Here is a 124,238-nt window from a genome sequence, read left to right on the forward strand (position 1 = left end):
CACCCTTCCGCTCTCCTCCACTCTTCTCTCTTCTCCTCTCTGACAGTTCAATTTCCCCCTCTCGCCTCTCCACTGCAGCCTGTTAATTGTGAGTGAAGCCTTATCATTGGGCCCCCCATTCACCCTCGGCCCGAAGCATCGCCGTGTCTGAGGGAGGAGACCAGAATGTCAAAATGTTATCCAAGACGGCAAACCGCCAGAGAGACAGAGGTCACACACAATAAGAGTGGACGCTCATCCAAATTCACAAGCACAGACAAGTCATCCGTTGCAGAGGATACAAAGGACCGAAAATGTGTGTAGAAATCTTTGAAGTGGATAGCGAGGTGGATACATACAACGGCAAAGTCAAGGCAGCAGGATCGATTCCTGCTGGTGATACCCAGAACTCCAGACTGCAACTAAATGGTTGAATTTTGCGGCTACGATTTGAGACGTCGAGAATACATTTTTCATCTACTCTAGCGTGTGTGACCAGATGAAAGTTAATGTGAGAATGAAAAATACTTTGTAAAATATGGAGTCAATTGATGACATCTTGTCACAGGCTAAGGCTATCGATACCGGTCTCTCACCTTTCAATCTCATTACCGTCACTCTGCCTCACTGCGAGCCAGCTACTGTAGTTATCCACCTAGCCTATGCTCTTGTGACTTTCATTCATTTTTTTCTACCGCTTATCCTCACGAGGGTCGTGGGCATGCTGGAGCCAATCCCAGCTGTCTTCGGGCGAAAGGCGGTGTACACCCTGGACTAGTGGCCAGCCAATCACAGGGCACATATAGACAAACAACCATTCACACTCACATTCATACCTATGGAAGTAAGTTATGAATGTTTCTTTCACCGCTGATGGGATGTGAACAATCATTCATTCATTCATTTTCTACCGCTTTTTCCTCACAAGGGTCACGGGGGCGCTGGAGCCTATCCCAGCTGTCTTCGGGCGAGAGGCGGGGTACACCCTGGACTGGTCGCCAGCCAATCACAGGCCACATATAGACAAACAACCATTCACACTCACATTCATACCTATGGAAGTAAGTTATGAATGTTTCTTTCACCGCTAATGGGATGTGAACAGTCACAAGAGCCATATTCTAACATATTGTTTTCTGCCTGATGACAGCCTTATAAGCCTGCTTTACGACTTTGACTTAACATATTGTAATTCTAAAAAGTGTGAAGCTAAAAAACAGACAGAAGCCATATTTTATCTGCGCTGGATGAAAGAACTATAAATAGGTGATTTGCGACTACAGTATCCATTCGCTGTTCGTAGGAAAGAGTCAAAACAAACGTACACCTACAAAGTGCTGGGATAAAATTGATATTTCCACGTTTTTTTAGTTGACTATTAGCCAGGGGTGTATATGTTGTATTCTCATGTTAAACGATGTCATAATTTCAGATAATGAGGTTTTCGCTTTTGGAATTGAGCCCTGAAAGAAGTTTGGGATGGCTCAAAATGCTCGGTTTCAAAAGGTGTGGTAAAACTGACCCTTTGTGACATCACAGAGGGGCGGACTTCCTGAGACAAACAAACTTATAGACAAACAACCATTCACACTTACATTCATATCTATGGACAATTTGGAGTCACCAATTAACCTAGCATGTTTTTGAAATGTGGGAGGAAACCGGAGTAAACCCACGGACGCGGAGAAGATGCAAATTCCACACAGTGATGCCCAAGCGGGGAATCGAACCCAAGTGACCTGCGCGCCAACCACTGTTTTGTGACATTTTGTCTTTAAAACACACAAGCCATGCAGTTAGTTTCAGATTTTTCAGTATGTTTCAGATTTGTGCTAGTCAATATCATCTACAAGGAATGAGTGTGTATGCAAAAGGGAAGGTACGAACAAATGTAAAGCAGAGATGTATGTCAATCATACATCATGACTGCTGGGGTGCTGGGCACTAGGTGGGTGCACTCAGGGGCTAGGGTGGTCAGGGCCAGGTGGGTTGGCTGGCGGGGTTGGTGGTGTGCTTCGGCAATGTCCTGGGGTTTTGTTGGGGTGTCCGATGTTCCCACTCTTCTTTTGTTGTTTTGTCTTATGTAAGATTCTGTGATTATATGTGTAGAAAAAATCACTCATTGAATTGGTAACTTCTCTGGCGTAGAGAAGGGGTAGGCTTTAATAAGCTTTGCTTCTTCCTGCTCCTTTTCAGACATGTGTAGTAATGAGGTGTTATATATAATATATATATATATATATATATATATATATATATAATATATATATATATATATATAATATATAATATATAATAATGTAACATAGTATGCATGTCTGAAATAAATTAAGAAAGAAAAAAAAGTGAGTTTGTTAATTTGGAGCTTATTTTTCCCCACACTCATTTGTTCCCCAAACAAACATTCCTGTCACAAAACACAGTCATGAAACAACTGACTTTTTTTTCTACATAACTAGGGACTATAGTAAATGGATAACTTTTGCTATAGAAATAGCCACCTTTCTGCTCAGTTAGTTTATTCGTAATTGGAATAACAAAGACGATAATTGCATTACCCGTGTGCGTCTGCCGACATCTGTTGTCCACTTTTTTCCTGAGAGGTTGCTGACTGATGTCATGTGACATCTACAAAGTGACAGTTATGATGTAGGTGACCGGCGACCCACACTATCTTTGCCATTGCCGTAAAGGGGAACTTAGAACACCACAAAACAAGTTCAAGTGATGATGCAACTCCACAGTAGAAGAGAGAATGTTGGTGCAGTTTTAAGCGGAAAAAACGCATGCACACAGACAGTTCAGTTGCATATGTGAAAATTGTAAATAATTCTTGGTGTTATATTTTATTTAAACATGTAAAATTAATCCAAGTAATCGATATCAGCTGATTTCAGTCAGCAGCATAAAATCCTGATCAGAACATCCCTCATAAAAAACATTTTTTTTGGCTTTCTCAACTTGATTTACATTATTTCTTGTGGGAAAAATGTATTCTGATAGAGTTGTACTAATGTCTCATTTGTTTCCTCTTTAGGAAAAAACTGCAATCGTGTTCAACTATGGAAGCTCCACTGTTAAAATTAGTTGTAAAAAGACACGCTGTAGAGTTCATAGGTTGCTAAAAAAAAAAAAAAAAAGTGTTACAGAAACTAAGTTGCTAAAAAGCTTGGAAGCTTCTTGCATTTAAAAAAACAGGTACAAATTGACACCGTCACAAAAGACATGAATATTCAAAAATGATAACTCTTGTTTACTTTCAGGGGCAATAGAGCAATACTTTGCTTTGACACATATTGTCTTCCCAGAAGGGTTTATGGGAAGAGTGACTGCTCTGATGCACATGCTTTTAAAAGATGGTTTGAAGAGATGAGTACCACAGATGTACCACTGGCAAAAACAGTCAACACTCCGTCACCAATCTCGAATGAGAGCACTCAACTTGTTGTGTGTGTGTGTCTGTGTGCCTGTCAGTCAAGTGGAGCTGAGGCATGTTATTTACAAAAAGGAAGAGTGGCAGTTTAAAAGGGACCTCACCAAAAGCACATCGCTATGTTTTTCCATTTAAAACTGAGGTGATGCCAACATGTGCATGTTTGTGCCCTCCTTCTGCGCTATTTAGCACAGCAGCTGGCTGTTGGAAATGGGGTGGGGTTTAAAGTCATTTATTGGTCAGCTGATTGGGCTGCTCTAGGGTCAGAATAATTTGAATGCAAGAGGAACTCGCAGGACAGAATCACTGACCCCAGACGTCCCCATCACAGAACGTTAGATGGAGGGAACAAGAGGGCTTGGAGGGGAGAAGAGTCCAAGTGGGAAGAGAGGGAGAGATCACTCATCTATATTCCAACACTGGTAATAAGGGTTAATTCATTGGTTAAGGATTAACAAGGCGCAAGAGTGTGATAGGCAAGCAGTTGCCTTCTCAAATATAAGTTTAAATCAACCCTATTAGGCGTGATATAATTTCAGACCCCAGAGCCAAGCCTGGTGGGAAAGTAATTACATCGTGACCTCTGGGACTTCTCTTAAAGTAAAACTCCATTGTAATTTGCTCCATTCTTAAGAAGTCTCTCCCTTGGCTACAGTTGAGTTAGCGACCAGCTCAATGTTTGACAAATCCTGCTGATGTTTACAATATTTAGCAGCATACGTACACTATATTACATGCAGTGACGTGTCGTCGGGGAGGCAGGTCATGTTGAAATTTATCCATTGAATTGTTTTATAAATGCACGTTCTGTATGATTCCAATTGTTTTAAACATTTCGATCTTATCAAATACATGGGAGAAAAAAAAACAACTAAAAAATCTACAACATTGCGGTTGTGCAGGCAAATTCAGCTATTGTTTACAAGAACTTCCTGTACAAGGTGAGTTATCGAGTGAACATCTGCTGTTGCGAGTGTGCTTTCTGGACGCTCACCGCAGTGCCTACCGGAGTCAGTGTGAGTGACACTTTGACACTTCTGTTTTAGTTGGAATGTACAGTAATCCCGCATTTATCACGGTTCCAGGCCCGATAATAAGAAAATAAGCCATTTAAAACATAAATAACTTGTGCTTGTATGTGTTGCAATAAATGTGTTCTCTACTAGTGGACAGAAAGTGAGTTTGAGGGTTCAGAGTTGAGTTTTATATAGATTACGGCCACAAATGTAGTCTGTGATCAAATTGGGATTATTATTATGATAATTGTGTTATTATTCTGCCTGTTTGAGATAATTAAAACCTGCAATAAAAGTCTGTTGTTCTGGTGATCAATTTTATGGCACTTTTAAAGGGGACCTATTGAGTTGTGGTCTTCTATACAGCAACTACACACAATAACTCGCACAGAAAACTTTTTAGATTTTCCAGAATCTGCACCTATTCTAGCTGTTCTGTCCTATTCTATTCCTTTGATTTGTGCTTCCTGCCAAAATGGTCTGTTTTCATTTATTCCAGCCACAGCCCGCCTCCGAGCATGCCCACGCCACTTTGACTGGTCACACCCACGTCCAAAGTGCTTCCTAACTATGAACCATATAAAGAAGCCCGCCCCTCTGTCTCATCACAGAGTTTTACCACGCCTTTTGAAATGTAGCGTTCTGAACCAACCCAAACTTCTTTCAGGGTTTACTTCCAAATGCGCAACTCTCATTATCTGGAACTTTGGCATCATTTAACATGAGACTACAACATTCTAACTACATTTATAGGTCAGAAAAGTCGAAAAAGCCGAATAGGTCCCCTTTAAGTTTCACCTACTAACACCTTGGCTACATTCACGCTGCAGGTCAATTCCTATTTTTTTGCTCATATGTGACCTGTATCGGATTTTTTCCATGTCAGTGTGAACAACAATTCTGTTTTTTCAGAAAAAATGACTCCTGTTGAACAAAATCCTTGAAATTGCCACAAATGCGCTGAGGAGAAGAGACACACTGCCACAATCTTTAAACACACGTAAATGACTGTGATGGTGCCTTTCTGTGCATGTACATCACCTACATTGGCAAGTGAATGTAGCCCTAATATGGCATATCACAATTTTAATGCCTAATGTTTGTATTTTAATTCATTTAGCCATTTTTAGGCTTGAAAATGCATTTTGGCAAAACATAAGTAAAATTTGCTTTAATGTGCATAACTCCTTTTTATTAATAGGCTGTATTCAACTATAAAAAGCATGATTTTTCATTAATATATTTTGGAAAATAATTGAATTTCTTTAACTACCTTGTTAGCTGTCAGTGTGATGATTTTGCATTTATAAAATATGAAATGTTCTTGCTACATCTTTTATTCATCACATTGCAGTACTATAAGTCTAGTATATTTTCAAAAATAGGGGTAAAAATGTACTTTCAAGAAGTAGCTGAACAAGACTTGGCGATCCCACAATAATAACATAAGCGATGATCTGAACTGAGCTAGTATTATGTCATCGGACAGCTGTGGTTGAAATTGTCTGGGTGCTATTAGAAATGTAATGACGAAAATACTTAGGCACTACTAAGGAGGAGGCAGCCTTGGTCACACTTAGCATCCGTTGGCTCGTTTAGCTCGGAACATTAATGACCATGTGAAGAGGAGACATACCAGTGATGGACACACAGGTCACCCTTCCAGATACATGCACATAAAAAGACAAACACACACAGAGACACACACACACACACGAGCATGAACACTGTGACCCCTACATGGTTGATGAGACAGGGGCTGATATGCGAGTCAGCCGAAGCCACATTTGTAAAAAGAGATAGCCAATTACGGCAGCCCGGGCTGGGGGATAATAGCCTGCCTGTCAGGGTCTGTGTGCATGATCTGCAAGCGCATGGATGTGTGTGTGCCTGTGCCTGAGCACGTAGCACCCAAGAGTGAATACCAGGCTCCCTATTCTCACCTATTTGCCCTATATCTTCATTGCTTGGATATTAATTCCTGTGCAGCGTGGCCGCACAGAGGGCGGGTCGTTAGCGTGATTCATCTGGGCTTCCTCCAAAAAACGAGTAGAGAAAAGACAAAAAGGAGTTGGAGGCCTTTTCCCCACTACGACAGTAATATGTTTGGGCATTTAAGGACCATAGAAGAACGGCTCGCTCTTAATTATAATCACCATTTCTGCTTTTTATTGTGAATTAATGTAGCTCTCCAACATTGGCTGAAAAACATTTACTGTTATCCAACTCCTGCATATTCTTGAATTTATCGTAAGGCATTATATATTAGAACCTCCTCCAAGGAGTTTGTGTTTTTGTATATTATTCAGATTACATAAAAAACGGGGGGAAAAAAGAAATTATGCAGACTACTTCGTTAAGACTTCAAAATAAGCCAATGCATTTTGGTTCCAGAAATGTAATTGGAATTTAGAGTAACAACATTAATACATTTAACAATACAATTGTCTGGTACACAAGATATTTAAAGCAACAGCAGACATAGTATTGTAGACCTTTGGGGAAAATGTGCTTCAAGTTTTCAGTTACTTGAGTGACTCAGAGATGACAATATTCGCTGAGAGGGAAGGAAATTACATTTCAATGCAGATTCAATGGGTTTTCTCATATACCTTAATTTAGCAATACATTATTTAACTTTACTGACAAAATATACAGAATACAGGAGTTGGTATATGAGTGGAATGAAGTGCTCATTAAAGCTAGGATTATTTGGTCAATATAGTTAATCTTCAAACAGCTAAAATAATGCATAAGGCTAAAAATAACCAATTACCTAAAAGTGTCATCCAATACTTCTCTACAAGAGAGGAGAAATATGATCTCAGGGAAGAACTAAATTTGAAACACTTATATGCTAGGACTACGTTAAAAAGCCATAGCATTTAAAGTATGTGGAATCAAACTATGGAATGGATTGAGTAAGGACCTCAAACAATGCACAACGATGAGCCAATTCAGGAAACAATAAAAGCAGTTGATGTTTGCTAAATACAAGGATGAGGAGTCTTGAACCAGTCAGGATGTGCTATATATATCACTATATTGACAGTTACTATGTTACCCATTATGTCATTTTATAGTCATATCACCTTGTACTTCGGTACGGGACAAAAAATTACAAAATGTAAAAAAAAAAATAAAAAAAAACAACAACAAAACCTTATTGAAAAACTGCATTACGGAAAGCAGGAAGTGAACAAATGTAACAGTTACTGATTGTAAAAGTACCAGATGGAGGGGTAGGATTTAATAAGCTTTGCTTCTTCCTACTCCTTTTGGACATGTGGAACTGTGAACTGATTATGTGATGCATGTTTGAATGAAATAAAACCATTACCATTACCATTACCATTACCATATTCAAATACGACCCAATCTAACTCACTCAACAAATTCAAATAATCCACATGCCTTATCTTGAATTGCTACCAAAAGTTGCTGACAAATTAACAGCAATGAAAACAGCCTTTGTGATGGAGGTAATGATGTATAACAATACACATAATGAGGCAGGTCATTTAAAGGTGAAGACACGTGGCTGAGTCATAATCATTCAAGGCACTCCAATCAGTACAGGTGATGCCACGGAACTCTATCATAGAGACATTTGAACCAAACAGACCAGAAAGAAAGCGGGGGGGGACAGCAGCCAAAGAATCATTCCAAAGCTCCAACATCAGAGCTTGTCCTGTACTTTCCACAGACACATGATCTCCTCAAGGACTCGGCCCCGTCAGCCACAGCGGCCCAGCCACCTGAAACGGAGCCATGATGGACTATCAGAGGAAGAGAAAGTGTTCGAGGGAATTGTGTGGATTTAGTGGTCTGCTGCTGACACATGGCTTTGAGCGTGGTGGAAAAGCACTTTAACTCTTCAGTGCTTTTATAGTGTGTACACACCCCATAAAACTTCAGTCTATGTAGCATCGCTCGCACTCACAGACGCATACACACAATGCATCTGCTCATTAAACAACCAAATCCTCAGAGATGACATGAACGAAATTAGTTGATTTGGAATGTTGTGTGCCTTCTGTTTGTCTACCAACTAGGTACAGTTTGAAAAGTTTCTAAAATTATGTCTCTATGATTACTTGGAAAAGTCAAATTGTTTTACTTCCACATGAATAAAGATTGAGGATTATATCAATTACAACTGATCTATATGTCTTGCTTCAGTTGAACTGATTTGAGTTCACCAGCCAATCACAGGGCACATATAGACAAACAACCATTCACACTCACATTCATACCTATGGACAATTTGGAGTCGCCAATTAACCTAGCATGTTTTTGGAATGTGGGAGGAAACCGGAGTACCCGGAGAAAACCCATGCATGCACGGGGAGAACATGCAAACTCCACACAGAAATGGCCGAGAGTTAATGGTGGAATTGAACTCTGGTCTCCTGTCTGCGCCCTAACCACTCGTCTGCTGCGCAGCCTCTGATTTGAGTTAAGTGTCAAATGTTTATAGTAGACCACACAAGATATTTTGAGTTTTAGAGAAGTTTCACTTACAAAGATCCCCACTTACACGTAAATAAAAAAAAATACACTAATTTTTAAATGAGTACCATGTACTGTATACCAACTGCAAGTCCTCATTTTTATTCAAAACTAGTTTATCAACACTTGGGTTATGTGTAGTTTGAGAATTGAATTTTTTTTTGGTCCCAATCAGTGTACATTTTGCTAGAGAAGCACTATCTTAACAATGGCCCTATGTTCTGGCATTCATGAATGAATGTGAAGTACCTCCATATGTGTACATCCATTTTCTAAAAAGATACACTTGTCTGTGTTTAGAAGGGTGATGCTAATGCAATCATTGCTGTAATCTTGTTGATGCATAGATTACATTGTTTTCTAATAACGAGTCATCTAATTATGACCTTTTCAATGCTGTTACTGTTACAGTGAAACGTGGTGCGTTGATATCTAACAGTCATCCGACCTGGCACACGAGCCAGGCACAGCATAGCAAAGTAAAAATGTACTTTCAAGAAGTAGCTGAACAAGACCTAGCGATCCCACAACAATATAACATAAGCGATGATGTTATTGTACAAAATGTTCACCTGTTGTCAGTGACACGTAGATCTGAGAGTCGTCTGCATAGATGTGGTAGGACACATTGCAGCAGCTTGTTAGCTGGCCTACAGGAAGCCCCAATAGGGCCCCCAGGATTGACCCCTGGGGAACACCACAGGTCATAGTCATTTGGTCTGAGACACAGTCACCAATTCCAACAAAGTAATTTCTGTCCTCCAGATAGGACTTTAACAATTTTAGAGAAGTACCAGAGATTCCCACTCAACTTTCTAACCTCTGAAATAAGATCACATGGCCAACTGTGTCAAAGGCAGCACTAGGGTCCAGCAGAACTAAAAGTGAAACTTTGCCTGCAGCTGTGTTCAGACAGATATCATTGGTCACCTTGATCGGAGTTGTCTAAGTGCTGTGTTGGGGCCTGAAACCTGATTGGAAAGTGTCAAACACATTGCTAGAGAGAAGAAAGTCGGTAAGCCGTTGGTATACAACATTTTCTAAGACTTCCCCCAAGAATGGCAGGTTTGATATGGGGCTATAGTTGCTCAGGACTGCTCTTCTTCAGAAGAGGCTTAATGACAGAAGTTTTTAGGGCCTTTGGAAATATTCCAGTCTGAAGCGAGAAGTAACTTAAATGAGTGAGTTGTAGTAGCAAATTGCCAAGCACAGACTTTAGAGTGGGTAACTCGTGGGTAACTCATCAAGGCAGCACGATGACGGACTCAGACTGCAGATTATCTATCTATATAGCCTATCCCAGCTGTCACATTCATACCTATGGCCAATTTGGAGTCTCCAATTAACCTTACATGCATGTTTTTGGGATACACAGGGGGCAACATGCAAACTGCACACTTTAAGCAAAGATTCGAACCCAGGTCTTCCCGATCTCCTGACTGTGTGGCCTACATGCTAACCACTCGGTCACCGTGTGTGCAGTAAAATAGAGTAGAAATCTGATTAAAATGGGATCTAATCTGATTAAAATTTACAATAATTTGACAGCAGGAATTATTATTTATAAATTATCGCTATCTTGAGATAATACAGTCTGGTATCGTATCCTTTGGTACCCTGAGATTTCCAGTCTTAATGGAACTCTAACCTCATGAAACATCAGCAAAAAATCTGAATTCTTTACATATTGTAAGGCTTTTCAAAACAGTAAGAGCAGAATTACTTTCCTTGGTAATTTATTACATTCATGAAGGAGTAATTATGCTACTAGTTCAGGGAAAGTAACTAGTAACTATAACTAATTATGTTTTTTAAAGTAATTTGCTCTACACTGATGATTAGTTACACGTCAGCATCTCAAATTAACCAATTTTTTTAAACAAGGTATTTATGCCAACTAATGGCAAAATGAGTGCACGTTTAGATTGTTCCTACACATTTATGCTACCCTAGATTGGAGCTTGAATTCAAGAAAACGAAGTAATATGCGATATAACCCCTCTGTCCATTCCTCCATCTCTTGTAATAGAGATGCAAGCTCCATAATGCTCGCTGGGAGCCAAGCATGAGATTGAGGATTTCTCACACACCATGCATTATTCATAGTGCAGAGCAACAGAGTGTGTAAGATGAGAATTACGCAGCATGAAGAGAACAGGGGAGCGGGGACCGAAGGGAGAACGGGGGAAAGATGGGGAGGAAGGAGAGGGCAGCACAGGTGACGAGAGAAAGTGAGTGGATGCGACGAGAGGGAGACGGCCGACACAGTCAGATCTCCGTTTTATTTTCCTGTCAGCTTAACCCCCGGATTGTTCTTGGAGTTTGAGAACTGCGGGGTAGGACGGAAATGAATATGGAAACCGCAGTGCCCAGATAGCGCCGCCAGATTGGCTCACAATTTGCATTTCTTAAGTGTGCGTCTTGTGAGTCGGTTGGTATTCCGAGCACAGACTGAATAGCACGCAGGAAATTTCAGGGCTCCGTTACAATTCGTGTCCAGCCTTCGTTCGTCGTAATGAAAAACAGTGGGAAGTGAGTCGATGTTGGAATTGATTTGTTTAACAATGGCAATGGAACAAAGCAGGAGGCATGGGAGCAAAAATAGAAGGCTCGCTATCTTAAATGAAACCCTGAGACCAAGAAATTGCAAGATTGTGGCAGATACAATTTGACAAATGACTTGCACGGAATGATATACAACGTTTTCCATTGAAATAATTGATCGATGGTGGGGGTTGGGGGGGGGGGGGGACGGAGTCCATTACAGTGTTACAATGTTCACAACATCCACAAAATCCTGGAAAATTCACTCATGGCGATCTTTATTTACACCTGAAAGTACAGTTGGTAATTGCAGAAATGTCGTTTAAATAATCAAATCAAAGGCAACAAACCACCAAAATGAAATTCTATTCTCCTGATGACCCTCATTTGCTGGGTCTGAAAGCCTTCCTCAGCAGAGGACTAATGGTCATTAGAGTCTCAACTTAATGGAATATTACATTATACTGTATACTTGTGTTAAATGTGTTCGCGTCTGCGTGCATGTACATGTATCCTTAGACAAGACCTTAATGACAAGAATGTGACGCTTAGTGGCTTTTTAAACTTGCCGGTGATGAAAAGCCAGTATTAATTTAGGCTACAGATTTCATTTGTTCAGAACAGGAAAAACAATATAAATCACTTTTAGAGTGATTAGAGGGAGGGTTGGATTAATCCAGGCTTGATTAGGGCATTATGCCGCCTTGTTATGGACACACAGGGTGACTGACGGTAATTACTGTCTGTAATAGGAGAACACACGCTCAGTCAAGGCATCAGCCACAGCAGTGTAGGTGTGTATGGGAGCGTGCACAGTTAGCAAAATTGAGGCAGATAACATTTGCTTTCCACCAATTACATCTAAAAATAAGTTGAATATTTGCATTTGTTGAGCCGAGCCAGCGCACAAACAGTATTGAGAGAGTGAGTCATGGCTTTTTTTATGATTATTGATATCCTTAGACAAACATATTCACCCGGATAATAAAAACAGATGGTGGTAGGTGAGGCAAATATTACACTGTGGAAAATTAGAGAGGTGCTAAATCAGCAAATCGATCCAACAGTCACACAATTGAGCCACATCCATACACAATGTCGACAACTTGCGAATCTGAAGGGGTATTTGAATTAGGCTCATTAAAGGGCAGCTGCTTTTACTCTTTGCAGGGGAGGTGTCTTAACCGCATTGTGGAGCACAATCATTATGGGAAATTCTTCCTGAAGGTGTAAAACTAATGATCATTTTAAAGTTTGTAAGGAGGCATAAGGCAACCGAATGAGACGTGTCCCATTAAAAAAGGATTTGAAAATAACGTATGCATATTTAACACTATGTTGCACATCTCTCCCTTTTCTCTCGCTCTTACTTTATGGAGGCAATTGTTCCTTTTCAATACATCGCTGCTTTGGGGGAGAACTTAAAACATGCTGATGGCTCAGCAAGAGCTCCAACATGATTTGATATGCTGACAGCACCCCCCCCCCCATCCTCCCAGGCGGTCCCTTTAGGCTGTAAAACAACCATCGAGGAGCTTATTTTACGAGTGCACACTTCTGCTCTTTGCATGTTTATGTCCAACATTTGGAACAAATGGCACGCATTGGCTGGAACAACACAGATAAATCTTGTCAAGTCACAGGCGGGGGGCGCTGAAAGAGTGGCGCACTCAGTGGCGGACGGGAGGAGTGCTCACATTATTCAATTAATACCTGAAAGGGGTACATTTTATGCAGCCTTTAGCCACGCAGCGGCGGTGGCGACAAACACAAAACATGCTTTGTGCAAGCACAGAGACTTGCGTTTGCATCCTGGGAAAAGACTGGACTCCCCCTTCCATTTTGCCAAATCAAATATACAGTGAGAGCAAGCTAAAAGGCACTTTCAATCAGCCGCTCTGGGTCTTTCTGTCAATCCGTGAACAACAACAATCTAGCCTACTTGGAGTGGTCTAAGTCAACATCCATTCCTCAATAAATTCAATCAGTGATGCCACATGTGTGCGTGCATGTGGGTCTGTGCGTGTCTCAGAGATGGGTAGAACAACAAAAGATCGCCTACATACGGAGACGGTGTTGAATATTCAAGGACAAGTTCGGGAAACACAGAATTTGAAGGCCCTTTTTGTGCACTGTGTCTCTAGTTGAGCAAATAATCTTAAGAGAGCTGAGCAACGGCGTTAGCAGGCCTGAGCTAATGACACTGACGTGGAGGGGCTGCACGCCGGAGTGATTGCCTGACAGTTTGAGACCGAAAAGCAGCCCTCTCGCGGGCTCATCATGGGCCTGCGCGCTCATTATTCGGGCACAAATGGAAATGCAAATCGCTCGCTTTGCTGCGGACACCTCAAATTTATTAAACTAAAAGGTTTAATTTCCATTTTTCTCTGCATCAGCTTTATTTATAAATGTCGTGCCCTATGAAGACCCTGTTATTTTCTCCTTCTCCTGCCGGCTCTTAACAAATCTGCTCATTAATATGGAAATGGAGAATCAATCTGTGTTTTTCCCCCCCTCTGTTGAAGGGCATTGTGTGTAATGTGCTCTGACTGGCCATCAGAACAAACATATTTAAATACACACACTAAACAAAAATATGAGTGAAACACTTTTGTTTTTGCTGACATTTGGAGAAGTTCATTTAACCTGAAAAGTGCACGATGATTTTTTTAAACCAAAAAAATGCAACACCACGGACGCAAATATGTTACTAATAGTGGTTTAAAAGAACAGATTGAACATATGCTTATATAATTCCAAGTTATGGTAATGGTTTCATTGTATGGTTTTCATTTAATTTGAACATGCATCAACTTACAATGGAATGCATAACATGTATTCCGGATGTGATTTTTTTAATACATCGTAGTGTAATGGTGATATTTCACAACCATAATAAATAATGATCATAAATATAACAATTCAAAAAATCAAAATGATGACAAATAATAACAGAAATAACATGAGCCATTCAAGACTCTTCTTCCATCAACTGTTTTCATTAGCCACATATACATGGACCCAAATATTCCAATTGCATTCAGTTTATTTGCTCAAACGGAAAGAATTTAACCTTTGTATACACCTCATTCCGAAAGAAAAGTGCCAATCCGAATGAACTTATAATCGGATTTACGGGGTGGAATATTCCTTTCCCCAATCCGATTGAGGTATCTTGTACCCGCTCAAACGGAAAGTTGTCAGGGTGCGTTCTTCTTCATCGTGTTTTTCTTCTTCTGTTGTTTATTGGCGGTTGGCATGCAGCTTTCAGAGTGCATTAGCGCAATCTGTGGAACAGAATCTAAACCCTTCTATACTTTATTCACAAGTCCAGTTTTTTTAAAAGAAAATATATATTTACATAAAACATGTCCCGAGTTTAATTATAAAATATTAGCAAGATTGAATTTGATCTTTTCCTGTTTAAATTTATCCCGGGTGCATTCTTTCAGCACATTCTCAGATATGGCGTTAAACGCAGACATTCTTCAGTTTTAAAAATGGAGGCGAGCAATCAGCACTGGACTGCTGCGGAAAGTTTGTTTTTGATCCAAACTAAATTTCAAACAGAGTTATTTCAACAAGGGAAAGAACAACTCAGGGAAGCCGGTATCACGTGATGTTGATGTTTACGCTTTACTGAGCATGCCCCATTGACTATTCTGTTTGATTATAGCGGTGCATGTAGACAAGAGATTGGAATATTCCTTTCCGTGTATACCATGTATTCGGAAAAGTCATTCTGAAAGATTCCATTTGAAAAGAGGAAAAACTCCTCATGTAAACGTGGCTAATGTTTTTTGAATTTGCCGTCCTCTATTTAGCTTGATGAAAGTTTTGCAGTTGGCACTCCAAGTCGCTTGGATCCTTCCTTGCTTTCTGAGATCACATGCTTTCTTGCATGGCAATTTGTCAGATGCTCGTTCGTGCAGACGTTCCAGTATAGCAGTCTTGAAATTTCCTGCAAGTGTCGATGTTTGATTGTTGCTCTGTAGAAGCGACATTATGCCACCGCCCTGGCATAAGACCTGGGTTTGATACGGAGACCCGTCACAATTATGTCATTCATCCATGTGTTGTGATCCATGTCGTTGATGGTGATTTTCAGTTCCTCGATGATTTTGCATTTTTCTTCATTATCCTTTTCATGGTGGCCCTCAGTACTGCATTAGTCTCATGTAATTCTTTGTTCATCACTCTCAAATCTTGGACCTCCTGCATTAAGGTGCCCATGTTTTGTTCGATGTAATCCAACTTCTGCACCATCTTGTATATGTGATCCCGTGCCTGTGGTTTCATTAATATGTGTTCCGGGGTGTCTTGTTGCTTATTTGTTGCCATTTGCGACTGCATCAACTGGCGTTGGTAATTGCTTGCATGATCCTCGGCGGGTCTCGATGACGGCAGGGCTGGTATAATACCTGCACCATCTTTCAAAGCTGTCCCCATGTGTATATGCGTATACGGAGTGCTTCAACCAAAGCTGCAAGAGCTAGCAGATTCACAAGTAGATCCACAAGATTGTGTTCCTTTCTCTTTTGACTTTGGCATTTGCCACAGACACAAAGTAGCAACTCTCAGAGAAGAGACGAACAATTTGGAGTCATTGTGTGGTTATGACAGCTAACTTTAGTCACTAAACTTTGCCAAATCCCTATCATGAGCTGACTGCAAACATATCGTCCAGGCAGGACGAGGGCGGATGTACATATTCTAAAGTTAGACACTCACCCATTGCAGTACAAAAGCATAACATTTCTTCAATATGGTTGCCAATATTTTTTTGTGTGGATAAAAATGCATTAGTGAGCACTGCTTAGAGTTAAGACGACATCTGGATTTTGTGATGCATTCCAATACACAAGTAGGTCAAAGTTTATTTATGACTCACCAATGCTTTTACACATTTTGAGGGACCCTTGAATTTTAATGCTAACTGCTAGAAGCCCAAATTTCCATTAGATCACCATTAGTTTCAGAGAATATATCTTGTTGCCCGTAAGATACAATATATTACAAACTTGTTAAGCAAAATGGAGATAGATTAAGATTAAGAACATTAAGATATCCTTTATTCGGCCCTCAGTGGGGAAATTTGTATTGCACAGCAGCAAGAGTACAGAGTCAGTTAAGCAGTACAAAATACACAATATAGAAAAATAAACAATATAAACAACCCAACTATTAACAAAAATCAACAGTTTTTCCCAGAGTTATATACAATACAGTATGTAGACACAGTAAACCTCGGATATATCGGAAATTCGCTCACAACGGACAGATAAAAAAGAACCAATTTTTCTGTAATGCATTTCCAATAAAAATTCATTGTATATATAGGATTTTTTATAACGGATTTCGGACAAAATCTCCAGTCCCGTTCCAATGCATTTCCATTAAATTTCCCTCGCATATATCGGATGGCCGCATCGTGGCGCTCCGATTCGCCGAATCGTGACAGGCCGCTATACAACGTCATTTGCAGCGTTTGCAGCGTTGCCTGCGCGTTCAGGTACATTGGAAACATAGTCAAGGAAGTGCCTTTTTATAACGGATAAAATCAGATTTACGCATATACCGGATATAAATCCGATATATGCGTAAAACGGACATTTTCCGGTATACGCATATAACGGATTTCGCTTATATCGGACAAAACCAGTGGGAACAATTGAATCCGATATATCCGAGGTTTACTGTAATATGAAACGAGATGAGATATATGACCAGTCTATACACTGAGATCTTGTTAGAGAGTTAATATGAGGCATTATGAAAATACTTCACATATTGATATGTGAAGATAAGCCTTTAGGAAATCTTTTCTATCAGTTCAAAATTGGGAGGTTTTACCATATATGTTTACAATGACAAGAGTTCACTAAGATGTTACCTACTAGGTATATTAAATATTAGCCATTTTGTTGATTTAAAAAAAAGTGTATAGTTGTTGACTATCCACAGACTGTCCATTTGGTGCATGGCTTTTTAATCACATGGTGCTGGAGGAGAAGGAAATATTTAGTTTTCTTACAAGAGCCCTTTCATTTACGTAAAATTGGGAGAAACTGGGGCGATATGATGTATCACCATATGATCATCACACTGAAACAGTACATCCCCGTCCCATTCACCATGAGATTATTGCCAGAATGGCACCAGATGCTGCAGCATTAATAAGCCATAATATCAAGTCCTGCTTATCCAACCTTTCAGAACTCTAAAATAACACTCATAGACATTAATGAGATGTAATTATACGCCAGGTTCTAATTCAGGGCAATCTGGGGATAATTGCATTCGCGGCTTTTAACACTTGGTCGTCAAGTTTGCGGGCGAATGACTTTGCCTCTCCCTCTTGGTCTGCCTGTGCTCGTCCCTCTACAGTCGACAGCGGGGAGTGAACTATCGCACCTATCCACTCTGGTCGGCGACCTAATGAACATTTCTAAATGGCCATGACCAGCTGGTTAGGAGACTAATGTAGCAGCTATTAGCCAAAGTGGTTGTTTCCACACACACACACACTCTCATATGTGGACTGCAGAGCAAGAGGATGTGAGGACGAGGGCAGACATTTCCACCATTTTTCTTCTATAGGCACACAAATACAGTACATACACAAAAGGTACAACCATGTCACGGCTTGTTTATCTTTCACATTTGGCAGCAAACAAACCATATGACACATTCTAAACCATTAAGAGTGCTTATTAGGGCCTCAAGGTGTGTGTGCATCTGATTAGGAAAATTCAGTTTTACTCAAGGTCTCAGCACTGCGGTTGCAGACCACTGGTCATTGATTATTCATAGAGTCTGTGATTGGGTCCATTAATACAAGATTAGGGAAGGAACTGATGCTCATTTTGTGTGTGTGTGTGTGTGGTTGTGTGTGCATTTGTGGACAGTAGGTGAATTGTAATGAATGCACAGACTGTGTTTATTTAGAGTCCATCAATGTGCTCTGGATAAAATAGGTAATGAGTGCATATACGGCAGACTGAGTAGTTAATAGTCAAAGTTGATACTTCTATAACACAAAAGAGGCAAAGCACCTTTTGTTCCAATATGACCAATGAGATTTTAAAAATATAAATGGAAATATCTTAAGCGCTGCCATTTACCGCATACCGTAAGATTTCCACCTAATAGCATTTGTTCTCCAATTGAAACTTAATCTGGGTAAATGGTGCTTAAATGTTTAAATCACATTTACAGGCTGTCAACTCATCTGATGTTCCTCACATGGTCACCCTTCGTTTGAATGAAAATAAATTGGAGGCAAATGAGAAGAAAAAAAAATTCTGCCAGAAGTGAAGCTGAGAACTGTTTACTAATGGCGTTGTAGCGCCCCCAAGTGGCTCGGGGGAGAACTGCGGTGAACTGACGCGCCAAGCACCAGCACAGTGGCCAAAACAATTTATAGTCTGGGATTATTCCGAGAAACAAGTCATCATTACAGATATTATGAAAGAGACGAGTGCGCCTCGAAAGCTCTTCCTCATTGGCAGCAGAGATCATCGACACAGCAGATGCTTCCATTGCTAATCATGCTCATCATCATTAGCGTCATCATCGTTAACATCCTCATTATGATCACATGGAGGAAGATGGCTGTCTTATTTGACCTACAGGAGTTAAAATACTGTACATAATGTTTTTGTAGAGCTGGGTTTACCACACAAGTCCACTATTGGTTTAAGAACTTAACCTGCATCAGGGGTGTCCTGAGGGCAGGCAAGGTGCGACTTGCAGCTCGTGCAGCTGAAATTAAACATGGAGAAATAAATGAAGAAATAATGTGATGAAGCTATCACATTAATATGTACCTATATGCATTGTCGGAGTTGTTTATGTACAGTATCTTGATGTTGTGACAATGATATACTGTGTTGACCGGTTGGAAACTGTCTGAAAAAGATAGGCCGTCTTACATTTGGGGTTTGGAGGTGTATGCATATAAACATGCAGTTCAGGAGATTGCGTTCACACTTGACCAAATGACCCATACTACCAGATCACACAAGCAACAAAGTTTGTTTTAACCGAACCAAACACGACAAGTGCGAATGCTTCTGTAAACAACTGAGATATTGATACACTCAAGTATTTTCAAGTCATCAATCTAAAAACCAAGTCACCTCCCGAGTCATTAATGTCAAAGTTCACTTCAAGTAGTAAGTCCTTGAGAATACTGTCAAAACCAAAGTCATCAAAATTGTGACACTGGACTCACGTGACTCGAGTCCACACCTCATGGTTAGAGTACCCATGCAGCGCTGGGATGCTTGGAAAAAACAGGTTAAACAGGTTAATTGGCGACTCCAAATTGTCCATAGGTATGAATGTGAGTGTGAATGGTTGTTTGTCTATATGTGCCCTGTGATTGGCTGGCGACCAGTCCAGGGAGTACCCCGCCTCTCGCCCGAAGACAGCTGGGATAGGCTCCAGCATCCCCCGCGACCCTCGTGAGGAAAAGCGGTAGAAAATGAATGAATGAAAGAATGTTTCATAACTACTTAACAACTGACTTTGTGCAATGCATGAGGCTGTAATGTAGTAACTCATCATAGACGCCATATTGTATTTATAGCTGCTATGTCAACATCCAATAAAGTCTATTATGCAGAATAACTCTTATGCAGAATAATTACTATTCATATTATAGGTTCGCATGACGTCATGCTGTCCGCGGTGCTGAATGCGTGATGTCACACTTCCATTCGTCTGAGTGTGCGTGCATGCGTACCACGGACTAAGCTAACAGGCTAGCAGCGAAGGGTGCTCCATCAGCGGGAGGCGGAAAAGACCGCAGGCGGCAGTGAGGGGAAACTTAAAATCGAGGAACCGACTCTTGCCAGGCGAACGCTTTAAACACTGGGAGGAATTACCCGTTTGGCTGTAAAATGTCTGACTTTGACAGCAACCCGTTCGCAGACCCGGACTTCAACAATCCTTTCCAGGTAGCTAACTATGCTAGCAAGCTATCACGTATGGACGTCCTACTGTTTTAGCTAGCTCGCTAGCTAGTTCTAGGATTCCCTCGCTACTTGGCAAGGTAGCGAAGTCAGCTACATAATAATAGTCATCGAACATTTAATTAAACACTCGAAATTCGTATCTAGTAGAACTCGGTATATGGCTTGTCGCTGACAGTGTTATTACAAACCCGGTAGGAGGAACGCGAGCTCCTAGCTTCACTGAACGTCAATATGCCTTAGCTTTCTAGCATACTCGTTTGCTAGGTTAGCTAATGTAAATACTGTGTACTTAACATTTCAGAAAGTGCGTGTCTTCGAAGTAGCATTGACAATACAAGTCATAGTTGTGTATTTACCCCAGGGGTGTTCCACGATAGTTGTACTTTTACCTCCAATACATCGTGTACAAAGAATACCAACATTATCAATAAAGAAACATCACCCCTTTATCGAAAATGAAGCCATATAAAACCATATGGTTAGTGTGTTATGTGTAGTTATTAGTTTTTTATATGGTTAAACTGTCTTACCATACTTTCAATATGAGGAAGACAAAAATGGTCTCATCTGCAAGGTACAACTGCCAAAATGAGCTTCCGGGCTCAGGGCTTCCTCCCTTAAAAGTTGTGGTGGTCAGTGATGGGATTGGCAAGATGGCCTGTGACTGGCTCTTTGAAGCACGTGACTGGGTGGCCATCATGACTGCCTCACTTGCTTGTTTACATTGTGTGGCATAAATTCTGTTTGTAAGCTTCAGAACATTGTGTTCTAGATAAACATTTTATAAGCGATTTGTATATCATCTATCTAAGGTGAGCCGACACTTCAATTTCATCAATGACACAATTTTAAAATACAATAATACTAATCGTTATTAATATATAAATCATGAATACAATGTTTCCCCTACCATTATATGAAGGGATGCCCTCCTCTGCTCACTTTATTGCACACAGAGCGACTGCATTAATTAATTAACACATCTTATTTACATTATTGTGCAGCCTTCCTATTGATTTTTATAATAAAAGTGGTTATAATATTTAAGAACCCTCAGTATGACACAGTACATACTGACAGTGTCAACAGGCTCCCTGACTAAGTCCTATTTTAATCCATCCCCTCTATCGTGCAGGATCCCTCGGTGACACAGGTTACCCGATCTGCTCCTCCTGGTGGTCTAGAGGAATACAACCCCTTCACAGATGCCAGAACGGTCATCTTAACATCCTCATTTTAATTTGAATATTACCGTGTGACCTCATTCTATCCACTTCCATTTTAGGACTTCACCGACAAAATAGGATGATGGCCTAATTATAATTTTGACATATAAGAGTGTATTCCTGCTGGTTTATAGGCCGCCCCTGGAAATGCCCCCAAATCTACTCCAGCACCTGCCCAGAACACACAGCCTGCCATCATGAAGCCCACAGAAGAGCCCCCAGCCTACTCGCAGCAACAAACACAGGTGCAAAAATGTACTCATCGTGTGTGTCAATCATAGTGACTTCAGTATATTCTGAAAGTTGTTACACTTTTCCACTTGTAGTCACTTTTGTACTTAATCAATAGAGTTGTTGAACAGAGCAAAGGTTATAAAATTCTTTAAAACACACTGCCAGCTCACCTTATTGGTTATTTTCCAATATGGGTTAAAACAATGTGGATGTGTTACAGGACCAGGCACGTGCTCAGGCTGAGTTGCTGAGAAGGCAGGAAGAGTTGGAGAAGAAAGCAGCTGAGCTTGACCGCAGGGAGAGAGAGCTGCAGTCTCACGGAGGTGCAGGTCAGTAAGTCCATCAATCCATCAGAGGTCGCTCAATACAACCTTTAGGTATTCGAGAAGACAAATGTGTTTTCCCACAGGGCTACAGTCTATCTGTGTTGTTGGTTTGCTGTGGCCATTGTCTAATTTAAATTGACCATGATGCAGAATTTAGTGTTTGTGCGGAGACAAGTAAAATGGTCAAAACTGAGCTTTTTGGTTTGCGTAGCATTATCAGGACTCCAAAGATTATTGTTTTCTTTATGCATAATTTTAGCTGTTTTAAATATACAAAACCAGATCCTGTTCATGCAGATCAGTCCCTGCCGGCATACTGATGATGTTGTCAAATGTTGCTGAATATGATCCTTCCGTCTGGGCTCCTTGTTTGTGGGTTGTGTTCTTTTTCCATGTTATCTTGTTGATGTGGTCTTTAGTATCGGTCCAGATCCCTGACGTCTTTGACGGCAAGCACTCTGGCCTCTGGTCCTCCATTTAAATTGATGTCAATTTTGCAGTTGGCACTCCCAAGTCCTTTGGATCTTTCCCTGTCACATCTTTGTTAGCAATTCCAGCGTTGCTTATTCATGCAGACGTTTGTGCGGTTTTACATTTCTGTTGGTGAATTTAATGATGCTGGGTATGGCGCTGCTCTTGCCATACAGTGGGATGCAAGAGTCGAAGGTATTGATGTCTACGTCCACCTTGTGTGAGTATAGAAAAGAAAACATGTTGGTCGGTTTAAGTGAATTTTGGTTCAGGTCGTCAATCGTATTCTTCATTTGCACAATTATTTTATTATCTTCTTTAAAGGGGACCGATTATGCTTTTTACACTTTTCGGACCTATGAAAGTTGTTATAATGTTGTAGTTTCGTGTTAAAGTGTCAGATAATGAGGGTTGCACATTTGGAAGACGTTTTGGATGGCTTTTGGAGTTTTTTCTAACAGAGTTCTTCTGATGTGCGATTCGTACTTCCTTTATATGGGCTGCAGATTGCAGGCCAAGGTGCTCAGGAGCACCTGAGAGTGTGAGCAATCACAGTGTAGTGGGAGTACCTAGAGGAGGGCCGGAGACAGAAAAATTAAGACAGATTAAATTAAGAAGACCGTCAGAAGCAGGAAGGACCAGGAAGTCCATGCAAACACTACATAAAAAGGTGCAGAATCTGGAAGATCTGGAAAGCTTTCTGTGTCGGTTATTGTATGTAGCAGCTTTATAGGAGTCCACAACTCAATACAAAGGACTTCTTTAATATCGGTTATAATAATAATCATAATCAATAGCAGTTCTAAAAAAATCTATATAGTATATTGTGTTTGCCTTGTTGTGATCAGGCTGTATGTAAGTGGCTGTATGTGTGTGCGTATGTACTGCAATTTTCTTGGAAATTTGCCCATCATCTACAGTCCTGATGTGAGTCATGAACACACGTATTGCTCTTTTCTGTGAGAGGCAGCTCATCAATGCATGCATATCAGAAAGAAGGTGATCATCAACATTGTTGACATTGTCTTCACAGGTCGTAAAAACAACTGGCCTCCTCTGCCTGAGAAGTTTCCTGTAGGACCGTGTTTCTATCACGACATTGCAGTAGACATACCTATCGAGTTCCAGAAGACGGTGAAGATCATGTACAACCTCTGGATGTGTAAGTCAGCACTCCCAAGCCGCTTCATTTGGCTTGTCTTTTTGCCACCATTGCTGATCTTGTCATCTTTTCCAACAGTTCACGCAGGGACGCTCTTTGTGAACATGTTTGGCTGCCTAGCCTGGTTCTGTGTGGATCCGAGTCACGGTGTGGACTTCGGTCTGGCCATGCTATGGTTCCTGCTTTTTACACCCTGTTCCTTTGTCTGCTGGTACAGACCGCTTTACGGGGCTTTCAGGTGAGAACAAAAAACAAAGAATATTCAGTATCTCACAACAGTGAGGTGTATGAGCCCTGTGGTATCGCTCTGTCCCCGCTACAGGAGCGACAGTTCTTTCCGCTTCTTTGTCTTCTTCTTTGTCTACATCTGCCAGTTTGGGGTTCACGTGCTACAGACTATCGGCATCACAGGCTGGGGCACATGGTGAGATCCCGCTCCTGTTCCTTTAAGAAGTGACTTCTTGTCATTGTCAAGTTTTGTTTCTTGTGATTGCTATTTGTTATCCAGTGGCTGGATCACGGCTCTAATGGGTCTTAACACCAGTATCCCAGTTGGCATCATCATGTTACTCATTGCTGCGCTCTTCACAACACTGTCTGTGGGCTCGCTCATCATGTTTAAAAAGGTAAGAGAGCTAAAAAGGTAAGCCACCACCAGTTTACCTTGTAACTCAACAGTCTTTTTTAAAAGGGGACCTATTATGCTCATTTATCCACCCTTTGTATTGAGCTGTGGACTCCTATAGAGCAGCTCCACACAATAACCCACACATAAACCTTTCTAGATCTTCCAGTATCTGCACCTATTCCAGCTGTATTTCCTTGGCTTTTCAAAATGGTCCATTTTAATTTATAACCACACAAGGCACGCCCACTCCACAGAACAGGGAGGACAGGTCTACAGTTTGTATTCGGGAATGCCAATATGAGGAAGTCCAGCTCAGTCTGACGTTACAGGGAGTCGGTAGCATAAAAAAAATATCTCAAATGGAGCATTTAGAGCCATCCTAAGCTTCTTTCATGGCTCACTTCCAAATGTACAAACCTCAGTAACTGAAACTCTGGCATAGTAGATAAGATAGATAAGTAGATAATACAATATTCTAACAACAATTATACAGTAGGTCAGAAAAGTCCCCAAAAAAGATGCTGGTGCCAAATGATTTTTCATGGTTGGCTTGATGGGTGGGTTCCGAATCAAGTGGCTGTTTTCAACTTTCATTCATTCATTCATTTTCTACCGCTTATCCTCACATTGCAGGGGGTGCTGGAGCCTATCCCAGCTGTCTTTGGGCGAGAGGCGGGGTACACCCTGGACTGGTCGCCAGCCAATCACAGGGCACATATAGACAAACAACCATTCACACTCACATTCATACCTATGGACAATTTGGAGTCACCAATTAACCTAGCATGTTTTTGGAATGTGGGAGGAAACCGGAATACCCGGAGAAAACACACGCATGCACGGGGAGAACATGCAAACTCTCAAAAAAGGAAGTTCACATATACTTCAAATTATTGAGGGTTTTTTTTGTTGTCCCCTTGGAAAACATTCTATCATAAAGATGGTTGCTGAAATGCCAGGAGTGTAAACTGTGAGATACTAGGTGTGTTTAAGAGGGGACAGATATATTCCTATTTTCACCTGTGTCAGTGTTTCAAAAATCCACTTGTGTTATTAATAAAGACTTTTATAATTTTATGAAAGGTACAAAGTGTAATCGTCTACAATCATATCAGCCATTCACTCCCTTACGATGCTACAAAAATGCTCAAACTCTTGTTAACATAACATAAAACATAACATAAAAACCCCTACCAATCACAGGGAACATATAGACAAACAACCATTCACACTCACATTCATACCTATGGACAATTTGGAGTCGCCAATTAACCTAGCATGTTTTTGGAATGTGGGAGGAAACCGGAGTACCCGGAGAAAACCCACGCATGCATAGGGAGAAAATGTAAAACTCCACACAGAGATGGCCGAGGGTGGGATTGAACTCGGGTTTCCTAGCTGTGAGGCCTGCGCGCTCACCACTCGGTCACCGTGCATCAGTTTTCAACTTAGTTTTTTCAATATTGTTGCAATGGCTACACACAATGCTACCAAATATAAATAGACCTACCCAGCAATATAACATGTTTAGGGTTCTTCACATGTTATAAGCTGAATGGGGGGGGGCTTCCTAATTGTGTGGCCCCTTTCCAACTTTGTTCATCATTTACGTTGTTGCAATTAAGAAAAGGATCATCTTAATTGGGGCCAACCTGACAGCATAATAGAGTGAAACTAAATAAGTGTGTGTCTGTCCAGGTGCACGCGCTGTATCGTACCACTGGTGCCAGCTTTGAGAAGGCTCAGCAGGAGTTTGCCACAGGCGTCATGTCGAACAAGACGGTTCAGACAGCAGCTGCCAACGCCGCAGCTAACGCCGCAACCAACGCCGCCCGGGGGGCCTTCAAACCTCATCCGTAAACACTCTCACAGAGACACACGCCCATCAGCCAACTCCCTCACACACACTCTGGATGCACCAATTTGGCCCTGTTGCGAAATCACCCGATTTGCTCATGTTGCTATGCTAACATTGATTGGCTCTTGTGCATCCCCCACCCAAAATCCAAACTTTAAAAGGACCCTTACCTGCATTGTGTGTCCAAAACATTCCCCCACCAGTCATGCTTTGTCATCTCCCACGCTGTCCTCCCCCTTGAGGCGGTACTGGAATTGCAACCCCCTCCGTAACTCTCCTTAAATGAATCACCTTCTTCACTCATCATGGTAGATAATCCATTCAGAGCGCTGTGTCTCCTTGCAGGGGGCGGGGCGGGGTGAACTTGTCAAAGAGAAGTGATCTGCATGTCCCATTGGTTGTTTAGGGAATGGACACACCCCATGAAAGGGATAAATACAGTATGTGTGTGTGTGTGTGTGTGTGTGTGTGTTACAATCATATGTCTTCGTAGCTCGTCACAAAAACCTAAAGCTGCTATGAATCTGGACGTGGCCTCTTGCTGTTTTGTTTTTTTTTCACATTATTGGGATACAGCAAACAGGCCTTAGTAAAGAGGTAAGGGGGGCTAAGAGATGTGACCCACCCTGATAAACACGCGTGAAATGGTCAAATTGTACCAAAAAATGATTGGCATGTGACCTGTAGTAGCCCAATATGGCAGATAACGCTTAAGACAGCCGAAGTTAAATTGTACAGACTGTCATTGGCACCCCCTGGCGGTGAGGAGCATGCATGACAAGTTGGACTGACGTTGACTGGAATATACTTGTGCAAATGTTGAACGCTAATCATGGCAAAACTAACAACAGTATTTGTTCTTTGAATTTTGATAGCACATTTCTGGTTTTATTTAGTTGTTCTTATTTATGGCATAATTTAAGTTCTATTTTACATGATGTGTTGTTATTATTGTATATGTGTGTTTGTGGTCAGCATCAGATAGTGACTTTGCAAGGAAGCTTTGAATGATTAGCGTGAACGATTCAAAAACAACAAAAAATCCCTCAAGTGTTATTCTACTGTATGTCCTCAAAAGCTGTGAGAAATGTACCAAATGTCCATCTAATTTTATTTTTAGTTTGTAATATTCTGAAACTACTTTTACTACACGACATGAGAGTTGATGGCTCCACACGCCCTCTCTTTGTTTATTTGTGTATTTTGCAGGCCAGTCTACACGACAGAATGTTTTTGAACCACATGAAGTGTTTTTGACCTGTGACCATGTCAGTTCACTGAATGAGAATTGTGACAGTAATTTAAGAGGAATACCGTACTTGTATATTTTGTAAAGATGATCATGTCAGTCCCCATTATTGAGTCGCGTGTAAAAAGAACATTTAATGCACTCTCTCATCTGGCCTTTGTCGCATGTGAAATAGTTTTCAGTTTTGTATATTTATGGTATTAACATGGAATAAAGATTTGAAAAAGACCTTTGTCGATTCTTCATGAAACTATTGATCTGCATCGCGGTGCCACAGTAGGTTTCCCTTCAATGAACCACAGCTACCCAGTACCAGCAGCATTCATGCATCCCCAGGTGTAATTACCATCAAAGTGCTTGACTGCAGGCCAACACAAACATTTGATACATACTGTGTTGCCAGCAATAATGCATGTGGTGACTAATTTTCAGTGGATAGTATATCTTCACAAGATGACTTGTAAATTTGTCAATTTACAGGAATAAAGTCCTACTTATGTTATAATTTACGAAAAGTACGTTTTCTTTTTTTCATACTTTTTTTCTGTAAATGTGAAGTTTTTTCTCATATATTTAAAACCTTTTTTCTCAAATGTCCAACTTTTTTTTTCCTGTAAATTAATGACTTTATTCTCAGAAACGTACATATTTTGTCCTTGTAGGAAAAGTCGTAAATTTGTTAGAATAAAGGAGTAAATGTTTGCGGGAAAAAAAGTTGTACATTTCTGAGAAGAAAGTAAAATTTACAGGAGAAAAAAAACGTTTTACAATAAAAAATTTACAATAAGAATAAAGGAGTAAATGTATGTGGGGAAAAATTTTTAATTTACGAGGCTGACTTCAGTCATACATTTACAGGGGAAAAAAGTCATAAATTTATGTAAATAAAGGGGGAAATGTGTGGGAAAAATCATAAATTTATGGGAATAAAAGGAGTAAATGTACAAAGGAAATTTACAACACGAAAAAGGGACATTCATTCATTTTCTACCACTTATCCTCACAAGGGTCGCAGGGGTGCTGTAGCCTAAGCCAGCTATCTTCGGGCGAGAGGCGGGGTACACCCTGGACTGGTCGCCAGCCAATCACAGGGCACATATAGACAAACAACCATTCACACTCACATTCATACCTATGGACAATTTGGAGTCACCAATTAACCTAGCATGTTTTTGGAATGTGGGAGGAAACCGGAATACCCGGAGAAAACACACGCATGCACGGGGAAAACATGCAAACTCTCAAAAATGGGAGTTTACATATACTTCAAATTATTGAGTTGTTTTTTTTTGTCCCCTTGGAAAACATTCTATCATAAAGATGGTTGCTGAAATGCCAGGAGTGTAAACTGTGAGATACTAGGTGTGTTTTAAGAGGGGACAGATATATTCCTATTTTCACCTGTGTCAGTGTTTCAAAAATCCACTTGTGTTATTAATAAAGACTTTTATTATTTTATTAAAAGGTACAAAGTGTAATCCTCTACAATCACATCAGCCATTCACTTCCTTACGAAGCTACAAAAATGCTCTAACTCTTGTAAACATAACATAAAAACCCAGCATATTAACTTTCACAGAAAATCCTTATTGCACACCTCGCCTTCCACAAAGAATAAAAACAATCACACGGCACAAGTCAAGATTTGCACCGGACTTTTTGCATCATGGTGAGCTATACCATGCGGCACCACTACCAACAAAGTTCTGCAGTTAGAGCTACAAACAATTATTTGTTGGTAGCAGCACTGCCACACAGTGGACCTCTCTCCTGGACACACATGGTGATGTTTAGTTCAGCTATGCAAGGGAACCATAGCAATGATATCAATCTGTGTTTACTGGAAGTTGTGCACTCTGTTTACTCACCGGGTACATACGCCAGCAGTGTAAAAAAAAATCTGTAAACTGTGGAAAAATCTGTAAAAAATGTAAAAAATTAAATGAAAATCCTGCCATCCAATAATAATAATAATAACAATAATAATACATTTCCATATGCACCAATGCAAACTACAACCATAAGGATAGACATATTGTTATATCACTACCACTAGCATTGAATTTATATAGTTGCTAACACATTTCAGTTTATATACCACAAATGTGCCAACTAATGCCTCTATTCAATTCATGGCCGTGTTGAAAACCATGAAAAAAAAACTCATAAACAGCTGCGGCTGTAGGCAACCTCCTGATGTAGTATTTTTGTATTAACGCCACAAGAATCCAGTCGCTGCCAGCAGCTTTATTGGCATGCACTAATAAAATGTTAATAACATGAGAGCTAGCACTTTCTCATGCACTCAAAATCATTATTCATGTTTCAAATTGTTGGGTTACACAGTGGTCATCTACCAAAATTTATAGGCAGAATTTTTATCAGATTTATCTATCAGATTTAGGTGAATACGCTGACTAAGCAATGCCAACAAAGTATGAGAACTGAATGCAAACGTTACTTTTCATTCAAATATGTGAAATTATTTTTCCACAATGAATCCATCAGGAAAGAATACAGCACCTCCAGCTTCTTGGGACCTGATAAATCCCCCCGAAAGTCCACAGTCTGTCCACTCCGGGTGTTCACAAAAGGCAGATGAGACTCTTCCCTTCTTCTATCTCCTCCTGGACCTTATCACTAGAGGTGGCAATCTCCGCCTGCGCGGACAAAACAGCGCACAGGAAGGCCGCCAGGATTCCCCCAATGGCGGCGTAAAAAGCCCAGCCCAGCGAGCACAGGGCCGGCCTGAAGGCGGATGCCTCTGGCCCGCAGTAACTGACCACCTTCTCGGAACCCCAGCCGGCAGGGTACAGCATGAGACCCACCATGAGCAAGAGGCCTGGAGGGGTAGAAGGTCGACAACAGAGCCCACATCAGCTGCTAGCTCTCACGTGCCGTTATTTTCACACACACACACACACACACACACACACACACACACACACACACACACACACACTGATATGTGTTAAGAGAAAAAAAAAACATTTGACTCATCTGCAAAATGCAGTTCTCATCCAGATCCAGCAGGTGGCGCATGAGTACTAAAACGTATGGTGCACTTTTTGCAGTTCCAGTCAAATTTGACACTGTATGTGTGTCTGAACTTGTAGAATTATCTTGACCTATGGGACAGTCATAGTGGAGGCCTATGAATTCTACCTAGCAACAGGTGGTTATGTCATGTGACTCCGTAAAATAATGTGACCTGTTTTGTGGTTGTTATCATTATAGTTAATGTTATTATAGTTCTTCTTTTTTCCTCTGATTTTAAAATACACTATTTTCTAAAAAGACATTTAAATTTGGATTGTATTGTTTTTAGTAGTAAGTAATTTAATTTAACAGTTTTTTTCATTGTTATTTTTAACAAAATAATTTGGAAAAATGTAATGAAAATGTTCATGTTCTAGGTATTGTATTACAATTTTTATATTAAATACATTATTTTCTTGCATTATTTTATGAAATGTTAATTTTAATATTACATTATTTTTTCAGATTTTAAAATAAATTCCATTAAATTTTTTGTTTAAATATTTTTTGTTCTTAATTTAAAAAGAAAATAATAATAGTAATGATAATAATTTAATTGAAATTGTAATATTTTTACAATTATTATGATTACAACTCCCATTATTTGTTTTTAAAGTGATGATTAAAATGTATATTAAATGTATATTATACTAGTATTTATATTATTACTAGTTATATTGTACTATTTTTATTTATTTGTAATTTAATTTGTACTAAAAATGACATATCCATATCACAAGTCCATGCAGATGCATCCCTCACCTGCGATAGCCTGCATCAGACCACATATGTTGAAGATGCTTTTCCTCAGGATGCTCTGGAAGCACAGACTGAAGATGGAGATGCAGGCCACCACCCCAAGCACTAGCGTCCCCCCGGCCAGAAACAACATGGCCGCCTGCCAGAAACCACTGGCCACCTCTGAGAAGGTCCCGGCGTAGGGCCCGCAGCTAACACCTCCTCCCCGGGTGGCCAGGTGAAGGCAGCGGCTATAGAGGCCGAGGGAGGGCCGGTACTCCCCGGAGTCCACCCCCGCATGGCTCACGCTGGAATTAGAACGAGGGAATCCCAGCAGCCAGTCGGGGCTCATGAAGGCAATGAGCTCGGCGAAGGCCACGACGATGCTGAGCAGGGTCCACAGCATGGAGCGGCACGTTACGATGACGTGACACATGCTTTTACTCTGGAGATGTGTCCGGTGGAAAACAGAAAATAATAACGCTGAGGTCCACTTCTAGTTCTCCCTACAATGCACCAAAGCAGCTTCCCTCCTCCATGGTGCCTTCAGGAACACCTACACATGTACAAAGAAGCACAGAAGATGTAAACAAGCACACTCCCAGCCACAGTGATTCATCTCTGGTGTTTAAGCAGTGACATATTCATCCAAGAGCCATAATGGGCCACGACATTCCCACAAACTCTGCTCCCGACCAGCTGTGAGCAGCACCTCCAGATGTCTGCTGAGCTGATGAATCACACATACGTACAAACCAGCTCCATCCTGCTACGGCATTACTCACACACGCTCTATGAATTGCTATTATGGATAATGTGGTGGGAATGTAACAGCCGCCGGCATTCCACACAGTGTGACATCAGTCACAAGTTGACACATGACATCCATTGGGGGGGTCGTCATCCTATTCATTTAGACTTCATTATTGAGTCCCAATGGGCGTTTATTGTCAGCAATATGGCAATAAAGCTTATTAAATATGTTCAATTTACTGAGAAATTTTACAACTAGAACTTTTTAGAACTTTTAGGAAAAGTGGGAAATAAAAATGGGAAAAAGTTTGAATGCATTATTTTTTTAGGCAGAATCACAACAAACCTAAATCAAAAATGTGAAGAGAAAAAAAAAACTAAAAATAGTACAAAAAAAACAAAAAACGAAAAAAAAAAACAAAATAGTAAAATAGACAAGGGAAAAATGTCAAAAATAATGCTGCATTATAATTTTATAATAATGTAATAATAATTGTATAATAATTTATTATAATTTATAATAATTTTATAATTTTAGTGCTGCACTATTTACTGAGTAATACAAAAAATAAATGGGGAAAAAAGAAAGAAAACATTTTCATATTTACTGAGAAATGTAAAAAAAATGAACATATGCATTTTCTAAATTGAAAACAAAATAAAACTGTAAGAATAAAAAACAAAAAAATAATTGTTGCATTATTGAGTTGAGTTGTGAAACAAAACATGACAAAAAAAACATAAAAAAGGACAACAATAAAATAGCAATTCTTAATACATTATTTACTGATAAATTCCAGGGCCCCAGTCTTCCTCATTTCAGGGGGTTTTGAAATGAACTATTACATTTTGTTTCATTAAACACACCATAAATCCCCAGTTGTGTACATTGTAGACCTGCATTCTTCTTCTCTCTCTTGGATTCCACAGCATTCACCCCTAACCACACCTATTATGCTGTGATTGGTTAGATGTCGGGGGGTATGCTCCAGCACCCTGCCACCGCACCGATCTGGTTACGTACTAATGATCAATGTTCAACAAACAGTTCTTACGGCAGAGTAAAGACTTTCTGGCGGCCATTTTCAAGAGAAAGCAACAAAAGCAGCAATTACCACAGAGAAAGAGGCAAGCTGGCATACATAGACTTAGACTACTCGATCATTTATGAGATTTAGGAGTTGGAAATGTAGGACAGGGCCCCCATCGACAAAGATTCTTGGACCCACACCTTTACCTGGATCTGGTGGTAATGATAAGTGTTTCAAGTGACAGCGTCTGATTATTACACATTTTCCATTCAGGACAATGTGAAGGCGACACTGATGTTGTTGCTGTTTTCTGATTCTATCACAAACACTTCAAGGTAAAACATATCAGACATATCATAGCCACAACAGGATTCATGTGAGGTAATGGACCATGGTGGAATGCGGTCCTGATAACAAAATCACAGGAGCAAGTACGACAAACACTGATACACTATATGCATTATTCAAAAAATACGAATAAACACTACTGCAACCAATGAGCTGACCAATTTGATCTTTGACCTTAACTTATTGACTTTAAATCATCTTTTATGCTAAGCTGTCAGGTAACACAGATGTTTGGGGCTAAGCCTTCCTCTTCTTCTTCTATTCTGGTCGTCACAAGTCATCATTGTCGTACTGTGTGGTTTCACACACAGCAAGTAGCAATCACACACAGGCCCAGCACACACCCTTGTGCATCCCGTCTAAACAGCAGGACATGAACACTAAGACAAATACACCAGGCCATGCTACCTCTGTGTGTTTGTTTGCACTGACTTTATTTTAAGCCACCCACCAAGGTTTACCTTCACTGCAGTCTTCAGCTTTTTAAAGCCATCAAACAGTGTGTTTCATCATACAGTCCACAAATGCGGAGCTTTATGACTGCAATGCACCGCATTGAGTCTCTTTTAATTTCTCAAAAACTGGTCAAAACATGCAGTCACCTTTCTGACAAATACACCACAGGTTGGCTCTGTAATTAAACACAGAGTTGCCTTGAAATTTCTCACAAGGATAACTTTAGAACGTTTAGCCAAATTTCTTACACGCCTAAAGGGGACAGAAAAGCATGTGTGTAAAATTTGATTAGTTGAAAAACATGGTTTCATCACAGTTCCATCTTACAAACATTAAACTCATCACACAGCAAGCAACATTATAGTTCAGGAATATCAAAACAAGTATCAGAATGAGTTTTATATGAACAAAAACTAACATTACACAGTGTTCCTCTAATGTGATTCATTTGAGAATACCATTTAATTCAAATAAAAAGTATAGAAAATGGCGCTGCAATGCTGCTTCTGTCCACCAGAGGACCCGGAGCCCAAAGCAAAAAGAGGGAAGCTGACATCACTGCAGTGCCCCAATGAATGTGTTGCTCAGAGGCAATGCTTCATGAGTAAACTTTTTTTTTATTTTAAAGTCATATTGGGACCTGTTTGTATATTTGTATGCACAGCTTTTTGAGTATTAAGTTGCTGCGTGATTAATTTAGTGTTGTTAGTAGTGTTCTTTGAAACTAAGCATTGGTCTAATAATTATAAAACTTTCCAGATATATATATATATATCTGCTTTGCATGTATGCTTACATGTATTCCAAAGTATTTTGAACACAACCCATCATTGCTCCAGAAATGTATATCTCGAGTTTTGCAAGGTTATGCAAAAACACTGTGCCACATGTGCTACAGTCTCAAAACGTCAACACGGTCAAAATGTTACACCAATGTGATTGAAAACCGTCCTTTCACAACAGAAGGCATCAAAGCACCACATGGTATGTTTCTTTTGAGAGATTCCTATCATCATTCCACCGGAATGTTCTCTGCAGTCGTATTGTATTATTGTATTAGTGCTGAATGTGCACCTTAAACATCTACAATCTCCTCTGTGATGCTGACTAAGGCTGATATTCTACTTTTTGATACCCTTTTGAGATGAAACCTGATCTCCCATACTGACTGATGTGGCCTGCTTTCCCACACTCAAGTCATGACTTGATACTCAAAGATCATACATGCTCGGCAAGGTGCTCCGATGCTCCTCACAGTCGGCGTCATATCAGTGGGCCAACATGAACACGCTTCATGCTGCTACGAGGAAAAAACCCGCTATGGTGGAATTTATAACAAAAAAAAAAAACACCCACAGTATCACTAGTTGACAAGCAGCCATGCACAGCAGGCAGCTTTTGTGTTGGATTGACCACTATCGAAAGCAGTTGAAAAAATAATTTTCGTCTTATATTTGCCTCAATGCCAAAACCTAATTGTATTTTGGCATGAAACACCCAAATCAGGTGCTGTTTACATCTAGTGTACGCCATTGTTCCTGCATGGTTATGCATTGTCACCACCACTTCCTGCATCTGTGAAGCAGTCGTGGCATTATTTGGTCCCACTTTGGCCCCCCAAGATGTTGAACTGCAGTGAAGAAGCGCTCAATGCAGTATTGCAGGTATAGGAAGAGGAAGAAGAAGGCGATGACCGTAACTAGAAAGAAGTAAGCACGGACAGTGTGTGTGAGAGAATTGCTGATTATGATTAGTTACTAACAGAAATCCACAAGGAAGCTCCAAGAAGCTACAGAGGTTACTTGAAAATTCCCCCTTTTCTCCACTTTTTCTAAGAGGTGATGGAAAAGTTAACCTATTCATGTGAATGAGACATGCTTGAATACTTAGACTGGGGACACATTTAACTCAATGGCCATGTATACATGGACCCAAATATTCCAATTGCATTCGGTTTATGTAACCTTTGTATACACCTCATCCTGAAAGAAAAGTGCCAATCCGAATGAACATATCATCAGATTCCCAGGGGTGAAATATTCCTTTCCCCAATCCGATTGAGGTATCTTGTACCCACTCAAACGGAAAGTTTCAGTGTGCATTACCGCCATCTGTGGAACAGAATCTAAACACTTCTATACTTTATTCACAAGTCCAGTTTTTCTTTAAAAATATGATCTATATCTATCTATGTACCGAGTTCAATTATAAAATATTAGCAAGATTGAATTTTATCTTTTCCTGTTTAAATTTATACCGGGTGCGTTCTTTCAGCGCATGCTCAGATATGACGTAACATACAGCTTGAGATGTTCTTCAGTTTTTAAAATGGAGGCAAGCAATTGGCACTGGACTGCTTTTTGATCCAAACTAAATTTCAAGACTGGACGAACGAAAAACTGGCAATCTGGAGTTATTCCAACAAGCGAAAGAAAAACTTGGGGAAGTCGGTATCATGTGACGTTGATGTTTACACTTTACTGTGCATGCCCCATTGACTATTCTGTTTGATTATAGCGGCGAATGTAGACAAAAGATAGGAATATTCCTTTCCATGTATACCATGTTTTCGGAAAAGTCATTTGGAAAGAGGAAAAAGTCCTCATGTAAACATGGCTCATGACTGAAAAGACTAAAGTCGGAGTCTAAGTCCGGACTCATTGATATCAAAGTCAAGTTGCAAGTCTTTGTGGTTGTCAAGTCCAAAGTGACTCAAGTCTGACTTGAGAACGATGGTGGCCGGTTCAGCCCAAGAGGGCTCCAGGTCCAATATATCTGTCATCCAATGACATAATATACTGCAACATGAAATCCACTTACTTGTTGCTTTGTGCCACCATATTGAAGTATTTGTCACAACCGAACATGCTGTCCTGTTCTGATAAAACTGCTTTTACAGCAACAGCCATGCTAATCTCTTCAGCGAGGCGTCATTGTTTACTTGCTTGCAGTCTTATCTCCTCCAAATATGCTGCTTTGTCATAAAAAGTCATAACATAAGATACAGCAAACACACAATGTGAGCTTTGTTTGGCAATGATTTTTCTATTAGTTATAAGACCAAAGGTTAACATTCTTGGTCCTCGATCAAGATGACATGTCGTGGCATGACAGAGTAGCAGACAAGCTGTAACATTAGCAGGAAGAAGGACAGCTATGCCCTGCAGCCATGACTCAACAGAGAGCATTCATCACAGATCACCTTTACACACTACACCAAAGCCTGGAGAAATTAAAATCTCTTCTGGTATCAAACAATCTGTGAAATACTAGACGTGCAATATGGATGAAATAACAGCAGATTCACCAGTCAAAACGAACACAACAACCCCCAACTATTACAAAAAGTCACACGGAACTTCAGTGTTTGAACAGCTGCCGCCCATGACATCACGCTACACCTCGAAGGATTGACTCAACTCTACTCTACATGTTTTGCTTCTTCTTTGTTTTTTGTGCATCCGCAGCGGCACTACTTTAGTGTCAACATACACGTCAGCATTTATTGTCAACGTTAAAGTGGCCCATTTCGTTGTTATACAGTGTTACTTCTTCTCACATTTGGGTCACAAGTGAGTGAGAATTAGAATGTTGATGACAACAAACAATGGAAATCCTAAATTTAAATGCTACGAAAGTTAAACTTTAGACTCAAAAGTGAGACAAAATGATTTCAATATGAGAGCAAGGTAAAGGAGGCAGAATTAACTTTTTCTTTGTCTTTTTGCTACACTTAATGCAATTGCAAACCAGCATCAACATGTAATAGCGGTGGAAGTTCACTCATTCATTCATTCATTTTCTACCGCTTATCCTCAAGAGGGTCGCAGGGGTGCTGGAGCCTATCCCAGCTGTCTTCGGGTGAGAGGCAGGGTACACCCTGGACTGGTCTCCAGCCAATCACAGGGCACATATAGACAAACAACCATTCACACTCACATTCATACCGATGGACAATTTGGAGTCGCCAATTAACCTAGCATGTTTTTGGAATGTGGGAGGAAACCGGAGTATCCGAAGAAAACCCACACATGCAAACTCCACACAGAGATGGTTGAGGGTGGAATTGAACTCGGGTCTCCTAGCTGTGAGGCCTGCGAGCTAACCACTCGTCCACCGTGTAGCCTGGAGGTAACAGAATTTTAAAAAAATGTTATAATTATTGTAGGTCAGTCTCCATTTTTAACATTCTGGAAAATATATATTTTTTAATTTAAATTGACCATAAATTTAAATCTGTAGGAGTACAAATTTAATTGTATATAGACCTAAAATGCTCTAATTAAGGACTTGATTGGTTTTGTTCTGCTGTATTGTGCAATATACATTTTACAAATAACAGCCTCTATCCAAATATTGTCTGATTCTAATTAAAATCAAAACACCCTTGCTATAATTACAGTATATTTTTGTGATTCCATTTGTATATGCAATATTAACCAGATATTGGCACATGGTACACATGTAGCGCACCAAAGGAAAAGAGACATTCCCCAGTGTCATTAGCATGCACATGCAAGTGAATTAAAGTGGACCACCCGATCGAGTGCCACTCAACCTAACAAAAGCAGCTCAGTGGAACCCCCCCCCCCCCCCCTCCCTCTCGCTTAGAGCCACCATCATGGGCCCAGAATGCTCTCCTTCATCCACAAAGACGAGCCGACACGACCTTCAACCTTTTCCCCGCGTGCAGTGGGCCGGCCCCTCCATGCCAGCATCGGCTCGCCAGTGGCCCCTGCACACAAAGCCCCTCAGTGACCTCACTTTTCACAAACACAAAGACAGCCATGACCCAGCCATACTTCACTGTCTCACTAAGGGGAAAGTAGACAAAATGTTTTTTTTTTCATGTCCAAAGTTCCACTGAAAACCAAGAAACTGGACTCACTCGGTTTCAAATCAAGTGAGGGGGTTTCCTTGTGTTCGCATCTGGTATGCCCTTGAACTCAAGCACTTTCCTGGTTTTGTGGAGTTTGTGTTGTAGTGGTCCTTCCCCTCGCTGCATGCATAGCTCCATGGGTGGCTATTGAGGGCAGGCCCCCTCCCCTGCTTCTCAAGGACTGTTGTGGAGGACGAGGAGGACCTCAGGCTGCTGAGCATGCACAAATGTATGAAGGGCATATTTGGAAATCCAAATAAAAGCTGAAGAGCTGTGAAGCCCAACACGGAGGCCCTCGAGTCCAGTAGCAACTTATACAAAACGTTTGCTTTTTCTTTGGCTTTAAAGAAGCAGCCTCAACGGGGGCATTAAGAGATAGAGAACATGGCAGAACTTGTCAGACGGTTTTCTTGGTTTTGCTATTACAGTATAGAATAAAAAGTAGTTCATTTCTTCACACTTAGCATTAACAAGTGCAAAAATATGATGCCTCATGAAGTTACCATTTTTCACCAGGACATGACGGACATCTGTAACTTCATTTGTGGGCTTGTTTCTATGCAAAGTTCAGGAGTTTGATGAGTTTGAACCCTCCATGTCCGCTCGTCCATAACAGTCCACAACAGCACATTTTGGAGCCAATTCTTCACTTCATCATGCTCCGCGTGGCAAAAGGGGACGCCCCAGAGGAAAACTTTACTGCTCTAAGCTTCCTCTTCTACAGCTCAGATGACAAATTTGAGATTGTCATCTCAGCTTCATTTTAGTTTCTATTTTGTCTAAAAATGTTTCTAATACGGGCGACTCCAAATTGTCCTTAGGTATGAATGTGAGTGTGAATGGTTGTTTGTCTATATGTGCCCTGTGATTGGCTGGCGACCAGTCCAGGGTGTACCCCGCCTCTCGCCCGGGATAGCTGGGATAGGCTCCAGCACCCCCCACGACCCTCGTGAGAATAAGCAGTAGAGAATGAATGAATGAATGAATGCCTGTTCTGGTGATCAAGAATGTTGGGTATTGTGAAGACAGGCAATTTCTGAGCCTGGTGACATCATAATGTGCAAATTAGATGAGATGAATTTATTCCAATCACTATTGATACTGATGATTTTTCTCATTTACAGTATGCCTTTATCCTCCAACTGTTTACAACCTTTGAAAAAACAAAAAAAATTTGTAAAAATCCTAAGGGGGTTAGACTTGTGCGCGTTTTATTGTATTTTATGTCTCAATTTTAACAGTGCTTAACTTTTTTTACACTTGTATGACAGCGTGTTGTAATGATTTGTTCTTTCAATTATTCCTAATGGCAAAATCAGGTTTGTGAAATAAAATCTTAATTATCACTTTCCCTTTCCTGTGCATTATAATGCCCAAAAATGAGTTCATATGAGCTAGCTAACAATGCATGTCATTGGGACACACCTATTTCGACAACAAAGCCCTCTAACAACATTTATATACATTCTAAGATCATGCATTAACAGGTACATTGATGCTAACATGTCATACTTACAGTATCTTGCCGTATTTTGATGATTTAAAACATTACCGGATCGTCTTTCCAAGGCGCTTTGATTTCAGAGACCCATTGATCGGAACTAACGCTACTTCCGTAAACAATTTATGACGCCTCCTTCCCCCAGGCAGAGAATAATGTTACTGTGTGTTATAGTTAAACATAAACACACACACACAAAACAGTTAGTTACTCACAATGTAATGAAAACAAAATAACAGCTTCACGGGACATTGTGTTAATCCGCCAGAAATATAGTCCTCTGTATTAGGTGCTACAATAATAATATCGCTAAAGCTCGGTTAATATACAGGTCAGTTATGGAAATGGAAAACTTTGGTGTTTTTTTATTCGGATAAAGTAGCTGTAAGCGTAAAAGTAGCTGTGTCCCAATGACATGCATTTTAGCTAGCTCATATTGACTTGTTTTCCTACGTTATACTGCACAGAAAAGGGAAAGAAATATGTGTTTATGATTCACATAGGGATTGTGAATGATGGGCAAAATACCAAAACAGAAATTAACAGAAATTGGACAGAATAAATCTTTCTGGATAACAGGGACTACAAATAAACATTTTCCTAGGTCAAATGAGTACTTGTACTCAGTACTTGAGATGTCTAAGCATTTCCTCGTATTATATTTGATTTTTTTGTCTCAATATTTACCATGGTGAACTTCTTTTTACACTTGACTGTTGAGAATATTAAAATGTTACTTCAAATATTGCCTGGAGAGTTTGTCCTCATTATTCTAAGAATAAAAAATATTCGTGGACATGGTCTAATTGGGTGGCATGGCGGTCTAGTGGTTAGCGTGCAGACCTCACAGCTAGGAGACCAGGGTTCAATTCCACCCTCGGCCATCTCTGTGTAGAGTTTGCATGTTCTTCCCGTGCATGCGTGGGTTTTCTCCGGGTACTCCGGTTTCCTCCCACATTCCAAAAACATGCTAGGTTAATTGGCCACTCCAAATTGTCCATAGGTATGAAAGTCCATAGGTATGAATGTGAGTGTGAATGGTTGTTTGTCTATATGTGCCCTGCGATTGGCTGGCGACCAGTCTAGGGTGTACCCCGTCTCTCGCCCAAAGACAGCTGGGATAGGCTTCAGCACCCCCGCAACCCTTGTGAGGAAAAGCGGTAGAAAATGAATGAATGAATGAAGTATCTCCTGCACCCTACAGCTATGATAAACTGTTGTAGTATTGCTATAGTCGGTTACATTGACCAAAAAAAAGTCCATACTTTGACTGTTTATGGAGATGCGATTTGCATGTCTCTTGTTATGATATACAGTACAGAGTCAAAGGATAGACAGACATTCATATAGTGCACGTTGCTCTTAAATACAATGAAAGGTTTTCCCCCCTTATCTGATAGCAACAATATGGAGAGTACAGTGTAAGGGGATGATACTGAATAAAATAAAACATTGATTCCCAATAGTGCTAAAACGTGAGATGAAGCATAATAAAATGACATAATAAAATGAACTGACACAATCCGAGGGTTAACAAATAACACCTGAACAGAAACATACTTCCATACCTGCCAACCTGAAGCTACAAAGCAGACTCCAATGAGTGGATGATTAATCGCTGGTCTCTCCAAAAAAGAAAAAAGAAAGTGACGGGTAAGAGTTTTGTTGTTTTTCTCTACTTTTGTTTCCCAGAGTAGTTCAGCTTCATTCACTCACTTAAAGACTTGTCCCTCTTCTGATCTGAATGTACCACCTCCTCCTCCTCTTCTCCCCTTCTTCTTCTTCCTCCTCCTCTCACTCACGCAGCCAAATGACGTCACCCTTTAACCCCTATCGCCCCCTACAGACCGTGAAGGGAATTGCGAATTTTGTAGTAATAAGTATTTGCGACACTAGTTTTCATTTTCCTCTTCTACTTGTACGGACTTATATATTTTTTGTAATTACTTTGTTGATTTATCATTATTTATGTACTATGTGTTTATTTTTAATTTATTATTTTATTATTAGCATGTACTTATGTGCCTATCTATGTTTTTAATGTTGTTTGATAATAGTATTATTAAATATTTGTATATGCATGAAACCAGTTCATGCTTGATTGTATATATTTATTGATATTCTTTTACAATAATTGACAAGATACAGTATGAATATGGATGCTTTTTTTTTACCAAAATTACATAAATAAAGACCACTAAACTGAATTATATCTGGAAACTAATGTAACTGTAGATTAATTATATTATGAAATATCAATTTATTAATATATAAAGATTGTATAACACATGGGAAATATACTTTTACTTAACTTTTTTATTTATCTAGTGTCTTTGCTATTTTTATTAAGCAATTATATTTTTAATCCTAATTTATTCTTGAATCAAAATGCCCTTTACTTGATGTTACACTCTAGTCTATATAATTAGTTATAATTAATAAAAAAATAATAATTTAAAAATGTAAATAATTTTACCTTTTTTATTTTAGATTTTTAAAATATTTATTTGAACAAATCATTATACTATATAATATATATATATAGTATATATCATACTATATAGTAACAATTACAGTAGTTGATACTAAAAAAAATTGAAATCCATGAAATAAACCTTTAATTTTTTTTACCTAAACAGTAAAATAATACTCAATTATGTGCATTATGTGCATGTACATGTATGATATATATAATTTATATGTATCTTTGTATTGAGAATATGGCTGAACGATTATTCTGTGAATGCCGAAAACCAGACGTTTAAGTTTTGTTCTATTTTGGGGGCTACAAATAGAAAGAGAAGACATATCAGTGATCATCATTCTGCACATTCCATGTGATGTCATCACACAGAGAATGCTCATTTTCATATACGCACATTTGGACTTTTACAAATGTTAAGGCACAAAACCCTAACTTTAGCTTGTGTATGTTCCACTTCACCGCCACAAGCCACAGAACGTATCTTCCCAAGCCGACTCTCACTTTCCTTTTTGGGTTTGGGAATGCGTTGGATAGTAACGCCCTGCCTGTCACCACCCCCTCCATGGTCATTATTTTAGGGCTTCCTCTTTCTTCACTACTTGTGTCCATGTATGCTGACTTAGTGAGAACACAGAGGGAGGTTTTGTGAATGTGTATGTGTCTGTATGGGGAGATTAGTGAGGTTAGAAGACGAAGAGGAAGTTCCGCACACATGATATCACTTGTGGTGCAGGGTTCTACATAAATACATGCATGTCTGTGCTGTAGCATCAATTTCAAACACCAATTATGTCAGGATTGCTTTAGAAATGGTGCAAAAAAATGTCATTTGAATTGAAGACACTGTTGGATGCTGGGAATGTGGTCACCCAGGCTCACACATAAGCAGAAGAAGACTAGAGACACCTTCACATGTTATTCAATCAGACGGTATGGTCAAACTTTTGATGTTTGTCACCTTCAAATGTTGCAGATCATCAAACAAATGTAAAAACGAGTCAGTGACAACACAACTGAACACAAAAAGCAGTTATTAAATGAAACTTTAACATTTAGGGAGAAAAAAATCCAAACCTGCACGGCCCTGTGTGAAAAAGGGATTCTGAAGATTTGGGACTCTAGCAAACCACAGTGAGATGGCGAAATCATGGAACCAGACCAAGCAAAATGACCCCAAGAGCACAGCGATGGCTCAACCAAGAGGTCACAAAAGACCCCCTAACAACATCTAAAGACCTGCAGGCCTCACTTATCACAGTTATGATTAGTGTTGATGACTCCACCATTAGAAAGACACTGGGCAAAGTTCCAAGATGAAAACCACTGCTGAACATAAAGAACATTCAGGTTCGTCTCAATTCTGATGATCCCCAAGACCTTTGGGAGAATACTGTCTGATGAGACAAACCTTTTGGAAGGTGTCCCATTATATCTGGCATAAAAGTAATGCCACATTTCATAAAAAAAAAACATCATACCAACAGTAAAATATGGTGGTGGTAGTGTGATGGTCTTGGGCTGTTTTGCTGCTTCAGGACCTGGAAGACTTGTTGTGATAAATGGAACCAACTTGGGTTCTTTAGCAGGACAATGATCCAAAACACACCAGCAAGTCCACCTCTGAATGGCTGAAGAAAAACAAAATGAATACTTTGGAGTGGCCTAGTCAAAGTCCTGACCTGAATCCTATTGAGATGCTGTAGCATGACCCTAAAAAGGCGGTCCATGTTAGAAAACACTCCAATATGGCTGAATGACAACAATTCTGCAAAGATGAGGGGGCCAAAATTCCTCCACAGCGCTGTAAGAGACTTGTTGCAAGTTATTACAAATGCTTGATTGCAGTTGATCCTACTAAGTGTGGCAACAACTTGATGGTAGGGGTGTCACAAGGTGTCAGCTCATAAAAAGACAAGTGGAACTTTTTGTGTGTGTCACATTAAATCTGGTGTAAAAGTAACGGCAGTAAAATATAGTGGTGGTAGTGTGATGGTCTGCAGAGGTTTTGTTGCTTCTGCTGTGATAAATGGAACCATGAATCCTGCTGTCTAGCAAAAAATCTGAAGGAGAATGTCCTGACATCTTTTGGGGACTTTAAGATGAAACTAACTAACTGCAGCAGGACGACCCAAATCAAATGAGATGGAGGTGTACCCAATGTTGTGGCCTACTTTCGATTCCCTATGTCTCCCTATGTCAAACACAGAAGAGATGGTCTTATACGGTCATTTCACACAAGAGCCTCACAAATATTTGGATGATTTGCTTACAGAGCTGCTATTTATGCGACAAGCTTCTTCCTACTAAAGTCAACATATACAGTCATTCATGAGTATAAGAAGCGTGACTCGTTCAAGTCACACCAAATAAAAATTTGGAATCATAGCTCGCTGGCATCGACCATTGCCAAGATAAACAACATGGACATTCAGTACAGTTGAGAATCACATCTTTACCTTGGAGGTATCTTATGAGCCACTGAATCATTTTAGTGCAACAGAAGGAGTGCAAAAGTTATTTGTCTTATCCCTGAAGGACAAAAATGACACAACTGATGAAGAAAAATTGCAAAAATGCATGACAGATAGATGCAAATCTCAATCTATCACAGTCAAAAGTTTGGATACACTTTCCCATACAATAAAAATCTGCCAATATTTAATTATTGTAGTTTTTATTTTATAAGAAGAAAGCCTTGGACTAAATACTTGAAATAAGATATATTATCGTGAAAACCGCAATATCATGAGAGGAAAAAAAGCATACACTAATAAAAAGACTCAAAGCTAAAGCCCTAATATAATAAAAAATATCAGTAATTTTTCTACAATAAAATGTTAATAACAACAATAAAGTTGCAATTCCAAGATAAAAGTCATAATAAACAATAACTTGTATGGAAAAATAAATAAATCACATACAATCAATCATATTATGTTTAATATTATGGAATTAAGGTGGTGATTTAAGTGAATGATAGTAATATTCAATGGGAAGTGATTTTACAAGAAGCCAGAGAATGATACTAATAAAGAAGATGAGGCATTCACTGACAGCGCCCTCCTGTGGCTCAACAATACAGATGCATGTACAGCGGAAGCACTGTACAATTTAGTCAATTTAGTCTGATTTCAATATAGTATATTTTTTAAATATAATAAAACATATATTAACTGTACTAGGAATATTTTAAGTCACATTCAAACATTCTCATCAGTGTACTGTATATTATATACTTCATATGTATACTGATACTACTGATACTACACTGGCATCCAAAATATGGATATTTGGATTGTTTTTTTAAATAAATTTTCCCTGTTTAGCTTTAGGTGTCCATCAAATCCACATTATGGGCAGTTAGCTTGTTGTGTAACATGAGCTGTGATTGGCCCAGACGAGGGCGTGAGGAGTAAAAAGCGGTACACACAGAACAAATGAACAACACGTCATGTATAAAAACTATTAACACTTGACTGATACACACAGAGAGCAAGATGTGGTGTTTTTTACTTTTTGGAGCTGAGAAGTTGTCTTCAGATATTTGAATTGTTTGGCTGATTTGCCGTGAAAGAGAACATGTGACCAGCAAGAAGACTGACCTTTATCAGCAAAGAGTCAAAAGTTAACCATTATCAGCTTGACTGTTTCCACGTAAGATCAACCTCTTTTCTGCACACTGTTGCTCTTCCTGCTGAAAATCATTTTTTTTTCTTGTGCTGTTTTTTTTTGTCTTTGTTGGCCAACTTCAACGTGCAATTTCCACCCATCCACTCCCTTATTTCACCTTCACTCTTTGCCGCTTCTCCACCTGTGTCACTTCCAGCCAGTGAAAAAAATAACATCAATACAGTCTTGTCGTGGAATTATGTGAATAAAGTCATAATTATGTATATGAAGTGGTGATTTTGTGGTAATAAAGTCATAATATTATGGGAACAATTAAATTATTCTGACAATAAAGTTGAAATATCATGAGAATCATGTATTTGTTATGATAACAAAGTCAAAGAATTACTATAAAAACATATTAATTCCGGCTACACAGCGGACGAGTGGTTAGCACACAGGCCTCACAGCTAGGAGACCGGAGTTTAATTCCACCCTCTGCCATCTCTGTGTGGAGTTTGCATGTTCTCCCCGTGCATGCGTGGGTTTTCTCCAGGTACTCCGGTTTCCTCCCACATTCCAAAAACATGCTAGGTTAATTGGCGACTCCAAATTGTCCATAGGTATGAATGTGAGTGTGAATGGTTGTTTGTCTATATGTGCCCTGTGATTGGCAAACTCCACACAGAGATGGCCGAGGGTGGAATTGAACTCGGGTCTCCTAGCTGTGAGGGCTGCGTGCTAACCACTATTACCACAGCCTATTATTAGTTATATTCTTGTAAAACAACAACTTTACGATGTGACTCCTATAAAAGTATAACTTCATTATCATAAAATTATGACTTGTTATCATAAAATCACAGTTTTATTCTGTAATTTGACTTGATTGTCATTTGACTGTTTTCATGATATTATTTTATTATTCTTGTCAACTGGTTTGTTATTGGATTATCACGACTTTGTAACATTTTAAGCATAAATGTTTGGTATGTTCTCCATCAGCGGGCGGCATTGTGGATTCTCTTCACTGATCTTTTTTGTAGCACAGTTAGTGAGTGGAGAGTAGAGTCTACTTCTATGGGAAAGCCACATTTGTTTAAAATTCCTAAAGACACTACCAGTGGTTGGAGTTCCTGATTCACTACCAGCAAAAGAAATACATTTTAATTTTCACACTGGACTGTTATGTGAACGTGGGCCAGTATGCAGCTGGACTAGCCGACAAACTTCCAAATTTTCTGTTCCAATCTTACTTGGTTGTGTGGAAGAGTCAGAAAAGCAAGCAGTAAGTAACAATTTATCAGTGTCCTAACCGTGGTTATTTTGTGTAGGTCAGGGAACAAAAGCGCTTGTCTGTGTAGCATTATAGAGTGTGTAGCATTATACAGTGTGCATACAGGGAGCAGGGTTGCTAGTGGCCGTTTCCCACCCCAATTAGTGGTTTTAAGTGACTTTTTTTAAACACTGCTAGTCCCGAAAAAAACATTATACATTACTTACCCCTGAGAGACGTATTGAAGTAACCTTCTTTCTTGAGAAACTTTGGACTGTCCAGTTTCTACTTCCGGATCGGATTCGTAATCCAACACATATGAATGTATGTTCAAAAAGACAAATCGCCGTTTATTATCAACTCCGATACCGTTTACCAACTCCTATAAAGTTAGCGGCACAATCCGGAAGTCCTTCTAAGCACTCAGGAGTGTGACCAACCACAGCAGAGTGGGTGTGCCTGGAGGCGGGCCATGGAAGCATGAAATCCAAAGAAATACAGCTGGATAGGTGCAGATTCTGCAATATCTAGAAAGCTTTCTGTGCTGGTTATTGTGTGTAGCTGCTCTATAGGAGTACACAACGGGTAAAAATGAGAGTAATAGGTCCTCTTTAATGTACGTAGTATATTTACATGAAGGGAGGATTGTTGAGAATGTTCACTTGATTATAAGTTTGACAAACATGCTGTTTTTTGCCCTTTTTTTCTTTTTAGTGTGACCTTAATTGACCTTTTGTACACCCCAGCCTATGGAATAACTGGTTGAGCAAAAGAGCAGAGGATAGACATCGGTAATATATACATAAAAGTGTTGTACATTCACAAACGTTTGCTTGTAAAATCTCCCAGTGAGGTTTATGAGCCCAAGGAGGAAAAAAATAGCTGATTGTCTTGTATTACGACACACTGTATTATGACACATGGGGTCACATCATGTGACGTAATATACACTGCTGCACGGCACTGGATCCAAATGTGTTCCTTTCTATACGCCGTGGTGACCCTTGAAACATCGTCCTCTAAAGTTACACATACAAACATACCGAGACGCAGCTCTACGTGCACATGAGGGACACGTGGTGTCACATTCAGCTGCTACGGGACAACACGCTCAACAGCCTTTCTTTGTGAGGACATATGGCATGAACCAAAACCCGCAGAGAGCCTCAGAGAACCAACTGTATTGCAATTCACATCCTACTACATTGGTGATGCGTTTGCTAATTGCACGGATAGTAAAGGTGACAAACTATGGTCTCTTGCATGCAAAGCATGCAACAAAACATTCATTTAAACAACCTGTAAAATGTTTATGTATAGTTAATGTTATGTACAATATATCTATGATCCTCAAAGGTGATTTACATGAATAAATATGAATATAATATAAAATATTAATAAAGAAAACAATAATATATTCAAATTAGAAGCAAGTGTCTGGCAGTTAATGTAAATACTAAACATTTTATGCATGTTTCCATATAAATGTAAACTTAAAATTGTGCATTTTTATCATTAACACTGTTAACAATGCACACATTTAGATTTAAGCAGTGTGACCACTGATGAAATCCTCTGGTGAACTGAGGTGTTTTTGTGCACTTTGACTCTTTTGATAAAATGTCTGTGTGTGTGTGTGTGTCTATATGTGTGTGTGTAGTGTGTGTGTGTGTTGTGGGGCAGGAGTTGGACCTCTAATCTCCCTCAAACTGGATCAACCCAGAGCTAACAGAACACAGCAGCACTCTGCTGTGTGTACAAATAAGGACACATATGCGTTACTAGATAACTAATAAATGTAATGATCAACAGCCGGCTTGTTAAATAGTGCAGAATGATGCAATTTGCTAGCCTATTGTTGACACGCTTTTTAGATCACTGACAAGCTCAGACCAACACAGTGTACATTAGATCCTCGCTTTTCCTCGGGGTTGCCCTCTGGGACTATCAGCAAATGGAGTAAAAATGTCCATAAAAGTGTAGATTTTTGACACGTCTCACTCCGCCCAAACCCTGATGCTAGCTTGATGTTGATGTTCTCTCCTGATTTTGAATCAACAGTTGCAATACTCTCCCATTCTCTTTGATAATGCTATTGTTCAATCGCAACACAGCAAGGTTTAAGCCCTAAAAAGGCCACTTATTAAATGCATTTAAAGGGGACATGTTATGCTTTTTAGACTTGTCTGACCTATGAATGTAGTTAGAATGTCGTATTCCCATGTTAACCCATGCCAAAGTTTCAGATAATGAGGTTTGCGCATTTGGAAGTGAGCCCTGAAAGTAGTTTGGGATGGGAAACACTCGGTTTCAGAAGGAGTGGTAAAACTGCCCCTTTGTGATGTCACAGAGGGGCGGACTTCCTTATACGGGCGTGACCGTATAAGCCCGTATAAGCTTTCTGCCCTTCCCCAAGTTCTCCTTCTCTGTTTACATTGCTAGCAACGGCTTGAAAGGGAAAGCCACATTTGTTTACAAGTTCCTGATTCCCTACCAGCAAAAGAAATACATTTTGCCAACGGCATTTCACCCTGGACTGTTCTGTGAACATGGGCCACTATGCAGCTCGACTAGCCCACAAATTTGCTGAAGCCTGACGCCTTACAAACATTACTTGTCTGTGTAGCATTATAGAGTGTGCATACAGGGTGCGGGGTTGCTAATAGCTACAATCAGAAGATCTACCCGAGTTTTTTTAAACACCGGTAGTCCCGCAAAACACATTAAACCGATTAGCTAAAATGCTAATGCAATTACCATTGCCGTCAAAGACCATTACCGTCTTGAAAAAAATCCTTTTTGAGAAACTTTGGGCTGTCCAGTCATCCAACACATGTGGCTGTATGTTAAAAGTGTGCAGGTGCAGATTCTGGAAGAACTAGAAAGTTTTCTGTGCTGGTTATCATGTGTAGCTGCTCAATAGGAGTCCACAACTCATTACAAAGGGCCGAAAAGTGAGCTTAACCTTTAAGTAGGTCAGATTTTGATTGATTCATTAATGTTGTGTTATTGCGACATTGATCATTTCTATTTTAATTTTTTCCCATGGAAAGTTGTTTTGGAAATAAAGGTTCCACTGTCCGACAAGCTGAAACTTCCAAAACAATGACTCTTGTGAATTGTGAAGGAGGGGAAAAGTCACTAATTGGAGAAAATGATTCAAATATGGGTTATTGTCATAATAATCATTTAACTGGCAGATCTCTTGGTCTTCATTGGCACACTGTCAATTAGCATGGAGTTAAAAACCTCCCATTATTCATCCAGAGAGTATTAAAAAGTGAAAAAGAATGAACCTTTCTGGTTAACCAGTTTGGCGTTGCTGCACGTGTAGAAGGACATGGCGCCCGTGAATATTGTAAACACTTAATTATAACACATTAATAATGCTCAGTTTTGATTCATTTAACATGTTTATTTCTGTTGTTTGAAGTTCAGTACTGCAACTGTATCATACTGTGGAGTGGTACATAACATGGCTACATATTGATGCAGCTCTTCCATTGGCTGTCATTATAAGCAGACAGTGCCTATTGTTGACATCTTCCAGTGGCATTGAGTAATGTGCTGTGTTGCAAAGCGGTCACACAGGGCTCTCAGGGTAAGTGCGTGTTTTATCTTTGCACCTTTGAACCAGCACTGCATCTTTTTTTTGTCAGCCATAAAGGTCCTCATAAATACGATACCCACATGTTTGAGTTCTCAGGTTGTCTGCACATCCAGTAGGGGAATCTCAAGATCTTGTATCACACCTAAGATGATAATAAATGAATTCATTAATCACACCATAAATGGAAATTAACTAAATGACTTTTTTTTTCCTAAATACAGTGAAGAAAATAAGTATTTGAACACCCTGCTATTTTGCTATTTCTCCCACTTAGAAATCATGGAGGGGTCTGAAATTTTCATTGTAGGTGCATGTCCACTGTGAGAGAGATAAACTAAAAAGAAAAATCCAGAAATCACAATGCATGATTTTTTAACAATTTATTTGTGTGATACAGCTGCTAATAAGTATTTGAACACCTGAGAAAATGAATGTTAATATTTGGTACAGTAGCCTTTGTTTGCTATTACAGAGGTCAAACGTTTCCTGTAGTTTTTCACCAGGTTTGCACACACTGCAGGAGGGATCTTGGCCCACTCCTCCACACAGATCTTCTCTAGATCAGTCAGGTTTCTGGGCTGTCGCTGAGAAACACGGAGTTTGAGCTCCCTCCAAAGATTTTCGATTGGGTTCAGGTCTGGAGACTGGCTGGGCCATGCTAGAACCTTGATATGCTTCTTACGGAGCCACTCCTTGGTTTTCCTGGCTGTGTGCTTCGGGTCGTTGTCGTGTTGGAAGACCCAGCCACGACCCATCTTCAATGCTCTGACAGAGGGAAGGAGGTTGTTCCCCAAAATCTCACAATACACGGCCCCAGTCATCCTCTCTTTAATGCAGTGCACTCGTCCTGTCCCATGTGCAGAAAAACACCCCCAAAGCATGATGCTACCACCCCCATGCTTCACAGTAGGGATGGTGTTCTTCGGATTGTACTCTTCATTCTTCTTCCTCCAAACACGCTTATTGGAATTATGACCAAAAAGTTCTATTTTGGTCTCATCTGACCATAAAACTTTCTCCCATGACTCCTCTGTATCATCCAAATGGTCATATGCAAACTTAAGACGGGCCTTGACATGTGCTGGTTTAAGCAGGGGAACCTTTCGTGCCATGCATGATTTCACATCATGACGTCTTAGTGTATTACCTACAGTAACCTTGGAAACGGTGGTCCCAGCTCTTTTCAGGTCATTGACCAAGTCCTGTCGTGTAGTTCTGGGCTGATTCCTCACCTTTCTTAGAATCATTGAGACCCCACGAGGTGATATCTTGCATGGGGCTCCACTCCGATTGAGATTGACCGTCATGTTTAGCTTCTTCCATTTTCTAATGATAGCTCCAACAGTGGACCTTTTTTCACCAAGCTGCTTGGTAATTGCTCCGTAGCCCTTTCCAGCCTTGTGGAGGTGTACAATTTTGTCTCTGGTGTCTTTGGACAGCTCTTTGGTCTTCGCCATGTTACAAGTTAAAGTCTTACTGATTGTATGGGGTGGACAGGTGTCTTTATGCAGCTAACGACCTCAAACAGGTGCATCTGATTCAGGATGATACATGGAGTGCAGGTGGACTTCTAATGGGCAGACTAACAGGTCTTTCAGGGTCAGAATTCTAGATGATACACAGGTGTTCAAATACTTATTTGCAGCTGTATCACACAAATAAATTGTTAAAAAATCATGCATTGTGATTTCTGGATTTTTCTTTTTAGTTTATCTCTCTCACAGTGGACATGCACCTACGATGAAAATTTCAGACCCCTCCATGATTTCTAAGTGGGAGAAATAGCAAAATAGCAGGGTGTTCAAATACTTATTTTCTTCACTGTATATCACCATGTGCATGCATGTCGGCCCTTGTCTCTCGTCTCCAAACAGGCAGGAGTTCACTCTGTGCATTGGTTTCAGCATAGAGGAACAACATGAACGGAGTGAACATACTTTGTCTCAGTGGGTGAAAGCAGGGCTGGTAGCAGAAGAGTGTAATGTATAGTGGTGTGTCGGTCATGAACGAACGGGTCAATAGAACAACTTTTTTGTGAATGGTATGGTAGGTCATCGCCCCTAAAATACCCGTTCAGTCCGTTCAGTTGCAAATACTTTTTTTTTTTTGATTGGCTGGAGAGTCAGTTCACCGTTCGTTTTGCAGGGCGGGACTATCTGCGTGCTTGCCTGTCTTATCCTATCGTCGAGCCTCGTTCTGTGGGTGGGTGGGGTTAGCTCACTGAAAGACCAAGACCGAGAGATTGACCGACACTGTTGGTGACCTCATTCATTCCGTTCACAAAAAAGAACTAGTTCTTTTGACCAGTTCGTTCATGATCGACACACCACTAGTCGTGTTATTGCGCTGTTGAGTCGGAATGAACGTGAACATGAGTGAACGGACTGACTCGACACAGCCGACCGGGTCTATGCACAGGGGCAGATCACAGGCTAACGACCGACTGACCGAAACGAACAGATCTTTTTACTGAATGAACCTGAATGATCCAGTTCACTGAAATGAACGATTTTGCCCACCACTAGTAATGTAGTAGTAATTAAATAAGTAGATTGCAATATAGCGTTATATACCCAATCTCATGTATCATCTCGTCTTTATGAACTAACACCTCATGACACCCCTACCATCAAGTTGTTGCCACCCTTGGTAGGATCAACTGCAATCAAGCATTTGTGATAACTTGCAATGAGTCTCTTACAGCGCTATGAGAAATTTTGGCCCACTCATCTTTGCAGAATTGTTTTTTTTATAGAATAGTTAGAATAGTTTTTGAACATAGACCGCCTTTTTTTAGGTCATGCTACAGCATCTCAATAGGATTCAGGTCAGGACTTTAACAAGGCCACTCCAAAGTCTTCATTTTATTTTTCTTCAGCCATTCAGAGGTAGACTTGCTGGTGTGTTTTGGATCGTTGTTCTGCTGCAGAACCTAAGTTGGTTTCACCTTGAGGTCACCAACAGATGGCCAGACATTCTACTTCGGGATTCGGGTTCTTCCAGGTCCTGAAGCAGCAAAACAGCCCAAGACCATCACACTACCACCACCATATTTTACTGTTGGTATGATGTTCTTTTTTATAAAATGTGGCATTACTCTTATGCCAGATATAATGGGATACACACCTTCCAAAAGGTTTGTCTCAAGGTTTGTCTCATCAGAAAGTATTTTCCCAAAGGTCTTGGGGATCATCAAGATGTTTTCTGGCAAAATTGAGATGAGCCTTAATGATCTTTTTGTTCAGCAGTGTTTATTATCTTGGAACTCTGCCATGAAGGCCGTTTTTTTCCCAGTGTCTTTTTTATGGTGGAGTCATGAACACTAACCTTAACTGAGGAAAGTGAGGCCTGCAGTTCTTTTGATGTTGTTGTGGGGTCTTTTGTGACCTCTTGGATGAGTCGTCACTCCACTCTTGGGGTCATTTTGGTTGGCCAGACACTCCTAGGGAGGTTCACCACTGTTCCATGTTTTGGCCATTTGTGGATAATTGCTCTCTCTAAGTTTTATTGACTAATATTTAAATTTGTTGGATTATCTGAAACATTTAAGTGTTAGAATGCAAAAAAAAAAACAAAATCAGGAATGGGGTACTTTTTCCACTGTGTCTGGATTCCAACCAGGATCTGGATCCTTTTTGGAACACAAACATACAGACTCAAATGTTCTTGAAGAGATTTTGTTGTTTTTAAATTCAATTTGGTGTCCAGCTTTTTGTGTAACCGTTGTAGACTGCTGCTGTACTAACATGACAACAGACGTGATGTTTAATAATTCATCTAGTTTAAAGTTCTACAAGACTATGCTATCTATTGAGTGCACACACTGATCAATTAGGAAATTATCACTCAAAGCTCACTGTTGTTATCGATGTGTCGAGTCAGCATATGAGCAACAGTAAACACTCGTGCTTAAACTGAGATACACACACACACACACAAACAAAAAAAAAAAACGTAATTAATCCGGACTAAACTAGTAAACCACACTTGACAACGCAGTCATTCATCTCTAAAGGTGAGAGGGGGGCAACTTGTTGTGTAAGTGGAGCTTTGCCAATCAGAGTGTCTCTGGCTTAGATCCCTCCCCTGCTTGGTGTGGATTTAAAGAAGTGCTTTGGCCAATTTGACTGTCTGTTTCAACCTGTCAAAGTCTGAGCAGTCAGGGGTCCACGCAGCTCGGGGAATATGGCACCAGTAAAGAAGGTAAGCAGTAGGACAAGTGTTTGGAAGTCACATAGAAATATTTCTCATAGCATAGTTTGCAGTAAATGTAAAAATCTAGTGAAATATTGAAAACAATGCATTGGTTTGGCTTTAATTGGTTTATGGTTCTATGGGTGTTGAATATTTCATTACACAAGACAAAATGCTACTATTTGACCATGAAATGTCATTTTTGCAGAGGGAAAAATCCAAAATTGGTGCCAACTATGGGACTTAATAATGTCTCTTGAGTAATGTCCAACCATGCTGCTTCAGGGTCCATTGCATAGGAATGTATTAGTATTCATTCCAAGTATCACATTTCCATTCAAAAGAAAAAAAAACGTGCAATAAAAAACCTTGACCTCAGTGGCTCAACTTTGATCCCCAGTAAACCCGCTTGGGTTATTTTTACATTTAAAAGTATGCTTTTTTCCCCCCAATCATTAAGTTGCATATTTTCTCTCAGGGAATCATGGAGCGTCTGAACGCTGGCGAGGTGGTAATCGGCGATGGTGGCTTCGTTTTCGCTCTGGAGAAGAGAGGCTACGTGAAGGCGGGTCCCTGGACCCCCGAGGCTGCCGCTGAGCACCCTGAAGCAGGTGACATGAATGTTACAGCTATTGTGTCATGAAGTGTCTTTTTTTTGCACTTTTGTTTGTCTTCTCATGCAATCTTGTTTGCTCGTTCAGTGCGCCAGCTGCACAGGGAGTTTCTGAGGGCAGGAGCCAATGTCATGCAGACCTTTACCTTCTACGCCAGTGACGACAAGCTGGAGAACAGAGGCCAGAGCCTGAAACTGACGGTGGGGATGAAAACAAAACCGATTCTATGTCACCGCACAAGCACTTAAAGTGCAGCGACATCACCTGTATGTTCTCCAATCATTCAGGGCGCACAAATCAACGAGGCTGCCTGCGATCTGGCCCGCGAGGTTGCCAACGAGGGCGATGCTTTGGTGGCGGGAGGCGTGTCCCAGACGCCATCTTACCTGAGCTGCAAGAGTGAGACCGAAGTGAAGGCCATCTTCAAAAAGCAATTGGACGTGTTCATTAAGAAGAATGTGGACTTCCTGATTGCTGAGGTACGCACAAACCTTAATGTGTGCATTTGTGTTTTTTGTTTCATTTTTGTCTTTGTCATTCTTGCAGTACTTTGAGCACGTTGAGGAGGCCGTGTGGGCCGTGGAGGTGCTGAAGGGGACAGGGAAGCCTGTGGCTGCTTCTCTGTGCATCGGACCAGAGGGCGACATGCACGGTGTCTCCGCCGGAGAATGTGCTATCAGGCTGGTCAAAGCTGGTCAGTGCACTAACATTGGCATTGTATGTTCCGAAGCAGGTTATTTACTCTGGGACAGAAGACTCAAGCAGCACAGGCTGCTGTCTGAGGCTACTATCTCAGTTCAAACGTTATCTAGAGATTATTTTCATGGCCTGCAAATGTCGAACAAGTTGCTGTCCCACCGACTTCACACTACTGCTGTCTGCTTGCATAGGGGCCCAGATCGTGGGTGTCAACTGCCACTTTGACCCTCTGACCTGTGTGAAGGCTGTCAAGATGATGAAGGAGGCCGTGGAGAAGGCCGGTCTGAAGGCTCACTACATGGTGCAGCCTCTGGCCTTCCACACCCCCGACTGCAACTGCCAGGGATTCATCGACCTGCCAGAATTCCCCTTCGGTAATCATAAAAACAAAGGAACAAACGTAATAATAAATAAAAATACCATGCCAGAAGCAGCTAACAAGAAATGCATTGCTAGGTCTTGAGCCCCGGATCCTGACCCGTTGGGACATGCACAAGTACGCCAGAGAGGCCTACGATGCCGGTATCTACTTTATTGGTGGCTGCTGCGGATTCGAGCCATACCACATCAGGGCTGTGGCGGAGGAACTGGCAGTAGAGAGGGGAATGGTGCCCCCTGGTTCGCAGAAACACGGCATGTGGGGCGCCGGTCTGGAGATGCACACAAAACCCTGGGTCAGAGCCAGGTGAGAGGTCTTCTTATATTATATATATATTACTATGTATTTACTTTTATTAAGAAGGAACTTATTGCTGTTTGTTTGTGTGATTTAGAGCCCGTCGTGACTACTGGGAGAACCTGAAGCCAGCTTCTGGTCGTCCACAGTGTCCTTCCATGTCCGCCCCAGATAGCTGGGGTGTCACCAAAGGCCATTCTTCGCTCATGCAGCAGAAAGAAGCCACCACTCAGCAGCAACTCAAGGATCTGTTTGAGCGCTCAAAGACCCATTGAGTCAAATAATCGGCCCACCTTAACCTCAGACCTGATATATTCATGTAAACAGCCGTGGACGCCGCACTAAATTGCGCAAATGTCTTTGCACTGTTGACCTCCCAGGGGCCCTGATCCTAACTCGAAACTGGCACTGTGGCAATGTGTTGATTGTAAGCTGCTGTATGAAGCCACAGTGGCACTCAGGTTTGGAGCCAGTCCCTGAAAGATCGGGACCTTTTATTTTCAATAACACCAGACCAATTTGTAAAATAAAATACCACCTAACAAATGTTAATGTGTCTTGACTGTTGCTCTGCAATGTGATTCTATATCGGAAAGAACCATGAAAGTTGAAAGTGACTTTAGCAGATTACTATCAACACTCTTGTCATAAAGATGACCTTTGAGTCCTGTTTTTGTAGTATGTCTTTAAATATGGAGAAGCGTTTGTCATATATGATCTATAAAATCTTGGACGAGCATCAACATATTACTTCAGGTCATGTCTGATTGAGGATTAACCATTTTGTCTCGTCTCAGGGGTCCTTAGCATTCTAAAAAATTTGTCCCCCGGAATAATGTTGTTAACTGCCCTGATATAATCTAATGCATAATAACATATAAGAAATATTAATGGACAACAAGCTTTTGAGACTAGTTACAGTATGTATATTTCAGCCCAGTAGATGGCAGTGTGCTGCAACATTGACCTACAAAGATCCTGTTTGAGGAAAGATGGTCATACCAGCGTTTGGCAAACTAAAAATAACAACAACAGGGCTTTGAAATACATATCAACGAAAGCGTCGAACTGCCATGGATATTAAATCATGAAATATTGAGCATAATTTCTCTCCATCATTTTTGTCTATTGAATGTGAGTGTGAATGGTTGTTTGTCTGTATGTGCCCTGTGATTGGCTGGCGACCAGTCCAGGGTGTACCCCGCCTCTCGACCCTAGTGAGGATAAGCGGTAGAAAATAAATGAATGTGTGACGTCAGGGTTTTATAATACAACAATGCAGTACAAATACAAATTCTTAAGTATTCATTATTTAAATGAAAACACTAACTATTGTGTAATGGACAATTTCGATATAAACAGAAGACATATCTTACCTGTTTAAAGAAGCTCTGTATATCTTTCCGGGTCAATGTAAAAATAAGACATAGGTCTCCTAGCCGTTTTTCAGGTAGCGCTTTTATCCATTATTAAGGTTTTATTTTTAACTTCCAGACGTCGTGGGTGGCAGTTAACATTTTTACGTATAATGAAACCTCTCGGAGCACGATGGGGGTTACAAAGGTTTGGTCTTGAGGCGGATTTAAGTAATTAATTGGGCTAAATGAACAAGATAGCATGTGATGTAGCCTGAGTATTTGACCCAGGTATCAGGTAACGAAAGGTAGATTTACTGAAATTCTGCACCGTATATTGTACATCATTACTCTGCTAATGTCATTCACTTTAGGGAACGTCAACCTAAAGGATCAATTAAAGGACTTTGCCGCGTGTTGCAGCGCCATCTTGCGGTGTCGTTGTAATCAGAGGATTTAACCCGGACGTGAAAGTGCAGCGGTTAGCATGGGGAGCAAAGTCAGCTCCAAAATGGCAGCTCCCACCGCCAGAGTTATTCAGGTAACGTCTTCTCTTGACAACATACTTACTCAATTACACTTATATACCGTTGTTTTACATGGTTAATTCACGAAAATGTCGCTTTTCTGTTTACGTGATTATGGATTTGACGTGACGAGGCCTCAAGGCGGTCGTGCCCTTGCTAAAGTGTCCTTGTTTTAACAATATATATGTCTTGTTTTATACATTGAAACTGTAACAGTACAGCCATTTTAATTATTTGAGTTGTATGCGTTTAAACGTACATGCTGATGTCTTGTTAACGCGGTTGACTACAATGATACGTGCTCAGTCAGGAAGCTACTAGCTTAGCAGTCCTTTAGAGTTGTGAACAATACACAATTTTAGGGGCGCAAGCAGAACATTTTGGGCCGCACACAGAAATCGACCTGGTGTGTTTTTCCGCTCCCTCTCGTCAATACAATTACACGGGGGTGCTTATCCCGTGTTTCCACTAGATGGCAGTGTGGACATGTTTTGTGACAAAATTATCATTCAGTCATTCATTTTCTACCGCTTATCCTCACGAGGGTGCTGGAGCCTATCCCAGCTGTCTTCGGGCGAGAGGCGGGGTACACCCTGGACTGGTCGCCAGCCAATCACAGGGCACATATAGACAAACAACCATTCACACTCACATTCATACCTATGGACAATTTGGAGTCGCCAATTAACCTAGCATGTTTTTGGAATGTGGGAGGAAACCGGAGTACCGGGAGAAAACCCACGCATGCATGGGACATGCAAACTCCACACAGAGAGACGGCCGAGGGTGGAATTGAACATCGGTCTCCTAGTTGTGAGGCCTGCACGCTAACCATATACCTGCCTTGCAGCCTACAAAATTATCATTTTGTTAGAATAGGGGGAATTAGTTTCAGGAGCCTCAGAGTGCTTATTCATCCAACAAATATTGTAATAAGTACAACATATAGCCCTGCTAACATTGGCCGAATTCATATTTCATATTGTATGTCATTCCTCAAAAAGTGAGCAAATGTGTGTGATTTTGAAAAGCCACTATTGTCGTCGTGCTGCCAGAATTCTTTCTCCCAGGTCCGCCGGGTTCTCAATGAACGGTGATGCCATCTCTGAATGAGTTACAGTGACAGTGGTGTTTTCATAGCTAATTTTAAGCTTAAACTCTGACCTGGGCTTTTTCTTTCCTCAGGCTGTGCGGCCTCATGCACCTATGATTAAGTTTCCGACCAGACACGGTATCCCTAAACCAAACGGTGAGTTGGCTGTATTGCTTTACATTCTATTCTTACAGTTATTCTCAAACAACTATACACACCTGCACAATCTGAGATCAACTACAAGAGAATGAAGTTTACCTTTGACTTCCCTCTTATTTGCTTGTTACTCCAGCCCAAGAAGCATTAAAAACACTAGCAGTCAACTTCCAGCAACACAACACTCCCAGTTCACCATCACCACCTCAAATACCCAAAAGCCAAGTATCTGTCACCCCCATCGCTGGCATCCCCGACACCTTGGCCTCCATACAAGTACTTCCTGCAAGGTACCGCCGCAGACCCATGGCGGTGGAGGAGATGGACTACATTCAGGTAAATATGGTGTTGTGTATATACAGTATGTCACAAAAGTGAGTACACCCCTCACATTTCTGCAAATATTTTATTATATCTTTTCATGGGACAACACTGAAGAAATGAAACTTTGCTACAATGTAAAGTAGTCAGTGTACAGCTTGTATAACAGTGTAAATTTACTGTCCCCTCAAAATAACTCAATACACAGACCTTAATGTCTAAACTGCAGGCAACAAAAGTGAATACACCCCTAAGTGAAAATGTCCAAATTGGGCCCAATTAGCCATTTTCTTTCCCCAGTGTCATGTGACCCATTATTGTTACAAGGTCTCAGGTGTGAATGGGGGGCATGTGTGTTAAATTTGGTTTTATCACTCTCACACTCTCTCATACTGGTCACTGGAAGTTTAACATGGCACCTCATGGCAAAGAACTCTCTGAGGATCTGAAAAAAAGAATTGCTGCGCTACACGAAGATGGCTTAGGCTAGAAGAAGATTGCCAACACTCTGAAACTGAGCAGCAGCACGGTGGCCAAGACCATACAGCGGTTTAACATCACAGGTTCCACTCAGAACAGGCCTCGCCATGGTCGACCAAAGAAGTTGAGTGCACGTGCCCAGCGTCATATCCAGAGGTTGTCTTTGGAAAATAGACGCCTGAGTGCTGCCAGCATTGCTGCAGAGGTTGAAGGGATGGGTGGTCAACCTGTCAGTGCTCAGACCATACGTCGCACTCTGCATCAAATTGGTCTGCATGGCTGTCATCCCAGAAAGAAGCCTCTTCTAAAGATGATGCATAAGAAAGCCCGCAAACAGTTTGCTGAAAATAAGCAGACTAAAGACATGGATTACTGGAACCATGTCCTGTGGTCTGATGAGACCAAGATAAGCTTATTTGGTTCAGATGGTGTCAAGCGTGTGTGGCGGAAACCAGGTGAGGAGTACAAAGACGAGTGTGATGGTCTGGGGCTGCATGAGTGCTGCCGGCACTGGGGAGCTACAGTTCATTGAGGGAACCATGAATGCCAACATGTACTGTGACATCCTGAAGCAGAGCATGATCCCCTCCCTTTGGAAACTGGGCCGCAGGGCAGTATTCCAACATGACAACGACCCCAAACACACCTCCAAGACAACCACTGCTTTGCTAAAGAAGTTAAGGGTGAATGTGATGGACTGGCCAAGCATGTCTCCGGACCTAAATCCTATTGAGCATCTGTGGGGCATCCTCAAACTGAAGGTGAAGGAGCACAAGGTCTCTAACATCCACCAGCTCCGTGATGTCGTCATGGAGGAGTGGAAGAGGATTCCAGTGGCAACCTGTGAAGCTCTGGTGAACTCCATGCCCAAGAGGGTTAAGGCAGTGCTGGAAAATAATGGTGGCCACACAAAATATTGACACTTTTGGCCCAATTTGGACATTTTCACTTAGGGGTGTATTCACTTTTGTTGCCTGCAGTTTAGACATTAAGGTCTGTGTATTGAGTTATTTTGAGGGGACAGTAAATTTACACTGTTATACAAGCTGTACACTGACTACTTTACATTGTAGCAAAGTTTCATTTCTTCAGTGTTGTCCCATGAAAAGATATAATACAATATTTGCAGAAATGTGAGGGGTGTACTCACTTTTGTGACATACTGTAAGTAGGACATACAATAACTTTACATAATGAATATTTTCTTATTGTTTCAGCGTGGTGGACCTGAGTGATGACACAATTTAATGACTGCAACCAAAGTCCTTATCTCGGCACAAAGTAAAATAAAATTACACAAATCCTCTTATAAATGTACATATGTTTGTTAGATATGAATCTTTCTGTTGACAGTGGATGTCATCTTGTCTCAACTTGGCATGTTGACAAGCTATCCTGCCTGAAACTGCTGCTTTAGATTCTATTGCAAAATTGGGACTTTTCCCTGCAATACTTAAGCAAACACAAGCCTTTTCCCTAACATGGTGTGTAACTATCATGCAACATCGCGCAACGCTGAGTCAGCTGGTGTTTGTTTAATGCTGGATCATTAAAGCAATACTCTTACTTTGTGGTCTTCTGATGTACACAAAACCAACAGCATATTTAGCATAAAATGCAGTTATTTATTGTTGCCAACATGCTCGCTATGCTAACAGTGATATTCACTACAGTGCGATTATAATCATTCACCATCAGTGTGACAGGCTTCCAAACAAAAATTGAAATTGCTCACATATGAATAAAAACAGTATTTCAGATTGTAGCCTCTGCGCAAACAGACACTGATGCAATTAATTGCTGTATACTATACACCCACCACTTAAGGACAGCTTTAAAGAAGCAGGCTTCACTACACATCTTAAAGTCTGGAGTTCTGCGAATCAGGTCAATTAGATGTGGGAGCTGCAAGTTTGAGGTGTTTTTTTTTTTTTCTTCCTTTCAGCAATTAGGCTAACATAGCATGGCGTTGCTATTAAATTGTGAGTGTAATGTTAGCATAGCTATGCTAGTGTTGCTAAAGTTTGTCCTCCAGGACCACTCCTATACAATATTTTGAATATTGGCACATATCGCGCAGCTGTGACAGATTGTCAAATTGTTTTTTAATATACATTATAGAATGTGTTAAGAATCAGTCTGTTCATTCCTGCCTTATAGTTCACTTCACGGTTTTACAAAATACCTCATCCAAAGCCAGTATCAAACACGCAAACGGCTCATGAACAAAGTGCAACTACATTAAACACTTGAACAGTTCAATCACAATTGGGCACAACACTTAACACTGAGGTATGCTTGGAATTACTGAAAGCTGACTGAATAACATTGTGCCACACTTGCAGTCTAATAGAAGCCATCAATTGCTTTCTTCATCCAGTTCCTCAAAAGCAGGCAAGAAGTCAGCAATGGTGTCCACCACATAGTCCGGTACCAGGCTGTGATTGGACGACACCTCACTATTTCTGTACTGGTGGGCCTCCTCCATCTGAGAGACCCCAGTGAGGGTAAGCATGGTGTCCAAGCCGCAGTTGGAACCGAATAGCATGTCAGTTTCCAGGCGATCCCCCACCATTAGGCACTGCGTTGGGTCCACCCCCCGGAACTGGCTGGAAATGCACTCGAACATGAAGCGGCTGGGCTTGCCGATCACGGTGGCCTTGCGACCAGAGGCCACCTCCAGGGCTGCCATGAGTGAGCCGGAACCTGACGGATGAGGATGAGGGATGGAAAGTTACACCAGCTTAGATGAAACGGAAAATTTTCACCGAACATCGGATCGCCAACTGGGTCAGCTGAGTCACTGGTCTGCAAAAAATCTGCTTTGTTCTTAGGGGGCCCAACAAATGTAGAGGTTTATTCAACTGCTGAAGGTTGTAGGACCACAACATTAGAATCTCTGACAATTCGGCCATTACAAAGTACATCGCTTCAAGTCAAATGTCTGAAGGAGCATGAGACTGAAAAGTTCGGGAACCACTGCTGTACAAAAAAATAATTAAGTGCGGGGTAGGCAGAAGAGTACATAGTCGGACACCACTCCATTGAGGAAGGACAGTGTTACTTCTGTTCTTATCAGTAAATAACTTGCTGCCCTTCACTGTGTCTCTCAAATGTAGCATAGAATCTTCTGATTGCAACGCTTAAAAAAAAGTTTAAACTTGGTCCAAAAGATGAGCCACATCCTACAATTATTACCTTACCTAATACCATGGTGGGTCCCTTTGGAGATAGTTTTAGTAAATAATGCTCAGATTCCCCATAATCTTTATTTGTAATGAATGTGGTTTATGGCTGCATTGAGCTGCATCAAACAACACTGCCTTCTGTCTGTATAGTAAACACAATGTTTACTGTTGTAGAACTGCACTGCACCAGTTTTATTGGATGATGCAGGTGTGCCTAATGAAGTGGCCAGTGACTGTCGAGTATAAAATAATTGTATTTTGAATTGTTCTAATGTGGACAGACAATAACATAATATGAAGTTAATTGTAGATAAATTAAGACCATTAAATACTAATGTAGGCCCGAGGCATTGTTGCCGAAGCACCCCCAACATACCTGGGAGTATCCTTCCACTCGACAGCGGGTGCCAAGGGTCGTTGTCGGTTGCCAGGAACAAGCAGTCCGGGTCCTTCAGGTAGCACGAGGCCTTAGCTAGCTTTAGGAAAGTCAGTTGGTCGTCGTGGCCCACCAGTACCGCCTTGACGTCCGGGGCCAGGGCGCAGTTGTAAATGGTAGCGTCCGGTTCGTCCACCTCCTCCACACAGGGGATTCCCGCCTCCTGGAGCTCGTCCCGAAGCCCGTCGCAGCCTATGACGAAGACCCGACCTCGGAGCTTGATCACGTCCCGCAGGTAAAGAGCCGAGCAGTAGGACGAGCTGAAGATTTGGTCGAGGACGACGTCGGTGAAGCCCAGACGGTAGAACTTGTGGACGTATTTCTCCCTCGGCCTGGTGGAATTGTTGGTGACGAACACTACATTTTTGCCCCGACTCATAAGCGACTTGACTACCTTGGCCGCGCCCGTGATAGCCTTCTCACCGTGCCAGATGACCCCGTCGCAGTCGAACAGGAAGAACTCCTTGGCCTCCAGAAGATGTCGTAACTGCGGACCGCGAATTTGCTGGCAGCCTTTGAGGCCAAAGGTGCCCGCCATCGCGGCTTTGTCCTCGGGCTCCTCCGTGTTTCACCTGTCAGTGTGTCGCCATGTTACAAGTGTGCTCATTAAATGTGTTTGATATATGTCACATAAGAGAGGACCTCGATGCGCTTATATACACTAGCTACAGAACGAAACCTTACCGTCGTACACGCCCATTTTGTCAAATGCAGACCAATCATACCTCAGCATTTCTTTGGCCAATCAGCATCGTACTTAAACAACCAAGTCCCTTCAAAATAACCGGCAGCTCTTCACAATAAGAGCACAGTTTAAAATAAAATAAATAATAATAAATGACATGCAATAATGCAATAATAATATGCAATTATAATGTAATATATACAAATCATTATAATCATTGAAATCATTATTATTTAGATACCTTATAATAATGTGGTAGTTTAAGAGATGCAGAAAGACTCTCATCAATGCTTATCAACGATGCTCTACATGGTCTCCTATAGAGGGTCTCCAAAGACCTACTGAAAAAATGTCAGGTGCACTCTGCTGTTTTTAAGAATCTACTCCAAACATATTAGTCGGTCCCAAATTTTGAACTGATCTCACCTTGAATTTCAGCCAGTTGAATACATCTCTACCAACACAGCAGATCCCCTATGTGGGTTAGAGTCCGAGAACTTCCCGCGAATGGTGGAAAAACGGAACTATTTCCGCAGTATTTCATTTGACTGTATCGTTTACTCCATCCCCGGCCCTCCTCTAAGTACGCCCACTCTGCTGTGATTGGTCACACTCTCTAGCGCACCCAAGGACTTCTGGATACATAGCGCCACGTTTACTAATTGCACCAAACACCAATTTATTGTGGCTTTTGTTTGTAAGTCCTGGAAAAATAATATAGAAATAGGCTAAAAAGCAGAAATAACGAAAACCACTTTGTATTCAATATCGTTCTACAATTCCACTCGACAATACATAATTGTAAACAGTCAACAGTTTTAGGTGGTGATGGATGTCATAGTGTTCTTTTTTAAAAACAATATCAGTCTTTCATTGTTACTTTCCCCCCAAAAAATAGAAATGAACTGAACTTTGAACTAGTTCATAAGAATTATGAACATGAACACTGTTAAAGAGGCATAAGACAGCAACAAAACATGCTGGGAAATGCGTAAATTCCCCATATCTGGCTATTGCTACTTACAAGTGATATTGTTTAAGCTTGAAGAAAGTATATTTTGTACAGTAGTATATGGTATCACCCCCCAAGTAAAAAGTTAATAACTATGGACAATGGGGGAAAAAATAGATTGAACAAAAAGAACCGATGTCAACATTATTGGGTCTTATTGTAGCGCTAAACTGAACCACTAGATGACGCCTTAACCCGCCAACAACTGAGGATTCTAAGTAGAGTACTGTAACTCATTTAATTTGCTGTGTCTGTAATACTAGTTTTCTTTGACTATGGGACCATACACACATTCCTCAACGCATACTCAGAATTGCAATTGGACAGAGGCAGGCCATACTGTATATGTATTTACTGTATATACAGTATGGGAATTCTGTTATGGTCTTTAATTGGAAAATAAATGATGTTTAAATGATTTGACGTGCATGGAGCAACTCCACTTCTGTATTATGTGGCAATGCATGCATCACATCCAGTTTGCAGCACATGGGCAGTACAAGAAATGCATCATTTCGTGTTGTATTGTTTTCTTCGGTGAAACATTTTGTGCCAATTGCTTGCCAGATTTTTCCTCTCCTCTCATCTAATTTGTTTGCTTTCATTCCTCTTCTGCTTCATTGGCGTTCCACCCCCCCCACTTGTGTTATATTATTATGCTTTGGCCGCTTTGCCCTTAGATTGCGTGCGAAGCTGAGGAAGACATACTGGCACCTGCAACCGCCAGACACAAAAAAAGACAAATGAAAGGAAGAGATGGCATGAAGGATTGGACAGCTGAATAGGGGGAGTGGGGGGAAAGAACATGCCGTTCTAATTGGTCATTCTTTGCTGGCTAATTTATCTTTTCCTCCCACAACCAAAACCCCCAACACAGATGTAAGGGGTGGGCAGAAGGGCAAAGAAAGTGGAGGGGTGGTGTTTTTTTTTTTTTTAATGCTCTGACCGCTGACCGTGAACATTGTTGTGCCTTGTTTAGGGGTGGGAAGCAGACTGTGGTTACAAGTTGGGGAGGGTGTAGGGGTCAGAGTTGAGGCCTGCAGGTGTGGGTACCAACTGAAGAGCCTGGAGGCCACCAGGCTGACCCCGGCTCTTTTCCACAAAATCACACACAGCACACTCGTACTGTATGTGCACGTACGAGCATGACAGACTGGGATTGTTAGCACAGCATGGAGGTGTGGGACAATGTGGACTACAAAAATGTCATAGCACAAGCTGTGATCAAGATTTTGATGGTTACAGGTTGAACCAAACAGAGACTATTCGTATTTCCATTATCTTACATCAGAGGTGTCCATATTTCACCCACGGCACACCCTAAAAATAGAATTAAACAAACAAACTACCAAAAAACAGCAAAACTTGAAAGGTCTGTTGTAGTTTTACAAGAATAAATTCAAAATATAATTTTATAATGTTATAATTTTATGAGAAAAAATACCACCATTTTAGTAGCATGAAGTTAAAAAATTGTACATTGTTTTAAAGTTGTAATATTATGAAAATTAAACAAAGTTTAAATTTTTGAAAACTTTATAATAATAAAAAAATATTTTAGTAGCATGAAGTGGATATATTAAAGAAAGACATTGTTTTATAGTTGTAATAAGAAAAACAAAACAACAATAAAGTTTTCATTTTTGCAAAATCCTGTTACAGAAAATGTTGTAATGTAATGTATATAATAACATAATAAAGTCAAAATATTTTGCTACTAAAGTCATAATTACGAGAAGAAGAAAATGGGAGAAAAAAAACAATGAAAAAAAAAGTTGTAACTTCATGAAAATAACATCAAAATATTTAAAAAGAAGTTGTAATTTAATTTTTAAAAGTTATAATTTTCCAAGAATAACAATACAATGAGGAAAAATAATGTAGTCTTAGTAGCATAGAGTTGAAATATCAAAGATTTTTTTAGTTAGTCATAATATGATAAACAAAACAAAATAAAGTTGGAGTTTTTGAGAAATTGGGTTGGGAAAAAGGAAAAAAATCTAAATATGTGAATAAAGTCATAATATTACAAGAACAATTTTGAAATATCTGGTAAATGAACAAAAAAAATGTGAAAAGTGAAAGTTTTTGATGCAGTTATTTCTTGAAATATATAGTATATAACTTCTTGGCATATGGACATGAGTTGCTGTACAAAATATCTTTTCATGAGTCTCTATGTGGCTCTCTTACATCTATATCCTGTGATTGATATGCAGTCAAATGGGGTGCAATGACTGTAAAACATATCTCTAGGAGTGTCTAAGTCATTTATTAATCACTGACATTGAACATCTTCACACGTAATAAGCATAGAAGTGACTTATCAACCTAAGTGTGCTACTATTGAATTTTCTTGCCTTCATCTTTGCTTGTCTTGCTCTTGCAGAAAAGCCAGCAGAGAAGGACGGGCCCGGCGAGGCTGATGAAGAGAAGCAGAAGCAGGTCCAGCAGGTACCTCTGGTACCATGGCTGCTGCAGTGAGGACGGCCTTAGGTGAGCTCCACCTCCGCTACGCAGGATGTGCTCCACCCACCGCACCAGTCGGAGTGCTGGGGGAACGGGATGTGATCTATGGATGCTGCTGAGGGACAGAGCTGCAGACTTGAAGCTAGAAAAAGGGAGCGTAGTGAGACATCTCTACATGGATCACACCTATCATCTGTGACAGTCCACCCACCTGGCGTCCTGGATGATTGTTTGAACGGTGGAGCTGAGCAGCTCGCTTGTGATCTCTGTGGGACCGATGGAGAGACCCAAACCCTTTGCTTGAGCCCTCACCACGTTGTCAAACTGATCTCCAAACAGAGGGATGCCCAACACAGGAACAGCATGGTACACTGCCTGGAGAAGACTGTTCTGACCTCCGTGGGTAATGAAGAGACGCATGTTTTTATGTCCTGGGAGGGAAGATTTATACCACAAAATGTAATACTCTCAATAATACCCAATATGATGCAAAGTAATTCTAAAAAATCCCTCTCTGACAGTGACAAGATGTACTGTACACCAGACTGTATATACACATATAGTACAATGTGATGCATGAATAAAAACCTAGCAAGTCATTGAGCGGCAGCCAGTCCACAAGGCGAAGATTGGAAGGTTTGCTCAGGTGAGGTGGCCAACACTCATGGTCGTACCTGCAAACAAACCAGGCCTAAGAATGTACGTATGTTGCCTATTAGACTCATGGACTACGGCTACACGCTTATACCGCCAGATGACGCCCTGAGGGATCATGGAGAAGCCCCCCACCAGCTCCACCAGGAGTCGGTCCACAGAGACAGAGGAGACCATTGACCCCAGAGTCACAACAATGAAACCTGCCTCTCCAAAGCCGGACACCCACAAGTCAAGATCCTTCAACAGAAGTTAAGAGTTGGCTAAAATATTGAAGTTACACATTAGAATGTGGAATTCACCTGATCCAATATTGAAGTTACACATTTGAATGGAGAATTCACCTGATCCAGAGGCTGGGCCACCATATTGAGGAGACCCCCCACCAGCACAGTGTAAGGTGGAAGAGGCTGGGGGAACTCCAAGGAGAAGTCGGTGTTGAAGGCCCACAGCTCAGCATTTTGGTGGAACTCGTGCAGACCACCAGGGGGAGAGCCTGAGTCAAGGTGGCGGTCAGCTACATCCTTGAACATAGACCAGACCATTTGCTGGCCTTTGCATGGGAAGTGGAACATTTGGGGGTACCGTTACAATTGGAACACTGTACTTTTCTAGTGTTTGCATATACATAGGATTTTCTACATAATATATTATTTGGTATCCTTCTTGTTAATGTCTAAAAACCAGATAGCAGAAACTTAGTAAAAGATTCAAGAAAAAAAGGTTTTACGATGGAATAAGTCCTTGGAGAATTGTTCTTACCTATTGCACCTACGAGTGAGTAGAAAACATTCTTTGCCCGCCCCCAGAGGTCCATGTGGTCGGACAGCTGGGAGCTGCAAACTGGCACTGAGGACACTGAGGAGGGGATTGTGATGGACAGAGGACCGTTCAGAGTGCCAGGATAGAAGGCGATGGAGGGGAGATCTAGAAGAGGTAAAGCAGAATGAAATCGCAGATCTAATAATAAAAAACTTTGTGACGTGCTGGTACCAAGTTTGTGTGCTATGATGAAGGAGCAGGGGTTAAAGGCATCCACGATGGCCATGTCGTATTGCTCCCGCTGTAGGAATCTCATTAGCTCTCCGTCTCCCAAGAGGTGATCACACTGATAGGAAAGGTGCCCCATGAAGTTCAAGAAGCCATTCAAGCTATCCCTGTTCGTGAGAGATGATGGAGTACAATAAGATGACAACAAAATGTGTTGGGTCATGTCTACAAGTCCATAATATAAATGGAATAAGGTTCTCAGTGAAGTACCGTCCCAGTAAAAACTGAGCTTGTTGCTCCAAGAACCAGCCGTTGTATTGTTTAATGTATTCTTCTCCTAAGGACCAAGTGCTGGTCTTGTAGCTGTCATTGCGGCCTGCATAGGACAAACCTAAAGCCAGAGATAATGTCATATTAAAAGGATAATAAAAGAAACAATAGTGTATGTGACTTTAACCCTTTTTTACATTTCATCCATTTTAGCAGTATTGAATGTGAATATGAATGAATATGAGTGATATTAAAAATAAAATTTAAAAAACTTGAATTGTCATTCGTTGATTGAATTAGCCTAACATGGCAAAGTTACACAAAAAAAGGCATTTGTTCCTAGCGACAAAAGACCATGAATTGAAAATGGCTATTTTAAAAATCCCACATTTATCGTAGCATAAACTAATAACTGATATGATCCTGTATCTTAAGATCTCAATTTGGACTACTGGCTTTCAATTTGTCATTTTTGTGAATGTTCACCCAATGGCGGGACTACTAAAAAAGCATGCAGTAAAATTTTGCATGTATATATATATATATATATATATATACACACACACACATACATACATATACATATATATACAGTGAAGAAAATAAGTATTTGAACACCCTGCTATTTTGCTATTTCTCCCACTTAGAAATCATGGAGGGGTCTGAAATTTTCATCGTAGGTGCATGTCCACTGTGAGAGAGATAAACTAAAAAGAAAAATCCAGAAATCACAATGCATGATTTTTTAACAATTTATTTGTGTGATACAGCTGCAAATAAGTATTTGAACACCTGTGTATCATCTAGAATTCTGACCCTGAAAGACCTGTTTGTCTGCCCATTAGAAGTCCACCTGCACTCCATGTATCATCCTGAATCAGATGCACCTGTTTGAGGTCGTTAGCTGCATAAAGACACCTGTCCACCCCATACAATCAGTAAGACTTTAACTTGTAACATGGCGAAGACCAAAGAGCTGTCCAAAGACACCAGAGACAAAATTGTACACCTCCACAAGGCTGGAAAGGGCTACGGAGCAATTACCAAGCAGCTTGGTGAAAAAAGGTCCACTGTTGGAGCTATCATTAGAAAATGGAAGAAGCTAAACATGACGGTCAATCTCAATCGGAGTGGAGCCCCATGCAAGATATCACCTCGTGGGGTCTCAATGATTCTAAGAAAGGTGAGGAATCAGCCCAGAACTACACGACAGGACTTGGTCAATGACCTGAAAAGAGCTGGGACCACCGTTTCCAAGGTTACTGTAGGTAATACACTAAGACGTCATGATGTGAAATCATGCATGGCACGAAAGGTTCCCCTGCTTAAACCAGCACATGTCAAGGCCCGTCTTAAGTTTGCATATGACCATTTGGATGATACAGAGGAGTCATGGGAGAAAGTTTTATGGTCAGATGAGACCAAAATAGAACTTTTTGGTCATAATTCCAATAAGCGTGTTTGGAGGAAGAAGAATGAAGAGTACAATCCGAAGAACACCATCCCTACTGTGAAGCATGGGGGTGGTAGCATCATGCTTTGGGGGTGTTTTTCTGCACATGGGACAGGACGAGTGCACTGCATTAAAGAGAGGATGACTGGGGCCGTGTATTGTGAGATTTTGGGGAACAACCTCCTTCCCTCTGTCAGAGCATTGAAGATGGGTCGTGGCTGGGTCTTCCAACACGACAACGACCCGAAGCACACAGCCAGGAAAACCAAGGAGTGGCTCCGTAAGAAGCATATCAAGGTTCTAGCATGGCCCAGCCAGTCTCCAGACCTGAACCCAATCGAAAATCTTTGGAGGGAGCTCAAACTCCGTGTTTCTCAGCGACAGCCCAGAAACCTGACTGATCTAGAGAAGATCTGTGTGGAGGAGTGGGCCAAGATCCCTCCTGCAGTGTGTGCAAACCTGGTGAAAAACTACAGGAAACGTTTGACCTCTGTAATAGCAAACAAAGGCTACTGTACCAAATATTAACATTCATTTTCTCAGGTGTTCAAATACTTATTAGCAGCTGTATCACACAAATAAATTGTTAAAAAATCATGCATTGTGATTTCTGGATTTTTCTTTTTAGTTTATCTCTCTCACAGTGGACATGCACCTATGATGAAAATTTCAGACCCCTCCATGATTTCTAAGTGGGAGAAATAGCAAAATAGCAGGGTGTTCAAATACTTATTTTCTTCACTGTATACACATACATATATATACATATATATACACATACATATATATACATATATATATATATATCCATCCATCCATTTTCCTCTGCTTATCCGGGTCCGGGTCGTGGGGGCAGCAGTCTTAGTAGGGAAGCCCAGACTTCCCGGTCCCCGGCCAGCTCCTCCAGCTCCACCGGGAGGACACCAAGGCGTTCCCAGGCCAGCTGTGAGACATAATCCCTCCAGCGTGTCCTAGGTCTGCTCGGGGCCTTTTCCCGGCTGGGCATGCCCAGAACACCTCACCAGGAAGGCGTCCGGAAGGCATCCGGATTAGATGCCCGAGCCACCTCAACTGACTCCTCTCAATGTGGAGGAGAAGCGGCTCCACTCTGAGCCCCTCCCGGATGACTGAGCTCCTCACCCTCATCTCTTAGGGTGAGTCCAGCTACCCTACGGAGGAAACTCATTTCAGCCGCCTGTATCCGCGATTTCATTCTTTCGGTCATGACCCAAAGCTCATGACCATAGGTGAGGGTGGGAACATAGATCGACCGGTAAATTGAGAGTTTTGCCCTCCGGCTCAGCTCTCTTTTCACCACGACGGTCCGGTACAGTGACCGCATTACTGCCGAAGCTGCGCCGTCTGTCGACCTCACGCTCCCACTTTCCCTCACTCGTGAACAAGACCCCGAGATACTTGGAGGTACTGAGTCTCATCCCAGACACTTCACAGTCAGATGCAAACCGTCCCAGTAAACGCTGAAGGTCACAGCCCGAAGAGGCCATAAGCACCACATCATCTGCAAATAGCAGAGATGAGATTCTAAGGCCCCCGAACGGGACTCCCTCAACACCTTGGCTGCGCCTAGAAATTCTTTCCATGAAAATTGTGAACAGAATCGGTGACAAAGGGCAACCTTGGCGGAGGCCAACGTTTACCGGAAACAGGCTCGACTTACTACTGGCAATGCGAACCAGACTCCTGCCCCGTTTGTACAAGGACCGGATAGCACGTAGTAGCGCGCCACCAATCCCGTACTCCCGGAGCACCCCCCAAGGACACCACGAGGGACACGGTCGAATGCCTTTTCCAGATCCACAAAGCACATGTAGACTGGTTGGGCAAACTCCCATGCACCCTCAAGCACCCTCGTGAGGGTGTAGAGCTGGTCCAGTGTTCCACGACCAGGACGAAAACAGCATTGGACCTCTTGTAACAGAGGTTCGACCAACGGTCGTACCCTTCTCTCCAGCACCCTGGAATAGACTTTCCCAGGGAGGCTGAGGAGTGTGATCCCCCTGTAGTTGGAACACACCCTCCGGTCACCCTTCTAGAAAAGGGGGACCACCACCCCGGTCTGCCAATCCAAAGGTACTGTTCCCGACTTCCACGCCTTGAGGAATTCTGGGCGGAACTCACACACACATATATATATATATATATATATATAGCTAACATATATATGCATAATGTTAGCTGAGGTTGGCTGGCGACCAGTCCAGGGTGTACCCCGTCTCTTGCCCGAAGACCGCTGGGAAAATGGATGGTTGGATGGATGTTTTGTGTGAGCATGCTAGCATTTAGCATAGCAGCATTTTCTGACATTTTATTTTATCTGAGTATTAACATACGCAGACACTTAGCACTATCATGCTAGGTTTTGTATGCTAACGTTTGCATGTTATCATTCTAATTTTAGCATAGTACCATTCTTAGCCGTTTGGATAAGTTGACATCATGAAAACACTTTGTTCAATTGTGTTGGCATGCTAACTTTAGCATAGTATCGTCTTCACACATTTTCATTACACACTAACACTATCATGCTGTTTGCATGCTAACATTATCATTGCTAACGTACTAACATTAGCATAGTAACATTTTCACGAGTACCTTATATACTGAGTCAATAGAAACTTTGATGTAGAAATGTAAGCATATTTCTAGGAGGGTTTTTTATTTTTATTATTTTTTATGTTGTCATTATATCTTGTGGATTTATTGTTGACTTCATGCTCGGGTAGTTGAGATAATGATGAGTTGTCATGTTGTCACGATTCATTGCATATGGTTTGGACACAAATGAGTAAGGATATTGAAAAGGACCTCTTAATGGTTTTGAGGGTGTGTACCTGTGACTACAGGGTTGCCCAGTTGTAAGAGCATGCGGACCTCATGGCCATGTAAATGGAAGTTGTGAGAGATCTCATCAAACAGCAAGTAGTGGCTTCCTCCTGTTGGGAAGACCACAATGTCAGCATAGCTGGGGACTCTTCTGGAAAATCTGCTCTACAGCAAAATAGCTACTCTCAGTAAACAATAAACATATTTTAATAACAGTGTCAATCACAAATGAGCATTATAATCCTCAGATTGCAGATTTATAAATGGATATGTTGCTGAATTCAGTTGCTGTGTTGTACTGTGTAATTCTATTCTTCTGAGTGACAGTTTTACAGAGGAAAAAATGACCGCTCCGCTACTCACCAATTAGGCAGACAGTCAGGATCTTGGCAGACTGGAGCAGTGGGAGAGCCAGCAGCGAGCACATCCAAACCACTAGCCCCATGATGTTGATCTGCAGCCAAAGTCCCGTAAATAGTCTTCCAGTTCAAAAATAAACTGCAACCAAAGCGTTCTTGTGCAAAACAGTTGCTATAGTTCTGGCTTTTTAAAATTCACAGAAATGTTTTGACTGGATCCTACTGCAGATAACTGTGGCAGTCAGGCACCAACAAGAAAAAAAAAAAATCTTTTTGACACTCAAGCTGATAGGAGAAGGCATCTACAAGGTATGAGGTTAACTGGCTGTGCTTGGGAGTAATGTAAATAATGGAAAAGCTCCAACCTTAAGGTGTTGGTTCTGTCCTTGTCATTCAGGAGGCGCCACGAAGGTCTGTGTGCATGGTTCTGTCCACATGACAGATGAGTGTCTACACTTTTCTCCAAAAGTCACGTTGACCAGCGTTGGACCTGCAGTGTTAATGAAAGGGAGGGACCAGGAGGAGGGGCGGCAGCTAAGGGGGGGCTCAGGGTCCCCCAAAGCACTTCTTGAATCAAACTGGGCAAATTGGAATGTTCATTAAAGGCAAAATCATAGCAATATTGTGTCATTCCAACGACAGTACTTCCGTTTTTTTCTCAAAGCAATGTCATTTAGTGGCTAATATTTGCTTAAAATAATAACTAAATATTTGTCTTGCTGATTATTGGATTGACTGGAAGGGACGCAGAAGTAGGTAGGACAGCACATCCGGGCTAAATGAGCTACAATAGGGTAGCGGGTGCTCCGGAAGGTCGCCGCTAGCAAGTGAGGCTTGACATGTAGGTTATCCTGGACAATGCACTCATTGTGGACGCAAACCGATGCTCCTCTGTGGCAAAGGGGTCATTAGAAAAACAAGTGAATCAGAAAAACTGCTGGAGGGTTTCAGGAAAAAGGACACAAGTCGGAATGCGTCAGCTCCATCATGGCTGATGTTTGCACAGTCAGGTTTGCATCGCATCACCACTTTCCTGCAGGTCTACATATATTAGTCATGACTCAATACAAACAAAATAATATATATATATTGGAAAAACAAGCACAACAGATCTAATCTCTCCTGTTTTTTTAATGATGATCGAGAAGATGGTAAATGTGTCATCAATTAGGAGACTGTAGAGTCACTCATAGCTGATGGGCCTGAAGCACATTATGGATGTTCTGAAAGAGAGCAAAACATAGACGTAAAAACTTGGGGTGGGGGGGGGGGGGGGGGGGGGGGGGGGGTCCAAAATAATTGTGCTTCCTTAAGTAACAATAAAATTTTACGTTTATCAGAACATAGAGTGTCCCTACAAGCAACCAGTTCTATCTGAAAACCAGTCCGCACATTCCAATACATTCATTTTAATATGGGTAGAGTTTTTACTTAAAATGTTTTGTCTTTATTTGCAGAAATCTCTCTCTTGGATGTGGATAAAATGCATGCAGCGAAATTTCATGAACGGTGGCAGAATTTGACTTTTGCGTCAAGAGTTTCTTGGAAATAACAACATGACAGATAATTATAAGCAGCTGGTGGCAAGCCTCATGAAGTCCTACAAAGCCTTTGGCTGCAATATGTCACTGAAGATACACTTTTTGCATTCCCATCTAGATTTCTTTCCATTGAACTGTGGACAAGTGAATGCAGAACGATTCCACCAGGCAGCTAATATGGCGAAATTATACAAGGGAAAGTGGAATCCATTTGCGGCTAAGTATAAGAGACAAGCCAAAAAATCCTTGTTCAGATGGTGAATAAAGGGAAAAGTAATACATTTTGAGTTGAGAGAGTCTGGAATGAGAATACCCTACAAAATATGCTCCAGAAAATCAGTTTTTGGGGGAGTCAGGAAGGCCGCAATTGTATTGTGTTGCTTGATGGGAGACTCACTGTGCCACACAAACCCTACCTCCATGGAGCTAAACAGAAAGATGAGAGGAGTCTGTGACTGATACAAAATATAGTATGACGAGGACTTACGACAAACAGGTAATTGTCCGTGTTCTCTATCAGGTTCTGAAATGTTGAATGCTTCAAGAGGACAGAAAAAGGGACGCAATCTTCTGGACTGTAGCCCAGATCTGCAAATATCTGCACAAGATGCTAGAGGGCAGCAGAGAATGATAAGATGAGTTGTATTTCATGTCACATTGCACGGTAAAGACCTGCTCCAATTGAAACCGGCAACTTTTGTTGCTATATGAACCAAATGTAGGAGAATTACCTCTTTGTTCTCCTTCTGGTTCAGGCAGCTTTGGGGAAGCATGGCGTCACATTTTATATTGCTCACTTCAGGGAACAAGACATAAAGGAGAGTAGGGATGGATATTTGCTGCTCCTCCAAAAGGTCTTCTTCTTCTTCCTCCTCTGCCTCCTCCTGCTCCTCCATGTCCTCCTTGGTTTCTTCTGGTCTGGTCTCAGACTGCAAACAATTCATTGTCATCCAATCATCTGTTGAACATTTGATTGATGAGTGCCTGCTTTTTGTCCACACACTAATGAATTCACCATGACAAGAGGACCGGGCGATGGGTACTTGAGATGAAGTCCTGTCATTAAACTCAGCGCTCTGATGAAGCCCTGCTTGTGGTCTGGGTCACAGGTGAAGTAAAGGAGCATGGACATGTAGTCCAGACGAGGCGGGGTGTATACGTGGTCCGCAAACAGCTGGAAGAAGAACTACGTAGGAAGAAGACAAAAACTTTTAAAAATAAGGTACTTTTGTCATGACAATACTTGACAGACACTGAAGAGGCATTACCTTACGTAGCTTAGCAAGGCGATCACGTGAAAGCTCACAGGCGTCTACACTGGGAAACCACAACTCTGTCTGGTGTTACAAGACACAACCGCTTCAGCTTGTGTAACAAAGACACAGAATGGAAACTTGAGACCGACCTGCAGATATTCTTCCTCACGTATATACCCTGTCGCTTTAGCATCTGCTGCCTTGAAAAGCTGGCGCGCACCCAACAGGGATGTAAGGGATGGAAACGGCCATGGGAGAGCAGCACTGAGCAGAAATTTGCGCCAGTCTATCTGCTTAGACTCGTTCATGAGCAGAGAAATGATCTCGTTCAGCTACAAATAAGAGAGGAAATGTGTTGTAAGGATTCTGCAATAAGTCTACACAATTAAATTCCCTCATATTTAGGTTACCTTATTTTAGCTACATTTAAATTACAGCTCAATAGATGTGTAATATTGTGGCTGCTGGGTGTCTATATGGTATACCTGTGTTTCAGTAATGTTGACCCAGGGTTCAGGTAGAGTGTTATAAGGGACTATGTCATTGATCAGACGGAAGAAGTCAGAACTGGATATAAAGCCTAAAAACAACAGATCAAAAATTGAAAATAATGACTAGATGAACACCAATACTGCCCTTTTTGGTTGTTGTGTACCTGATGGAGCCTCGATACAAAAAGAACTGTAGAGTGACTCCAGCTGAACAATGGTCAACATGGATGGTGTCACTTGCTCTGAGGCCAGTGGACTCGGTTGTCTCGGTGGACTCGGCACTAATTGTGTGTCTCCGTTGAAATAGAAATCAATACTTTCCTGCAGAAATCAAGATTATTATAAAAAGCCAAGATGTGTAGCAACATCTACAAATAAAACCAACCAGCAAACCAATAAAGTTAACCTTGATAATCTTGATATTGGAACATACAATTGAATACATTTACATATCAGCCCTGTGTATTTGTAACACCTGGCAAATACTAGCATATGTTTACTTTTGTCCAACTTCAAATCAAACAAAAAAGAAGAGAAAAATATGATGCTACTTGCCAGCACTAACTCATTCTCAAGCTGAAGAGCACTCTCTATATAGTGCCGCACCACCTCTGTGAGTTGGTCAATACTATAGGAAAAGATACACGTTCCATTGTATTATAGAGAAAAAAATCTTTTGACTTATTGTCACCTTCCATGTTCAGAAACCATGCAATGCCCGATACTGACCTATTCATTTGAGCAACATAATGTGCCTCTAACCAGTCCTGCATGTCACTAAAGATCTGTTCAGCTCTGCTGTTCAGAGAGTTCACCAATGCCAGGCCGTGGCCCTTCACAAGCTTCATCCGAGTCTTTGCTGCATTCTCTGGAAAACACACAATGTGTACGGAAAGTACGGAAGGACATACAGTAGAAAGCGTCACGCAGTACCTTCATGTTTGAGTGCAGCTGTGTATTCTTTGATTATTTTGTTTTTGACTTGTCTGACGGCTCCGGGGGTCTTCTCCACATTGGAGGCCTCAACAGCTGGTGTAGGGCTGGATGCAGGAGGGGGAGATGGGGACACTGGAGAGACAAGAGGTAGAATACTGCATACAATAGACGATAAGGTAGAATACATGCAAAAGTGTACATTGCTGACATGCAGGAACATTCACTCCTTCCCTTTATTCTTTTTGTTTGACTTGTCCTTTTCTTTGTCCTTTTCCTTATCCTTGTCCTTATCTTTCTCCTTGTCCTTGTCCTTCTCTTGGATTGGTTCCAACTCTCTTGCCCTCAGGTCCACCTGCAGAGGTTCTGTTGACACCTAGTCAAATGTAGTAGACACAAGGCAGTGTGGTAAGTAGCCTCCCATAGAAATGTTCACACATTCTATAAGAGACACACGGCATTACCATTTTAGATATGGTGGCAAAGGCCTCTTCTTGTTTGAAGATCAGGATCTCAGGTAATTCCTTGGGCAAACAGAAAGATGAGCATTATCTGAACTGGGCGGGGTAAGGAAATTAGATTTGAGGTAAATACCCTTGCAGGTCCCATATCTGGATTTTCCAGGAAAGTGATGCAGTCAATGAGATCCTGTTGACCCGAATTCAGATAGTAGTCTCTCAGAACATTTCGGGTGTTCTGAAAGCGGCTCATTTCCACCTATGCAACACAAACATTCCACATAAATCTTTGGGACAACAGTGATATCTTAATATAACAGCCAGCTGGTTACCTACAGTATATATCAGTGTTACCTGTATGAGTCTTAAATGATGGTTGACAAGGACTATGGCATGATCCTCTAACCACTTCTCTCCTATGAGAACAGCCCGTTGAGTCTCGTCGTCTTCCTTGTGCGTTTCAACAATGTCCCACAAATGTTCTCGCAGGTCCTACTTACCAATCATCCATGTTAACACATTTTTGCACTACGTAAATGATCTGGGTTTTTTTTTGTCTCACATCAAGACGATGATTTAGCTCTGCTTTGGTCTCCTCGTTTTGCCTCAGATCGTCAGGGATGCTGTTGTAGTCCTTCTGCCACTGAGAGACTAATTCCTGCTTCAGGTCTGGTCGCTCCAGGTACTGCCTGAACTCCTCTCTGGTGTCATAGTTTAAGGAAACATTCATCAGCAGCTGTTGGGCAGTGACTGAAGGAGTGGGGATTTGGGTGGATTGTTTATATAGGATTCTGCCAATTTTCTGTGACCTGAATTCAGACTTGAGTGGCTATGTTTGGTCAAAAACGCTGTGCTTTGCATTGTCACTTTTGTGGCAAAAGTAACTATATAACTATGTAATGTGTTCCAATATCGGCAATCCAAGTGTACTGTTCTGTTCCCAATTTCCATTCAATATTGCAACAGTTACGATGATAGAATGGCTGCACGGTGGTCGAGTGGTTAGCGCGTAGGCCTCACAGCTATGAGACCTGAGTTCAATTCCACCCTTGGCCATCTCTTTGTGGAGTTTGCATGTTCTCCCAGGATTTCTCCTGTTATTCCGATTTCCTCCCACATTCCAAAAACATGCTAGATAAATTGACGACTCCAAATTGTCCATAGGTATGAATGTGAGTGTGAATGGTTGTTTGTCTATATGTGTCCTGTGATTGGCTGGTGACCAGTCCAGGGTGTACCCCGCCTCTCGCCCGAAGACAGCTGTGATAGGCTCCAGCACCCCCGCGAGCCTCGTGAGGATAAGCGGTAGAAAATGAATGAATAACAATAACAAATATTCATTTCACCTTCCACTAACTGTTTCAAAATATACACAGAATAAAAGATCTCTGTAGGTTTGAAGTAAGTGTCATATGCAAACACAATTTACCTGACGTCATATAAGTGATGATCAATAATAGTGCGTTCCAAGCGGAGCTCTTCCATTACAGACTTCACACTGCTCACATAGGAATCACACACCGCTTCCCATTGCTGACACAGATATTCAGATTTATCCTAAAGATAAATTAGGTTACATTACAAAGTTATCTCCTAAAAGAACAATACTAATTCTAACACTCAACAGAGTTGTCGTTTCCTACCAAGGGCACCGGCTCATCCACGTAGACCCAACCGGTAGAACCCGGGCCAGGTGAGGAAGAAACAGGAGGGGCTTCTTGCAACTCCTCTTCAGGTGATGCGTCAGCAGACACCTCGTTTCCTTCTGTGGAGTGACCAGAGGGCTCCATTCATTTCCACAATAACATTCATGCTCATTGCATTAACTGAAAGCTAGTCGGTCATGAAGTCTTACAACAAAATCACGTGATAAAACAACTTGAATTAAAATTTGGCAGACAAACATATCCATTAGATAAGTCACTTTCCAGTTAACTATGAAATAGTCATATCTAACACTGTAGTAGGAAGCTATAGCAGGGAAGTAGCACCTGTCGGAGATCCAGGGTGGGCTTTATCTCTGTCCTCTGTATGGTTTGATTCTGACTCTTCCATTTTGACCTCTTCATTTGAGACGGTCCGTGTTTGTTCTACCTGCACGGGTGTAACAGGACGGGAGGTCTCCACAGGTACTGTTGTTTCCAACGCTGTAAGAGTTGGTGCAAATAAAAAAAATACAAGAACAGGTTCATTTCCAAGAAGGCACTACGACTAAAAAAGGCAGAGATAAATACGTGTTATCAGTGCATTTACCTTCCTGTTTTTTCACGATAGTCTTCTGTAGGATCTTCTTCACAGTCTTGTAAAGGTCTTCTTTCTGTACATCTGCATTTACCTTCATCAATATATTTTTCTTCCCATCGCTCTCAAACCATTCCTGAAGTTTGGGCCAGTTGTCCTGAAAGGTTGCGATCCTAAAAGTGAAATGATGCAAGCCGATACAGTAACAGTAAATAACACAATTAAGGTATGGCATTAAATTATATTACCTGTGTGGAATCTGTCCCACATACAGTTTTTTGTCCGCAGTAGCGTCAGGGCGTCTATCTATTGGCAAGGCAAGGAAAGTTTATTTATCAAGCACAATTAGGTAATTCAAAGTACTTTACGGAAAAGAAGGGTAAAATCAGTCCATAAAAGCATTCTACAAAAACATCAAATCATTTCATAGAATTCCATAAATAATAAATAATAATAATAAATAAAAATGAGGAGTGCATGTTGTCATATGCATAGTTGAATAGAACCGTTTTCAGCCTGGATTTAAAGATCTTCTGGAAGACTCTTCCAGATTTTGGCAGCCTCACCGTGTTTAGTCCTGACTCTGGGCACCCACAGAGCCCTGGATGGTTTATGTGGCTGTAATGTACTTTGGCGCGAGACCATGAAATGACGTGTTCACAAGGAGCATTATTTTAGGGTCTATAGGGTCTGGACTAATATGGTCATATTTCCTGGTTTTAGTCAGGACTCGAGCAGCAGCATTCTGGATGTATTCTCGATTGATAGTGATAGACAAGATATCTATAGAACAAAAATATAATTCACAATAAATGCTCAATGAAATCTAATTACACTAATCAACTATGAATGAACTATGCCTTTATGAACCTTAAGTTGGGAGAATACATTTCCAAAAGGGGGAAAAGGGTTTCGCTCAATGTATGTGTGAATAAATGAATGACTGTACACATTTTCATGAAACACCACACATTAAAATGATCATTGACCTTACTTAAAGACAAACAAATTAGTTTCATGTACCAGTGTGATTGATAGCCCGCTTGGCCACAATAGGATCAGGAATATTCAGCACTAATGCCAAGTCCAGTACCGGAGGCGGGGGTGGGGGTGTCGGCGGATTCGGATCCAGGAGGAGGTCTGTCTTTCTGCACATGATGTCATTCTCCATATCCAGAGAATAAAGGGCTGTCTCTAATAAATAGGCCTGGTCAATGTTGACTGGAAAGCCATCCAGGATCCAGCCTGACTCAGGTGGAACCAGCCTGGTGATAATATGAAAGATGTATAGCTTGTATGGGTTTACGCTCTATCGTTTACAGTATATCAAGCAGTAATACCTTATAGCCTCCACCAAAATGTCCACCAATAGTTCATCAGGTATAACACTGCCTTTGCTCAGCTCTGTTCCAGCAACTTTTCCCAGTAAGGCACGGGTTGACAACTGGCATACAAAAACAGGGAGCACTGGAAGTCAGGAGAAATGTGCAGATTGGCAACGAAAAGAAAACTAGATGCTTAGCAATTTCGCTCACGTTTGTGTCCGTTATTTCCTCTAGACCTTGAAAAAAATGACATACATACCAATGACACAAAGCATATATTACAGCATTATGAACATATTCAGGAAACCCACCATATTTGAGCACTCTGGGGGATATTTTAATCTCTGCGTCTTCCATTTCTTCTGTGACCTGTAAATGTGTTTAAATCGAGTTATTGATGAATGAAATGAAAAAAAGGTATACAAAACTATGGTGAGACCAGCCATGTTGTTTGGTCTAGAGACAGTGCCACCAAGGAAAAGACAGGAAGCAGAACTGGAGGTAGCAGGGATGAGGATGCTGAGGTTCTCACTGGGAGTGACCAGGATGGATAGGATCAGGAACAAGTACATCGGAAGGACATTACATGTTAGAGTCACAGAGGCCAAACTGAGATGGTTCGGACATGTCCAGAGGAGAGATGGTAAATATATTGGTAGAAGGATGCTGCGTTTAAAGCTGTCAGGTAGGAGGCGTCGCGGAAGACCAAAGAGGTTTATGGATGTAGTGAAGGAGGACATGAGGGTAGTTGGTGAGAAGAAGATTGTTGAGATTCTAACCTCAAGTATCAGTTTACCTCACCTCTCTGTTCTTATAAGCAGTCAAAGCTTCTTTTACTAGTGTGTCCACGGATAGGACAAATATGTGCAGCTCTACAACAAGAAAACAACAGGCTCACTTAGATAAAACATTAGCATGAGCGAGGATATTATATACCTTCAGCAATCTTCTTCAGGCATGTGGTCTTGCCAGAGCAAAACTTGCCCAAGACACACGCCTTTATCTTATAGGTAGAACACAATGATGGGCCTGGTGGTAAGGTCGTGCTCCTCAGTACCAAGAGCACATGTTTGAGAATCATGTTGGGGCCCGGCGGTGAACATGTCTCCCCGGCTTCCTCCGGCCAAGTCCACTCTCCTACCATGTTCTAACACACAGTAAAAAGTCAATACATTGTGAGCTTCAATTACTTCGCATACATGTATCTGTAACTTACACTGTATTCGTCATAGTCCTGGTTGTTGAGTATCTCCTGTTTCTGAAGCTCTACAGGGTCTGGTGATGTGGGTCGTGGCTGATCATACAGAGGCAGGCCATTTAACAGCAATTCCTTCCATTCATGCATCAGCTTTGCTGGAATTAAACTGGAAAATACACAGCTTGGTCTTAATATAAAGCATCCTTGGGTCTCTGAGAGCATTTATGATGCAAGCAATTTACATACTTTGCAGTGAGCAGGCGATATTCTCCAACTTTGGTCGCCAAGTCCACAATCTGCTCCAAAATCTCTTTGCACCTCTCAAAATGCTTCTTGGATCTATTCTGTGCACACTCCTCAGCCATCTTCTTGCAGAATTCAAGCTCTAGGCGAATCTCTTCGGCACAGTCCAGCTGAGCCTGTCTGGTCAGGGCCTTAAGGACAAAAGTCAGCAGGTTGTGTGGCGGAACTGAGTTCCAAAGGGAAGGGGCGGCAACAGAGAAGGCTCTGTCCCCCCCCAGGTAAAGAGATATGTCACCACTCACCGCCTCCCTTTCCAGGGCTTCCCGGAATTCCTTCTCCCTCTGTTGCTGGAACTGCTGCTCTTTCAGCAGGCGGTTCTGCCGGAACGCATCCTTCTGCTTGCGCATCTGGAGGAGCTGCACTGCCAAACGCTTCTCTTGCAGAGTCTGGCCGGTCAGATATCTCACCAGCTGCTCTTCTCGCCTTCTCTCCTGCAGGGGACAAATAATTATGTATCAGTAGTCCAGAAATGTATGATGAGATTCATTTATATGCCTTATTAGAGAGGTGTCACATTGTAGTTACAGTATGTCTGACCTCAGCTGTCAATATATATCAGTGGTGTCCAAACTCTGGCCCAGGGGCCATTTGCGGCTTGAAGCTCATTTTTTGGGCCAAAATTAAATTAGACAAAAAACAACAACAATGTATTGTACTAATTGGTGTTAATAACACAAGCACCATAGTTCCCCTCCCCCATATTGTGATTTACACCACCTTCAGTTGGGTAACTATGCCTTGGAGCTTACACCACCTACCTCTTGAGCTTCGTGGGCCTTGAGTTGCTCTATCAGGCATCTGTTTCGTCTCTTCTCTCGCTGCTCAGAAGCTGCTTCATTCTCCTGCAACCTCTGGCGGATGTCCTGAATGTACTTGCTGTTGGACTGGAGCATCAGCTCATTTCCACCTTCACCGCAGCCTTGAGTGCTGCTCCCCAGTGAAGCATCCAGACCGCTAGGAAGAGTGAGAAGGTTATGTATATGTGGTCAGAGCATATATGTGTGAGAGCGAATTGATATTTATCTCACCCGGAAGAGGAAGCAAAGCCTGAAGTGGCCAGCTTCTTCCTGTTTGTCTCAAACTGGGCAATTTCACTCTGGACTATCTGCAGGGACAGACACACGCCTTTGTTTTATTTTTGAAAGACAGCGATAGAGTGAGGGATAATTGTACATGTTTCATTTTGAATTAAATCTTGAGCCAGCTGCATACAGTCTAAAAAATCTGTTTCAAGTACTTGCAGTACAAACTGGTCCTAGAATCTGACAAGCTTGATCATAACCTGTGCTTGTTGCTCTGTGCGATGATGCTGCTTCTGTCTCTTCAGGTTGACCAGTGAAGAATAAGGAGGCGGCTTGGGCACCTGACCATCAGTGGTCTGGTTTTGCATCAGGACGATGTCACTGTACTTTGGACGACTAAACTGCAACATATACAGAGTTATATGCCAACAATGTGTGATATACAATTACATTGTTAAGCAAATACTGTAAAATGATGAGGTAGGTTGACAAATGTCACAAGTTTTTTTTAGATTTTGTTTTGCTCTATTCATACTGATGTTGTTGATGACAATGCACAATAAATGGCCACGCATGCATATATGGTAATGTATGTATGCTTCTTTTAGTACCTTCCTCATGTGAATCCCTCTCTTCTCATCCTGGACTCTGTGTTGACTCTTCTTCTGGGCTGACTTGTCATCCATCTGAGAGCGTTTCTTGTTAGTGTAGTGTTGACTAATTTTCTGCAACTTCATTTGTGCTTCATGTTTTACCATAGCATGTGAGAATCGCTGTATGAAAGAACCACATATATGTACAGTATCTGACCAAGGTCAGTACCAGACCTCACATTCAGCATTATTAGAGTATATCTTCTCAAGAACAATAGGATGCACTTAAGAGTAGTCAGTGTACACTCTGCTGAGCATCACCCCTTTGGGAAAACCTCAACCTCATGATAACAATGGTAAATATGTACTACTATACAAACGGTTTACTGACTACTGGTTCCCTTTATACCGCATCTCCCCTTGACAATATGTATTGTATGCTCTTATTTATTGTTTGTTGTCTTTTATCTTGTATTTTATATTGGTGTTTTTTATCTCCTGTACAGCGACCTTGGGTGTCCTGAAAGGCGCTTTTAAATAAAATGTATTATTATTATTATTATTATTAATATTTAATAACATGTTTAATAAAATATGATTCCTCCCACATTCCAAAAACATGCTAGGTTAATTGGCGACTCCAAATTGTCCATAGGTATGAGTGTAAATGGTTGTTTGTCTATATGTGATCTGTGATTGGCTGGCGACCAGTCCAGGGTGTACCCCGCCTCTTGCCCGAAGACAGCTGGGATAGGCTCCAGCCCCCCCGCGACCCCCGTGAGGAAAAGCCGTAGAAAATCAATCAATGAATAAAATATGAGTGCAGCGTTGTACTTTTGTGGGATACTATGTATATTTTAGGGTATTATTACAACCTCATGTCTGGCCCGGTCGCTTGTCCACACTTACATCTGAGAAGACTTGGTGATCTTTTGTCTGCAGGGTATTGATGGCCACAGGCTGCATAATTTCCATGGTTGCCTTGCTCATCTCGGACTTCCTCTTCTTTTCCAGTGAGACGTAGAGCTGATAGAGCAGATGAGTGGCAACACCCACCTTCTCCTGCATCAGCCCTTGAGCTGTGGTCAGGTTGAAGGAGATGCCCAGTAGGTGGAGAGTTGGTTCCAGGTGAGTGAAATTGTTCAGTTTGGACATGGAGGTGCTGTGGATGCATATTCGGAATGATTACAAGACGATACAACTGACAGAAAATGTACCAACTTACTCTGTCTTTGTGAACACGCTGACATCCTTAATCATCCCATATTTTTGGAGAACTTCACCGATGAGGTAACCACTTGAGAAATCCTTAGCAAAGGTATTTGGTTCTGAAAGGGCACACATGCAAATACGTCTCATAGTATAATAGTAATATTTACATCAATTCATTTTCTAAACAATTAGGTTCAAATTAGGTTAGGTTGGTGGATAGCTTTTGGGCCAAGAGGTCGACTCTGGACTGGTCACCGTCAGTCACAGATAAACATATATAGACAATAGACAAACAACCTTTCACACTCACATTGACACCTATAGTCTCAAATGCATGCCTCTCAGCATCCCCGCAACGAACTGTCGGGAAAAATAATGTTAACTGTTATGATGAATAAAATATATGGAATAGCCTTAGCCCTCCGGGGGCTAGCTTTGCAAAATTGCTGCGTCACTAAGCAATTAGCGTTAGCCTAAATTAGCTAAGATAAACATACACATACCGACAACTTTTGACAGCCGAAGCTCCTCGTTCAGCCACTGGCACAATATATCCGACATATTTGTTTCTTTTTGTTGACTTTAATCTAATAAATGTACCATTACTGCTACTTTTCGAACGCCACACTAGTGGACACTAGTGGTAGATGGGATGTAAACAAACGTTTCGAGGCGGGGCTCCATGGAAACCGGTTTCCCTGGCAAGTTTCCATGTCAGTCAAGGCATTAGTTTGTGCTACGGATTCGCAGATTCGTCACGACGTGGCCCCTCTGGGTAAAACAGAGCTGCTTCACACTATGAATTGTTACAGTTGTCATGGCTAACGAAGCTTGTTGGCTGAAAAACAAAACGGAAAAACAAATAAAACATGGTGATGGTGTCGTTGCCGTGGCAACGTGTTTTCAAACGTGGTTGTAGGTTGTGGGCCTCCCCAGGAGGCGTGGTCACCTGCTACTGCACCAGTGTACATTTGTATTGAGCATAGGTGAACCAACATTAGGAACCTATCCAGAATCTGTTTGTATTTGCAACTTTAGTAACACTTTCTTGCAACTGTATTAATAATCACACTGTAAATAAAGTGTATTAAATGTTTGAATTTAGCATCTTACATAACTGGAATTATTATTTAAAAATGTGTACTTTTCACTAGACTAGAGATATGCAATGTTATTTCCTGACATTGAAAGAACAAAAACAAGAGGGACTTATGCAAAGAAGTGGCCAGACAAATTCGCGTTTATTGTTTACATTGGTAACATTTCAGTTTGTTATTAGCGTGAACATTAAGCAGTGGTACAGAAGAAACAGCCATTTCCTGTCTTCTACTCCTCCTCTTTAGGAATGACGACCAAGATACAAGAATGAATACTCACTGCAACATCATAAGCATTTAAAGCATTTATAAGTTCACATTTAGTCAGAGTCATGCAGGGCATTAGTTAGTGTTAGTTTTAAAGCCTCAGGAAGTCAAAAAGGATGAAGATTTTGCAGCATGCTTTTACAAATCTGCGAGTGTGTGTGTGTGGGGTGGGGGGATAAGGCAGCAAGCGTACCCTGATGTATGATGTGATATCGGGCTACATTAACCACCACTGGAAGACAGGATCACAATATCTGCTATAATCAAACATTTGTATACATTCCTCGGGAAGCTGGCTCGTCACCAGTCACTATTGGTTAAACAATATAGTTTCCTGTGTCAGCAAAGTTTAGTATAAACCATAGAGAGGCTGTTGACACAAATCATCATAAAAGCTCACAACACACACTGCATGGCTTTAAAAGGGGAAAACAATGTCCAGCCACGTTTTTTAAATTCTTAAAACTATATCCTCGGTTTTCGCTTTTCGCCATAATTGAATTTAGCTTAGCAGGTTTGAAAAAGATGTTTTTCACCTCCACGGAGGTGTTCACACTTTGAAAACCCCTGCTCTATTTCACGTGATCTCATATCGGCTTGGACAGTAACTTGACCATCTACTGTAGCTTTTGGATTCAATGAATATTTCTTGTTAAACAAGAACAGCATCACTTAAAGGAAAAGGGGATTACATTTTTTCTCAGTAGTCAAAAAAAAAGACCGCCTGAGAGGTCGACCAGCAAAGTCATCCAGTTCCATCTACGTTATTGTAGTCACAGTAGTTGTACTTAAAGCTTGTCGGCTGGAGGCACTGAGAAACGGAGGTCACGAGTTGCCACAAGTACTGGGAAGGTATTGGTTCAGCCGTATTATGAGGGGCAATATGGAAAAGCAAAAAAGCAAGAAAACATTACATTATTGATAGAATAGAGACTATATCTTCCATACATTGTTCTTCTGTTCTCTGTGAGCCAGTCTTTTCCCCATAAAGCATAACATTCAAGGTCACTGGAAGCATTAAAATTGTTATACACGACTGTACACTTAAATGCCACAGTAAACTCCAGAAAGTTATTTTCAATGATTGCAGGTAACATGATACATACATGTGTAAATGACTGGCCTGTAAAATATTTACACAAAAACTACAGATTAAAAAAATAAAGACAGAAAAAATGTAAACATTTAAAATTAACATGATAGCATTTGTTCAGTACATGGATTCATGTTCTAGCTTATATCATCAGTGTCGTCATCATCCAGACAATTCCAGAGCATAAAATCAATCACTTCTTGATTGTGTGTAAAATAATAACTCCTTACAAAGTGCATCCTTCAGCTGGATCGCAACAATAGCTCATCAAGCTGACAAAAAATATCTCATGAGACAGCCAATCAAAGACAATGTAACAGACACTTAAACATGAAAAAAAAAACACTTCCTTTGTAGGGTTTCTTATCTGGAAATGTTTGCTTTGCAACAGTCCTACTTTCAGTTTCATTTTGTAGTGTATTTAAATCCACATCACAATGAGTAACACACAATTAAATATGAACTAAAAGCTGCATCATTGAAATGCCTGTGCTCAATGTCCAAGAGACAAAGAAAGCCAATGAATGTATCAAATTTCCCCAAATAGTGGCCTCTGCTCGAATAGATGCTGTGCAAAGTTATTTGTCAAGGTAAGTTCACACCTTACCCCAAATAGACATGCCCTTTTCTACCATCAGAAAAAAAAGCATCACTAAGTGGCAGTAATTACCTACACTATTATACCATTATAACACTTGCCGCCTGCACAGCAGACATGGCATCTGGAAAGATAAAGAAAGTCATAATACAATATACTAGTATAATATATATACACACGCACACACTGTATAATACATTATGTTGTCTATATTCTATTATATTCTAGTATGTTATTTTGATTAAGCATCATTATTGTGTGGGGAATAAATTTATAACAATATCTTACCCCTAAAAGATGCCTTGTACTCTCTGCGGTTGAGCGCCACTATATGAGGAAATGAAGTATGCGTTCATATTATTTACCTGTGGTCAATGTGCAGACTGCTACATCCAATGGGGAATTAGGTTTTGGCCTATGAAGCTTGTTTGCTGCATGTCACTGGTAAAGAATGTAAAAGTGTTAAGTCTGCCCGTTGGCTGGGCAGCTTCTAATGGGAGGATATCATGGCTTTGTAGAAGCCAGTAGGTTGGTGAACCAGCTTGCTGCAGATGATGAGGGCTGACGTCTCTCCTCACCGTGCTCCTCGGATTCGCTGTCGGGGAGGAGGAACTGGGTGGAAGCCACAGAGGTGGGTGACCCTAAGTGGGGTGCCAGGCAGTCCCGTTCGCCAGACTCCTCCGGCGAGTCCAAATGCCAGGAGCTCTGGGGTTTGTAACCGCCAGAACAGGCAGCTAGGGGCTCTTGGGAAGATTGCGGCAGAAGTGCGTCGTCGCTTGGTGCTGTAGGTTGCCTCTGAGGGCGGTAACCACCTTCGCTTTCAACCATGTTGACCTGGTGGCCCTCAGAGGTGCCTTGTTGACTCATCTGGAAGACCAGAGATGACGCTGAAGTTTGGATCCCTGTATAAGTCACATCAGTGTGTCCTGAGTCCAGTGAAGACCCAGACGAATCAGAGGAGTCCGGGAAGCGTGGCCTTATGGGACGCTCATCAATCACTGGGTTGTAGTAGCGTAATGAGGTGGGCTCATCTGTGTCGACCGGCTCGTCTCGTATCATCTGCTCCTCTTCCTCCTCGTCCTCTTCGGGAATGCCCACCAGCACCTCTTTTATTGAGTCAAACTGTGGCTTATCCACAACATGGACCATATTGTGGGGAGATGGTGTCACATCCAGTGGTCCCTGTCAGGTCATGGACAGTTAGTAAACAGTCAAACATCCTTATATCCAAGACATCAGAGACATTTGCATTTTTTCAATTGTATTTGCCCAATACTAGGTGTCCTAACATGTCTGTCCTTCAGTCAGAATACCCCCCCTCTAAACAGCCCGGTCAGAGAGAACATAAAAAAAATACTTGAATTAGTCATTTCATACTTAAGGACAGGCACTCCAGAGACCATAATTTTTTTACCATTTATTCATTTTCTACGGCGTATCCTCACGAGGGTAGCGGGGGTTGCTGGAGCCTATCCCAGCTGTCTTCGGGCGAGAGGCAGGGTACACCCTGGACTGGTCGCCAGCCAATCACAGGGCACATATAGACAAACAACCATTCACACTCACAATCATACCTATGGACAATTTGGAGTCGCAAATGAACCTAGCATGTTTTTGGAATGTGGGAGGAAACCGGAGTACCCGGAGAAAACCCACGCATGCACGGGGAGAACATGCAAACTCCACATGTGAGTGTGAATGGTTGTTTGTCTATATGTGCACTGTGATTGTCTGGCGACCAGTCCAGGGTGTACCCTGCCTCCCGAAGACAGCTGGAATAGGCACCAGCACCCCCCGTAATCCTTGTGAGAATAAGTGGTAGAAAATGAATGAAAGAATGAATGTAGTTAGCAGCATGCTGCACACCCTATTTAGTAATATCAGGGGGGTAAAATACACTTTTTTTATTTGTAAAAATCTCTCTTGGAAGTGGACAAAATGCATGCATGTCGAGATATTTCATGGACGGTAGCAGAAATTGACTTTTTCCATCAGAGTTTCTTGGAGACTACAAGGAAGATAATTATAAGCAGCTGGTGGCAAACCTTCTGACATCCTACAAAGCCCTTGACTGCAATACGTCACTGAAGATACACTTTTTGCATTTCCATCTAGATTTGAACTGTGGAGAAGTAAGTGATGAGCACGGGGAGCACCAGGACTTTGAAGCTATGGAGAAAAGATATCAGGGAAAGTTCTATGCTATGCTTACTGACTAATGTTGAAATGCGGTCAGTGACGACCCTGTTGCTGAGTATAAGAAACAAGCCAAAAAGTTGTGATACTTTACCAAACGGACACATACCTGTGTTCTGGTCCAGTTATCACTCAATTTAGGCTGAGGGATGTCTGGATAGAAGGCTGTCTTTACCCTGAAGAGATAAAATGTACAGTATATAATATCAATAGAGCATGTCATCAAACAATGAAAGTCTCACTAACCATTCCCGTTTCTTATAGCAAAGGACGGTGACAAGGGCTAGCAATAAAGCTGTAAGTCCCAAAGAGGCCAGTATTTCGAGGATGAGCCAATCAGCTTCATGGAAGAGAAAATATATGGCGTCATTATAGACATAAAGATGAATAAATATGCAGTCATAACAATGCACATACCTAGGGGCTCCACTGTGATGGAGATGGTGGTGCCGGTGTCCTCGCCTGCTGAGGTATAGGCTTTGATTGTGAATTTATAGGAGCCCTCCGAGAGACCCTTAACTGTGTACTCCCTGCTTCCTTGTCCCGACAGACTGGCTGCACAAGCATGGACAGCGTGGGTTAGAAAGTGTGAACATCTCATTTTTTCCAGCACTCTAATTTTGACTGTAAACAGAGGGCAAATCATACCTAGTTTTACAAGGTGGGAGTCATTACTCATGTAAACATTGTAACCCAGGAGGTCACCTCGCCTGCTGACCTCCGGGACGGCTCCCCATGTTAATATAACATCAGATTCCTGTTGACTGATTTGTAGCTGGGGGACAGGCCTTGATGGAGCTAGGGTATGGAAGGGAGTATTTGGAAAATCAAAGCATGTTCAAGACAAACGTCTCTGTCAACCTGTTACACTTACCCAGCTCTTGCATGTAGCCCTGCCAACGCTGCAGCAGTTCTAATGTGCATGTGAACAGGGTTATGTTGTACTTCACACCCGGCTGGAAGTTGGCTGAAAAAAAACCCCCAACAACATCAAGAAGAGGCAACAGCAGAAAGTTCATTTGTAGTTGTACACATATTTGTTTTGACTCACTACACGGACAATTATGAAAATTCAATGACTACTTCAACCCACCACTGCCACAAATGGAGTGCTGCCGTATGGGAAACACTGGATGATAGTAGAAGTACCTGATTCAATGGAGACGTTTGTTTTTCCCAAGGCCGGCTTCATCCACTCCACAGGGCAGTCCTGCTGGCAGAGGGCATCATGCCACTCTACTACATAACCACAGCTGGAGTTGGTATCATCCTGCCAGACCAGGGGGAAACCTCTGTCCAGATAAACGGCCCTCGACACAACAATATTACTCTTATCTGAAAAAAAGAGTAATGTTATGAGACAAATACAATCAGTGGCGCAACATAAGACACTGCTTAAGACATACCTGCGGCATGTAAAGGAAAAACGACGCTTATCGGTGGAGACGACCCTGCGGCGTTCTTGGCGATGACAGTTGCCATAACCTCGTTGTCATTACTGAAGGCTGCTATTTGGGTGAGGTTGATCGGGAGCGTGAAAGTGTCGGGAGGAAGAGTTTCAGTGTGCTGCAGGTTCTCCTCAGGGCTCCAAAACGTGACCTCGTAAGATGTGATCGGACCGTGGCTTTCTCTTGCTGTCAGAGGCTGAGGTTGGTGAAGAAGATGAGAGTTTTAAGTTAATTTCCAGTTTCCTGAGGTATTAAATTGACATGTGTGACCTGCATTACATGCTGTACAATTACAATACATGGAAAAAGAAACAAATAGTATGTTCCGTGATCAAAAGCAGAATACAACATGAATAAATTCAAATTTTATATTGCCAATACATTATTATAATGTATAGTATTAAAAATTATTCCATATTTATGTGAATGTGTTCTGAAACATGGCTGTTATTCAAACAAATCATACAAATTTCAAACATTACCATCCAAAGAATCTGTCCGGTGTTGTCATCGTTGATATGCATCCACACATTTAGAGCATCTGGAACTATGATGCAAAAAACACTACTTAACAAACATACAACACACAACTTAAGAAAAATGATAGGTAATTGTTACAATATAATCCAGGTGAATAGCCACACTGCGAATGCATACAATAGTAAGTGAAGGATCTAAGCTGCTGTGGATTTAAACAGAAGTTTTGATAACAAAACAAACCGACTAGCGTCAGCGAATGCAGACACAAGACGGCATGTAAAAAGGGACATGCACCTCAATGCATCCTTACCATCAATATTTGTTTTGAAAGAAAAGGGCTGACTCCAGTTTCCCCACTTCCAGAAATTCCGCTGGGCACCACAGCGCACTTTAACACTATAATCCTCATCAGGATACAGATCCAGAAGAAGCACCGTGCTCAAACCAATGCCTGTGAAGGTGCGCTGAACAAAACCAGCCCCACCAAAAAACAACATTTTAAATGAATGTAACACATTTAATTTGGATGAAGATAAAAGGAGAAAGTAACTCACCTTTGTTTTATTGTTTTGAGAATTGAGCTCTACCTGGCAGACTAGAGCAAGGGAACTATAACTTTCATATTCCCACTTCCACAGCACCGTAACATTCCATGCACTGACGACTGCGCTCAGGTTTGGAGGTGCGACTGGCCGCACTGCCATGAAAACAGAAGAAAATAAATATTTTACGAAGTCATTTACATGTGTTCCTTGAGCATGACAAGCGGATCTGAGCAGCCCACCTCTGTGCCAGATGTCTGCAGAGTCCGACAGGCTATACAGGCCCAAAGGATTCACAGCTTCCAGTGTCCAGTTTCCCTCCCACTGTGTCACACTACACATCCTGAACTCTTCTGGTTTGGTGGCCTCCGCACATTTCCTTCGAATAAAAAGTCCTCATATGAGACACGGCTCATGGCTCTTCTCCCTCTCCATGAACAAGTGCTCTGGATTTGACATTAGTGTACCCACTGCATTAAAGTACCTGTTGTTTATTGAGAAGATTGTTCGCCGCTTGCCGTACAATCGGGTGTCTCGCAGTTCCTTCCACTGGCACACGGCTGACATCAAATCATGAGTCTCACAAAAAAAATCACTGAGCAGAGGAGGATCTGGGACAGTCAGAGTGGAAAGAAATTACTAGAAATTAAATAATTGACATCAATACAATGAAACAATCCACAAACTCATTTGCAACCAGGACAATTGGATAGCTTAAATGTTAATCTACATTGTCACAATTCTAAAGGTGACAACAAGGTTCCAGGAAAAAAATGTTAGTCTGGAGCCCTGACAATAGAAGTGGTCAGTGTACAACTCATATAGCAGTATATATTTGCTATCAACGCACAGCCCTTATTGTCCAAATAGCTGACAACACAAGTAGCTACTAGTGTCTTGCCCAGTGCAGGGTGGTGGCAGCATCATGGTCTGGGGCTGCCCGAGTCCTGCCTTCACTTTGGAGCTGCGGTTGACTGAGAGGAAAACACAAACTCTAGCATGTACTGTGACATTGTGAAGCATGGCTTGCTCCCTTTCCTGGGAAACTGGGCCACATGTAGGGGTGTAACGATGCGTTTTAATAACCACACTATTATGACTCGTGATTGCCGGTAAGATTCAAGTAGTTTGAAAGGCCTAAAGTTGCACCAAAGTTACAAAGCATATGTATGTAACACTTGTGCCGGAGGTGTAGGGCATCTACAGCCATCCTTTACGGGACAAAAACTTGTGCTCTTTGGAGAGGACTTGTCGGCTTTACATGACATCATCCGTGTGCCCCACTCATCAAGCATGACTAATCAACTTACGGCAAATGAAACGGTTACCCGAGTAACGTTTAATGTCCACATGGCAGCTTTTATACATGGTAACAAGCCCAAGCACGCCTCCTAGGCATGTCTCCAAACCTGAATCCAATTTAGCACCAATAGTGCATCCTCAAGTGGATGGTAGAGGAGCGCCATCCACCAATGATGTCATCATGAAGGAGTGGAAGAGGATTCCAGTGACAGCATGTACAGTTCTGGTGAATTCCACACCCAGTCGGTTTAAGGTGCTGCTCGATAACAATGGTGCTCACACTTTGGACATGATTCCAACATGTGTCATGTTCTGTGGTTAGTAAATACGTATATAATGCTCTAGACGTTGTACACTGACTACTCTAAATTGTCTAGTATTGTCATGATGATCTCGTCTGGTAAAAAAATCTAACATAAATGTTTAAATTGAGAAAGAGAATAGCTCCCATAACAAATGTCTTACATCCAACTAAGACCACGGTTCCAGACAGCTTGGTCTCGTCGAGGCTGTCCTGGCAAATGACATTGGTCCCTGTCCTGTTCGATGGCACCTGGTCGACCGCTGTGAAGCCGTAACTCCGCCTACTTAGCCGCGTGGCATTCATGATTGTGTTGCCATAACGTATGGAACCAAAATGCCGCCCCTCCGCCACAATGCAACAGAAGGTGGTGCTGTCCCCTGCACTCACAACTCTGTCCTGAGGGTACAGCTGGAACTTGACATAGGTGGGCAGATCGTTTCCTGTAAAGGGAAACAATAGGGGGAAGAGGATGATTTAAGGGCAGAGACATATAAATAGAGATGTTGTGTTTATTCAAGCATGGAGGAGACATAACATTAAAACAGAAGTTTGACCTTGGAGGATCTGCGTGTCACTCCATTCGCTCATCGCCTGCCCCTCTCTTGAGCGGATTTGGATGGACAAAGAGGTACATTCTAGAGGTTCTGCGGAGGTCCAATTCCACTCGTACCGACCAGTTGTCTGATTTACAGTCACAGGCAGTGTGTCCTAAAACACAGGAGATGAGCCTGATGGAACGTGTTCTTTGTAATTAATGGAGCCCTCTAAATTGAGCCTTTTAAAAGAAAGGCACTTCAAAGACACTCTCGCTCTCTCTTTTTACCTTGTATATGATAGTGTATATGATATGATGCATGACATATATAATAAACCAAATAGGTCATACGTATGTATATGATTAAAAACATCATTCTGCTTAAAAATTGCATAGGGAGGAGGATTTCTAGCCCATTCGCCAATTTTATAGCATTTTTATAGACATTAAAAGACAACATTAACATGTTTAAATTATGTGTTTAGGTTGCCAACAACCTATAAGGCACTTTTCCATCTGTCCAGGTTAATGGTGTGTGTAAGTGACAGGAAGACAAGCGCTGTCTTCAAGACAAGCTCCTTTGGTGCCATCTGTTGGTTTGCAAGTATAACTCTCTAGATACCAACCTTTTTTTTGTTGTTTGAGGTAGAAATACCGCTTCATATCTGAGTCAACACGGCATTTCAATTCATTGTTTCGAACAATAAAATAAGCAATTTTTATGTCATACAAGGGCTAAATATTAAAAAAGGATGTCCCAAAATTTTGTATGTAGGTACTCACATGGAAGACAGTTTGATTAAGTTCTGTCCTGAGGATCAAGATGTCAAACATTGTGGCCCCGCCTCCCAGCCAGGATATGGATATTTGCTGCATTTTCATGTTTGGTGACAGGTTCACTTGCTGAGGTACAGTCAGGACTGAGGAGAAACAAGCAAAGAGACATGCATTCATCCTGTAAGTGTGCATGGTGTGTACTAAAGGGAGTATGGAAAGCGGCATAGAGAGTCCTACCATTCTGGGCATGAGTGTGTACCACTGAAAGGCCAAGGAGACAACAGATGAGCCAAACAGGCCTGCAGCTGGCGCGTAACTGAAGCATGGTGAGTGACTGGTGGTGGCGTTCCTCTCCACTACAGCAGCACCATGTTGATGGCAGAGCCCCCTGCAAGAGCATGGACAACACAAATACAAGTTGAAGTGGAACTGATTCTAGTTTTTGTTTGAAACCAGCTGGATGCTTAAGAAAATACCACCACCTGCTTCTTGCACACTGAGTCTTTGTTTTGTACTGACTGGAATCGCTAGTCAAAAGCACATGTACCAACCTGAAAATGGAGGCTGTAGCGAAATACACCAGAAACTACTACTAATACTACAACTACTCACCTGCCGTGTACAGTCTAATGAGACCCAATACCAAACAGTAGCAAACATCTAGTGTTTAATACACACCTTCGATTCAACAATCAAGACATGCTGGGCAATTATATTCCATGCCTATTAGGTGATAGATACACCTTCCAAAATGAAGGCATTTTTTTTAACGCATGGGCATCACAAGCTACACCTCTGTTATGATGTCAGGAGGCACAACAGCATGCCTGTATGGTCACATGGAGCCTGCCATGCTGATTCTCTTTAACTATTTTATTACTATTGAGTCTTTATTCTCACCTGGACGCAACAACAGTATTTTCGGTGTATAAGACGCACCGGTGTTGAAGCAGCAAGTCATTACTTAATAATATAATATAACAGTCTGACTCACAGTGTCATCCTACATAGAAGGCTGAAATCATCAAACAGCAACTTAACGCACAAAATGTTGGTAACAAATATACAATACAAGTACCAATACCAGTTTTTGATAAACAAAAACAAATATGTTAACAGCTTCCTTTCATGCATTTCTTCCCAGCAAAGCCTTTCATTGGCCATGGCTGCCGAGGCTCTGCAATAGTTCATTCCCAAAAATCAACATGATGGATAACGAGAAGCACAAGCAAACTATGCTGACAGTAAATTAAGCCATGAACACGATGTTCGTGCAGCTAATTCTCGGATTTGTTTTGTCTAACTGTCACACAGGTGCTGCTGTTTACGAGTGGACAAGCTTGGACAAGTGCTACAAAAGTCCCTTGACAAAATAACTTGCAGGGACGGGCTGATTCATTATTGCAACACACACCTGGTTGTTTTTTTATGTATTTATTTTTTTATGGTTTGTGGACTTAACATTATGACATATGCAGTTTGAAAGGACTCTCAGTGTGTTTGGCTTGAAAAAAAGCAGCACCTCTATATGAAATTCAAAGCCATAGTTCTACATAAATACAGCTGTCTGTACTGGATGTTTCACATGCACGTCAGCACCAAGATGTGCCCACTGCACGCAAGGTGAGTGTCCACATTAAAGGCTCCTGAAGCAGAATACGCCCTGCAGCCTCCAGCACACCCTATAACTTGGAAGTCCGGTGCTTGGAAGCTGGACAATGAGCAGATTCTGGGAAATGCAACTAGGAAATTGATAGCTCCAAATGCTCGGCACACGAATCAATACTGGTTTGCAGGGCAGAAGCAATAAATGTGACCACAGATGAGGCAAACAACAAGAATGTGGTCTGCACTTAAAAACCAAGTCTGACCTTCATCTGTATGCAGGCAGTATTCCCATTTTAGACAAGAGTTTTTTTCTTCCTCGTCTCACCAACCCGGACTTTGCAACATTGCCTTTGACCATTCCCAGCCACGGAAAAAGTCTGTTGAAATGTTTAAAGTGCAGGACTGACCGTACAGTGATGCAATCATGTCTTGTTTATCCAGCCTCCTCTTCTAAAAACATAACAACCCAGTCTCTACACTACAAAAACAAGATTAAATACCTGAAATCATGGTAAACATTACTTTTAACTGACATATTTTTTCGTACCAGGTACTTTCATCACCCAACTTAAGTAAAAGGGACTAAAATCTAAGACAACTACATGGTAGTTTGAGGAAACGCAGCAGTGGATGTGGAGCCACATGAAGGACCAAGTACTATGGAGAAATGGAAGGAAAAAGGGTATTTTCAATGCTAAATTTAGCTACAAAGCCTTGGCAGGGACCTGATAACAACATCAAACCTATTTGTTTCTACCGTCGCTTTGAGTTGAGCTGTCAAGGAGTACTTGTGAAGAAGAAGAATATGACAACATGCAAACTTCACACAGAGATGCCCAAGCGGAGAATCAAACCTAGGTCTTTGGATGGATCTTTTGCATGTATATTAAAACATGACTATATTAACACGGTGGACAGTAAGGAGGAAGTGATATGTGTCAAAGTGAAAGTTACTGGTATGCTTGAAATGTAGCTTTTCACAAACAGCTGTTTTCACTTCTTTTTGTTGGGAACCAATATTTTCCTGAAACACACCGATGTTCCACTGCTGCTTACTAGAGAACAGAAATAACTAGGAACAAACTTTTTTGATAAAAGACGAAAGTCTAATCTTTCTTTTAGTAGTTTCTATATTGATATAGCCATAAAACACAATATTCTGTGTGCCTTGAAAAATCATTCAAAATTGTCAAAAATGGCCAATACTGAAGGGGTTGTCTTTTACAAAATGTCTGGGATGGATTGACTTATGATGTAAAACAAGAAAAACAAAGGCGCAAGAATAGACAAACAAAGTTTTTGAGTGTACGCTTTTTTCTGGTAACTTTTCTTAGCTTTCCCTTAAAAGGTGCTGTGCATCATCAGCTCCCAGCTACACTTTTTCAACCAAAAAATATAAGAACACCATCACCGGCTAGCAGATGTTACCAATAGTGGGCGAGAACAACAGATTGAACAAATAAATCTTTATATTTGTCACAGGAAAATAATGATTGAACTGCTAATTGTGCCAATTTGGAGGGATTCGACTTCTGAAGAACCACTAGCGTAAAAAATTGGGATAGAGTGGAGTCAAAAATATTTACTTGTGTGAATAAGTGTTGACATTCTGAAACATGAGCCACAATCCTGATCCTGACCTTGGAATAGGAACTAGTGGGCGACCGGATGCTTTAGGCAGAAAAAAGGCGCTAACAGATGAGTGCGTGTGTAAAAAATGCCAGTACTCTGACCTCACTAGAGAAAGGACATTCAGTCCAGTGTGTGAAGCTGCTGGACTCAAAACAATCCTTCCTTCCTTCCCATGCACTGTTGTCCGTGATGCATTTAATCATAAAAAACACGGTGGCAACAGGAAGCGAGTAAAAGAGCCATGTACTAATGTCTTCAGCAATTAACACCCTTCTCACACTTCAGAAGTGTACTAGTGCGAAGTATACTGGTATAGTTTTGCGGGGTGCAACACTGGCTGTTGTAACAGGAGCTCAGGAGTGCGGAGTGTGCAACAGTCATTAAATTTGAAGTTTCCATTACTCAGAGACAGTAGAGTGCAGTATAAGTTAACCTACTAGTGGCTGATTCAGTGTAAACATACATTGGAGAAAAAGGCCCTGAATTCATACGGCTAGAATAATTAGAGGGGAGACTGTTGCATTAAACATAAAGCCTGCATACATAAATTAGAGAAGCAACAAATCAAACAAAATCTATGAATGAATGATTAACAGATTAACAAATTACTCAAGAATAGGCATGGAATTGGTACGCAATTAATATTTTTTTTAACTCGATGTACATACCCTTTGATTTCAGCCTGCCAACTGTGAATGTTTACATTTCTTTAGTGATCAATAAAAACACACCTATTATGTTTGTGTTTTAGGCAAAACAAAAAACAAGATATTTACACACATCATCTTTGACTTTGGAGAACAGTTTGTGAAAACTGTTTGTGTTTGTTTGATTAAGGGCCTAACATCAAGGGCCTAACCGATTACTCGATTAATCAAAAAAAACAAGCTGCAGCTTAATCGACTAAGAAAATAATCATTATCTATAGTATATTTCTAAAATGAATTACTGTAATTTTTTGTGTATTTGGCGCTACTTTTTTATGCGTTGAACTCTGCCACTTGTGCAGTGATGTGGCTGATTCCCATGATGCTTAGAGTGCAAGTCCAGGGAGTAGTGAAGTGGATGCTCATATCACGTTTTGAAGTCTGTTTTGATCTGACAAATCGTATGTAAGTTGGATCAAGTGTATAATTACTACATCTTCTGCTTGGTCTGCTCGGACCACCAAACGTCACTAATGTGACCGTTTGCTTTACTGGGTTGACTGGTCATGCCTGGAAAGCAGAACGCATGAATTATGTCATATAAAAGCGAGTGTTGTTGTGATACGTTGTGCTTACATGTTGCCAGTGTGTCCACTCCAATAGAGTGCAAGTTTGTGAGCATTTGTCTTGTCAAAGAGTAACTTCAGACGCCCTACAACTCGCGTGCTACACAATCACCAACAGGTGTCCAAAGGCTGGACCACTGCATGATGAAGACGACAACTCACAAAGGGCTAATTTTCCTCAGGACGAAAGATGCCAAGAACAACAATGAAAGGGAGACTGACAAAGTGTGTGATGAAGGAATTATAAGGCTATTCAACTGTAAAGAAGAAGACAACTTTTGTGGTTTTAGTTCCCAGGAGGAGGATGAGGACAATGATGAATGACTTTTTGGTAGGCTGTTGTTTAGGTAGCCATTTTACACGCACGGTTTAAAAAAATCTTTCTCTATAACATCTTTTTGTGCACTAAATATCCCATGTTATGACATGGACACCTGTGGCTTTTAGACAGGTGTGGCCTATATATATGTATACATTTTTCTCTTTAAATTTAATGGGTGCAGCTAATAGAGCAGTGTGCTCTAGTGTCCACAAATTGCGGTGTCATTTCCCCTTCTTGTGTGCACACAAAAGGAAATATGCAAAAAACAAAGTGTCTGATGTAAAGTACTTCACACTTGAGATGAGATGTCTATTTGAGCAGAGAGCTCTAACTTTGGGAGGGATAGGCATTTGATCCCCTACAAGGATTTGCCATCAATTTATCATTAGTTATAAGGAATGTTCTGAATTTCTGTTTCCATGCCATTGATGTATTGAGCAGAATAAAGCTGCGGTTAACATTTACATTGGAAAATTGGGTAAATTTTCTGGAAAATTAGGTAAAGTCCTGCATTTGTTTTCGATCTTGACCGCAGTATTTTTCGGTTGCATTTTTTGTGTTTTGGTTTTGGCTCATTGCTGTGTTTGGAGCGTTGGGTCGTTGCTGGGCGTTTGCTCTGTCGGCCACTGTAACATCAGCTCCAGGTTGTATAACCACGACAGAATAAATATTTAAAAATATATACAGCTTCCCAAAATAGGGTGGATGAAAAAACATTAACAAATGTTATGAAACACTACAAGTAAATAATAGCCACGAATATGTAATTACATCGTCATTTTTTGTACAATACTTGTGGAAACAATTATAATAATTAAATAAAGGCGGGTGTGTTTTTAATATATGTGCGATTATCTGACAATACAGATGAGTTATTCTCCACGACAAGTCACAGGTACTCCGCATTGTACCACGACAGCAACATCATCATTCGCGTTAGCATGAGCATTAGAATTAGCATTAGCAAGCAGCCAGGAGCAGCAGCCGCATAGATGTCGTCGTGACATCCCATATTCACAGTGATGGCATTTGGGTCGCATCATTCATGGATGTACATCATCAAAATGTGTTGGATGTAATATAAAAAAACAAGATGTTAATTCAGCAAACACAGAAAGGCCATTTAATGTTAAAAAAAACACAGTTAGCCACCACACATGCCGACACCCGACATGTTCGTTTAACGGTTATTAAGAGCTCACCAGTAACACTTATTTACCTTCAGTAGACACAAATCCTTTATGATGTCGTTTTTCCTGGTGTAACACGTAATCCAGAGAGTAAAAACGACTGGAGAGGTGATTTCGAATGACGTGTTATGTTATAGAGTCGTACTGTCTGAAGAGAGCAAGCCCTTTCCCAATGGATCACACGGGAGTGGGTAGGGATTACTGGAAGCGAGTTTTTGTTGATTGACACTTACAGAGACCAATGGAATTCGACAAAGCCCGCACGAAGACCGCAAAATAGGGTGTTGTCTTGGTGCATTCAAATACCACGGTAAAAAGGAGAACCGTTCCATTGTAACGACCGACACCATTTTTTGTACAATACTTGTCATTTTGGGGTTTACCTCATACTGTACTTTTTGATCCTAGTTGCTTAAGTCAAAGTATAATTTCTGTCACAAAGTATTTTTAGAATAATGTGCATCTCAACTGACATATACTGGGCTGCAATGCTCTGTTTTGAAAAGTTTGTACTATTACTACTATACTACTACATGATTAAAGCAGAAAAAATATATAGCATTTCCGATTAGACAGCCACTTCGTAAAACACCTGACGATAGGGGGCGCTAAACTGCATGCACTTCACTGACACGAAGAAGAAAGCTTGCTTGGCGTCACTGGAAAGTGGACAATAATAAACCCTTTTGAAACTGATTTAGGGATACCCATATAACTTTTCCACGGTCATAAAAAATCTCCACAGAGGCATCAGGTATGGCAAAAATGATTTCGTTTTGTCAAGATATTACAATCGTGACTTTATAGCACGTAACGATGATGTAACGTTGCTCTTCGGTATAAGCAGCAGTTTGCTGACGACGGTTGCTAGGAGGCTAAAATGCTAAGATGAAGTCTAGTTGATATTTGTGGGAACACATTTAGCAAAATATACATACAATCGTGAGTTTGTGTAAGTGTTCTACATGTATACAGCTCTGTTTGTATGAATGTTCTTCCTCTTGCAGCAATGGTCCAAGAGAGTGTCCAGATCAGGAGGCAGGGTGCCCATGACTTCAAGGAATATTACACTTTTGCCTGCACCCGACAGGAATCAGTCCCCCTCACTGCAGTCAAAATGCATCTGGACAAAGGCATGCTGGACTTTAACGGAGACAGGGTCAAACTCGCAGACTGGGCACCCATCCTTGACGCCATTTCCATCAATAAGCACCTTCACCACATTGCAATAACTAGCACGTACCAGACAAGTCATGGCTGTGGGGATGCAGGTAAGATTGAAAGAAGCCTTGACCGACTTACCTTTGCATGTAAACATCAGTCATATCATGTCACACAGACAGAAGGTACTACAAGCCCTTGTTCAGGAAGAGGATCCCATCTATTCGCTCTCGGGACGTGACATTCAGGTTGTCTAAGGCTTTGAAAGAGTGTCTCTCTGTCTCCTCCTGCCTGAAGACTTTAAAACTTAATGGACTTCCACTGAGGGAGAGAGACCTTGTCAACTTGACAAAGGTAAAAAAATTCACCTTGAATTATATTTTGTTTAATTGCCTTCTACTGCTATAGTTAGTTTGGCACAAAATAAGCGATGTTCCATTTTAGGGCTTGGCAAAAAGTTCTTCCTTGGAAGCCATTTCCCTGGCAAACTGTCCAATCGCTGATGAGGGCTTGGAGGGTAGGTCATTTATCATGTACTGAAAACTTTCTTTCAGTAACATAATACCATGTTTCTATCTTGCAGTTATTTGCCAAAGTGTGAAATACTCTACAAGAATCAGAGAAATAGATTTTACAGCATGCAATATCACCTGGAGAGGAGCTGGGCATTTGGCCAACATCATCGAGGTGATGTTTCATTTGCTCTTTTTAATGGAGTACTGTACTGTACTGTACTGTAATAATACTTTGCTTCCATCTAGTGGCTGTTACATTTACACACACTCATGAGACACTTCAGTAGGTACACAACTAATGCAGTGTTTCCCAACAAAGGACATATTTTACATGAGATAAATATCACGGCACACTAGTCGACTATTATTTTTGTAAAATTACAACTTTTTCTGTCAATATTATGACTTTATTCCTCAAATGTTAATCTTGTGACTGCACGGCGGAAAGTGGTTAGCTCGCAGGCCTCACAGCTAGGAAACCCGAGTTCATTTCCACCCTCAGCCATATCTGTGTGGCATTTGCATGTTCTCCCCGTGCATGCGTGGGTTTTCTCCGGGTACTCCGGTTTCCTCCCACATTCCAAAAACATGCTAGGTTAATTGGCGACTCCAAATTGTCCATAGGTATGAATGTGAGTGTGAATGGTTGTCTATATGTGCCCTGTGTTTGGCTGGCGACCAGTCCAGGGTGTACCCTGCCTCTTGCCCGAAAATAGCTGGGATAGGCTCCAGCACCCCTGCGACGCTCGTTAGGATAAGCGGAAGAAAATTAATGAATGGATGTTAATCTTGTGATGGTTAGACTTTTGCTTGTAATATCACAAAGTGTTACATACTGAGATTCAAGCAGCAAATTCCATAAAATAATACTGAAGTTTCATTCATGTCTGCATATAACAGTTTATTATTGTCGATGTAAGATAAGATAAGATATGCCTTTATTTGTCCCTCAGTGGGGAAATTTGCATTGCACAGCAGCAAGAGTACATAATCAGTTAAGCAGTACAAAATACACAATATAGAAAAATAAACAACTCAAGTATTAACAAAATCAACAGTTTTTCCCAGAGTTTTATACAATACTGTATGTAGATAGTATGAAACGAGATGAGATATATGACCAGTCTATACACTGAGATCTTGCTAGTGAGTTAATATGAGGCATTATGGAAATACTTCACAGATAACTTAGTATATTGCATTTAGAGCCCTTAATATTGCACATGGAGGTTGATCAGATATTGCACAGTGAATGGGGTCTGGAGTAACTATACTGACTATAAAAGCAAGTATTACACAGATGTAGTTTTCAGTGGTGTAGACCCGCACATGGCATATTGTTGAATTCATATCTGTGGTGAGCATACTACTGTGCATAGCAACGTAAATAAACCCAGATGTACTGTCTTGCTTCTAGCATCAGGGAATGCAGAGACGTGGCTCAGCTTGGGAACAGTCCTTGAGGTATCAGCTGCCAAAATTTGAAGGGATGGGAGGTCTCCGTCGTCTCACCCTGAACTGTAACACACTAATTGGGGACCAGGGTGCTGCTCGCCTTGCACGTGAGCTGTCTGAAGACCTCTGGCTCAAAGGTTAGGAAGTGGAAGTGTGATTGATGGCAAAGGAAGCAATACATTGTGGGGTTTTCTTTAGTCTCAATGTATTTTTGTCTTGTGGGGTTTGATAAACAGCTGTGGACCTGCAGAAATGCGGCATTTCCAATCGAGGAGCTTGCCATCTGCTGGAAGCCTTGAAAACAAATACTTCTCTATGGGTACTGGACATCCGTAATAACCCCTTAGTTGGTATGATGCAGCCACACCATTCCCCTAATTATACTAACAATACCCTATGAGAATACATTACATTATTTGCATACAGTACATTGCATCTTCTCCAAAAGCTGTAGCCACTATAATACTGTTAGTGTGTCTTTCACCCCCACCTTTTCAGACAACGCCCTCATTAAAACTGTAATCGAAAAAGTACTCATGAAAGCTGACACACCGACACGAGAGGTAAGTGACTTTGGCTTGTCACACAGTATTTAAAGATTTAAAAAAAAATAACACATAGGTGGAATATTTGTGTGTAGTACTGCTGGATCTCGCCTGCCACCAAAGAGCCACTGAAAGCCGCTGCTTCCAAGAGACGAGTGCTGTCACGAACATCCACAGAGAGAACCGGTACAATTAGCACGGTCAATGCGTGCGACTCATGCCAATTTACTGTATTGACCCAGATTATAAGACATTTAATTGATTTTTGCACAACTGTGATCCAGTGAGAGCAAGGGACGGCTGTAATATTTTTCACAAGTTCAAGTTTTAATGTAGTATCGCTCCTTCAAAGATGTATTATATATTGCTGTTTTTCTTGCAGCTCCTCGGAAAAAAAACGTTTCTGGAGATATGGGCTCAACGGCTCCTCAGCATCAAATGTCTACCTCAAGCGGCAAACACGTACCTCATCATTCTGCTGCCCGTGCCGGACGCCAGAAGTGAGGAGTGTGATTTGCTCTACTTGATCTACCAAAGCTCACAAGTTGTTGCTTTTTATGATGCAGAGGTTTTCCTCCTGGAGATACTGGAGATACCTGGAGGCAGCATCAGCGAAGCCAAGTAAGGAGCTTTCAGTACAGGTATGTTTTAACCCAAATAAAGACCTATAATTACGAGAATTCTCCTGATCCCTTTAGACTGGGTCCACCGTGAGGGTTACGTTTGAGTCTAATTCAGAGGAAGAGGAGGATGATGACGATGAGGAAGACGTGCAGAGGGACCAGAAGCCATCTTATCATAACCTCCAGGGCGGAACCCTTGCACGACAACTGGAACGTATGCAGGTCAGCCCTAACTTGACTTTTACATTACGGCTGGGGTTTTCATAGTGTTGAGAGCTCCAATCGTACAATATTTTCCGAGGGGAGGCTAACTGTCTAAACACAAATTTTCTTCATTTAAAATATGTTATGTCATGCATGTCCTGCAGATGGCGCTACAGGAATGTCGCTTGAGGTTGGGAGAGGAGCGCAGGGCCAGACTCAAAGCTGAATGTTGTCTCAGGGAGGTAATGATATTCATTCATTTTCTACCGCTTATCCTAACAAGGGTCACGGGCGTTCTGGCCAATCACAGGGCACATATAGACAAACAACCATTCACACTCACATTCATACCTATGGACAATTTGGAGTCGCCAATTAACCTAGCATGTTTTTGGAATGTGGGAGGAAACCGGAGTACCCCGAGAAAACCCACGCCTGCACGGGGAGAACATGCAAACTCCACACTGAGATGGCCGAGGTTGGAATTGAACTTGGGTCTCTAGTTGTGAAGCCTGCGCGCTAACCACTCGTTTGTCCATAACTAACACCATGTTCGAACATAGGGATGTCCATAAGTGCACTTGGCACCAGGACACCCTAGGCCACAGGTCTAGGATCCACTTTGTAGTCGTATCATCAGACCTGCGTCCACATGTTCTGAACATACGGGTGAAGAGAGGGGCTGAGCTGTCAACTGATCACCACCTGGTGAGGAGTTGCATTAGATGGCGGGGGAGGATGCTGGACAGACCCGGAAGACCCAAACGAGTAGAGAGGATGTGCTGGGAACGTCTGGCAGAGTCTCCCGTTCGTCGAGTCTTCAACTCTCACCTCCGGCAGAGCTTCACCTGCATCCTGGGGGAGGACCGGAATATTGAGTCCGAATGGGCCATATTTCATGTCTCCACAGGAGCTGCGGCCGCAAGGCGGTCGGTGCCTGTCGTGGCGGCAGGCCCCTAACCTGATGGTGGACACCAGAGGTCAGGGCCGCGGTCAAGCTGAAGAAGGAGTCCTATCGCGCATTGATGGCTCGTGGAACACTGGACCAGCTCTTCAGCCTCGGGAGCCTTCTCATTTCATCTCTGCTATTTGCAGATGATGTGGTTCTTATGGCCTCTTTGGGCTGTGACCTTCAGCGTTTACTGGGACGGTTTGCATCTGAGTGTGAAGCGTCTGGGATGAGACTCAGTACCTCCAAATCAGAGGCCATGGTTCTCAGTCGGAAAAGGGTGGAGTGCTCCCTCCGGGTTGGGAATGAGGTCCTGCCCCAGGTGGAGGAGTTTCAGTATCTCGGGGTCTTGTTCACGAGTGAAGGAAAGTGGGAGCGTGAGGTCGACAGACGGATCGGCGCAGCCTCGGCAGTAATGCGGTCACTGTACCGGACCGTCGTGGTGAAAAGAGAGCTGAGCCAGAGGACAAAGCTCTCAATTTACCGGTCGATCTATGTTCCCACCCTCACCTATGGTCATGAGCTTTGGGTCAGGAGGCTTAAATGAGTTTCCTCCGTAGGGTAGCTGGACTCACCCTAAGAGATGAGGGTGAGGAGCTCAGTCATCCGGGAGGGGCTCAGAGTAGAGCCGCTTCTCCTTCACATCGAGAGGAGTTAGTTGAGGTGGCTCGGGCATCTAGTCCAGATGCCTCCCGGACGCCTCCCTGGTGAGGCATTCCAGGCATGCCCAGCCGGGAAAAGGCCCGGGGCAGACCTAGGACACGCTGGAGGGATTGTCTCACAGCTGGCCTGGGAACGCCTTGGTGTCCTCCCGGTGGAGCTGGAGGAGGTGGCCAGGGACTAGGAAGTCTGGGCTTCCCTACTAAGACTGCTGCCCTCGCGACCCGGACCCGGATAAGCGGAGGAAAATGGGATGGATGGATGGCACTGCGGCGCCCAAGCTTAAAATTATTTGGATAATGCAGTTAGAGTATACAGTTTTTCAAAATGAAATGCGCAATATTTTCCTTTTTTTTTTTTTGCTAGATAATGGTACCTCGATTCAACATACCAAGTAACAACGACGGGCTTCAACAATGGTAACAAATGTGTTGTTGCTAGCTGTGATCCTCATGATCACCTCCAGTTGTGCACAAACTAACCATCATTATATCAGGACATGAATATGATTTTACAATATACAGTACATTTAGAAATAGAGTATACATAGTTGACCTGACACATTTTGAGTCTTGTATATGCTTGTATGCTTCGCTGCACCCCACTTATGCATTTTGTTGCATTTCCCTGGTTTCAGTTTGAAATTCAGTCTACCTCCCGGACCGTAGAGGCTGTAATTGGTCGCCTTTACATTATTTTCTGTGTGTATACGACCGGTTCAGAGGGAGCTCCACCACTGCCTTCTCCTCTGATTTTGGATCAACCACACTGTTGATGTTGTTATTATTATTATGTACATAACAAAAGAATAAGGAATAGCTTTAGATTTCAGTTTTGTTCTGATGCTGAAACCTCTTGGAAGGGCTTATCTGACCTTAGTGAATTCCTGACTTAGGTTTGTCTATCATAGTCTGTGGTCAATGTTCCATAAAGGTACACCTAAGAGTTATGTTTTGACACAGGAATAACCAACATTACTTGCATCTTTTGTAATGTACAAAATTACACGTGTCACATTAAGTGTGACAAATAAAGAAATCAGGAAGGAGACAAACACTTTTTCACACCACTTTTACCCACAGAATGACAAGTTTCGTTTTGACTCACCTGATGTTTTTTTTTAACTGTGGCCAAAGGGATTAACTTTGGTACACCTATATCTGTTTGTTTTACTATGTGCTTGTACACTCCTTGTACACTCCTTGTACACCAAACTCCTTGGTTTCAGTTTGGAGTTCAGTCAGTGAAACCTGGATAATGCTCCTGTGTCGAGGCAACAGTGTACGCTCATTCTTCTCACTGCAAACTGCGCAACTCTGGGGAAAAAAAAAATCTTACCTCACCGACCAGACCGCAAAGGCTATAATTGGTTGACTTGTTCAGAGGGACCTCTGCAAATGCCTTCTTCCATTTTGGATCTTTAAATACCGTAATTCACAAGCTAAATAGTTGACGAGAGCTGTGGTTGCTCACAGAGTTGATGTCCAGTGGTCCCCAACGTTTTGGTTTGGACGTTTTGGATGGCTTGTTTTTTTTACTGGCTTGTGGCACAATGTAGAAATACAATGAAACAACAAAATGGGAAAAATAATGTGAAATGCATAATGTAATAAGAACAAACTCATGTGTTGATACAGAAAAGCTTTATCTTTAAAGGCGAACTGCACGTTTTTTTTCCGGAATTTTGCCCATCATTACCAATCCTTTCTGTGCATTCTAACATGAGAAAACAAAGTTAATATGAGCTAGCTAACAATGCTGTCATTGGGACACACCTATTTCGAAGGCCTCAAAAAAAACCCTCTAACAATGTTGCATGGTTTGATATACATGCTGTGATCATGCAGTAACACGTACACTGGTGATAACGTCTAATAGTTGCAGTATCTTGTCGTATTTTGATGATTTAAAACACTATAAAATTTCTTCTATAACAACAACATAGATACAGCGACAACACTTACGATGTTTGCTCTCCTTGGGATGGCTGTGTCTTCCAGCACAAGATGCGTGCTCCAGTCCTCAGGTAAAAAATCCTGAAGGCAAATCAGCATCTTGTTGAGTCTTTGTAGCTAGGTATCCACTCTAATGCTGAGACTAGCAATTAGCGAGGAGTCATGTTAGTCCGCCAGATAAAAATAGTTTAACATGTTAGCTGCTAGAATAATAATTTCGCTGTAGCTTGGTTAATATACAAGTCAGTTATGTAACTGGAACACTGTTGGCATTTTTTTGTGAGCGCTATAGGTGTGTATATACGTATAGGTATTTCCCATGACGTTTGTTGTTAGCCAGCTCCTATTAACTAGTTTTCTTGCGCGAGAATGCACAGAAAAGAGAAATAAATGTTTTCATGTTTCACATAAGGATGGTGAATGATGGCAAAATTCTCCAAAAAGTGCACTTCCCCTTTAAGTCTAAATAACATTTTATTAGCCCTTTTGATGAAATTAAAAGAGACGCTCACTCTCATATGACTTATTCTCATTCAGTTTGAGCTGGAGAACGCTCGTCTTCGTGACAACAACCGCTCCCTGACGGAGACGCTTTCAGCCATGGGTTCAGATCGCAGCACTCTTGAAAACGAAGACGTGCTTGAGAGCATCGAGCGCTCCTTCACCAAGTTCCACGCTTTCCTGGATCTCGTTAAGGATGCTGGGTGGGTAGCATAAGAAACCTGTCATTTCCCTTCCCACAGATCTAGTTAAGCTCTTACTTCCTGTGAAACTTGTGACCTCAAGGACGCAGTACAAAAGTCTGACATACAAGAGCCGTATCAAAAATATTGTTTTGGTTACCTCATTTAGCTACGTGAGTGAGTCAAAAGGTTACAAACCACTCTGGGTATGACACAGCACAGCCACAACAATAAACATACAGTATTCTAGATTAGGGCTTCAACTAATAACTATTCATCGGATTTGAAAACCACACATTTTTAATTTCCGCCTCTTTATTCAAAAGTAGAAGAATTGTTCTGACAGAGCAAGTAAATGCACAACCACCAGGGCCCGTATTCACAAAGCTTCTCAGAGTCATCTCAGAAAGCTCCTAAAAATTCCTTGCAAGGAATCTTAGCTAAAATAAAGGAACCTTCTGAGGAGAGGGCAAGGAGAGGACAGAAATTTACCCTAGGTCTTCTAAGAGCTGTGATTGGTTGTTACAAAAAGGAGGAAATACACCAAAAGAAAGGGGGAAAATGTATTCATATGCTTATTGTTCACTGTGCATGCTGGTAATTTTGCTACTTAAAGGGGACACATTACACTTTACTGTCACTTTAATGACCTATAAAAGTAGTTAGAATGTTGTAGTCTCGCGTTAAACGATGCCAAAGTTTCAGATAATGAGGTTTGCGCATTTGGAAGTGAGCCCTAAAAGAAGTTTGGGAATGGGACAAAACACTCAGTTTGAAAAGGCGTGGCAAAACAGTTCATTTGTGACATCACAGAGGAGACAGACTTCCTTATATGGTTCATAGTTAGGAAGCACTTTGGGCGTGTGACCAATCACAGTGGAGTGGGTATGCCATGAGGCGGGCCGTGCGTGGAATAAATTAAAATGCAGAATGCAAAAATCATGTTTCAAATCCATATGAAGCAGACACCTACAGTTAGTGGTCGGGCCTGACTCTGCAGCATATCAGAAAAAAACTGTTTTTCAAAATCAATGCGATGTGTGTGTATGTCTTGTTTTGGCTTATCTTATCAAATGGAGATGATACCTTGATAAAGCTTTTGTATGGCTTCTTCTCCTATCTTATAATCAACCTACTTTTTTTATTTTTAACTTTGTGTGAGGAATTTACATTTCGCCTAACTGACAAAATACACAACATTGAATCTTGCATAACCCGTTTTGCCTTGTTGCACTGCTGTGGATTCTTTTGGTCATGTTGGGTTTCTCCCACAGGCCACTGACCCTGGTCATTGGATGATGGTGTCTGATCTGTTCAAATGTGTGGTTGGTGTGGGTGGATGGATGGATACAGTGTGTTGATTTAGAATGTTTTAACTGGGCTTAAAAAAACAATCATACAGGCAATCCTAGTGCATCATACTAAGTACAAAGGTCACATGGTTTAAAATAACTGCACATCATTCTCGGCAACCATCACTGGGATCAAAATGAAACCTGTGCAAGCCATTCTGGGTTGGGTGAACCAAGCATTCACTTCCATTCTTACACAAACATTCTGGTTAGTGATGCTATTGGGTACGTCATTCAGAATGTCCATCACTGATAGCGGCCCTGTTTTTTACTGCCACAGCTGATGTGCTGTCATTGCAACTGTAATCATAAAGAAAGTACATAAAGAAAGCATTAGATTTTAGGTTTCATTCTGATGCTGAAATTCTTAAGACTGTGACCTTGATGAATGATCTTAGTTTGTGCTTTCTGTAAAGATACATTTCAGTTGCTTGAGCTTTGTTGTGACACAGTGATGATAACCAACCTTCCTTTCATTTAAAAGAAAGCAAAGATACAGTGTATAGTACTCTGCTCCCCACTGAATTGCATAGCACAAAAGCAAAGCTTGCTTCCTGTGCCGGGCACCCTGTACGAATTAGTTTCATTTTGACTGTACGGTATTTTTATTATTGCGACCAAGAAAGGGATTAATTTTAATTTAGGTCTTTGTAAATCCCTCTTTATCTACTCTCATGGTTGTTTAAGTTATGCTGTATAATAGCATAACACATACTTAAGCATCATTGATTTGACTTGTAAAACAAACACCCTTGTTTTACAGGAAGTTACTCTTTACTTGAGCTTTAGCTTGTTTTTGGTGTATATGAATGAAATTAATCAATTCCAGACACCCAAAAAAAAACAAAAAATACATTTCTCATCAACCTGATGGCACCTGCAACTTTGTTTGGCCCCATGTCGGGTAATGTAGCAGTATGCTTCGTTTGGACATTCAATTTGGAACTAAACAGACTATTTGCAATATTGTATGAAAACTGAGACAGTGTACAAAAACTGAGGCGTATGAAAACCAGAAAACCGAGATTTGACAGCATGATATTTCAGCAGAGGAACCCAAAATCAATTTCAGCAAATCTTTGTTGAATATATTTGTATTTGTAACATTGTTTCACATGTCTCTTATCCCTGGTATTCCGGAGTACCACCAGATGGAGACAGTGTACCACAAGTGGTACCCATACCACTGTTGAGACTGAATCAACAAAGCCTCTGCAGGTGGCAACAGAGTATTGCATCATTTTGCGGCAATTGCTTCAAACGTGATTATCAATCAATTTCACTCGATTATGCTCATTCCTTGTACTGTTAGTTAATAGCATAAGCAAGTGACTTTGCCTTATATTGTCTCTATTTTCTCTCTTAGCTTTGGTCAGCTGGCGGCAATGGCTGGCATTGACATGTCAGATTTCCCGCCGCTGGGGAGGCCGCAGCTCTCATCCACACTGGGACACATGACCCACGTGGATAGAGCAGCATCCAGTGGGCATCGCTCCGTTTTGGTAAGCATTTCCATTGTTTTGGGTTGTTTTATTTAAACATACCCCTACTTTTAAAGGAAAACGGCACTTAATAATAATATCAATTTTGGAATAAAAATAGAATTTTGGTCAATATCCTTATCTGTTTTTTCCCTATAATGAAAACCAAACGTGGAGATCCTCGAACCACGCCCTGCCATGCCCAATCTGAAATATTTCTAAGATGTTTTGTACAATGTTGATGCTGAGAAGCTAGTTGCTAATGCTGTATCCATTAGCTTCACAACAGATATCTGGTATTCAAGAGTTAGCAAGGTCACCATGTTGAGGTTGACCGGCTTAACAGATAAAGATTTAGTATTAATTCCCCCCATTGGAGAGATCTAACATTACATATATTGGTATCGGTTGATATCGGAATCAGAAATTGAGAATTGTACAGTATAGGATATCGGCAAAAAATCCAAAATCAGACATTCTAGTCTTCCTTAACGTTTAGTAGACCTGTACATTAAAGTATCATTGAAAGCTAATCAATCAGCTAGTCACACTAGTCCTTGATAAATAGTAAGTAAAGGATGGACTGTGGTTCTAGAATGTCTATTAACTTCTCGTTGGTGATCATGATTGGCTGCACCTGCATTTAGCCAACATAAAACTATGTCTGAATGTACTTGCCTCCACTGTTTAGACCCCCGGGGCTGACATCACTACTCCTAAATCTGCATCCTCTGTGAAAGAGTCCGTGCATCGAGATGCCTCGCTCGACGTGCCCTTCCAATGGGCTGCCGGAGAGCAGTTTATTGCCGTGGGAGAACAGGAGCCAGATCGCTTCACCAAACCCGAAACCAGCTACGACTCTGGTTCCGAACGCAGCTTTGCTAGCCAAAAAACTCCAGGAAGTCACCTGAACAGCAGCCACAGCGGTTCCCATCGTAGTAACCCGTCCCATAACAGCACCACCCATGGCCGATGGAGTGCAGGCGATATCATGAGAGACATTGTAAGCAACAAGGGGTTGCAGTCGGAGGGTCCACGTAGACTTGTGGTCATACCACGGTCCGGGGCTGAGGGGCGGGAGGGGAAGGCCAGTGCCGGTAGGGACATTCTGGAGGAGATCAGGTCTCTGGCAGAGCTGCAAGGGCGCTCGGACGGGGAACATTTATGACACAGAAGAACCTTTTGTAGCTCTTCATCATTTCCTGAGAATCATGGTTGTCCGAGCTAAATCTTTTAATCACATTATCGAAGAACTCCAATCTATTTTTGTAATATTTTCTTACCAAGATACCAATACCTAAAAGAGTACCTTTTGACTGTATAGTGTACCCCTATTTTTTAGAAGGTTTTCAAAGCATCCTTAACAGTTTCCTTTACAGACCAGAGTTACTTCAGCTAGTATTTCCATACATGACAGTTTCCACTCCAGTCTTCCTCAGAGTGGTCACCTGGTTCCAGTTACGTGTCTTGTCAGCAGGTTTGTACAGGTGGATTTCAAAGCAATTTTTTCTTTTATATTTTCTAATGCAACACATACTGCCCTAAATGTACTGTATGTATGGCCTTTGCTCATGGGCTCCCCCTAATGTTGTGAAGTATAATGGGCATGCCCCAAGGGTTTATGGTCACAAGCAGAACATTTAGTATACACTGTATGTGTTTTAAAATTATGTCCTGAAATAAACATTGTAATTTTTTAACGCATAGCGACCAACTTTGTACAAGCACCAATGCTAACTCGATATTTAGTGGTGTCCTGGCTGGTCCACTGCTGGAGGAAGAGAGAGGTCATTTAGAATAGCCACATGCTGTGGTTTAAATCCTTAATTTATTTTCATTTAAAGACTAAACAATGTAATTATGGGCTGCATGGTGGTTGAGTGCTTACCGTGCAGGCCTCACAGCGAGGAGACCCGTGTTCAATTCCACCCTCGGCCATCTCTGTGTGGAGTTTGCATGTTCTCCCTGTGCATGCGTGGGTTTTTCCAAAAACATGCTAGGTTAATTGGCGACTCCAAATTGTCCATAGGTATGAATGTGAGTGTGAATGGTTGTTTGTCTATATGTGCCCTGTGACTGGCTGGCGACCAGTCCAGGGTGTACCCCGCCTCTCGCTCGAAGACAGCTGGGATAGGCTCGTGAGGATAAGCGGTAGAAAATGAACGAACAATGTAATTATACAAAGTAAAAAGGCAAAGTTAGCATTTCATCCCAATCTGGTGTGAGAGCGCAACATAATATAACTTCTCCACGAATGACTGTTTCACTGTCATTGTACAGAGACCAGTTCAATTATCAAAAGACTCTTGTCTGGGTGTAAAAAGATGGGCTGAATGTTATCATGAGTGAGAACAGTGCCAACCTTTTTCTACTTTGCACTTTTAGTCTTAATAAGAAAACTGTACACCTGGTTTATGATCTCTGCTGCTGGGACTCAGATTGTTCCGTGTCCATAATGTGACTATCTGTAAAAATGGCACAATGAAACAAAACAAATGGAGTTGGAAGCTTTGGTATGCCTGTTTAAAAACAATATCCAAACGATAAATGGATATTGTTATTGACAAACTCTACATCAGGGGTCTCAAACACGCGGCCTGTGGGCCAAATGTGGCCCGCAGGACACTAGTTTGAGGCCCCCGCCTTGATATGAAAGTTTAATGTTTGATATGGATGCTGTATGGTATCATGTACCCAGAAAAAATTATGTTTGATTAATGTTCATGTTAAAGGTTAAATAACTGTTAATAGTTATCCTCCCTATCCGTGTGGAAGTGGTAAGTTTTTGGCTATTTAAGTTTAAAGGAAATAACTTGAAGGCTACCGTTTAGGTCGCTAGCTCTCTAGTTTGCGAGTTAGCATGTGTCTCAAGACCCTGCAGTTGCACAATATGTTGTAAGTAAAAAGAGTATAAATGTGACTGTAGTCGTGTTTTGTCATGTCTACAGGGCTCTAATAATGCTTTGTTAATTTTAATATGAAAAAAATAATTTGTCTACCCACCAACTATATGTGGTTTCTTAAGTTTTTATTATTTGCCATTTTATTATTATTATTATATTTATTTATTTATTACTGATTGATTGATTTTCTTTATTCTTGATGTGTTTATTTTTTTTCATCTTATTTTGTGTAGAAAAATAAAAAGTAAGATATTTGAGAACAGTGGAATGTTTTATCAGAGCTTTTCTTGTAGAAAATTGGAACCAAAGCGAAGTTTTTTTAATATTTTGGTTTTTAATAAATGCGTTTTTTTTTTTTTTTTTTTTGAAAACCTGATGCGGCCCAGTCTCATCCAGACCCTAGCTCCAGTGGCCCCCAAGTAAATTGAGTTTGAGACCCCTGCTCTACATCATCCATTCATTTTTGTAAAGCTAATGAAACACACATATACGCATATTAAAGAAACAGTTTGAAACAACTTTTATCTAGAACTAGTTAGAAATGTATGAGTGACACAAAGCAAGATGAAGAAACACTGTTGCCGTCGGCAATCAGAAAAGTGGACCAACGTAACAACATAGCTTGAAAAACAACCAACTTGCCAAAACTTCCACTTATCAGCCAAATTTCTTGGGTTTCTTCACTGTGGGGATATAAAATGAATTTGGTGTAACAACTGATTTGATTGAGTCAAATCAGACTCCTCCAAATTGAATCATGGAATAGTTGACTATTCTAAGACAAAGTTTTTCCACTGTATTATATTCATTAATTCATTCATTTTCTACCGCTTATCCTCACAAGGGTCGCGGGAGTGCTGGAGCCTATCCCAGCTGTCTTCAAGCGAGAGGCGGGGTACACCCTGGACTGGTGGCCAGCCAATCACAGGGCACATATAGACAAACAACCATTCACACTCTCATTCATACCTATGGACAATTTGGAGTCGCCAATTAACCTAGCATGTTTTTGGAATGTGGGAGGAAACCAGAGTACCCGGAGAAAACCGAGGGTGGAATTGAACTCGGGTCTCCTAGCTGTGAGGCCTGCGCGCTAACCATCATGCAACCACTGTAATATAATTAAACTTAAAAGATAAAAATACCAAAAAGTTGCACTGCTTTGTTAAAATATAATAACTAATGGACCCAAGGTTTATCCTTGAGGGACACCCATTATTGAATGCAAAACAAAGTGTTCTACACTGAATATTTTAGTCTTTGTAATGATACCTTTCTGTGGATTTCCAAAGAGGATGACACACGTGTGCAGTTGCTCATTTACTATCATCAACAGACATCTAATCATATCAGCAAGTTATATTACATCCGCAGGTGTGTAGCTCCACCAACCAAAATGGTTCAGTCGCATTTATTGACAGGTTGTTACATTTTGGCAGCATCAATATTTCCAATCAGCTGTAGATAAAAGTTGTTGTTGTGTAATAAAACAAAAGTCTTATCGTTACGTGATAAGTTTTTTTTGCAACGTAATATTCGATATGAAAAAAAATACATCTTGAACATAAGTGCTTCACCAGTGCAGTGAATGCTGTCACTTTGATCATTACATAACTGACTCTACCAGTCGTCACATGGTTATCTAGTACAAAGATTTATGTCACAAATTCACCTCATGTCACACTGTGTGCTTTTAGCAAACGATGGTGAAACGAGTTGACGTCTGAATACAGTTTGACCAAAAGGTCCTCAACAGTGACCTGTGTCCTTGTCCAGCCTTTGACTGTTCAATGAATGCGCCATTCAGCTCAGTTTGATATTTTATTTTCACAATGAGACATGAATTTTACCTTTTACAAACGTAGTATTCAGGCCCATGTGGACAGCACCATAAAATAACAAAATTACAATAATAATAATAATCCTAATAATAAATTACAAGCAAAATAATGACAAGTGTGTAAGGGTGCCCATATAAGTGTGTCTTCACGCATTGATTCGGTAAAAAACAGCAGCCATATTAGAGCAGACGGGTGTGAGTGAGCTCCATTTCCAAAATGCTGTGCAATGCATGTCTGAAAGCTGAAAAAAACCCTCCCCAGTGCAACCCAGCACCTGTCCAACTGAGCCAAAAAAGATAAGTTTGGACACAATCCTCCGTGGCTTTGCTGCACCACCCCTTCCTGGCGGAACACGCCCAAAGTAGAAAAATAGAGTAAAAAGGCATAATGCAACTCTATCAGGCGAGAATGTTTATACTAATAACTAATAAAAACACAAAGATTTGCCTTTGCCTACAGGGCTTTTCATAGCACTGAGTCTGCACTTTTAAAGGTTTTTAACGACCTATTTTTAATAACTGACTCTGGTGGTTCAGCCATTTTAGTGCTTTTAGACCTGACTGCTGCTTTTGACACAGTGGACCATACCATTCTTTTATCTCGCCTGGAGAACTGTGTGGGTGTCAGGGGGTCTGCTCTTGAGTGGTTTAGGTCGTACCTGTCAGGGAGATGCCTTGCCGTGGGACTTGGGGGATCTTACTCCTCCACTGCTCCGCTTGACTGTGGAGTTCCGCAAGGATCAATTCTTGGGCCCATTTTATTTGCCCTCTACCTGGTCCCACTTGGCGCAGTACTTAAAAAGCATGGCATCTCCTATCACTTGTATGCGGACGACTGCCAGCTGTACTTGCCACTCGCAAAAAATAATCATGCCCCCCTGACACCCCTTCTTGAGTGCTTAAGGGATGTCAAGGCCTGGTTGGCTCACAACTTTTTAATGCTTAACGAGGAGAAGACCGAAGCTATCCTCCTCAACTATAAAGGCCCCCCTATAGACTTCGGTCCCCTCCAAAACAACATTCGTCCCTCAGCCACCAGCCTTGGCGTCATAATAGACAGTGATTTTAAACTCAACAAACAAGTTAATGCAGTTATAAAATCCTGTTTTTATCATCTTCGGCTTTTATCTAAAATTAAATCTTTTTTATCTTTGCAACACTTTGAGCAAGTCATGCACGCTTTTATTTCATCACGTCTGGACTACTGTAATGCACTTTACTCTGGAATTAGCCAAAAGTCTCTCTCCCGCTTACAGTTAGTCCAGAACTCTGCGGCACGGCTTTTAACAGGAACCAAAAAGAGGGAGCACATCACCCCAATTCTGGCCTCCCTTCATTGGTTGCCTGTTCGTTTTAGGATTGATTTTAAGATTTTATTGTTTGTTTTTAAGGCGTTGAATGGGCTGGCCCCCAAATACATCTCGGACCTCATCCAAGTTTACTCTCCAGCTCGGTCACTGAGGTCCGAGGGCCAGCTCCAACTTGTGGTGCCCAAGATGAGACTTAAGACCAGGGGGGACCGAGCCTTTTCTGTGGTCGGCCCCAAACTATGGAACTCTCTGCCCTCCCAAGTAAAAAAGGCCCCCAATATCGAAAGCTTTAAGTCTCGTCTTAAAACCCACTTTTATTCTCTGGCTTTTAACTCAGAGTGAGTCGTATGGTCCTGTGTCTTTTAGTTCTTTGTTTTTATTGTAATTGGTTCTATTTTTTATACTTTTATTGCTTTGTTTCTTGTTTTTAATATTTTAATATCTATTTTATTATTTTATTTCTTAAATGCTCTTTTAGTTTTGGATTATTACTTTTTATTTTTACTCGTCTGTGCAGCACTTTGGAAACTCTGTTTATAAAATGTGCTATATAAATAAAGTGGATTGGATTGGATTGGATTTAAATGTATATTTACTATATGTAATAACGAGAAAATCTTTTTTTTCCAAATATTTCAACTTTATTCATCCCCCAATACTCCTTTGTAGTATTTAAAGCTGCCTGTTCCGCATTGACTCATGACGCAGATGCCACTGTTTATGACACAATTACCCCTTCAACGCAGTTATCAATCAAAATAACAATTACTTAATATTAGTCTCCAAACATACATGGACAGGTTCCAGATAGATAGAGCTTATCTTTCATTTCTACAGTTAGTGCATTTTATGTGACTCGCAATTAAGTATTAACAGACTAGTTTGCATCCTGTGGCCCAGTCAATTGAACCTTCAGAGGGAAACAATAGTACTACAGTAGTAGTTAGTTTGTGTTAGTTTCCCCACTGAGGGACGAATAAAGGCATATCATTAGTTTGAATCGGTGGCGTTAACATATAATACATAATGGTTCCAGGATAGAGCCCTGTGGGACACCATCATGAAATATAACAGGACAATCCTGTGTTTTGTTTGAGCTTTGCCTTTCCTCTGCTGTCAAATTATGAGAATAATGTAATATTATTTAAAAAAAGCATAGTAACACAAATATAAAGTTCTATTGTTATGAAGTCAAACGTTATCAGAAAAAAGTCATTATTTTATGAGAATCAAGTTACAAAGTTATGTTGTAATGAAAAACAATGTAAATAAGAATCATATAGTTGTAATATTTTGAGAAAAATACACAAATCTAAGAAATGTCAACTTGGAAGAATTAAGTTATTTCAACAAGTGAATGTCTTAGAATATTTGATGATTCCGTTCAGAGGAGTTTGATTCGACCAAAACCTTTTAAAAATGTCATGTGATCAAGAGTGTACCATTCTGTCTACATGGGGGTGCCCATGGCGGCTGCTAAGCATACATCGAAAGCTTTTACTGTTGTCATACATAGTGTATTTTCATACTAAATTTGTCTAATTTG

At 41.2% G+C, this 124,238-nt stretch overlaps 9 protein-coding genes across 22 annotated transcripts; 4 read left to right on the forward strand and 5 right to left on the reverse strand.

Moving 5' to 3' along the window:
- Window positions 1-20,210: 20,210 nt before the first annotated feature.
- scamp1 (secretory carrier membrane protein 1) lies at window positions 20,211-28,003 on the forward strand. 2 transcript variants are annotated; one of them, XM_058071422.1, is made up of 9 exons: window positions 20,211-20,447; window positions 21,601-21,681; window positions 21,826-21,936; window positions 22,146-22,254; window positions 23,756-23,884; window positions 23,963-24,122; window positions 24,207-24,308; window positions 24,393-24,510; window positions 26,211-28,000. In XM_058071422.1, exons 1-9 carry the CDS (start codon window positions 20,391-20,393, stop codon window positions 26,370-26,372), a joined length of 1,029 nt encoding a protein of 342 aa, XP_057927405.1. In that variant the 5' UTR covers window positions 20,211-20,390; the 3' UTR covers window positions 26,373-28,000. The 2 variants fall into 2 exon arrangements, with proteins under 2 accessions (XP_057927405.1, XP_057927406.1); XM_058071423.1 differs by lacking the exon at window positions 21,601-21,681 and having other exon boundaries at window positions 26,211-28,003.
- A 1,042-nt stretch (window positions 28,004-29,045) lies between these two features.
- LOC131128588 (LHFPL tetraspan subfamily member 2a protein-like) lies at window positions 29,046-42,144 on the reverse strand. Its single transcript, XM_058071565.1, has 3 exons — window positions 41,933-42,144; window positions 31,421-31,952; window positions 29,046-30,461 (listed from the first exon to the last, which is right to left on the reverse strand). The coding sequence occupies exons 2-3, from the start codon at window positions 31,830-31,832 to the stop codon at window positions 30,205-30,207; spliced, it is 669 nt and encodes a 222-aa protein (XP_057927548.1). The 5' UTR covers window positions 31,833-31,952; window positions 41,933-42,144; the 3' UTR covers window positions 29,046-30,204.
- A 13,259-nt stretch (window positions 42,145-55,403) lies between these two features.
- LOC131128252 (betaine--homocysteine S-methyltransferase 1-like) lies at window positions 55,404-58,073 on the forward strand. The gene is made up of 8 exons (XM_058070920.1): window positions 55,404-55,547; window positions 56,017-56,149; window positions 56,240-56,352; window positions 56,440-56,631; window positions 56,699-56,846; window positions 57,043-57,225; window positions 57,308-57,536; window positions 57,625-58,073. Exons 1-8 carry the CDS (start codon window positions 55,530-55,532, stop codon window positions 57,800-57,802), a joined length of 1,194 nt encoding a protein of 397 aa, XP_057926903.1. The 5' UTR covers window positions 55,404-55,529; the 3' UTR covers window positions 57,803-58,073.
- Window positions 58,074-58,925: 852 nt separating this feature from the next.
- On the forward strand, window positions 58,926-63,025 carry mrps36 (mitochondrial ribosomal protein S36). Of its 5 annotated transcripts, XM_058070929.1 has the most exons (6): window positions 58,926-59,180; window positions 59,257-59,423; window positions 60,595-60,658; window positions 60,795-60,994; window positions 62,677-62,740; window positions 62,813-63,025. In XM_058070929.1, the coding sequence occupies exons 2-5, from the start codon at window positions 59,370-59,372 to the stop codon at window positions 62,692-62,694; spliced, it is 336 nt and encodes a 111-aa protein (XP_057926912.1). In that variant the 5' UTR covers window positions 58,926-59,180; window positions 59,257-59,369; the 3' UTR covers window positions 62,695-62,740; window positions 62,813-63,025. The 5 variants fall into 5 exon arrangements, with proteins under 5 accessions (XP_057926912.1, XP_057926909.1, XP_057926908.1 ...); XM_058070926.1 differs by having other exon boundaries at window positions 58,927-59,190; window positions 62,677-63,025; XM_058070925.1 differs by having other exon boundaries at window positions 58,927-59,180; window positions 62,677-63,025.
- Window positions 63,026-63,063: 38 nt separating this feature from the next.
- Window positions 63,064-66,334, reverse strand: pdxp (pyridoxal (pyridoxine, vitamin B6) phosphatase). Of its 3 annotated transcripts, none has more exons than XM_058070923.1 (3): window positions 66,195-66,334; window positions 65,024-65,655; window positions 63,064-64,165 (listed from the first exon to the last, which is right to left on the reverse strand). In XM_058070923.1, exons 2-3 carry the CDS (start codon window positions 65,619-65,621, stop codon window positions 63,819-63,821), a joined length of 945 nt encoding a protein of 314 aa, XP_057926906.1. In that variant the 5' UTR covers window positions 65,622-65,655; window positions 66,195-66,334; the 3' UTR covers window positions 63,064-63,818. The 3 variants fall into 3 exon arrangements, with proteins under 3 accessions (XP_057926906.1, XP_057926907.1, XP_057926905.1); XM_058070924.1 differs by lacking the exon at window positions 66,195-66,334 and adding an exon at window positions 65,768-65,786; XM_058070922.1 differs by lacking the exon at window positions 66,195-66,334 and having other exon boundaries at window positions 65,024-65,761.
- A 2,334-nt stretch (window positions 66,335-68,668) lies between these two features.
- LOC131128428 (UDP-glucuronosyltransferase 3A1-like) lies at window positions 68,669-76,775 on the reverse strand. The gene is made up of 11 exons (XM_058071278.1): window positions 76,185-76,775; window positions 75,824-75,914; window positions 75,469-75,570; window positions 71,164-71,284; window positions 70,897-71,060; window positions 70,666-70,830; window positions 70,248-70,456; window positions 69,998-70,143; window positions 69,838-69,923; window positions 69,461-69,680; window positions 68,669-69,391 (listed from the first exon to the last, which is right to left on the reverse strand). The coding sequence occupies exons 2-11, from the start codon at window positions 75,903-75,905 to the stop codon at window positions 69,124-69,126; spliced, it is 1,563 nt and encodes a 520-aa protein (XP_057927261.1). The 5' UTR covers window positions 75,906-75,914; window positions 76,185-76,775; the 3' UTR covers window positions 68,669-69,123.
- Window positions 76,776-76,935: 160 nt separating this feature from the next.
- On the reverse strand, window positions 76,936-89,219 carry spef2 (sperm flagellar 2). Of its 5 annotated transcripts, XM_058071276.1 has the most exons (38): window positions 88,896-89,219; window positions 88,703-88,752; window positions 88,406-88,508; window positions 88,090-88,342; window positions 87,199-87,360; window positions 86,848-86,988; window positions 86,594-86,670; window positions 86,324-86,519; window positions 85,808-85,996; window positions 85,509-85,696; window positions 85,281-85,428; window positions 85,001-85,211; window positions 84,866-84,936; window positions 84,376-84,433; window positions 84,275-84,300; window positions 84,080-84,183; window positions 83,763-84,004; window positions 82,988-83,045; window positions 82,752-82,912; window positions 82,490-82,645; window positions 82,142-82,263; window positions 81,928-82,055; window positions 81,061-81,199; window positions 80,853-80,990; window positions 80,635-80,757; window positions 80,505-80,564; window positions 80,275-80,416; window positions 80,041-80,175; window positions 79,837-79,975; window positions 79,663-79,735; window positions 79,272-79,428; window positions 79,102-79,196; window positions 78,766-78,948; window positions 78,629-78,697; window positions 78,376-78,546; window positions 78,092-78,289; window positions 77,848-77,970; window positions 76,936-77,042 (listed from the first exon to the last, which is right to left on the reverse strand). In XM_058071276.1, exons 3-38 carry the CDS (start codon window positions 88,438-88,440, stop codon window positions 77,007-77,009), a joined length of 4,707 nt encoding a protein of 1,568 aa, XP_057927259.1. In that variant the 5' UTR covers window positions 88,441-88,508; window positions 88,703-88,752; window positions 88,896-89,219; the 3' UTR covers window positions 76,936-77,006. The 5 variants fall into 5 exon arrangements, with proteins under 5 accessions (XP_057927259.1, XP_057927258.1, XP_057927257.1 ...); XM_058071275.1 differs by lacking the exon at window positions 88,703-88,752 and having other exon boundaries at window positions 87,199-87,273; XM_058071274.1 differs by lacking the exon at window positions 88,703-88,752 and having other exon boundaries at window positions 79,870-79,975.
- Window positions 89,220-89,831: 612 nt separating this feature from the next.
- lifra (LIF receptor subunit alpha a) lies at window positions 89,832-105,252 on the reverse strand. Of its 2 annotated transcripts, none has more exons than XM_058070643.1 (18): window positions 105,086-105,252; window positions 99,269-99,419; window positions 99,038-99,174; window positions 98,274-98,427; window positions 97,881-98,159; window positions 96,598-96,724; window positions 96,356-96,492; window positions 96,126-96,268; window positions 95,882-96,035; window positions 95,574-95,638; window positions 95,050-95,287; window positions 94,793-94,978; window positions 94,518-94,610; window positions 94,292-94,441; window positions 94,061-94,198; window positions 93,890-93,983; window positions 93,753-93,819; window positions 89,832-92,629 (listed from the first exon to the last, which is right to left on the reverse strand). In XM_058070643.1, exons 2-18 carry the CDS (start codon window positions 99,354-99,356, stop codon window positions 91,952-91,954), a joined length of 2,928 nt encoding a protein of 975 aa, XP_057926626.1. In that variant the 5' UTR covers window positions 99,357-99,419; window positions 105,086-105,252; the 3' UTR covers window positions 89,832-91,951. The 2 variants fall into 2 exon arrangements, with proteins under 2 accessions (XP_057926626.1, XP_057926625.1); XM_058070642.1 differs by lacking the exon at window positions 105,086-105,252 and adding an exon at window positions 100,903-101,202.
- A 400-nt stretch (window positions 105,253-105,652) lies between these two features.
- cep78 (centrosomal protein 78) lies at window positions 105,653-119,804 on the forward strand. Of its 2 annotated transcripts, none has more exons than XM_058070644.1 (16): window positions 105,653-105,810; window positions 106,064-106,327; window positions 106,378-106,571; window positions 106,662-106,734; window positions 106,801-106,904; window positions 108,150-108,324; window positions 108,424-108,537; window positions 108,686-108,750; window positions 108,828-108,918; window positions 109,115-109,232; window positions 109,299-109,353; window positions 109,431-109,577; window positions 109,724-109,801; window positions 113,661-113,827; window positions 116,525-116,660; window positions 117,331-119,804. In XM_058070644.1, exons 2-16 carry the CDS (start codon window positions 106,066-106,068, stop codon window positions 117,805-117,807), a joined length of 2,256 nt encoding a protein of 751 aa, XP_057926627.1. In that variant the 5' UTR covers window positions 105,653-105,810; window positions 106,064-106,065; the 3' UTR covers window positions 117,808-119,804. The 2 variants fall into 2 exon arrangements, with proteins under 2 accessions (XP_057926627.1, XP_057926628.1); XM_058070645.1 differs by having other exon boundaries at window positions 105,657-105,810; window positions 106,396-106,571.
- The last annotated feature ends 4,434 nt before the right edge of the window (window positions 119,805-124,238 follow it).

The sequence above is a fragment of the Doryrhamphus excisus genome, chromosome 4 (assembly GCF_030265055.1).
Source record: "Doryrhamphus excisus isolate RoL2022-K1 chromosome 4, RoL_Dexc_1.0, whole genome shotgun sequence".
In the NCBI taxonomy this organism is placed as follows: Eukaryota; Metazoa; Chordata; class Actinopteri; order Syngnathiformes; family Syngnathidae; genus Doryrhamphus; species Doryrhamphus excisus.

Excerpts from the sequence above, each read along its gene's own strand:
- spef2 (XM_058071272.1), bottom strand. The coding sequence starts at position 88,953 with ATGTCGGATATATTGTGCCAGTGGCTGAACGAGGAGCTTCGGCTGTCA. Across the intron at positions 84,301-84,375 it reads CCCCAGAGTGCTCAAATATG|GTCTAGAGGAAATAACGGAC; the intron begins GTGGGTTTCCTG and ends ATTTTTTTCAAG. Across the intron at positions 82,264-82,489 it reads CCACCCTGGATCTCCGACAG|AAGGAAACGAGGTGTCTGCT; the intron begins GTGCTACTTCCC and ends GTCACTCCACAG.
- LOC131128428 (XM_058071278.1), bottom strand. The coding sequence starts at position 75,905 with ATGGGGCTAGTGGTTTGGATGTGCTCGCTGCTGGCTCTCCCACTGCTC. Across the intron at positions 69,924-69,997 it reads CCTCAGGGCGTCATCTGGCG|GTACGACCATGAGTGTTGGC; the intron begins GTATAAGCGTGT and ends GTTTGTTTGCAG. Across the intron at positions 69,681-69,837 it reads GCCGCTCAATGACTTGCTAG|GACATAAAAACATGCGTCTC; the intron begins GTTTTTATTCAT and ends CTTCCCTCCCAG.
- pdxp (XM_058070923.1), bottom strand. The coding sequence starts at position 65,621 with ATGGCGGGCACCTTTGGCCTCAAAGGCTGCCAGCAAATTCGCGGTCCG. Across the intron at positions 64,166-65,023 it reads GAGTGGAAGGATACTCCCAG|GTTCCGGCTCACTCATGGCA; the intron begins GTATGTTGGGGG and ends CTCATCCGTCAG.
- LOC131128588 (XM_058071565.1), bottom strand. The coding sequence starts at position 31,832 with ATGTGTCACGTCATCGTAACGTGCCGCTCCATGCTGTGGACCCTGCTC. Across the intron at positions 30,462-31,420 it reads TCTGATGCAGGCTATCGCAG|GCCTCTTGCTCATGGTGGGT; the intron begins GTGAGGGATGCA and ends CTACCCCTCCAG.
- lifra (XM_058070642.1), bottom strand. Across the intron at positions 98,428-99,037 it reads TTAATCAAACTGTCTTCCAT|GACACACTGCCTGTGACTGT; the intron begins GTGAGTACCTAC and ends CCTGTGTTTTAG. Across the intron at positions 93,820-93,889 it reads TGCTATAAGAAACGGGAATG|GGTAAAGACAGCCTTCTATC; the intron begins GTTAGTGAGACT and ends TTATCTCTTCAG.
- cep78 (XM_058070644.1), top strand. The coding sequence starts at position 106,066 with ATGGTCCAAGAGAGTGTCCAGATCAGGAGGCAGGGTGCCCATGACTTC. Across the intron at positions 106,572-106,661 it reads ACCTTGTCAACTTGACAAAG|GGCTTGGCAAAAAGTTCTTC; the intron begins GTAAAAAAATTC and ends GTTCCATTTTAG. Across the intron at positions 109,578-109,723 it reads GACAACTGGAACGTATGCAG|ATGGCGCTACAGGAATGTCG; the intron begins GTCAGCCCTAAC and ends CATGTCCTGCAG.
- LOC131128252 (XM_058070920.1), top strand. Across the intron at positions 56,150-56,239 it reads CGCTGAGCACCCTGAAGCAG|TGCGCCAGCTGCACAGGGAG; the intron begins GTGACATGAATG and ends TTGCTCGTTCAG. Across the intron at positions 57,537-57,624 it reads AAACCCTGGGTCAGAGCCAG|AGCCCGTCGTGACTACTGGG; the intron begins GTGAGAGGTCTT and ends TGTGTGATTTAG.
- scamp1 (XM_058071422.1), top strand. The coding sequence starts at position 20,391 with ATGTCTGACTTTGACAGCAACCCGTTCGCAGACCCGGACTTCAACAAT. Across the intron at positions 21,682-21,825 it reads CCTTCACAGATGCCAGAACG|GCCGCCCCTGGAAATGCCCC; the intron begins GTCATCTTAACA and ends GCTGGTTTATAG. Across the intron at positions 24,511-26,210 it reads CGCTCATCATGTTTAAAAAG|GTGCACGCGCTGTATCGTAC; the intron begins GTAAGAGAGCTA and ends GTGTCTGTCCAG.
- mrps36 (XM_058070929.1), top strand. The coding sequence starts at position 59,370 with ATGGGGAGCAAAGTCAGCTCCAAAATGGCAGCTCCCACCGCCAGAGTT. Across the intron at positions 59,424-60,594 it reads CCACCGCCAGAGTTATTCAG|GCTGTGCGGCCTCATGCACC; the intron begins GTAACGTCTTCT and ends TTCTTTCCTCAG. Across the intron at positions 60,659-60,794 it reads CGGTATCCCTAAACCAAACG|CCCAAGAAGCATTAAAAACA; the intron begins GTGAGTTGGCTG and ends TTGTTACTCCAG.